Source organism: Haemaphysalis longicornis, unplaced genomic scaffold, assembly GCF_048455015.1.
Source record: "Haemaphysalis longicornis isolate Haplotype H1 unplaced genomic scaffold, Haemaphysalis longicornis Haplotype H1 scaffold_1, whole genome shotgun sequence".
Taxonomy (NCBI): domain Eukaryota; kingdom Metazoa; phylum Arthropoda; class Arachnida; order Ixodida; family Ixodidae; genus Haemaphysalis; species Haemaphysalis longicornis.
In genome coordinates, this window is record NW_027526203.1 from 157007152 (window position 1) to 157151330 (window position 144179).

A 144179-nucleotide genomic window follows, 5' to 3' on the forward strand; every position below is an offset into this window, starting at 1 on the left:
TTCTCGTGTTCTAACTAGCTAGCCTAGTAATACAGCCCATTTGTAGCGGTGACCCCCCGCAAATGCAAACACTCGCCACGAGCAGATATTGCCACATCATACGCTTTTGCAAGCAACAAACTAAATTATCAGGTCGGCATACAAAGCCGCTCTAGGTCTGCCCATGTATTAGAGCAAACGAAAAACTATATACTGGGCGTTTTCAAACCCTTCGATCGACGACATAAGGGACGCCCTACCCTCAGCAATAAGAAAGATGTCCGCACCGAGACTTGTGGAGAATCGGCAGGCCCCCCAGAGAGATCCTAGAGGTCGACCTCCTCCCAAAGCAATTTGCACCAAAATCAAAACGCTCCCAGCTGCCCAAGAAAGAACATGCATACCCTAAGTTCCACCGCGACAGAAGACGTGCGAGAATTAAATATCCCAGCAGGAAATCCCAACACCATGTACAGATCAGCCAACCCAGCGACATGGAAATTTGGGAGATTTCGGCGCACTTTAAGATTCCCAGGTGGTCAAAATTAATCCGGAGCTCTCCACTACGGTGCGCCTCATCGCCTGTGCAGCGTCGGCGCGTTAACCCCCACACCCATTTTGAAGTCCCTAGTATCCTATTTTGTTTTACCCACTGCTCTAGCTCAAATTGCACTGGCCTGTACGAGCTCGGTTGTCTCATTTTTTTAGCTCATCCTGCTCGTTCGCCGCGTGTCCGGTGATGATGATGATGATGATGATCGCTATTGGTTTCCCCTTTGAAGCGGGGTGATGACATGTCATCTTACCAAAAAGGACTAATATAACCATGTTTTACACTCTTGGTTTAATACTAGCGCTGCTTAGGGCAGGCACTAAAGCTTATTAGGCCCGAAATACTTTAGCGCACTCGATGCTACGGTCGGCGGGTGGCAGGAGGCGCGCGGAGGCGGACGGATATGTGACGTCAACAGCACGTGACCGCACTATCCGGCCTGGCGGCGCATCCACACGCTCGGAGCTACGCGGAGTGACTAGCAGACGACAGCGCCGAGGGCCACCGCCGTCGAGCGAAAACATGCCGAGGCATTTTCTTTCCCGGAGCCTCCGCGGGCTATCCCCACCGAGGGGCGGAGCCTAAAACCAGTCACGTGAGCGGGTCCCGCGGGCCAGAAAGAGAGGGTTTCTCCGTCGTGTGAATCCCGCTTGCACCCATCATCGGAACGAATGCGCGGGCTTGGCGAGGCGGGCCACTCGCCCTCGCGGAACGAATGCGCACCTACATGCCCAGCCAGGTCGCGGTACCCGTCGGCCATAGCGTAGCGCACACTATGCTAATTGGTTGGTTGGTTGGATCCTTCAGTCATGGCGCGTACCCACGCGGGGGATTGGCTAAGAAGCTGCCTGTAATGATTAGGCTGTGACCCGGTTTATTTTAAAGAGAGAAAAAAAAGTGAAGTACGCGAAAAATATTAAGAGAAGAAAAAGAAATCTGGATAGAACAGGATTGTCAGGAAGAAAAAAAAATTGCGAATGAAGACATATATCTGTCTAGCAGGGCATCCGGCCTGTCGCCGCAACAAAGGAGGGAAAGGCGATCACAACATCTCTGTGGCAATATCCTAGGACGGAAGCACCCAGGGAAAGAATAACTGTTAAAGATAAAGGGAGATTCAGCCGATTAAAGGTGTGTTCAAGGTGCGCGCGTCGCATCGAGGAATAGCTGCGGCAATTTAAAAGAAAGTGTTCTATAGTTTCGGGGGCCTTGCAGAAAAGGCATTGAGGAGATAAAGCCTGACCAGCTTTGTGTAGATAAAAATTTAAATGGGGGACTCTGCAGCTCCCATATGGCGAACAAGCAAGCACGAGAGCCGCCGCCGCTTCTTCATCGTCCGCGACACGTATAGGGGCTAGCAGCTCGAATCACGGGGCACAAACCCGCGCGCAGAGGGGTCACGGCGTCATCTATAGTCTCTGCAGACTTGTGGTCTGAAGGGGTGGCAGCTATACTGTGTCTCTTTTTTTTTTCTTTCGAGGGAGGAAACTCTGTAATGAACCGCGATGGCAGATTACCTATGCGAGAGTTCAACTAACTTTGCGCCGAAACGTACAAGGGATATGCCCCATATCATAACTGTTTTCTCAGCATCCATGAAGTCGCTGAGAACTCAGAAAGGTGCAAGTAGCTGAACGAATATATTCAGGGAACGTAATCAAAGTTCGTACGACTCGGTAGGACTCGCGGCAATTATATCTTAAACGCAATAACCCGTTATCCACACACAACCTTCTATTTGGCGCATAATTAACGGCCTTAGTTGCATATATGTGCCGTAAAACCCGTACCAACACGACTCGCGGGAATCGAGGAATCCGTACGTACAACAGCTGGCTTGCGGGAAGGTTGTGGTAGCACCCAAAGTGCAATTAAATCAGCCTACGATTTGAAGCCTGCGAGAAACATGCAAGCTAACGTGCACATGATCTCATACGCTATCGTTGGTTCGTGTAACCGTTGTAGCGATAAGTCACAATGACCTACTTCGACGGAAGGCTTCCAAGGTGCAGCTTCCCGCTTCGAACCTCAGTGCATGTATCATCTTCGGGTTTTCCTTTGTCCTGTATTTTTTGAGTAACGAAGAATCCAAGCATCGCCCCCCCCCCCCCCCCAAAAAAAAAAGAAAAAGAAAGCAGGCCGTTCTATCAACCGATATTTCAAATGAGAAGTGTTTTGCTGCTTCTGTGATTTAAACAAATGCATCTCAAATTGACGAGAAAGCTGGAATTGGTATTTTCCCCCCAATCTCTAGACTGGAGTTATTCGCTACGAATCGTGGAGTAGACACCCATTTTTATGGCAGTATTTTTAACAATAGCTCTCGCTCTATGTATACACTACCGCAACATGTATCACAAATCATCACATTATCCGATTCCATGTCAGTTATATCGGCATTAACTTCCTCTTCCGACTCTCCATTGTACCGCACATTATTGTTTTTAAATGCGAATGCATTTCTTAGTCGGGGGTTGTCGTGCGTTGGCCGGCGTGCGCCTAGCAACAGCTGTGGCGCGCCTAGCAACCGGAGCACGTGGTAGCTCGGGCGGGAGTAGCGGAGGGCAAGGAGAGGGGGAGCGCGCTCGGCGTGTGAGGGCGCTCGCATCGCGGAGCTCGGGCGGAGTAGCGGAGAGTGAGTGGAGAGGAGGAGCGCGCTCGGGCGTGTGAGGGCGCTCGCATCGCGGAGCTCGGCGGAGAGAGCTCGCGCGCGGGGCGGGCGTGTTGCGCGGGTCTCTCTCTCCTCTCCGCGTACCCTCTCTCCGCTCGCTGCGCTCGGAAAAATATATATAAATGCAGTGGAGCGCGCGCCTCTCTCCGTGACTGCTTGCCGCAGCGCACTCATCGGTGCACCCAATGCATTCGCATTTCCGCACGATCCCCTTCGGGGAGGTGGGGGGAGTTTTTTTGTTCCAAGGCCCGTGAAGGAGGTACGTTTGGCTTGGGTCCCTGGCTATACGGACATCAGGGGCAACGAGCTAGTGGGCCATTTAGCTAATCTCGCTGTCATAGCTCCCGTCCAATTCGGCATACCTAATCTGGATCTTTTTAAATGCAGAGCATTTCTTAGCCTCGCCTCTTCCTGCGTCGGACGGCGTCCACAGATCCGCGTCCGCAGCAGGTGCGCCTCTCCTCCTTCCTCCTCTCTCTGAACAGCAGCTGGCGCGCGCATGCGTCGTAGTCAGCCCGTTCGCTCCGTCGCGGTCTCGGCGGAACAGGTGCGTGATAGCAGCGCGGTGGGGCGTGGAAGGGCGCGCGCTGCTTGCGCATGCGCGCTCTCTCCCCCGCTCTGCTCTCCCTCTACTGCGCGCACTGCAAATATAAAGCGGCTAGCGGTCGCTCGTGCTTCAGTCACTGCGTTGCTCCTTCCTTCCTTGGTTGACGCTCGCTCCTACGTTTACTCGTGTCTGCTACTCCAGCATCACGGAAGAAGCGATGGAAGCAACACTGCCTTCAACCAGTACTGAGGCCCCAATGCTCTGCATTTACTCGTGTTCCCCTCGCGGGAAGGCGCGGGAATTTTTTTCATCTTCAAGATTGATACGATATTGGCATTTAGACGCTACTCGTTCAGATGCAATGCTATCCTTTGAAGAGTATCAACATTTAACGTTCGGTTGGAATGTTCATTTTTGTGGTTCGAGATCTCGGCAATGCGAAGTGACCTTCACCGAGCTGCGCTGCAGGATTCCAAGGCTATCTGTATAGAACAGGGCTTTCACCGACGGAACTGTGTGTGCGGTGCCAGGTCACGGAAACAATCGACGATTTTTTTCTCGCCTGTCCCCGCTTCTCGGCAGCTAGACAACTGCGTTTGAAGGACTCTATTGAGCGTTTGGGGTTGTCACTATCTGTTCCACTTATATTATCTATTAGGGGAGCAAATTTGTGGTATGCGAAAAGGGATATATGTATAACTGCATTCAAGCTTTTCTTTCTGCTTCAAGTCGCTTGAATTGCTGAAGAGTACTAATTATTGGGTAATTGGGGCTTTAATCATAACGAACTTTCATCTTACGGCCTCTGTCTTTCCGGAGATAAATGAGTATTTTGAGGTTCTCACGAATTACAGTAGGGGATTTAGCCCTGGCCAATCCCCCCTTGTGGGTACATGCCAACAAACACTGTGGGCATCATCGTCGTCGTCGTCGTTTACCGATTCCGCGGTTGTAAGACATGGCGTTCATTCAGCCTGTGGTGTTTGCGCACTTGGCTCAACGCCGAAGAGTACAAGCTTTCGTGGAACAACTGATATTTAACGCGGAAGTTCACTGTAGGCGAACGTAGTCGTGTGCAGATGAATGGAATGACGGTGGCCGAGCCCCGAACAGAAACCGCGACGCCTCAATCGTGGCGTCTGCTGCAACCGACCACCGATGCAAAGTCGGTTGCCAAAGATCAGTGCAAGAACTCTAAAGGTCGTAGAATAAGAGTCACACTAGGGGGTACGTGAAATTTTCTCAGTACGAAAAATTATATTTACAGCTTAGATGAGATCATACGTACTAAAACCCTAAAACCTCCGTTTCTCAGTTATCTGGGCCAGAAAAAGCAATGGCAGTCTGGCAACAAGACGGATAGCGGTGCGGTGTATGTATTTCTTGGCATTCTTGGCGACTACGTCCCACCGGAGTCCATAGTAGACGACACGGGAAGAGGGCGAGTCGAGTGACGGCGGCTCTCTGCGCGTTTTGGGTCCGCAACGTAGGGTCGCGGACCATTCATTCATTCGGACACGATGGATCGGGCGAGATCCCTGGCCGCGTCGCTGACGCCCTTCGCCCGGGCCCTGCTCTCGGAGAAGTTGGGTCCCGTGCGGCTGGCGAGCAGCGGTCACTTTGGAGTTCACCTGCTCAAGGTGCCCGCGCGGGGCTATGTGACCCGCGCCGCAGCCGAGCCGTTCCTCAACGGCAGCTCGTCCGTCTACGTCGAGGAGATGTACCGCGCCTGGACCCAGGACCCCAACTCGGTGCACAAGGTGCGTTCGTCTTTCGCCTACCTTCGCCACCTGCGCACTTCGGCGCCTATAAATACACATGCCCTACAGCCGAGGCTCGCGGTGCGGCCGTCGCAGATGGACAGCGCGGATTCGCTCGCATCATTGCCCTGACCGTCGCTTTCGTCTTCCAAACACGGCCCCTTTAGAAGCTGAGCGGTTCCCCACCACATCGCAGCGGTGTCGTCGCTGTTTAGACAGTGTTTGGGCGGGCGCGAAACGGCATCGCGCACTCTGTTTTCTCACCCGGTTCTCCTGTTCCCGTAAGTAGTGAAATTGAAGTTCTGGAAAAAAAAAAAAAAAATCAATCGGCGTATTGCGTGAAAACCTACTCGTGTCCATCGTACAACTTTGTATGGCGGAATACCGTCGTAGCTGCGCAACTTACGTAACTTATCGTGCGACGGCCTGCTACCACTACTACGAGTCTCCAAGCTCCATACCTGTCGTTGCACTAGCGGGCGCAAGGCGTCAGAGTAGAACCGCCGGGCTCTACTCTGGCACCTTCGGGCACGCCTCCCCGTACGTGCCCCGTGTGTATCGCCAGAAGCGCCATGATGCGTGTCCCAAGCAATATAGCCGGCGCTTCTCGAGCTATCGGCCTCGCCACCGGCGCGTTTTACGACGGCCAGAGTCACCTTGCAATGGCTCGGCACTCGAGCGGCCTCGCGAGGTCTCCCCTTGGCGGAGACCCTTCCCGCTGGCATGCTGGGGAGAAACAGCGCCGTTGTCGTCATCGTCAAGGCGGCCGGAAGGTGTCAGGTGAACGCCTGCTGCGTGGTCGCCCTTGACGCGCGCGTTGACCCACTTTCTTGCCAGTGCTTTGGCCGCAATGTCGGACCATGGGACAGCCGGCCGGCTCACCTTTGGCGGGAAAGTGCAAAGTTGGGCGGTTCGCTGATGCACTTCGTCTCAAATTTGCGCGCAACGACCGCAGGTGCGCGCTTTGCGGCGTTATTACGGCTCCAGTAGACGGAATTTCCCTTGTGGGTTATAGTGTACCCGGGCTACGTGTACCCGGGCTACGGCGTTCCGTTCCGACTAAGGTAGACTGGTCTAACCCAGGGGTCGACCCACTCACGTGACCTAGCAACTGCTACAATACCTAGCAACCTACTGACGTGACCTGACCTAGGAAGTTGCCTACAATATTTGTGCTCGGGATATATTCCAAGGATTGTGCCAGGCCGTCATAAGTGCAACTGACCGCGTTTTTTAAAACTTTTTAAGGCAGGTACTTTAATGATGATATTGTAATATCGGCACTGTCTTGCATCATGCTGTCATAACGAAACAAGAGCCCTTAACGATCAACATGCCAGTGCATTCTCGCATCTTCGTCCAGCCATATCACTGGTGTGCGTTTTCCTAAAAAAAAATGCTTGAATGAATAATAAAAAAAAGGAACTCGACACCGCAAGAGTTAAGGCTGCTGAATAAAGCCCTAAAAAGTCGGATGATCTTGCTGTGAGAGATCAGAGCCTCTATGTGATAAGGGTGTGATGACATGTGGGCCACGTTGCATGAGGGTTGCGACAGTTGTAGGGGGATTGCTGGAGGGTTATAAGTTGTTTTGCCTATTGTCAAGTGAAGGGAAAATTGTTGAGGAATTTTTACTAGGTGTGCTATTTCTTCAGCACGAAAGTAGTTTTCTTAAATGCAGAAAATAATTCTCTAGGCCTTCTGGTGCATTTCCGACATTAAAAGTTCACACCATTCTATGCCTCATACCAAACCAGGTGAAACTTCAATGCAATGTTTGAAAGTCGATGAAAATCTTGGGAGATGCTTGAGAAGTGATGTTTCCTCAGTTCGCATTGGTTAATCTTGTTACTGGGACTGGCATTACACGCTGTAAGGAGCACTGGTGTGTCTTGCGTAACATTAACGGGTTTCTTAATAACTACAGTGTCAGAATCATTGTGCTTAGAAAGAAGACCTCACAGTGGGGTGTAAGGTGGCTAAGTTTCCATATAAATCAAGTCTCACAATTAAAGGGACACTGAAGTGAATTTGTCGAGCTCCCGTTTTTGCTTGCACCGCGTAGACTGACTCAAATGAACGCACTTTTCATCGCTTATCCGGGGCGATAAGGCGGTATTTATTTTATAAAGCCTGAGAGAAGAAAAACTACCGTGCGTGGTTTGTGGTGGCTGCACCAGCTAACCGCAGTGACGTCAGGTAAAGGTGCTACGTGATTGGACGATGTCCAAGATTAGCATTCAAACAAGTTTCGGTTCTGTGAAACAACATGTTTGGCATCCGACGTTGTCGTTGGATGGGCATTCTCGATATCTCAATAATCGCCTTACCACGCTTCTGTCATGTTGTTGGCTGTGAAATGCCTCAGATAAGCCAACCAGGACGGCTTGGAATCGTAGCAATCACTAGCCAAGGCCTACGCAGTGGATGAACGCCCTCCGCGTCACCGGAGACACTCAGATGCCGTGTTATTTTTCCCCCATCTTTGGAGCTTGCCTCACTCATGCCTGTATCGTAAAAAGCGCGTTCGCACCAGGCCAAGGGTCTGTTGATTCTGTTCTGTGCCCACTACCCGCAAGCGGTCGGTGCTTATGGCAACAGCATGCCAACGAGAACTGGCTAGTAGAGCACTGCACGGGCCCGGGCCGGGCCGCCCGAAGTCGATTATCGGCGGGCCCGGGCCAGGCCCGGGTTCAGTGCCTCGGGCCTGGGCCGGGCTCGGGTTCAGTGCCGCGGGCCCGGGCCGGGCTCAGGCTCGACGCCACGGGCCCGGGCCCGGGCCGGGCTCGGGCTTGAATTCATAGGCCCGGGGGTTAATAGTTCCGACGTGAAGTGTAGAAAAGAGCATAAAATTGAATATTCTGAGTATACTTTTATGCGCTTCTTGGTGTTAGTTGTACAGATTGTTTTAAAAACGTGTTTTGCTAGGGCTGATAGTCACTATACTGTAAATTTAATGACATTTCATGTTCTGCATCAAGATTTTATATTTTGGTGTATAACATATCAAAGATACGGTTACAAGGAATGCCCTAGAGGGGAAGGAATTAATTAAGCCACCCTGGAGCTGTGCACCTATGTCTATGTACGTGTGTTTTAGATGTCGAACCAATCTAAATGTGGCTGCCGTGGCTGGAAATCAAACTGGCGTGCTAGAGAAGCGTCACCGCTTAACAACCACTCCAGGGAAAATATTTCAACGCACGCACATACTTGTGGATTCAAATGGAGAGCAAGAAATTTCATTAATACCAACTTGTGACCGAAACAACCACATGAAGTTGCCAAGAGTCTGGTCATCAAAGGTGATGGTGTCTCTCGTGTAAGAATACGAGCTATGATTACGCCCATGTGGCGTGAACTGCAGATGGTGTGAGCTAAACTACGTGTACTTTTCAACCCTTTTTTTGCGTTACAATTCAGGGCGTGCTTGTACAGACTAGATGCTCCGTCTGATTTCCCGCTACGAAGACACTCGACCGAATATAATAAACTAATTTTCTTCAACGTCTAAAACCAGGCCTGGTCACACACATGCGGGCGATCCGTAGGCTAAAAAAAAAGACCGTGCCCGGGCTGGGCGTGGGCTTGAGACGACGGGCCCGGGCCGGGCCTGGGATTGAGATGATGGGCCCGGGCCGGGCCTGGGCTTGAGATGATGGGCCCGGGCCGGGCCCGGGCTATACTCACTTATGAATGCCCGGGCCCGGGCCGGGCCCGGGCTCGGTGTTACGGGCCCGGGTCGGGCTCGGGCTTCCCAAAGCGGGCTCGGGCCGGGCTCGGGCCTTAAAATTAGGCCCGTGCAGTGCTCTACTGGCTAGCGCGTCAGTGCCACTCTGCGCACGTTCTGCAAACTCGCTCATGGAGCAATGAACGTTGCGGGCCAAGAATGGTGAATTCAGTGTGGAAACATCGGCCAAAAACGATGAAATCAATAAAAAAAAAAAGAGAAAAAGTTGTAGCTTCATGGATTCGAACTTGCAACTTGCAAAATAACATACCTAGTGCTCATGACTACTCGGCCACGAGCCAGCACTGCCGGGGGATGGAAATACAAGGTATGTAATGTATAACCAGTTTACATTTTTATTTAGTTTTAGCATTTCAAGCAGCTTAGATGACTATTTGTTGTATAGCTCTCGTGCAGTAAGCGTCCCCCTATTTTCCGCAATATCTCGCGTCTAACAATTGCATTTCTTAGACGGAAAAGCACTCGCAGATGTGTGGTGTTGCTGCTGACTGTGTGCTTGTTCACCCAGCGCGAAAAAGTACTTCCTGCACCCTAGTTTTACGCTGTATGGTAAAAATTTCAGTTGATTTTATTTCCTTAGTATCTCTATTAACTTCGCTGACTCTTCTTCCGCCTTCAGTTGGCCTTAGATTTTCCTACTAGCGTACCAGTCGTCGAAGCGTCGCATGTGCAGCGCTTGTGTGAAGCGACCTGGACCTCGAGCGTGATACAGTGTACAAACTAACAAACTAAAGAAAGGCACATTCTTTTATTCACAAACGTCTTGTGGCTTAGTTTCAACTGAGCGAATGAATTGCTATGACCCATCGGTGGCCGGCGGACTACACACTGGGCCGACCGACAAGGTCGGTGAGCCGTGCAGTAGTGCAGTCAAGCCAAGTCATTTTTTCCTGACGTCACACGTAAACGCCACAGAAGATGGGTGAGGATGCAAAGAGGAGGACAGCATTTTCGAATTGATTTTTCTACTAAATAAATTCGCGTAAACGCACCCAGAGTGGTCGAAACATGGCCTGGGGACCCCGGACTACAATTTGCGCTAGTAATCCTGCAATGTTTACAAATAACTTCAGTGACCCTTTAAGAGTGAGCTGTGGTTTGCTAGCCAAGGTTTTAGTTTTGTATGCTTTCAGCAAAGGGAGAGGTTAATTCTAAAAGCACGCTTGTAGAATCCTTTGAGCTGTAATAAGACAAAATTGGTAAAACGGTCATCAGCACAGGAGTCATGTGATGTGCACGTGGGAGGCTGAGGTGAGTGCATCTTTGTACAGGGTGGTGCGACAATAATTGGAACACTTTAAAAAGGTTTCCTGAATGAACCGCCACTCTGTTCACGCTCAAACTTCACGCGAAGGTCGCATTTTGTGGTCTATTTTGTTTGACACCGGGAACAACGACGGCACTTACTTGTTTATTCTGAAAATAAATAAAACGATTTTCACCTATGGGAAAATAGCGGCCGATTTGGAGGTGCGAGCCAGTGTAAGTTGATCTTGGAACGATGACGCCACCTTGGTTATGCAGAGCGAACGGACGTTGGGGTTCATGAAAGCCACCTGGGTTATGCAGAGCGAAACAGAGAATATGCGACCTTCGTGTGAAGTTTGAGCGCAAACAGAGCGGCAGTTTGCTCAGGAAAATTTTTTAAGGTGTCCCAATTATCGGCACACCACCCTGTACTTCATCCGTGCTTGCAAAGCATGGTTGGCAGTTAACTGCAGGGCACTCCTTTTAGCATAGGTTATAATGTAAGCCTGTCAGTAAGAAAAAAAGTTAAGCACACACATACGTCACGGCATTCCCATTGTGATAATCTGTCATCATCTGTCACCATGACTTGCTTGTCTCTGATGGTGGAGCAGAAAGATAAGTGGAGCTGCTGCAGTTCCACTTTTCATAAATGACTGATGAGGGGGACAGTGGGGTGCCTTAGGGCAGGCCAGGGATAGGGGGCACAGGCATTCCCTTAGCAGTACGAGTTCAGGGGGGCCCTTGGATCGAGTTGCTAGTTGAGTGATGGGAAATTTTCCTCCCCTGTGGAGCAGTGGTACGGACCGTTTGTTGAAAGACAATTCGTAATGGGGCAATTCATCGCAGGACAATTGTTTGCGTAGGACAGTTGGTCGTAGGGCTATTCGTCGGAAAAAAAAACTTTTTATTGACTTTAAAGCACAATGGACTATTCAGTTAAGGGCATCGAACATGTATGTGTAAAATATGAAGTTCAAACGCTTCCTAAGAAAAAATTAATCCAACTCTGCACAAGCGGCCGAGTGTTCACCAGGACAATCGTATCACTCTAGGTCGGAAGTTAGTGGTTCAGTGAGCGTGCAGCTGCCGGTATGAACTTTCAAGAATAACAACGTAAAGTTCACCAGCCAAATGCTACAGATTAACTGGTCTTGGCGTTGTTTTTCGCAGTCTCTGTGGAATTCATCAGGACTAAAAGGGGCAGAGAAATGCTGGTTCGCGAACAATTTTTTTTATATTGTGAAATGGAGGACTGAGCAAAGCATGTACTAGACATGTTGAAGAAGAGGAACCTGCAAAGTGAAGAATGATACTGACGCACAGATTAGAGAATATACACGTTGTTCAACTCGCAGATAACCACAGCCATGCTCCAGACCAAACTGAGGTTAGCTGTTTAAAAATCCATTCAGAAAGGAATGCCAGCACTCGTGGGAATGCATGAATATTCATTTGTGTATTTTGTCACGAGAGCACTACAGATAAATGGGTGCAGGGGAAGCGCCGGGGCATTCGATTCGCTGACGGTCGCCTGTGGACGTCACTCTGTTGACTTCTTCGACGTTTGTGTATTCTTTGAGTTTTTGCGGAGCACAAGTTTGCTCCAGTTAAGTTTGTTCTTTGAAGAACCCTGCTTGTCCTTGGCTGCGTGGCATTACACTTGATAACAGTGAGATAACTCTTCTTGATTTCGGATAACAGAAATAAGAGTGCCTCGGGAGGTACTTGCGTCGAAGCATGATGAATGCCGTTTGCGTCACTTCTCACGTTCGTTAAAATGCACGACGCGTTCATTCTGGGAAGCCACGAGGTATTTCTATTTTATTATAAATTGCTTGCTTCCTCAATGAAATTGTGCTCTTAGTCGGTATTGTGCCCATGTTGTGTCTTTGGCCCAATCTTGCTTCGCGCAGTAGTAGAGAGAACCAATAGCAACTTGCCCAGTTCAGTTTTTTGAACACATTCTTCGAAGCAACGAATTGTCATTTCGACAAATTGCCCTATGTGACGAACTGCCCTACTACAAGTTGCCCTATTACGAATCGCCTTTTGACGAATAGTCCTACGGTCGACGAGTGGGATCATTATCCCTGGATCGTGGTCCTTTGTTTCCCCTCGGTCTGCTCCTTACTGATGGGAAGGGCACATTGATGAGAGTGTTGTGGATGTGCCCATCAGCTGCCATTGCATTTCCTAATCTTGGCGGTTTCTTGAACAGAGCCTTTGCCAACCTATTTTCCTCACGTCAGTCCTGTAAGCTAACGGATGTATGAGTGGAAGTGTGCGTGTAGGGTTTAGTTTTTAGGCCAGGTGCAAACGGAACGGACGCAGCTGCCACATTGTTCCCGCTGAAAGTGGTGGCTTGTAAATAGTATAGAAGTGTTTACATTGTAGCTTGTAAAGGTTCTTTCAATGGGATATTTTTCTTACCTGATGGTAGCACTGTTCGTACGCCTGAACACTGCCCAGCAGGTTATTTGATAATCAGCCTCAAAGGAAACATCATCCATCACAAACTTGGGGAAAATGTGTAAGGCGAGGTGTGAGTCTAGCATCTGCTGTCTGGAGAAAGAGGAGGAGACAAGCCTCCTCCAACATTGGTTGAAATCCTTGCGCCACAGTTCCCCCCTATCTTCTGGGGATTACCAAAGAGTGCTTCTGATTCAGTTGCCAGGACCATGTTTACTGTTGGGCACGCTCTAAGCTGCGTTTGATTTGTGGCCCCCTACAAACAGCAACAGGGCCAGCTGGCAGGTAGCTCGCCAATCCCTGCCCCTTTGTCAGCCGCACTAGCTGCTTCCTGCTCTCTGTGAACGTGCGCACGGCCTGCAGGTGTTAGTGGTGCAGCAATGTGGCTTCTCCCTCTCCTCGTGTGGAGAAACGAGCCTGCCTGCCCTCACAGCTGCATTTGGGCACCCTTTGCCTAGTGCGCAGCTCTTGTTACTGCTGAAAGAGAGGAGTGCACAGAGGTTGTTGCTGCAGGGAAGGTTCTCTACACTTGTGCTCCCCTCGCGTGAAATGTGGGAAGAGGCGCCAGCCTTTAGTTTCTTGATGTTTCCAAGTTTTTAGTGAACGGAGATTGAGCAGCCTTGGCCATGGGTTCAGTCCAGGGGTGAAGCATGGATATAGGGGTGCTGGTTTGGGAGAGCCCAGGCATCCCAGCGGAAACCTAATTTAAATACTGTAAAACCTTGTTCGGTCGAAAGTCCTCAACTCTGGAAGGAAAAAAAAAAGATTGAGTTATGTTGAGTTTTGAAATGCCCACAATTTCAGTGCACAGGGTACAGACTACTGAGATTGGGTGCATCCAACAGCCATGCTAATCAGCAGCTTTCGGTGTAATGGAGGCACAATAATGGAGCTCGTCGTTTGGAAAGGGTACCAGATGTTCTTGCAGGGCAGGCACCCGAGGAAACATTGTTTCTGGAAACACTGGGGAATTTAAATTCTTATTTGTGTATACTTATATCATTGTAAGAGTTGCCTTGTTTTGCGTTTGTTTAGGGTGAGAATTTTGAAGGTGGTATTCCAGGTAATGGTAGCGTGGTTTTTGCATGGCTCTGCAGGGGGGGGGGGGGGGGATGCTGGTCTTTTCCACGGTTTCTGCACCCGCAGCAAAAGGACAGTGTGGAATAGAAGGAAAAAAAGAACAAGCTCTCCAGTCATGTGCACTGCAAGACTTTTGCAGACAGCAATTAATTCCCGTGCCAAATTTTATTTTGTCATAAAATTTGGCACGAGAATGAAGTGCCAAAAAGTTTGTGGCACTTTTTGTAAGGCATCCACGTCTCATCCCCATCACAGTCTCGTGGAAGTTTTAGCTGATGCTATTGCGGTGTCACTGCAAAACAGTTGAATAAGCAAACTGGGAACAAATTCATGAGCGATTATTTCCGGGCTTGTACAAGTGCCAGTGAACATCTGTTTCACACCTGTGTTGAACTTCATAGTCTGCAAAAAAGTAATGCGCTACAAAAGCAAAAAATATGGTTTGCTTTGTTTCCAGTGCAGCTGTCGAGTGGCAGTTGTCATGATCCCATGTTAATTGCATGCACAGTTTTTGCATGTCACATTGTGCGCATACATCAGCAGATTCAGATGAGAAAAATAGTTACATTGCTCACGGGTTAAAAATACCTGTGCCGTCACTACTTCGACAGTGCTAACTTTTCTCGGTGACAGCTTTCCTATTGGGTTGTGCCCCAAGTGAAAGTGACATTGAAGGTGAGGCAGTTTAGCCAAAGAGGGGCTCGAAAAAAAAATGGTCTAAAGCATGTTGTCTTTGGTGCTCCTTATTTTTAGAAGGAAGCACAAATTGGAAAGGAAATCGAAGTGACAGCTGAACAAGTAATGAATGGAACATGTCAAAATGTTTTTTCTATTGTAAAAATAAGTATCCGTACTTTTTCTTTCCTTGTTTATGTTGGTTTAATGACTAGCAAGGACTTATTTAATGGCAAAGTAAGGACTGATGCCAGTTGCTCGTGGAAAATTTGAATTGGGGCCCAATGTACTGAAGCTGGGCTATCCAGGATAGTGCACCCTGGCAGAGAGATTTTATAGACTTCCCAGGGAACTTTATCGTGCGGGGAATATCCAACTCAGGGGCCTTTTCGTGTGGTGTCTCCGTTTTGGAGGCAACGTATGAGGAGTGAGAGGGAAAACCTTCTTGGATTGGTTTTGTTGTTGATCTATAGGGTTTAACGCGCCAACGCAAAGGAGGCGATGAGGTGCGCAGTAGTGGAGGGCTCCGGATTAATTTTGACCATCTGGGGATCTTTAACGTGTGGCCAAATCTCGCACACACGGGCGTTTTTGCTTTTCGCCTCCATCAGAAAAGCGGCCGCCGCGGCCAGGAATCGAACCCGCGTCCTCGTGCTCAGAAGTGCAACGCCTCAGCCACTGAGCCACTGCGACAGGCCGAAAACCTTCTTGGAAAGTATGGTTTCTTGGACTGGATATCAAGCTTGTGAGCAGCACAACGCTTGAGCCACTGTGGCCGACAGTTTCATATTGTGGCGGTTCAGATGAACTTGAAGTGTGCCCCCATGTCAGCCAAGCGTAGTGTGCGTTTGTAAACTTTGGTAATGTGGTTGAGCATAGTCGAAAATCAGCTAGTGCCACCTGTATCTGTTACTTAAAAGACGTATGGGATGTAACATTCAGTTCATCGTGGAATTTCATTGGCGAGTCTCGTGGGAGGCAATTGCGCTAAGCCCACCGCTTATTTTGGTTTACGTTCACTGGGAGACATTTTAGAGGTGTGCCATTGGTAGGGCCAGCAGTATAGACCCATTTGTTTGGAAGATTTGTTCGTGTACGGTGCTTGTTAGGAGAGCCCGTAAACTCAGACTATAGAATACTGCAGCAAGTTGTGTCCACTGGACAATGCAAGGCGTATGGGGAATAGGAGAGGTTAGCTTGCGTGTGGCATGGCTGAGGATACCTGTGGGGAACACTCACAAATACTGCTGCAATTGATCGCTGCATAGGGGGCTTGAAGCAGTGAGCCAATGGGTTTGGGAGAGCTCAGGCATCCCAGCGGAAACCTAATTTAAATACTGTAAAACCTTGTTTGGTCGAAAGTCCTCAACTCTGGAAGGAAAAAAAAAGATTGAGTTATGTTGAGTTTTGAAATGCCCACAATTTCAGTGCACAGGGTACAGACTACTGAGATTGAGTGCATCCAACAACCACGCTAATCAGCAGCTTTTGGTGTAATGGAGGCACAATAATGGTGCTCATCGTTTGGAAGAGGTACCAGATGTTCTTGCAGGGCAAGCACCCGAGGAAACATTGTTTCTGGAAACACTGGGGGATTTAAATTCCTATTTGTGTATACTTATATCATTGTAAGAGTTGCCTTGTTTTGTGTTTGTTTAGGGTGAGAATTTTGAAGGTGGTATTCCAGAAGACATTTGAAACACACTTTAAAATGGAGATGCTTGTGCAGATGGGGGAGGTGGGGGGGGGGGGGGGGCAAGGTTTTTGGCAAGCAGCAGCTGCTTCCAACTTTTAAAGGTTTATAAGGGTAACTGTCACTTTGCTGTGTTCTTGCTTGGTCCCAGTTGCTTTGTGGATGTAGCCTCTAGAGAAGGCAATTTATCGAGCTCGAAGTTTGAGGTTTACTTCCAGTATGTGGCCATGTGGTTGTTTTGCAGGTGAGAGTTTGGGTTATCCTTAATACTCCACAAAAAGCCGTCAGAGAAAATCTGAAAATGCCAAAACAGCACAGGCCTTTACCAGGGGCAGTAAACCTGTCTTATATCAAAGTGTGAAGGCATCGCGTATCTGTAAAGTGCTCACACCGAGTCCATATAAAGTTGGCTTTACTGCTGTACACCAATGCGTTGCTAGCGCATCATGTCGCGCATATTTCTCCCCGAATTCTTTGTTGTCAATTGTGAAGCTACCAGTCATCTACATTTGCACTAATATAATGCTTGTACATCTTCTACCATGTTACCTCTTCTGTTAGTTATGCAGTATTACCACATTGTATTATTTTACGCTATGTTGATTCTGTTCAATTTGTGTTTTTGCTTTTATTGCCCCCCCTCCCTACTCAAAGTTCCTATGGGGACCTGTAAAGTAATGCGAATAAATGAATAAATTTACCTAGGCCAATTATGCAATTAATTTGCAGATAGAAGGCATTTAGCTTTCTTAGTGGGTACTCGCCAAAGAACGGTCATGCATAATTGTTTGTTTCACGCAGTTTGTAAAATTGCTGCTTCACCGTCGTTATAAATGAGCCACGAGACCACTTGGTGAAGCAAGATGGCCATGTTTGCGTTTTTAGGTTCACGCATTTCTGTGCGCATTTCATTTTTGCTGGCTGTACCTTGTATGCCACCTAACCCCATGGGTGCCCGCATACAGGCAGTGGGTGCAGTATATATTACATTTTATAACTGGCTAATGGTACACTGAAGACTGAAAAGCTATGTTTCAATTGAAATATCGTAGCTAGATCTAGGCTTTTTTTGACTACATGCGGGGATTAGTTCGTTTAGAAATGAATTGTTAAAGTTTGCACTTTGTGTGCGGCATTTCGCTTCCCCCCTTTTTTTTCCCCGTGACACAAAGTGCACATTGCAAAATGATGTGACCGAGCGCTGCACGAGGTGTGCCAACCTTGCGATAAGTGACAGTTGGTGTGGCTGCACAGTCTGTTGGTCAGATAACCTCTGGAATTTTGCCCCTCCACGGTCTGTTGGTCAGTTACGCCTAACGGTGTCCTTGATGTTTCTACCAGTGATGAGCAGTAATAGTGGAATGGAATTTGTTTATTTGAACAGTGCTGCAAGCCATGAGTGGGCTCAAGCAGGAGGCCAGTTCAGGCTAATAGTACAAAAATCGGCACATAGTGTGCACGAGAAACATAGCAACGGGCTGTTACACACGACACATGTGACAAAGCAACAGTAAACAGTTTTCAGGGCAGTTTTCAGTGTATCGCTTTCAGATGTGAATATCTGATATGCCGGGTTGCACCACCTGTCCATTATTGTTTATTGTTCTTAAAAAAAATGAATGCATGAATTGTTTGCGTGGACAAGTGGACAAAGGTAAAGGTAAATTTGTCAGGATGTTGTCTTTCAGAATTATGTGACAAATAGTGTGAGGTGAACCGATGGCTGAAAGTGAGCTTTTAGTGGGGCAAAGAAGTTTTGCTCTTGTTACATTCCTTCATGGTTCCAAGGTTGAAATTTAATTTTGATTAGTTTTGGTAGGGAGTCATACCAGTGATAGTTATTGTAGACAAACCTGATCGTGAACTTCAGTTTTCTTAGGGTTACTACTGATTCCAAACCACAATGTGCACTCTAGATGGGACCTTATTTATTTTTGTTAAACACTAGAAGTTTTACAGTAGCAGCAGCGGAGTCTCTAAGTTTCTGCTAACTGACCTTGTTTCTTGTGCAAAGAGAAACCAACTTCTTTCATTGGGGGCCATGTCAAAATGCTAGTTATTGTGATTGCAAACAAGGAAGACAGTAGTCAAGTACTCATGGTCATGTTGGTCATAAGCCAGCAGTGTGTTTTGCCTTGCTTTGTTTGCACCTCTAGTTCAGCACAAAGCTATGTGCCAACTACATCAACTTGGCCTGTTTTTCGAATTCTTTCCATCATGATTAGGGTGCAGCGTTCCAGAAGCCAGTGAGAGCAGAGAGGCAGCTTTGTGTAGGGGGCACTACTAGGAAAGGAGTGCTGTTCGGTTTTCTCCAAAAAAGCAATGTGGTGGTTTTTTGTTGCTGACATCAAACAAGTGTTTTGTGTCTGTGCATATGTTGTGCCACCGCATGTCTTTTGTTAATAAATTTTTTTTTCTTCACTAACAAGTCTCTGTTTACCCACACCCTCATTAATTAACTCACACAACTGCACGCAGTTTGTGTGAGTTAATAAAAGTGCATTGTTGGAATACGCCTCTCATAATGATAGACATAGTGAAGGAAAATGCAAGACAGGTGCTGCACTGTTTTATTGTTAAACTGGATTGGTGCCACTACAAACTGCCTCGTACAAAACCTGAACGGTGGCCTGCAAGCACTGCTTGTGCCGACGGCTTGTATAGTGCTCCTGTGACAGAGAGCGCCCGCTGTTCCGCACTGGATTATCCATTATAAGAAGCGCTGTCGCCTGACACGACATTGGACAAGCTTCTACCGCGTGTTTAGTCTCTGCCTCTGTGCTGTTTGTTGTGGACATTGCGGCTGCCCCAAGCTATTATTTGGTGTTTGGGAAAAGTAATGACCCTGTTGCACGGAGCAAGGATGTATTTGGGAGGTGCAACACCCATTGCGGCGGGCACTGCAGATAATGTCACCATCAACACTAACACGGACGGGACGCTTCGCAGCTGTGATTGCCAACAAGATGATAGTGGCACCTCATGGATGAGATACAAGATGATAGCGGCCACATTCACTGTGTAGTCATTTCAGCTGTGCAGGCCAATCTGATCGTGGCATTTGTTCGCTTTCATCTCGCGCTACAGATGCTGCCAAGTGCTTGTGACGTTATCTAGCCACCCCAGGAAGCAGCGAGTTTCCCGTCCGGTCTAGTCTCTTACTCGGTGCCGCCTTGCGAACGCAGTCCTGGGATGCTTTCTTCCGGGCGGCATCGGCCGGGCTTGGGCCGGGCGAGGCGTACAGCTCCCCCCCGGCGCTGGCGCCAGCGACGTCTGCCATGGCAGTTCCCCGTGCGGTGCCGGCGACCGCCCCGGCTGCTGCTGTGCCGGCCAAATTCCCCAGCGTGCAGGCGGCACCCAGGGACATCGATGACCACCTCTCGGTGCAGGCCATCATCCGGTCCTACCAGGTGGCACCCCTTCCTCTTGCGCGGGGGTGGGGGGGAGTCGTGTCCAGGAGCTAGATTGTTCAACTGCTCTGGCCAGCTGTGGCATGCCTCGAGAGCCCAGCTCGACATAACACCGAGGGGATAGCAGCCACTCCGACCGCATGGGCATATTCTACTGCCACTTTGCACTCTGGCAGCGCTGTGGCCGTCAATGAGAGGTTTTATCTTTACCGTGTCGAAACTGGGGCCCAAATGTCTGGCCTATGTGTGTCCCACAGCCGAGGGCTTTGGATTAATTTGAGCTGAGGCATGCACTGAACACACATACGGGCAGTGTAGCCTCTCTTTTACCTCTAAGTAAACTAGTGTTTGGCATTCTTCCTGTGATGCTGTGTCAGGAACAGACCGTCTTAGGCAGGCCGGCAAGTTTTTTGCACACCGGCATTGAGGTGAAAAGTGCAGGAGGGTCAGGGAACATTCTGATCCGTGTAATTGCGCACAAGACAATCTGTAAAAGCGATGTTTACGTAGTAGCCCAGTAGCTTGTCTCGTGTATAGCCTTTTAGTCTTGCAGCCGTGTGCAAAATTTTCTTATTTCGGGTTACAAGATTTTACTAACTGTTGGTGTGTCATTAGTGTTACATAGTACAAAAGGTGAAACTGCCAGAAGTCCTTTAACAAAATATTGCATACATTGTTCATGTTATCAGAGTTTGGCAGTTCAAGCAAATGTCATTTGAAAAAAAAAAAAAAAGAAAGAAACGGCATTACGAATTGAATTAATGAAAATGCAGTGTGACGCACAATAGCTAGCGGCACAAAAATAAATGCACAGGTGGTAATAAAAGAACGGAGTGAGCACCAAATGTAAGCAGCGTGCTGTAGGATCTATCAGTGGCATCCATTCAGATAGCTTGTAAACATGAAAGGTTCGAGGCTTTTATAAAATGACCACTGAGAGTGGGGTGATTTGCGCACCGCTTGATTAGCAGGTAGTCTGGTTTCCTGACTACCTGCGGTTTCCTAATTGCTTTGTGCGACGTGAAAAAATGGGATTGATTCTGTGCACCTTGTGTTGGCAGCACACTTTGTCAAAGCTGCGTAGAACAAGGCACCGTCAGGCTGGTGTATAAAATGTAGACAGTGGAGCAGGTGTCCTTCAGCGCAGGGCTTCTGGAAATCGGCGAACGGTACGTAGATTATAGTATTGTGCTGTCTGCTGAGCGTTCCAGGTTTCAGACATTTGCGCAGCCCGCAAGGCTGTCCTCCCTGATTTGGTGGCGATGGACATGGCAGGTACGGTTCCTTACGAGCTTGTGAATTCTTCAGTTCCTGGTCATGTTTAGAGTGGCTCAGTTAGTGTTGGCGGTAAGCTACTGCCCTGCCTTGAGCAATAGCCAGCAACCAGGAGATAAAAGTGAAATTGCCACACAGCCAGCCTGCAAATGTCAACGACTTTTTACTCAAAATAAAGAGAGTGGTGAGCTGATTTGGTATCTACCCTGTTACCCACATTAACTAGCACGTTGAGTTCGTTTTTGCTGCAGGCTGTGTGCGTGGAAAACTAAACATGCCATAGGTAGGTGTATGTTTGAGTGCTACTTCCAACCTTTAACAGGGCAGTTCTTTTTCTTTTAGGTGTTAGACAGGGAGAACATAGATAGCCCAGTACTTAAAAAAAGAATGTCCCTTACGTTTGTTCTCTGGAGTGTCCTTGCGCAGCCACTTCTGAGCCATATCTATACGACTTGAGTGTCTACGTAAGTGTGCACATTTCACTTTACGGAAGAGTGCTTTGCTGTGCAAAAGATATTGTGGTGCACAATTTCTCAGCTCTTCTACAATGCGGCTACAGTTAATAGAAGCCTCTGTGCTGGCTATACTCGGGTACAACTTAAGAATGGCCACAGAAGTTGCCGCTGTGCCTCATCACCGTGCCCGGATGTTACTCCTTGCGGGCCAAGTTGTGTGTTATTGGGAATATTTTGAACATGGCGCGAGCCGGTTCTCTAATTTTTTGGACTTAACCACGGGAGAAAAGGCAGACGATATCACGCATTCATAGCTATCTCCTTTCGAAATGCGCGCACCTGTTAACATCAGGGTCCGTCGCTTAGGCGGAGTGGTACTGTACATGAGCTATGGCCATTCTTAACTTGTTCCCGAGTATAGTTGGCCCTTCTTGGAGTGACTACCACTGCTTGCAGTAGTGCCCGTGGCACAGGGTACACAGTGGGGAGTCTCCCCCGAAATGGCAGCTTGCCTCTTGGGGCATTAAATGCCGCTGTGCCAGCTAGGTGGCGTTCAGCTAAAGTCGTCCGAGCTGTGCCCGGTGGTGCCTTGTTTTATTTCTTCTTTGTTGACGGTTCGTTGCGTGTGCATGCCTGGGGTTGCGTTCTCTCTTTTTTTTTTTTTACCTCCCTCTCTCCCTCTTGTGCCCAGCCTTTTCATTGCCTTGTCTCCTCCTCTGTTTTGACTGGAGCCTATCTTATTACGTACGTGCACATCCATCTGGGGCTGCCTGGTCACAAGCTTGAGCCCACTTCGAGGATGTCCAGGGTCTAGGCACTGCTGCGAATTGCTGCGGAATGGGGTGGGCAGTGTTGCAGACAATGCGTGGGGGCTGGCACAAGCTGCCGCCAGGTGCGCTTTTAAAGCTGGTGGTTCGGTTGACTGCCGTGTCCAAATACTTGTTGTATTAATTCCCAGAACCATTCAATAAAGTTGCCCGATGATGAAGTGCAGGCAGGGAGGGGTATAAGAGTGTGTGAGGTGTACAAGTAAAGTGTTGGCACAATGGAAACGGAGTGGTATATTTCCGCAAACAGAAATGTTGTATGCTTTTTTTCGCAACTTCTTTGAGTGGGAAATGCTGCCCTGCAATGTTGGGGGCCACCCGTGCTCAGTGTGCCACTGGTCTTGTGCGCGGTCTTCTGTGTGCATTGGGTGGAGCAGTCCAACCCTGGCCCTTCTGTGTATGGAAATCCCTACACACACGGGCTGGTGTTCATGTGTGTCAACTTTTTCCATTCTATAGCTAGGAAAAATGCTGGCACATTACATGTGGGCAAGAATTTGAGGGGAAATTTGATACGTACGTTTTCTGTAGTTGGCGTGTAATAATGTTGCTGCAGGTAGCGATTGTAACCTAGAGGAGGGATGGCAAATATGAAGGTCTGTTTCAACCTTGTAGAGGTGGCTAAACAAGATGCGAGCGGTCTATGCAAGGTTTTAGTAACATTAATTCCAATCTTGTTGCCTTTTTGTTCCTCATTGGGGCAGTAGAATTTGCACCAGCAAGAATGTTTGGCCTGAAATATCAAATTGAGCCCGAGTTTAAAAGTCAAAGCCAATAGAGTTGGTATTAGATTGGCCCAAGCCTAACCCCTGTGGCTGGCTAATAGCAAAACGAATTGATCACCAACTTTAGTAAAGCCTTGGCCCATGTGTTGCTCAGCCAATCATTGGCCGAGTCTACTATGGTAGTGATTTGTGGTGGAAACATTGTCTAAACTCGGAGATTGAGTAAGCATTTACAAGAGAACTTAGAATGGCAAAATGTGTTTGAAAGTGGATGCTATAGTTGACTAGCTGTGACGAGGATGCTTGGTCAGTTGAATGGACGGTGGGAACAAGTGCTTCCCAAAAGCTTGCCGCAGCGAAGCATTTGGTTGCACAGAGCTTCCTTGCCAGGTGAAGCCTTCGGGTCAGTTGTAGGGTGGCGCGACTGCACGGACCCCGGTGACCCGAGTGGTCGCTGCGCTCCGGATAGGTGGTGGCCGGTGCAGGCTGCTTCCTTTGCAGGGACTCGGTTCAGTGCAGCCCGGCTGAGCGTCTCCCTCTGTGTGCTCAGGTGCGCGGACACCTGGCCGCCTCACTCGACCCCCTGGGCATCATCACGGCCAGCTCAAACTCGCCCCTAAATCGAGAGCAGCTGCACTCGCCCGAGGTGGTGCTGCGAAATTACAAGCTGGGTACGCCCCGCTTCTTCTCACTCTGCGATGCGGTCGGCTGCTTCGCTGCAAAGTTGTGCATAGCAAGGAGGTGTTGCTGTGAAGCTGCAAGGGGCTTTTTGCTTCGAAATAATGGAGCAGTGCTCATTCATTTGTTTAGTTCAGCTGTCCTACTGCTAGAGATAACACCGTGTGGTTATGGGGAAATTTCTGACAGTGCTAACAGTCTGAGTCGCTAACCAAACATTTGTTTGGGTGCCTTCTAAAAGGTTGTTGGCCACCTTGCTGGCGGCTGTGTCCAAAAAGGGTAGCAGCCCAGCACAGATAGGCAGACAATCTCTCAAGGGACCCAGTGGGCCTGTAATGACTGCCGCTCACATTGCACACCTGCCAGGGCAGCCACGCTCGCTGTGTGCCAACCCAGGCACCCTTGTCTTGCCTAGCGTTCAGGGCCGCAATGGCAGACATTTTGTGCTGTAGGACGGGATCCCATCTAATCAGGAAAGCGCGTGGCAATAATGAAAAACTGGCTCCAACCATGAATGTTTATAGAAACCAAGATATTTGGGCTCCCATACAGGAACCCAAACGCCTTGGTTTTTCTAAACTTTGACTTGTGGAGCGATCTTTTCATTATTGTCCTGCTGCACACATCGTGCAGCCACTGGGGAGAGCTTTCTGGGTGAGACCCACTGCACCCACCACTTGCCTCCGTGGAGGCAAACACTGCAGGGACCATTTGACGCAGCTCTGAATCGCTCACTGTCTGGCGTGTCTGGCAGGCACGAACAGAGGTGGTTTGGCCCGAATGTCACTCCCTCTTCTCAAAGGGTTCCCCACACAGGTGGGTTGTGGGGAGCAGCGTGGTAGCCTTTGCAGCGCAGCCCTTGTCAGAGCTCCCGTGTGCATGTCCACGGGAGCTGTGGCCACACCAGTAAGCGGGGGGACCCTTATTTGCCACACAGGGGCTGGCTGCACTGGAAACCTCAGAGTCAGCTTGGCACTTCACAGTCCCAGGTGCATGCAGAGTGCGGCCGTATCGCTGGTTTTACAGCTGTGAAAGCCTGTTTACAGGGTGACTGCTTGACACTGTTGTGAGAATTTAATGGCTGCCAGGGCAATCGTTCTGTTTACTATGCAAGAATTTGGCAGAGGATGTATGACACGGTCTTTTACTTAGCGCGGACACACGACGGGGTTATACCTACCAGTGTCCCCGCACGAAAACAGTTTCACATTACCCGTGACTTGAATTAGGCATGCCTTGATGAAAGGTATCTCCTACTTCGGTTAATGTGAATGCGCACTAGGAACTGTGTTTTGACGTGCCGTGGCGCTGCTTGGTATGATTGTGATGTGTGCAGAAAAGCCGACAAAACTGAGGTGGCATGCTGTGATGCGGAAGGGCTTCATTTGTATCTCACAGTAGCGTTGCCATCTGTCGAGCTGCCATTGGCATCCTCGCGTTGTACAGCGATTGAGTGGCACATTTCATTGATTCCTGAGAGCTCAGGTTGGAAGTGCAGGGCAATTGTTCATCTTGGAAGTTCACTTAGTAGCTCGCTAGGAGCAATGCGATTCAGGTTACCAAAAGGTAGACATGCCAGATGAATGTTTTACTGCTAATTGAATACACACTAAATCAACTGCGAACTGTGGCGAATATTTTTGTATGCATGTGCTGCTTTAGTCTGTAGGAAAAAAAAACATGCTGAGGAAAAAAAAAAAAGAAAGCAAAGATAATTTAGGGAGGGCCAAGTCTTTCCACAGATACGTATTCGTGTGCTAGTATTGCTCCATAAAAGAAAGGCACACAAAATCATAAGTGAATGGTTCATAACAAAATTGTAAATAACTGATTTATTATAACGCAAGACGACAAACCAGTGAAACAAAACAACTTGGGCATCGTCATGAAGAAATGCAATTTGAAATTTCCCAAATCTGTTTTGGAGGCATCACAACCAGTCACATGAGTGTCTCCGACTGCTTGTGGTCCATCCAGTAACTTAGGTGTTTGCTACTGGTACGCTGTTATATAATCTAAGTGTACGCTTAGCAAACGGGAAGTAACTCCTGGTTGCTCAGTTGTGTCACGATTGGTGAAACTATGACTTTTAGGTTTTTAAATTTTTTTCGGTAAGTAGCATTGCATACCCCATGGCCGGTGCGCGCTTGTCTTGGGCAAGGTTTACACGTGCTTGGTTTTTCTTGCAAAACTTTGGTGTTTTGCAGTGAAGCTTGGGAAATGTGCCCGTCTTGCGGCTGAGTTAACTTGTTTCTTTATTCATAGTTCTGAAATATTTGGGGTGGGAGGGGGGGGGGGGGGGGGGAATCCCTGTGGCTGGGTTTTGATTGATAAGAATCTGCGAAAAAAAGGTTGATGGGAAACATGCTGTGAAAAGTGTTTCAAAGTATGCCTATGTCCAAAGGACGTAGTGTACAAGCTACCCGCAGGAAGGTGTGGTACACAGGCTGGCAGTTTGCGTTGCAAAAAAAGAAGCGTAAAGGTTTAGCTTTTGTCTTCCTCTTACAGTAGCCTTTAGCCAGCTGGGGGCGACAACCAGTGTCAGTGTGTGGGTGGTTCAGTCGCTTGTATTCGTGGGGCTCGCTTCACCCCACGACCGGCCGCGGCACAAGTGGGTGGCGCTGAAAAGAGCACCACAGCCATGTGGGTGCATGCTTCTCTTGGGAAGGGGGCTCCCCTTTGTTTCTTCTTCTTCTCCCTTGGTTTCATCCCCTTGGTTTCATCCTCTTGGTGCTCCTCTCCTCATCTGGTTCCTTGGTTGCTCCTCTGCCACCACCGGGCACTGTGACCTCGGGGGTGAATCCTGCACCATGGGCTGCAGTTGCGCCTTGACCTCTTCTGATCTGGCCGAACAGGCTGGGGTTGGCCAGTTGCCGGTACGGAGGCTGTTCTCAGAACGTTAGAAGAAAAAAAGAAATCCAGCCTGTCCCAGGCGAGCTTTGTTCTTCAACTCGGGGGACGCCCCCGGTTGTGCCCTTCCTTTCCACGACGCCCTGCACAGATTCGGGGTCACTTCCACGCGACCCTTGACCCGCTGGGCATCACAGTGACCAAGGTTGATCCAATGGAAATCCTTCTCACCAGCCACAACCTTGGTAAGGGTAGAATGACCTTGTCTGTTTTCTGGAGGGCTGTCCCCCCTTTGCCCTCTGTCCTCCCCGATCCCACCGTCCTGATCGTGCCATAGTTTATTAGTGGAGTAGTACATCCCTTCTTTGAAAAGCTTGTCTGGTCGATGTTCTTAATTTTCGTCTATTTCAGCCAGAGAGAATGCGCCACTGCTTGTGGACGTTCTCATTATCATCCTATCACTGCCCTCATTAACCAGCTGTTAATTCTTCCTCAGTCATCGTCATTTCATAAGTGTGCTGGGGCAACAGGGCCTTCCGTGACATGCAGATTCACTGTTCACTGTGCAGCGATGTGCGGCGAACTCATGTGCTCCTGTATCACTTTGCAGTAAGGCCCATTTCTTCAAAAGCTGTCACTTCATTGGCTTTTTTTGGGTGCTCGGGCAGCAGCTAAGCACGATGTAATTAACGAACCTTGCCCAAAGAAGCAGAAGAGGAGACAGTCATCTTGTCTCACTAACGCACGTAAAAGCTGGAACATGGCAGAAAAGGATCTTTGCGATGCGGAAAACCTGAAATCGGTAGCATTCAAGCGTCCCTATAACAGGCCCAGCCAGGCGCACCCTTAGCTCCTCAGCCTTTCCTACGCTCTCCCAAGCAACCAAACGGGACTGTAAAGACCAATACAGACCGCCCACATTGTTTGGCCGCCTTCCAACAGTGGTGGGTAGGGCACCAGCAATGTCTTATCCAGCCCTGCCTTCTTTTTTTTCTCCCACCCCTCGTGCCAGGCAGACGAGAATTGTTCAGCCAGGCAGGATGCCCCAACATGTGCTACTTATATTAAACTTCAGTTCCACTATACATGTTTCCATGTTTTTTTTTTCTTTTAAATAATTCCCATTTCTTTGCTGGTGACAAAATCAAAGGTGCCATGTCTCGCTTTGCCGTCAGTAAAAGCTTGTGGCAGTTTACTCTTTTGGTTCTTGAAAATAAGTGGCTAATTGTAGCCTTACTCTGGGACACAGCACAGACATCAGACATCACGAGTTTACGGTGCTCGAACACATTACTTGCTCTGCTCTGTTCTTAAAAGTGTGCTGTTTGTGCCATGCGTTTAGCTTGGTGAATCTTCGTGCTTTACTTGCATTCATGGTGTATTTGCATGCATTGGTAGCAGCTCTAAAATCCACTTTCTAACCGACGGTGGGTGTCTTGATATAGGCTCTTGGTGAGTTAAGCTTGCTGAAAGGGACCTAGAGCACGCACTGGTAGCTAGCACCAAGCTTTAATGTCACATTTTGGAAGTTGGTGCCTACCACTTTGAACATGGTGTTACAGAGAGCTTCCTCAGTGTGTGCCCTTGATCCCTTAGGCACTCTTAAAGGAGCCACGAAGACAAAATACAAGTTGGGTTTATTAGAAAGACGACTTAGTCCCGATAACAATGATACCAATATCATCGCATTCTTCGTACAAATAACGGAGATATTAAAGAAAACGTGTGAAGCAGTCGCGACCCCCTAGCCAATTTCCCGCAAATTTTCTATGACGTCACGGAACCTTGTTTGTGCGATTGGCGGCCGCCTAACTGACCTGTCGCGACGACACATGACTGGACGTCTGTAATGGGGCCTCTAGTTCCATTTGACCGCATCACTTGAACGCTAACGTGCACTTAACGCACTGAAAATTATGTTTTATTGTTGGCCCGTATGACGTCATTCTTGCTGATAACACGTCACTGTGGCGTAAAATTTGAAAGTTTTAAAATACTTTTTGCTTTTTTTTGCGTTAAAAAAACATTTTTGTGGCTGTAATGGAGCTGAGTGAAATACTGAATCCTAGTTCTTTCAAATTAAACGAAGTTGTATTTTCTCTTCATGGCTCCTTTAAAGTGACGCATGAAGATGGCACTTTCCCTAGCAAGAAAAGAAAAAAAAAGCAAAAAAATTAGTGCAAAGTGCACACTGATTGTGTAGGCAACCATAGAAAGCAGGATAATGTGGCTATGTGGGAAAGTCTCGAGATGTGCCTGCTTAGCATCGGGCTGTCGCCAATATAATTTCTTTCCCAATTTTGAGAATTCCGTTAGCTTCCGTTAGCCAGGACAACAGCCACCGTGCAGGAAAGTGGTGAACAAAGTACAGTGAAACTCGTTACAAGAGACACTTGGTTATGAGAGACATTTGAATGAAAATGGCTTGGCTGGTTTTCCTATGTTTGCAATGTTAGCAATGTCGCATACAAGAGACCCTGGTTACAAGAGCCATGTTTCCCGGGTCTCTCGAGTGTGTCTTTAACGAGGTTTTACTGTAATCAGGGCGGTGTAAACGGGCGTACGGGCACGATGGTGGAAACGATCTTTTCTTGGCGCACGACGAGGGAGAGCAGCATTTGATTTACCGATGATGGTTTGTGGCGGTTAAAACCCTCCGGGAAGTGTTTGGGCGAAGTGGGGTGCCCTTGTGGGGTGCCTTCCGATTGTTCTCTTCTCCCCTCGCCCCCTGCAGAGGAGAAGGACATGGACCGGCTGTTCAAGCTCCCAGCCACGACCTTCATTGGTGGCGAAGAGAGCACCCTGCCCCTGCGGGAGATACTGCGGCGGCTGGAGGTGGGCTCTCCCCTCCCTCCTCGTGGAGAGAGGCACTCCTTCCTTGTCCTCCTTGCAACACTGCCATGTTCATTTTCGCATTGCTCTGTCAACAGAGAGAATGACAGAGTGGAGACAACGCCTGGAGAGCCTGCACAACGTTGGCCACATTGCCATTAAAAGTGCAAAGCCAGTGATGTTACGCGCAGGGAATTTTTTTTTTTTCGGGGAATTGTTAGCTGTAATTTTGGTTTAAGAAGGCAGTCTTTGCTAGATGCGGGGAATTTTAAGAGTCGTGCAGTAAAAATAAAAAAATGAGAGTAAATTGGACCTTGCATTCTTTATTCTTAGCACAGCACTGTCGGGGCATGTTATAGATGTCATGAGTAAAAAGCCTGAGTTGCCCAAAATTATCTTGTTCTTTTTCATGTAAGCAGTTTCAACTTGAGGAGTTGCCATGCAGAGCAAGCATGCTGTCTGGTACAAAACGTGAAGTGCATGCTATCGCATCACTGCCCGGTACGGATTTCTCAAATGTTGCTGAGCTCCAGCAGTAATGCAATTTGGTTCATGCCAAAACTGCAAAGTGTGTCTGAATTCCCAAGGCTACGTAGTAAAGTAGGCATACAAGGCGCTGCCTAATGCGCTAAACCAAACTGGAATTTATGTGAGGGATCAGTCAGCTAAAAAAAAAAAAAAAGAATGCAGGGAAACGTTCAGGGATTTGTTGAGAAACCTGTGAGGAAGAGCACTAAAAGCAGGAAATTCCTACATCAAGAAAGGGAAGTTTTTCACGGCAGTACGGAACATCGCTGCACTGAGTGCGAGCTTCCACTGCTTCAACATGTCTTGAATTGTGATTTATGTCTTGAATTGAATGTCTTGAATTGAATGTCTTGAATTGAATTGTGTCTTGAATTGTGATGTTGCGTTGTGACCTTCAGAAGCCAGAGCTAGGCGTGCGTTAAGGTTGGATCTCAAGTTCCTGAAGGAGAGAATGACAGGCTCACGTATTCTCAAGGATCCACCAATATATCTTTGCATAATTTTCTTCTTTTCCGATATGGGGCCGAAAGTAAAGCTGTAGGACTTGATGCTCCAATTCTCATAAAACAAACCAGCTGTGTGCATATTCTGCTGTTTTGTACGGGCAGTGGAAAAATCCACCTGAAGAAAGGGAAAAGGAAATGTACTGACGTGGCAAGGCATTCCTGCGGCCTCACTCTTTGCAAGTGGGGTGTACACACGAGTGCTGGCCATTTGATGGATAGGGTCGACGAAACTTGTGGAATTGGTGCTGACGTGCTTTTTTTTTTTTTGCCTGGTTGTCATGCTGGCACCATAAAGAAACTCTTTGGCTGTGGCCTAGTTTGTATTGAAGTTCTGGTTTTGCTTAATCCTTGTGAGGTTCAACAGCTTTCGATATGCAGTTGAATTTCTGCACTGGTTCACATATCATCTGGCCCGAGCGTACTGAAGGCAATCAAATGCTTTAGTGCTGTGGCCTAGACTGGCAAAGCTTATCGAGTCAACACTTTTGAGAGTATTGTCTGAGGATATTGTTCATTTCACAGGTAAAATAACAGTGGCCGTGGCCGTGCACTTGGGACAACAGTGGTAGTGAGCCACTGCTACAGAGTCGTTCCGTGTTCAGTAGTAGTGTCTATTTGTGATGGTAGCTATTGAAAGCCGAGCTATAATGTGAAACAGGTGTGGATGGATGGTTGTTCCATACATGGTAAGGGGCTGCCAAGTTGCTGTTTTGGTCACGCTTACTGAGATAGTGTACTGGTAAAAGATGGAACTTTATTGAAAGGATGGCGTAAGACATCGGCAAAAAAGAGTCCTCGCTTAGAGCCTGGCCTTGGCCACAGCATAACTTCCCGCCATTTGTGGGGAGACTCCAAGGATGCGAGGGAAAGGCTTCGTCCAGTGTCAGGTGTGCCCCAAACATGTGGTGATGTTGATCAGTTGTGGGGCCTGGCCCCGAGGAGGGGACAGCAGTATAGTGGGGCCCTCTGACCCTACTCCTCCTCCTCCCCCTCCTCTTTCCAGAACGTGTACTGCACGAGCATCGGTGTGGAGTACATGTTCATCAACGACCTGGACCAGTGCAACTGGATCCGGGAGAAGTTCGAGTCCCCCGGCGTCATGCGGCTTAGCAAGGAGCGCAAGCGGCTGCTGCTGTCGCGCGTCGTCCGCTCCACCAAGTGGGTGCCCCCCTTCCCCTCTTTTGACGCTCCCCTCATGATTCTCCCTGGGAGACGGCCAACAGGAGGTCCCCTTGGTCCCGCTTGCACTACGGGTCCCGTCCCGTTCTTTCTTTTGAAAGGGAAACGAGAGGTGATGTGTGGGTGACAAGCGCTGATTTCTTCACGCGACAGGGGCATAATTGTTATTATTATTTCTTTTTCAAAAATTAGTATGGCTGGAAAACTCCAAGGACTTGTGCAGTCTGCGACTACGGGGCGTCCTCCTATAAATACCCTGACCGTGTATCACAACCTTCTGAGTGCAGTGAAATTTTTCATTTTGACCTCGGGAAGGGGGGGTGTATGTAATGTGTGAGTTGGATTTATTTTGTATCAAAAAGTTACCCATAAACAGATAAACACTTCAGGAATTCAAAAAAATTTAATTAAAAAAAAATGTGGTAAGGTTTTTGATAGTTTTGAGCAGCACTGTAGTAATTCTGGCAGCTTTTTGATTTGCCTTTTAGTCCATGCTGCTTTGGACAACCAACTAGCGGTGGGTTGTGCTAACTAGAGGGGAAATAGGAAGCCAGTGTACCATCATTTATCAGTATAATCTAATCTAACACAGTACACAGGACCGTTACTGTGAGTGAACACTGGTTTTGAGAGAAAAAATTTGGCACAGCTTGCACTGGAGGTGCAAGGCTGGAGAAACAGCAGAGCTGAATAAACAGCTATGCTGTGATCTCAGGCTTACACGTTTGTGTAAACTGTTTTTAAATTTTTAATCGCATGCTTGGCGAAGAGGTGGATGTAAACAAGGTATGCCAAGTGATGCTAAGTGATGTGAGGCAATGCCAAGTCGCACCACAGTAATCACATAGTTGTAACGAAGCCACAACCAAATTTGTTATACTATGTTACACGCCAGCTTTATGCGGAATGTAGGAGCGCATGTGAAGTGGCTTTCCCACCTTTCCCAAAGTGGACCACGTTAGCACCCACTAGAACCGGCGGCCAAGTCCAAAGCCAACGCTATGAATAACCCCAAAAAAATGCTGTGTGCCCGTAATGTGATGCTGCCTCGATCAGATAGACACCAGTTTCATAACGTGAGGGACCCAGGTTCGATTCCCATCATGGGAAGCATTTCTTTCTTTCCAATTGGAGATTTTCTGTTTGCATTGGACAACTTACAGCAGGGTTAATAAGAAGTGGCACCGACGGTAAAGTGGGACTCACACGACAGAGAAATTCCATCTTTCTGGCCCACAGAGCCCGCTCACGTGACCAGTGTTAGGCTCCACCCCTCGGCGGGTATCGCCTGCGAATTCTCCGGTAAAGAAAATGCCACCGCATATTTCGGTCGACTGCGGTGGACCTCCACGGGGAATGGAACTTGTTTTTGGCACTGCGGTCATGTGGTTTTCGGTTGTACCAGGTGTGGGGGTGGATGTGGGGGTGGATTTTTCAGTGTGGCGTGGTCGACACGTGTGGAAGTGGCAAGTGCGGGCACTGGAGAAGTGCGCCTAGGTGTTTTGGGGGCGTTGTGGGCGATGTGTGCCTCGCTTCGCTTCCTCCATGCTGTCATCTGCTAGTCTCTCCACACATGTGCATTTGCCGCCAAGCTGGACCATCTGGTGACGTTGTGTTGACGTTACATATGTGCCCGCCTCTGCGGGCTTCCTCGTCCGTCGTGTGAATCCCGCTTAACAGACGTCTTGCTCCACTCCGTCCGGTGCGTCGGCTGGCCAAAATTGACACCACAGTGTGTTAGCTTCTTGTTTTGTGGGATGAATAAGTTTAAGGTCATAGGTTCAGTCTTGTTTCCAGTATTTATTTCTTTAAGGGGGCAGTTGGGTCTTTGGGGCTGAAGAACGGTAAAAAAAAGTGTTTTCTCGAAAATGGCATTTTTGGCCCCCATGGTCATTTTTCTATCAGTCTGTAAATTTCCTCATCAAAAGGCACCATATTTTGTTGTTATTATATTATAATAGCATTTTAAAGTGCACTCTACAACTCAGTTAGCACAGAATTCGATGGTGAAACGGCACCTTGTTTGCAATGCAAAGCTAGCATTTCATCCTCGGATATCTTGGCACATTGTAATTCTTTTTGCTTCTGATACCGAAATGTGTGGAGAATACAATGTTGGAAACAAATTTTTCAAATGGAGGCTTTGGAAAATTATTATTGTGTTCAATTGGCACCACCTGCGAGCCATTTCTGGCAGAGCGTGGGAGAAGCGAAGTTCCCTGTGTTGTAAAACAACCAAAAATAGCTGAATCAAAAAAGTTCTTCCTATGTTGTATTCTTTAGTGATTTGTCTGCCTAGCCACGTGGTAATTGCCATTCTGTATAGAGTGGTTATTTTGTAACTGTGACCCAGAATAATGGCAATTAATCATTAATTAACTCATAATATAATCAACTTCTAAAAAATCTAATCGCAGATTTGAAATCAGCACAAAAAACTCTATAACGCAGTGCAGTTTCATTAAAATTGGTTGGTAAATAAAAAAAAAATAGCTCTAAGACCAGTCTGCCCCCTTAATGTCAGAAACTTCCCCAATGGGTGTGTTACTGAAACTGTGTTTTTTTTTAAAAGTTCTGTTGATTTCTTGTGACACTCTATCTAGGTGGTGGGAGGCCTTCTAAGGGGCATTGGATGCTGTGCAAACAAGGCCATACTCTGGGACAAGTTTCTGTGGCAATGCAGTCAAGGCTACAGAACCGAACCGTGCCACTTCAGTGCGCAGCTGGAAGTAGTTCAACAAAAATAATTTGCTGGGTGTAACCTAAGCAATTAAAAAACATATAGTTCTTACTTATTTTTTAGCCTCAGATTAACAGTGCCCGAAATTGTTAGCCAGAATACTATGTGAAACAGAGCAATATTTAAAAAAAAAAAGCAGCTTTCTTTCCCCCATGTAGATCGGCACTTCATTTGCCGCATAAGGTTTTAGAGAAGCTTGAGAGCCAGAAGCTGTCAAAACAAATGAAGCAAGTGGTCTGCAACATGTACGCCCAAGAGAGACTGACGCAACGGGGACTCAATGCTGTTTCCGCAATTTGTTCGGTTAGCCAGCTTGCCGGTGTAAGCGAGCGTACTGTCACACGGCTCCAGGCGGAGGTTCTGAGTGGTACCCTGAAGTCCCTAAAGCGTAAAAACGGCTTCGTTTGGCGGCTTAAAGACAAGAGTGCAGCGGTACGATAGTTTCACCCTTCAACACGATCCAAATGGGATTTGACTTTGCGCCGTAGTGTGTGCGTGCTGCTCTTTCGATATGCCATGCCTGCGCTCTGTAATCACGCTACAGATATCCGTGGTGCTGCCCAGTTTTCAACTCCAGAAGAGTTTACATATCAGTGCAGGCCCTCAAAACTTCAGCACTGGCACAATTCGAGTCATTTCTGGATGATACAGAGTCGGACAATATTGTCCACGATACAAATTATTAAAGGAGCCATGAAGAGAAAACACAAGTTTGGTTCATTCAAAAGATTGTCTCGTTAGAATCATACTGACACCACTTTTAACGTAAACTTCGCTCAAATAAGCTACATAATTAGGAAAAACAGGAATGTTCATGCGACTCACCAGCTCATTTCCCGCAACAGAACCTATGATGTCACATGAGCTAAGCTCTGCGATTGGCGGAGGCTGGCAGAAGCAGACGCAAATTAGGTAGAGCTTACAAACTAGACGAACGAGCGATTTGCGCTTAAATTTAGGGCACATTCTTTACAAAGCAATAAGAATGATGGGACAAACAGTGGAAGTTACGAAAGCACATGTAAACATAGAAGTACTGATGCGTTCTGCTGTTCGTACTGCGCACAGCATGCTTGGTTTAGCTGCACAGCACTACGGGGCTTGGGGTTGTCTCAGACGACACTGGCCGATTGATGCAAGCAACGGTGTCTTACGTGACCCCATTTGTCGAGCGAGCACTGTTTCAGGGAACGAATATTTTCTCCCAGAACAAAAACAAGCCAGGTTTAAATGCGGGCAAAAACAAACCAAACGCTTTCCACGGTATGGTGGCGCCATCTAGGTTACGGAACGTAAAGAAACGCGGGAACAAACCAACACCGCTGTGCAGGGTGGAGACAACCTTTGAACAGTCCCGTGCCGCCGCAATAGGGCCAACGGGCTCAACGCGTTATTTTAGTTTCCTACGAGACCTAGCATCGCGAAACACAATATGATTCAAACTTCTTCAGTAAACCGCGTTGCGGCGATAATTTTAGCGCGGTTTTGACACAATGACTTGCTTCGGCGGCGAGCGAGCAACCGAAAATGGCGGCGCCAGCGTATACGTGTCTCTACCCTGTACGGCGGATGCGTGAATGAAGGTACTCTAGGCTGCAGAGCGGTCGGTTCCTGTGATGTCATTTGGGACCACGAAAATGCACGATTGAGCGGGAAAATCAAAATTTTAACCTAAATTGTTTAATTTCTCAGTGAATAAAGCACCGTTTGTATCCGGACAAGCGCTGGGGGCACTATAAAACACGAAATCTTTCGAATAAAACCAACTTGCATTTTCTCTTCATGGCTCCTTTAAGTCACTCTTGAGTTCTCCAGTCAAAGCGTTGGCTTGTGTTGAGAAACAAATGAAGCGTAGGGAAGGAGACGCCAATATGCCTGCATGCTCAGTGATCGTGGTTCAGCACACTCAACCACGGAGCTCATGCAAAGAAATGAACTGTACCAAATGCATATCTGTAACGCCGAAACTGAAACCGAAACCAGTTTATCAGGAACTACTTTGGCGCAGTAGCACAAAGTAGTTAGCTCCCCCCTCCCCCTTCCACACCCCCTCTGTAGCGTTCTCTCCATTGCCACAGAAAGTTGTCCCTGAGTATAGTCGGCATTGTAGCGACAGAGGTTAATAAGCAAGCCTACTTTTAGCAACACTAGCACAGAGGCTTGAAATGTGCTTTTAAAGGGGCCATGCAGACAAAATGCGTTTGTTTTATTCGAAAGATTTAAGATTTTTTAGTGCCGTCAGCACTTGTCTGGCAGCAAACGTTGCTTTATTCATTGAGAAATTAAACATTAAAATTGCCCACTGTCGTTGGCCCTTTCCCCCCTTGCAGGTTTGAGGAGTTCCTGGCCAAGAAGTGGGTCTCTGAGAAGCGGTTTGGCCTGGAGGGCTGCGAGGTGCTGATCCCGGCCATGAAGACCATCATCGACCGCTCCAGTGAGCTGGGCATCGAGAGCATTGTCATGGGCATGCCTCACAGGTGGGTGCTCGCTTTTCGCTGCCTGCCCAGGGCTCTGCTGACTCCTGCCCACCACCAAGGTTAGCTGGCTTTGGACAAGACGGGGCACCAAAAAGAGAACTGCAGGGCTGTAGTGGTGGCAGCCATGGCTTTAAACGGGCCAAGTACATCTGCTAGGGCCACCCGTGGCAGTACCGCTCAAGTCTGGCGGCTGGAAGCTTGATTTTCCTGTGCAAGGTCGAATTTCTGTCAGTAAGCACCTGTCCCTTTGACTGGCGTAGAGCCAGATTTGGGCCACTGTTGCAAGAGTCTGTCAAGCAGCGTCATTCAGGAGGGACTGTTATAACAGGCGGGGAGGTGAGGGCAAATTTGACTATGGAGGGGGATGATTACGGAAAGAAATTAGGAAGAGGGAAGAGTCGTACTGGGAAACAATTGTGCAGGGAGGTTTTTGCTGTAGCTTGCTTTTAAGCTTTGTCTATTTAGTCTAAAAAAATTGACAGACACACCAAAAAGGTTTTTTTGTGAGTGTGCCAGAACACTTGCATTTCACCCAGGCGAAAAAAACAATTGTAGGCCCAATTGGACCTGTCGAAAACATAATTGGGCCAAATGGAACCATTTGCATTTTCAAACGGTTCCATTTGAACCAATTGTGTTCGGCAGGTCCAAATGGTCCTCCAATTGTTTTTTTGCCTTGGCAGGCTTTAGAGCTGTCTAATAATAATAAATTCTATAAAGAACGAATTCCTTTGGAAAAAATGGTCTGCAGTGTGTTTGTATAACTTGTTGAAAGTGCTAGTATCGCGCAATATCTAGTTGACCCAAAACTGAAGGACTCCACTTTTAAGTCTCCCACCCGGGGCAAGCTTGGGGGGTAGGAAGGGGGGGTGGGGTCAACAGGGAGCCATTGAAGCCATATGCACCCGCTTTCTCATTGCAGGTTGTAACATTGGAAAGTGATCATCAAGCAAGTTAAACCAAAATACTGGTGCATGATTATTTTGTTTTGCCCCCGTTAATATTTGTTCAATTCAAATAGGTGTGCATTGCCAGGACACTACACCTGGGCTGTGAGGCCTACCGTAGCAGTTGGGAGTTTGTAGATTAGTTGGGACCATGGGGGGGATTTGTAAACATCTTTCATAGCTGGGCCGTTTTCACAGTTGGGCAGCTTTAATGTGTTGTTCTGTAGGCACGGGCACTGTGGCGAATAATTAGTGTTGAATTTAACAATGCATGGCTCAAACCATTGGCACAAGGAGCAGAGGAGGAAGCTGTAGAATCGGGCCATCGAATTACGCGTTTGGTGCTATGAGCTAAAGGTTGCACCTTGTAAGTCTTGCTGCTTTGAGAGGAAAACGAACTGGACTGGAAGACCACTTTATGGTAGATGAAGAGCATTACAGGGAGCTCAGCTGTTAGTTGCGGTTGAGAACAGCACCAAAACAATCTGTGTAAATAGTCAAACATTGTATTTGCACCCCTTTTTTTTGCTAAAAGTAGCCTTCCAATTGGTGTGCGCTTTACAATCAGGCTCAAAACCAAAGTCCGCTTCAAAGTGGCCAGCAGCATTGCCGTGGAAACGAACTGTCCTCGAAAATTCAACTCAATCTAATCTAAGCAACCGCGTAAGTAAATTTTGGTGGACCTGCTGAGCCAGCTGGTACCTTAGCCTTAGCCAGCTTTAGCCAGCTTTAGCCTTAGCCAGCTGGTGCACATTTTCCTGCTGCTGCACTTCGTACCTTATTTCAGTCGTTAAGGCTCCGAAGAGGTACCACTATGAGGTGTCCATCAAGCGCAAGGTAATTCTATTTGCTGAACAGGAGAACGGAGCATCCTGTGCACAGCGTCTCGGAGACCTTACTGCGCGATTGACGTAAACAAAGCGGAACCATGTTTAAATGCATGGCTTCATGAGCTCTTAGCACGGACGTTTTCTAGAACTTGAAGACTCCCTGGTGGAATTCATAGAATAGCAGCGAATGCGCGTCACGTCTAAAATTACGATGGTCAGGGGCACTTGAAATTGCAAACACATTAAATGTTCACCGCTCCAGTTTTCATGCCAGCAGGAGCTGGATCAGGGTTCGCACAGGTCCTTGAAAACCTTGAAAACCCTTGAATTTAGAAGTGTCAATTTCAAGGCCTGGAAAGTCCTGGAATTTTTAAATGGTCCTTGAAAACCCTTGATTTTTCCGGAGAGAATCAATGGCCCTGTCTTTTCACAAGAATTTAAAGTGTTTGTCGTGAAGTTGAGGGGCTAACAAATGTAAAAAAACATTGTAACCATCAAGTTTCAGTGTATTGCGTGAAATTAGAAGTTTGGTGGATTTTCCTTATTACAAGGCAACATTGGGAGCAGGCACTTGTCAATCTAATTCATGTCACGATACAATCCAGTGAAAGCCAGCTTCTGTTCTCTATCTTGCATCTTCCATCTAGTCTGTGGATGCTCGCTCCTTGCATGTTTGCTGTGCCGCATACGCTCCATCTGCGTTTGCTTTTACGTGCAAATGGTGGACGTGTCCATTGTACATCCTGCCTTGCAGCAACACTTGCGGATTTAATTTTAGCTGGTACTCTTGCTGACAAAGCAGGAAATGCAGGCAACATTAACGAAGTTTTGAAATCAGACAGCCTTAGCAAACAAAAGGAAAATGTCTAAATACTAGCCATGAAATAAAAAATAAAGCTGCAGAAGCATTTACGAACCTGTTAGCATTTATCTAAATGTGCTCTAATGTGCTTAGGTATTGTGCAATAAAAAACTTTTGCATTCTGTTGGAAAAGTTATAAATAATCCCAAATAAAACGTTAGATGGGGGCCTTGAAAATGTGTTTTCTGGTCCTTGAAAGTCCTTGAAAACCCTTGAATTTTTGCTTTTCAAGCCTGTACGAACCCTGTGGATAAGCAAGTTTAGTAAGCGCAGGGATTTTGCTGCTACAGTTGAATGCGCCAAATAAAATGGCCCCTGGTAAACGTGAAGGCTTGTACGGGGAAAGATGGATGTCATTGTGTGTGCAGTGTACTCGTGCAGCGAGGCGAGTTGCACGTGGCTCTCGGGTGTGTAGAACACCCCAGGTGTGTCAAGCGGCACAAAAAAACTCCTCCCCGCACTCACAGTTTGTTTCATACACCTTGAATTTTCACAGGGCAAGGGTAGAAGAAGTGGCATTGCGACGCAGAGTGCGTGCGCATGCTTGGGGCTTTTGCGAAGATGCTTGGGCAATTTTTCACACAGCGCCACATCCCTTGGCATCAGGCTGGCAAATGAGGTTCGGCAAGACGATGGGCAAGACCCAGTGCATTGGGGGTCAGAGTGAGAGTTTTGTTTTTCTGCCATCACCCTCACCCCCTTTCCCTTCCTCCTATGTAGATTCCATTACTTTTTGTGGTGGAAAAATTGAAAGTCTGTGCATCGGGATAGAGGAATCTGCAAAATTCTGCAGCAACATTGAAAAGACATAAGGCACATGTAACAGTTCATTTATGAAACACTTTCAAGCCCCGATCACACTTAGTTTAATTTAAAACTGAAGGAAGCTGTTGTGGCTGGGCATCGGGATGCTTTGTGCTTTCTTCACCACGATTGTGAGGCACAATGTCAGTGTAGCGACTGTACGACCTTTCTGCATCAACTCAGTTGATCGGCACTGACAGGTTTTTAAGGCCGATGGAAGAAAGTGTTGGAGTCAGGTGTTCCACCCCAGCCCAGAAAGCCAGAGCATCAAAATCTTCACTTGGATTTTCTTGTTTAGAAAGAAGTGGTGCCAAGGCCCAGTCGCTAGACTTGAGTTCTTGGGCAGACTTCAGGTACACTTGCCATGCAGAGGCTAGGGCCAGTGATTCTTCCCCAAGCACAGGAGCAACTCCGAACTCTGCAAAAGGAGAAGCGTTTTTTTTTATGCACCGCTTGGAACTAGTTTTACAGCTCATTAAACTTTGGTGGCACCAGTGGCAAGAAACCATTTTGAGTGCCCATTTCAAACACCAGAGCTTAATGAACTGTAAAATTAGTTCCAAGCGGTGCATAAAAAAAAACTGATTCTCTTATTGCACTCACCAGGGTTCATAGCATTGGAAATCATAAAGATTACTCTTTCATGGCTGACACTGTTTTGTCTGTTGTTCCTCCAAAATGACTAATTATTTCTAATAATCTTGGGAACTAATTGACTGACTCAAAAAATGATGGCACATTTGAAATTAATGGGGGGAAAGCAGCAAGACTGGCAAGTTTCACAGAGTTCACTTGAAAATTAAGATTGTTTTAAGAGCCATATCCCTCCTTACACATTCTTCACAAAGGTGTGCTTGTGATGCCGAGCATCATCTCCCATGCCCACTGTTACCAAACGCGACTGTACCAGTTGGTCTGGCGGGGAACTTGCGGGTGGAGCACAGGCTGGTGTGACGCTAACGACCATGGCCTGTGCAGGGGTCGCCTGAACGTGCTGGCGAATGTCTGCCGCAAACCCCTCGAGCAGATCTTCACCCAGTTCAGCGGCCTAGAGCCTGCCGACGAGGTGAGCAGGGGGGAGGCACTCCTTCTGCCCTGGCTTCCTGGCCAGGACTAGAAAAGGGGAGGCCAACGTTGGCAGTGCGCAGCCGTTGCCGATGGGTTTTCTCTGTGTTGCTTTTCAGGCCGTCAGAGTTTTTCAAACATTGTTTTGGATGTAAGGTTGGCTTTGCTGCATGGCGTTGCTGCATTGTGTGCACCTTCGCATCGGCTTTCCCACACAATGTGGAAGCCTGCAGGGAAAGACCAAACACTGTAAACAGGCACAAAATGGGCATTGAACCAGGGTGTGACTTGGGGTTGTGAGCAGATTCAAGGAATCAGTAGTTTTGCATGGTGCAGGCCATGTAAGCAGGTTATGTAAGCGCACTCAATCCAGCAAGTTCCTCTGAAAGTCAACCGTTTCTTTTTTTTATGAACATCCTTTTGTGTACAGGGTAGTGCTGTGCAATAAAATCTTTTTTCTGTGCTGTGTTTGCTGAAAAATAATTTGTCTTCAGCAGTAAAGGCGCCCTTATATGATACCCTGAGCATGGCTTTTGAAGGACCCCTGCAACTTTTTTTATAGGTACTTTCCTAGCCCTGCATCGGTTCTTTGTGTCATTCAGATACAGACGCAAAAAGTATTATCAGGATGAGTGTGGTAAAAAGAAAGTTATTCAATATTTACGTCTAGAGATACAAGCAAATGCGGCACTGCCTACGTCGCACCCAAAGCTTCCGTATATGACAATGCAGTGCATCCTATGATTGGCTGAGCTTGCAATATTTTGTGCATGTCATTGTATCGACCAATACGAGTATAATAATTCTTTAGCTCTTTTTTTTTTTTTTTCTTAAAGGAAGCATAAAACTTAACTGTGGATAGTAACAAGGGTAGACACTACTGCCCGCTTCGGGTGCTTGTGTGCCCTTTCAAGCCGAGTTATGATGAGCCGCTCTCTATGCTCTCAGCATTGCCCCACGTCTGGCACCTGCGCTTCCTTAAAGGAGTACTGACACGAAATTTCTCGCTTTCAGTTTTAATGCTGTAAAGAATACCTATTGGCCCAGTAATTACGAAAATCGAACCGAAAGCCGCCAGCCGCCAACACAGAATTAATTATAGCACGTTTATTGCAACCAATTTCAAATTTGGTCGCCGCGCGGGAAAATGGCCGTTCGAAGGCCAGCCTGCAAGCGGGCCAGCCTTACGTCACGGTCTCACCCGTGACGTCAGGGACATTTTTCTTTCCTCCATGTGTTCGCCGCATCGTCTGCTACGATTGCACATGGTCCGCCCTCGCCCGCGCAGTCGACATGTCGTCTGAATCGTCAGACTCGGATGAGTCGCTGCCACCCGACAGACAGAACAACTTTATTTGGCCAGGCGATTAGGCCGGCGATGTTTTCGCCGTCGTCCGTTTTTTAATATCACTGCGGCTCGAACCGGCGCAGACCGTGATAGCAACAGCTTGTTGCCACTCTTCTAATCAATCTGATCGCGACAAAGTAGATGTTAGTGTGTTAAAAAATTGTGCTAGGGGTTGTTATCAGCGCTGAATTTAAAAGTGGCGTTCAGATATTTGCCGCGATGGTAAGCCTACGCTGACCGGCAGCGGAGGTTCGGCGCTCCGACCCAGCACTGCCGGCACAGCGGTGCGGCGAGTGGCCGAAAGATGGCGCTCGCCGCAGATAGAATTAAAAACAGGCCGCAGCAGATGTCTTGGTCACTGATCGCCGAAACTGAGATTATTGCCAAAATAAAGCTCCATATGCGAAAAGAGGATGGTAGCGTGGTGAAAAGTTGTGTAAGGGATTGTCATTCGCAGTTGTACAGATACCAGCGATCAAATAGTCGCCACGATACCAACGATACCAAGCCTAAAGTTCCCAACACCCAAGGTGACCCGTGCAACCCCGAGCCCGCTGGCTTGGGCGACAGTTCTAGCGGCTGCCGCGGCGCACGAACGCAGTCCACGTTTAGCGCTGCATGTCGTCGCGTGGAAAATAATGCATCTTGGTGTCGTCGTCGATTTCCTCGGACAGGCTTCCACGAGCAGTACTTCGCATACCGCGAGCTTGCCATACCACAACCAGGGCGAGCTGGGCGACGCGTGCACCGCCGCGTCGCCGCGGTGCCCGTTGACATCGCGCAGTTTTCGGCACCAGTGCAAGGGAATACCATGCGCCGGCCACGAACTGAAGAGCAAAGACGTCGAACACGCAACGTTTACAAGCATTGCTCACACAGCTACGCCCACGTCTCCTGCCCAAACGAATACCACCGACAACAGCAGCGCAGGATATCGTTTCCGGTTCCGAAAACGACTATATGACGTCAGCCTGAACCGGCCAGACACGCAGGCCAATGTTTCGTCGCGCCGAAAGCGATTTCGCTAGTGCTGCCGATTTGTGAAAGCTCGCGGCCTGGGCAATCAAAATCGATTTTAGATGTGATTCCGGCCTCGGATCGCTGCAAAAATTTCTGTGAGGCATCTGTACAAACTACTGAAGCCAATGATATCATTTTTTAGGCATCAAAATTTGGTGTCAGTACTCCTTTAAAATGCATGCCAAATTGTCCATCTGCGTTCCATATGACGATGTCTATGCTCGGTGGGTATCAGCACCGACGCCAGAAGTGGTGAAGTCAGTGAGCGTCGCAAAGCGGGTGGCAGATTCAGTGTTTTCAGTCCATCTCGAGCGTCTCAATGTTTGGGGACATGCTTTTGCACTGGGCAGCACCGTTCTGTTCACTGAAAAACAATCGCCCTTTTACAGCAAAGCTGTTAGGCTCTCGTTGGTCGGAAAATTTCGTGTCGTAAACAAAAAAACCCAGGCAGGACCCAGCAGTTCTCGGGCAAGATGCTGAGCGCATGCGTCAGGACAATCGGGCGTGGAGCATAGTGCTCAGCATTCTCGTAAAGAAAAGCCACAAAACAAGCATTGAAACTGCATGATTGATGATAAGGTGCCGATGAAAACTGGACCCCCTCCCCCCTTGTGTGTTCTAGTAAAGATTAGGCTTGCAGCTGCTCTCAAAAGGGGAGGGGGGAGGACATCATTCGAGGGTTGGTGCATGCGTCGGGCTAGGCAGGACGCAGGAGTTCTCGCCCAAGACGCTGAGCGAATGTGTGAGGACCCAGAATTTTCTGCCAGAGAAGCCGAGTGCAAAAGCTACAAGCCCACCGAGACAACAAGGAACATTTTATACTGTCTTCTATCAGCATGTGTAGTGGTTTACAACAGCTGCGCTGGACATCCACTTTCGCAGGGCAAAATCACGTCCATTTTTTTCCTCTAGCAGCAATCGGCTGTCGTGAGACAAATTCAACCAAGCTATTTTTGTTGGAAAGCTGTTACCAAGGACAACTGCAGTTATATAGTGATGCATTCCTTGGCCTGCGTCGGGGAGATCGCGACTGTGTGATAGCTTTTTAACGAGCTGTAGCCTAATTTCTTGTAGTATTAGCACGATGGGGCTCATCTGCAAGAGCAGTTTGCGATGAACAACTGTTATCACTGCCAGAATTTCTGAAAAGGGATAAAAACTACACACACACACACATAGATACTCGTTGACGCCCAGGCATTTATGCCAAGTTCTTGAACCTTACCGCGTTGCTGGAACGACTGGGTGGTTAATGCACCAGGCCTTGCTTTTGAAGGTTGGTAGTTCAACCCTGCAGAGGCTGCTTTCTTTCTTTACTTTTTTTTTTTTTGGTGGGAGAATCTCAAAAGTTTTTTTTTTTAAACAAGTATCTGCGACTGTTTCTCGCTCTTCTGTGGATCCACAAGTGGAGCCACAGTAGTAAGGCAGTGCACACACTTTACACTTAGAATCACTCTGGGCATTCTTCAAGATTAACAATGCATGGCTCAAACCATTGGCACAAGGAGCAGAGGAGGGAGCTGTAGAATCGGGCCATCGAATGACGCGTTTGGTGCTATGAGCACCCTTTCTGTTAACCAAAGATACCTTGAAGAGTATGGTAGAGTTCAGAAAAGTAACCCTAGCAGCACGCATAAACATAGCGATGGGCAGGTGACTTCCGAGCTTTTTGCTTTCTACTCGTCGGTGCTGTATGGGCACGGTTGTTGCGGTGCCGCCGAGCGGCGCCGTCAAGAAGTGTGGAAAGGAGCTTTCCAAGACAGACAACCATGATAAAACTTCCGGAACACGGCATTTTTCGCTGCCCTCATTGGTTCCGCAATGTGTCGTCATCGGGAAGAGTGGAAAGCGAGCAGCAGTTTCTGGTTTTTGAGAGTGAACAACTTTCAATTTAAAAATGGAATAACTCCTTTCATTTCGGCACAGATCTTGATAACTCTTTTTGCGTCTATCTCTACATGACATTAAGAACAGACAAAAGTACCATAAAGAAAAACGTTGCAGGGATCCTGTAAGGGCAAAAAAAAAATTAATAGTGCTGATGATAAAGTTGTTTTCATGTTGAACCAAAGGGTTTATAAGAAAAACATTTTATTGTGCTTGTACAGTGGAATCTCGGTCATACGAATCTCAAGGGGCGGCAAAAATATTCGTATCACCCGAAAATTCGTATCATCAGAAAACGAGAAAAAATGGAATAGTTCCGCGCATGTGACAGGCGGCGGCAACATGGCGTCGGCTGTTGCCGTGAAGAGGTGCAAGTAGACCTGTGCGCCGCCGCGCCACGCCGCCGCGCCACGCCGCCGCCGCCGCCTGTTTTGGTCGCGCCGTCTGCGCCGCCGCCGAAGTCGCGGGAATGAGCACGCCGCCGCCGCCGCCGGGCAAATTTTTCGGCGCGCCGCCGGCCCCGCGCCCCGCCTATTATGCGACTCTTCTGAACAACGAAGGAGTATGAAAGTAAAATACGTCGCTTCGCTGGAAGTTGTCGTTTCTCCCTCTGCAAGAAATGCCTCTCTCAGCGGTGCTGTTCGTCTGGAAATAATCGCGATCCACCATGCATAAACGGATGATTTGTACTTTCAGCCTGGAATCAGTCATTCTGCTGCTCTTGTGAGGAGACTTCTAGTCCCCTTCCTTCTCCTCCTTCTCCGAATACCTTTTCTTCCCGGCCCGTCCGCCCCGCACCAAGCCTCTTGCATGCGTCCCGCGACCTTGTTAACAAAGGATAAATGCGTGATTGCCTACCGTCTCGACGCGCTTGACTCGGAATCCTCTTGAAGCACCCCAGCTTTTCCCTCTGCCACGCAAGCACGACATCTTTCTTGTTTTATCCGCTTTCTCAGAAACTCTAAAATGACCAGGCACCCATGTTACTCCAGGCACCCATGGTTAAATAGGCACACCCGACTCTCTCTCTGTCAATAGCCCTCTTTCTTTCTTCTCCAAAGGGAAGTAGGATGGAGGACAGGAGCGAACGCAAACTTCAGCCCCTCAAGCCGTATATTTCTACTGTACAAACATGACCAAAAGTGTTTGACCACCTTCCTTCTTAATAAAGGCCGGTCTCTTGGCGTATTAATAACATCGTCATCCAACGGGGATACAAGTATATACTGAAAGGAAAATAAAACACTAACACAAAAGATGCGGTCTCAGAGCGACTGACAAGAATAAATTCGGATGAAAGAGAACGACCGAAGTGCACAAGTCTCCAAAATCAGTGCGCCAGCTCCTCCCACCACTCGTCGATTCTCTCAAGGGGACAAGCGGCTAGCATCGAAGAATATATGAAACCCCATAATCAGCACGGGAACAGTGCACAAGAAACCGCCGCAGTAGCGCGCAAGCTTGAATGGGCAGCGTCATTACGGGAAGAGTGCACGGGAAGTGGGTCAATAAATGAACTGTCCAGGTACGCAGGAAGGGTCAGTGAAAGCGCAGCTAGGACCCCCAGAACTGTGAGCCTGACATAAGCATTCACAACTCATTAACGTCAGCAATGCAATACTTAAACGAATGTGAAACACAAAATTGGAAGGAAATTCTAATACCCGCATAACTTCAGACAACCAATGTCGTATTTGAGCACTGTGATAAAATAGCGTCCCAGAGGGCAGAGGAGCGTACGTCATGCTGCCCTTTCTCACTGGAGGCCAGTTAACTAGACGATTTGGAGAATAAGAATTCAGAAATAATGGTGAAAGGTGCCATAAGAAAATCTACAGAAATTTAGAGGGTTGTCTACGAATGCATTCTTACTCCTCTTGCCTTCATTGCGAGTTCTTTACAGCCGAATTAGGCTATCCCAAACAGAGCTTCGACGAGCAATGTCCACACTCCGCAAGAAAGCTATGATTTTGAAACGTAAAAGTTGTATAATAATAGCGCGTGCTGCGTGACGTGTACGTGATTAATTGTGGGGTTTAGCGCACCGAAGCTACACATGAGCTATGAGAGAGAGAGAGCGAGACAGAGAGAATACATTTCGTCAGCACAAAAATTGCGGAGTAGTGTCCTCATTTCAGGACCCCATTCGTGGTGCCAGCTGCGACGGCCATTTCCACCAACCGAAGCTGGTCGTCCGCACTGGATCAAAATTAATCCGAAGCGCCTCATAATAGCCCACGTGTTTTTTGACACCTGTGATAAAAAAACCCCATGGGCTATAGAGGCGCGCTATAGTGGGGGGCTCCGGATTAATTTTGATCCCCTGTGGATTTTTACCGTGCGCCAACATCTCAACACAATGGGATTTTCGCTTTTCCACTCAATCTGAAAAGCAGCCACCGTGGCTGTGATGGGTGAACCCCGGAAACGGAAAAAATGGTCCCATACTCTAGTCGACGTGTTTCCCTTCAAGTTAGATTTGAACTTTTTTTCGCTTTTGATTTTATCCCTTTGCGTTTTAGCCAAAGGGTTGAGGAATAGATGGAATGCTTTAATATTCCTATAGGGGCAGAAATTAACGCCACTGGAGGCTAAAACCTAACAAACCAAATTGGGTCGACAGACGGACGGTTTGATGGATGGATGGATGAATGGATGGGTGGATGCATGGATGGATGGTATAGTGCTGAGCATCGATAAAAAAATTCAATGCAAGTGGTTGGATTAAAACCACACAAACAACAATTGCGAAGCCAGGAAGCCTGGAACCGTCGGTTTAGTAGCTTAGTCGGACACAGCTAGCCTCTCAGTGTCTGGAATGTCATAGAAGCTCTACGCTGCGAGGTTTCATCAGTATCGGTGAAAATTGAACTAGCCGTGGGAGCTCCACCAAAGAAGCGCACAGCGTCGTCCCAGGTCTAGGCCATTTCGGTGTACGGACATATCGGTGTACGGACGTTTCGGTGCACGGAATTTCCTTGCGCGAACATTTCGGCGACCGTATTATCGGGTGCTTGTTTGCTTGAAACAGCCGTTATATTTTTATTTTCGCTTAACATGGGTTTTGGACAACAATCTAGGGCAGCGATTGCCTTTTAATATTGATGTCGTGTTCGCGATTTTTTGCCAGGTATTTTTAGAAACTGAACATTTTTGTATTTTTCTTTAATAACTAGTTCAGAGAAAATCTGTTTTGCAGCCAGCTGATTAAATTCTTCTGCACATGTTTTTTTTTTTAATTTACGGCAAGACGTTATTTATATTCGCTCTTTTTTGGGGCATGCTAATCAGCAAAGACAATTTAGCCGATGTTTTCGATGGCTAACGCATTCTTTATGTATTTTTTTCTAAATAAAATGCACACTCTCACAATCCTCAACTTTACAAACATATTGTTGCCCCTAAAAATGCAGACAATCTTATGAAAAGTTTATTTAGGCTGCGCTGTCATGTTTAAATGAATTTGGAGACACTGTTCTCGCCAGCTTTTTTTTTTTACGGACAAGTTTAGGATATTGTCGCGGAGGAAGAACGGGCCTTTTGAAAACAGCTGCAGGTTCTATATCTCATCAATGCTGATCAAGCGCGTACAGGTTGTGCGTACAAATACCACCAATTCGGTTCGGTCAAACACCAACCTCCGTTTTAGCTTTACATGCTTACTTTCATTTCCTTTTAATTCTCCAAGCCCCCCCTCCCCCTCCGTCTGTCTGTAAGTTTTAACCTTCCCAGACTTCTTTTTCAGTAATATTATGGTTATTATGTTCAATTTCCCGCGGAAATCTTACAGGCAAAGGGGCCATCACCTTCTCCAAAGAGTCACCGCATTGATGCAAGAAAAAGCGATACATTCGGCGTGAGCTCACACGACCTCTAGTGCACAACAAAAAGCCACCCGAAAAGCCGCTGAGGACACAATGACCAGGATCATTGGCGCCTGTCGCCCCCATCGAGGAACAAGCTCGTTGGCTGCATTCTTCCGCGCGTCGCGGCCACACGGAAGGCGCCCCTCTCCAGGAATCACTCTTTCCTTTCAGTCGCCCCACCTACAATTAACTCTTCAAGTCGCGCATATCATGGACACCGCAGACATTTCTCCTTTTCTTCCATTGTAAGAGGGGAAAATTTTGAATAGGCTGGTTTTGCGAGAGCCGCGACAGTCGTATTCACGTTTTCGATGCCCAGTTTACACTTTGAAGAAACACAAGTGACACCCCCCTCTACCTACCAAGGGGGCTGGTCTAAGCACTTAGCCCTCCCCACCCCCACCCGTTTAGCCACTCCACCGTGCGATCAATGGCTAGTTTTCGAGTAGAACCAACACCGAATGCAAGAATAAATCGATAGAGAAAATTATGAATTATTAAAATGGTTGCACGCGCGCTTAAGCTAGATCGTTTCCTTTCTTTCTTTCTTTTCGCCGTGGTTTGGCGGACGGGGAAGGGGGGGGGGGGAGATAGGAAGCGACTAAAAGCAGCAGCGTCATGCAGCGGTGGGTGAAGTGAAATCAAAGCCTTTCGGTAACACTTGAATTAAAATATTAGAGTTGTTCACATGAATGCTGAAATAAAAATGGCAGAAGGGAAGTAAATGAACAACGTTAATTTTTAACATTTAATTTCGAAATTGGGTTTTAGGCGCTAATTCTCTCGAACGTAAAATTATATCGTCTGACGAAACGAAAGTATTAAAGCTAAAATGTTTAAAGAAATGCCTCGGACATCCCGTGCACCGAAATGTCCGCACCGAGACGTGCTGCACCGAATTGTCCTACACATGTCCGGATCCCCCACGGTTTTTGCATATTTTCTTTTCCCCCAAATCCCCCCCTCTCTCTCTCTCTCTCTCTCTCTCTCTCTCTCTCTCTCTCTCTCTCTCTCCACCACCACCACCGCCACCACCACCACCACCACCACCACCCGCTATTCCGCGCCGCGCCGCCGCCGATCCGGGGACCCCCGCGCCGTTTCACGCCGCCGCCGGAGGTGGGAACACCGGCGCGCCGCCGCCGGCGATTTCTGACCGGCGCACAGGTCTAGGTGCAAGTAGCTTCAGCGACCGCTTATAACCTTTCGTTAAAACGCAGAAGGTGTAAACAAAATTGCTCATGCGGGAAAGAGCTCACAAAGTGGGAGAAAACTGCTCTATAAAATATCATCCGCGCCAAATATGCGCCGCGGAGGTGGCACAGCCAGATGCTGCGAGCGCTTCGAAATTGCCGCCATGAGGCACACGTCTCCCCATTGGCGCAAGTCATGATGCTCCTCCCACTGCCGTTCGCGGCAACGTTGGCGGCAACCGAGGCTGAGCACGGCCGGGCTAGGGCGGCGGCGCACGCCGCTGTGTCGATACCAAAGCGCGCACGCCGCCAGCTCTAGCCCGGCCGTGGGCAGAGGCTGGCGCCGGGATGCCGGCCCGAATCGTCAACGCGGGCGTGAAAATAATACGCGAGCAACGCCGACGCGCACGAATCGCTTGCGGTTCGGAAAATGACGCCCGACGCGCGCGGCAGTGGGAGGGTGCGCTCAACGCACCGGACAGCCCGGTGGCCCCGCCGGAGACGTTTAGGCCTAACACCCCAGCAGATATTGAATGGGCGCTTTCACTATCGGCGCGGAGAATGTTTTATAGTACCGTTTTCACCAACATTATAAGCTCCTTTACCGCTCAAGCAACTTCGTGCGTGCCTTGAGCGATATTTTAGAGAGCGCTTGGAAGCGGTCGCTCGAGCTCCCGACACCACTTCGCGGCCGAAGCCGCCGCCATGTTGCCGCCGCCGGGCGCGGCGCGTGCAGGTGGTTGCGCGGCAGGGTCAGCGCGCCTGTGGCGTGCGCGGCGCGCGTTTTCGCAAACAGAAAACGCTCCATGCGGTTCACGCTCAATGCTTTTGTGCCCGCGCGCAACTAAGGCCGCACGGCCGCACCAACACTCCCGCCTCCCGAGTGCCGTCCACGCCGCAGTCGTCTGCTCGCGGCTCGCGTGTTCGTATCACCCGCACCGGAGTCGTAAATGCGCACGGATCATCCGAATTTTTTTACATTGCATACGATGCATTTTCGCCGGGGAATTTTAAAAATTCGTATCACAACGAAATTCGTATCAACCGAATTCGTATCACCGAGATTCCACTGTAGCTGCATTTTTAACACAACTTGAAAATGTCTGCACAATAGCGAAGCAAGTTGTTTCAATTTTTGCAGTGTTATGCCAATTTTCAATGTGCTCTGAAGTTGTTCTTGATTTTCTCCTCAGCATGGGTATGAAGCAGGTGTAGGGGTCTGGGGCGTCAGATCTATATGCTTAGGTGCACCAGCAAAATCACTGGCCTTTTGCTGGCACTCAGCTCGTCTTGCTTTAATGGGCTCATGAAACAGTTCTGAGAGGCTGCTTACTGAGCGTGCATGGCTGATAGAGCATGTCGCTGAAAGATACTTCAACAAGGTAAAAATTTAGGCTGGTTGGTACATATTCAAAAATAGCAAAAAACAGCGCAAAGGACAGAACAAGGAAGAACAATGGGACGAAGCGCTTTGCCCCGTTGTTCTTCCTTGTCCCGTGCTTTGCGCTGTTTTTTGCTATTCATTTCGCAGAAGTGAGTGAGAATTAGTACTTGCTAGATATGTAACAAGTAGGGGTGTGCGAATATTCGAAACTTCGAATATTCGATTCGAATTTTTTGGTATTCGATTCGATTCGAATGACACTTTTATGGTTCGAAATATTCGAACCACCCAAAACTAAAAAAAAAAAAAAATTCAGAGCGTGTCTCAGCAGCAAAGTGGCGAAGCATATACACGGCGAACGGTACGTGCTTTCGCAGACTGTATCGGTGTTTTCTGCTCGCGAAAACGCTCTGCGCACGCCCAATGCGCGCTGACACCGCCGGGAAACCACCCCCACGCTGCGCGCGGCGCGGCCGGCGGCGTCAACATGGCGTAGGCTCCAGCCGCGAAGTGGCGCGGGCGCTCGAGCAACCGTTTCTAACCGCTCTTTAAAATGCGGCTCAAGGGAGACACGAAGTTGCTTGTGGGGTAAAGGAGCTGATAATGCATGCGAAAACGGTACTATAAAACATCACCCGCGCCGCTAGAAAGCGCCCGTAAAATATTTGCCGGGGTGCTAAGCCTAACCGTCTCCGGCGGAGCCAAGCCGGCTGTCTCGATCTCATCGCAAGTAGTCAGGCTCCTCCATTCTGCCGCGCCCGTCGTGCGTCATTTTCTGACCGAGGTAGGCGCTACCGCGGGCGCGAAATCGTCGATGCGGGCGTGAAAATACGGTGCTCGAAGAGCCGAGGCGAGCGAATCGCGTGCGAAAATGAACCATGCGGTTCACGCTTGACTGTTGCGGCGTGTAGCGAGCTTGGGCACAGCGAGTGAGGAGACGAGCGCCGAGCTTTATGTGCTCCAGAAAGGACTGCTTTGCGACATGGGGGTTAAAAAAAGCAGAAAAAATCACGAATTTCTTCACGCGAAAGTAAGAGAAGAAATAAACGAAAACTTTTTTCAGCGCTCAATTTTTTGGTCTGTGTTGGTTCATACGAATTTCGGATGATACGAATATTTTTCGCAGTCCCGCAAGATTAGTATCATCGAGATTTTACTGTATCAGCGCGCGGCAATGTGCACGGGCTCGGGCATGCCAGCCACTAGTGTCTCAAGTGAGCGGCTACTTTCGGTATCTGGCGGAGTCGTGACGAGCAGGAGGTTGTCACTGCTCCCCGAACATGTCGAGCAGTTAACCTTTCTCCATGTTAACATTTAAGTGAGTTCAGACCTTAACCTGTTGAGAGCAATGGTATTGTGTAATTTCTAATTTTACTTTGTATGATTTGTTGTGCAATAAAGTTGCAGTTTTTGTGTCTCTAGATGGTGAAAACTTAAATTTTACAAAAAACAATAAGTATTTGTATTCGAAAAATATTCGAAAAATATTCGATTCAATTCGAACTTTGTTTTTATTATTCGAATTCGCTTTGAAATTAAAAAATTGATATTCGCACACCCCTAGTAACAAGTTTTCCCAAATTAATGTAAATGGTTTTAAAAAATTAACAAATTAGAGCAGGAAAAAGAAGGCACTTCAAAAGAAATCAACGGAATCGGTTGCTGATTCTCTTGTTTTGCACAGAAAGGTTTCTTGCGAGCTATGTTGAGGCAGGCTAGTGGGTTTTCTTTTTTTCCTTTGCATTCATGCAGGCAAAGAAGTACATGCTGCGTTGGCCTGGCTCAGTCGGAGACATCCATTTTGTGGGTGCTGAGACTGTCGGCCATTGGTTTCCGATTTGCCAGCCTGAAAATAGTTTTGGGTGTTGTGTTTTTTTTTCTTGTATCATGCGCTAATGCGCCAGGGTTTGGTGTCATCTTGAGCATGTTCACTGCGTTCTGGGTCACCGGTGGGTCGTGGCCTGTGCTCCTCCTATGCCGCAGCAAAGTTACAAGCATACATCTGCTTGCAGATGCGATAACTTCATCACACTTGAACGCAGTGATACGGTTCTTGTTGTATGACGTTATAAATCGCCAGAAAAATATTTTTCTGGGATTAAATGCCGCAACCCACCGGTGACCCACACTCGAGAACACTCGGTGATGTGCTGCCATGTGGGGTTTGAAAGTGCAGCTAACGTGTATTTATATATTTATTGCATTAGACGTGGGGTGGCACTATTGTTTTCAAGGAGCAGAGTGGCGGCCTGTTTCTCTGTTGTGCTGTTCGCCAGCATTTTGCCGCAGTTTTTTAAATGCGTTTCATTTGTATTTCCTGCTGCTCGCAAACATTTTAGCATTTTGAAAAATAAACGTGCCAAGTGCCTGCAAGAATGATTGCAGCACCATCTCTTTTGGAGCAAATGAAACAGGCAAAGGCACGTGACCCACGCCATACCTGGGAGATATGCTGAATGGCCCACTGGTGGGTCACTCAGCAAGTAAAACAGGACCTATAGAAGGCATGCCACAGTGAACAATTAAGTGAGGCTTTGGAACTTCCTCTCAGTTCCTTGACTTTAGGCTACACCTCCAGCCCTGAGGACGTTGTAGTTGGGGGTGTTGTAGTCTCGCTGCGAGCTCCCAAAGCACGTTGGCCGCTGCTCGTAATGCAGTGAACCTTGTTGGCCGTTTTTCACAGCTGAGCTAGCTGGCACATTGTGTGTGGTTGCTTGTGAAAGGGCTCTGCTCGGTGGGCCTGTCTGTTTTCCCCGGACGCCTGTGCAATGGCTGCTGCCGCCGTGCCCCCTGTGTGCAGGGCTCCGGAGATGTCAAGTACCACCTGGGCATGAGCCACGAGCGTCTCAACCGGGTTTCCAACCGCAACATCAAGCTGGCTGTCTGTGCCAACCCCTCGCACCTCGAAGGTGGGCCACTCTCTCTTCTTCCTGCCTCTTCGAGGGAATTCTTCATTGGCTGTGGTGAACATTTGGTTCACTGGCTGATCGTATGCTTCTGTACTTGGTATGCCCTCCTACTGGGACACATTTGACCTTTGTTAATTTCATCTCACTTAGTTAAATCTTGTTGCTCACTACAACCAAATTAAGTTGTTCTGTCAGGGTTTCAAGCTTTGATGGTAGTCAAATTAAGAAGAGTCAAGAAGGTCCAGTCCAAAAGTCTTGAGCAAACTTCAAATCAACATCTGGAACTTCTTCCTGTGCACCGCATGGCAAATTCTGGGCCATTACCACTCTCTCAAGAAGAAAAAATATTTATGTACTATTCCAGCTTTGAAACACACTTGGCACATTGGCCTTGGCACAGACACCATGCGATGTGTGGTTAGGTGTGGCACCAAGCTGGGCTTGTGGGAAGTTGGCAAGGGGCCACAGACGCTTTAGATAAAGCCTTGCATGTAAGCTCCTTCTTCCTTGAAACAATTTTCATCCTGTAAGGCAGCAGCAAATGCACGCACTGCCCACTGAAGCTTCAAAAACCATGATGCTCATTACCCTTCCTAGGAGCCTCCTTGCCCACCCTGCTTGTTTCAGCAAAAAGCAAGTGCTGTGTACGAAGAGGTTGCATTGCGCAGAGCGTTTCATCTGCCGACGCTCTTTTCTCTGCAGGTGTGGATCCGGTGGTGCAGGGCAAGACCAGAGCGGAGCAGTTCTACCGGGGTGACACTCAGGGCAAGAAGGTGCGTTCACTAGTTGTGATCCCCGGAAGGTGATTATTGTTTCGCTTAGGAAAGGGGGCCGAGCCGAGTGAGTTGGTGTTAGTTTGTAATGGAAGGTTTTTATGGTATGTGCGATACTCGTGAATGGTCTGAGCCCAAAGACACGGGTTCGATTCCCGGCAGCGGCGGCCGCTTTTCCGATGGAGGCAAAAAGCAAAAACACCAGTGCGTACGCGATTTTTGGCACACGTTAAAGATCCCCAGGTGGTCAAAATTAATTCGGAGCCGTCCACTACAGTGTGCCTCATAACCTGTGTAGTTCATCAACTTGTGAATGGTGTAATCAATCACCTTGTGAATGGTGTGGGACGTTGGTAAAACAGTGCTACACTAAGGTTGTTTGGGCTGTAATTGTTCCTGAGGCCCTGCTCAAGGCAGTGCATGCTAAGAAAAAGATTTTTGAATGATTTATTTGAGCTGCCAAATCAGGGGAAGGGAAAGGTGGTAGAATGTACGACAAGAGTTGTTCTGCCCGAATCAAGTGCAATAACTAACAAGTACATGTCACCTGAATTGTACTGAAGAACTTCCTTTGTCACCTTTTTGCCAAATGCCTCTCGCTTTGTAAGAGAAGTGGAGCAGGTTGGCACGTAGGCAGGGATTCTATTTATATTAAGTTACCTAACTGTTGGCCTAATTACATGGGGTGCAAATCAAGTATATTTAGGGGAAATTCCCAAGGCCAATTAAGGGGGGACGCGGCTTTCAACTTCGGAAAAATGACCAAAACATCGTTTTTTTTAAACCCACATATTCGGCTTCTATGTTTCCTATTCTGTGCGTCTGCAAAGTTTTTACGCTGAAAAGCGTCGCAAAGTGGCATAAAAAAATACTTTTGTCAGGTGCGGTGACAAACTATCAGCGCAAAAGGGCGAAAAAACGGCAATTTTCGGAGCGCTCTATCTCCGCAACGGTGCCACCGGGCGCGGCCATTTTGATATGGTTAGATCGGCCGAGCGATCGTCTTTCCGGTTCCGCTCGTCTCTTGTATCTTCGTTCATTCACAAACGCACAAACGGCAGAAAAGAAACGACGCACAAACGAAGCTAGAAATAGATGCTGAAGCGCTATTGGTCCTCCGGTCGGGGCGCAGAACAGCGACCCTCCTGATTGGATGTCGCGGGCGCAACGCAAGATGGCGGCCGCCTGAGCTGCGTAGCGAGCGGATTGAGTTCATTTTCGCCGCTTCGCTCGGCCCAGTTTCTGTTCAATCTGTGGTATTCAACACGCACGTTATCGCGATGGGAATGCCAGAGATAACGAGCCAGATTACGGAAAGTTGTGTGGCTCGAAAGGCGGAGGTCATCGAACGCTTCGTGGTGCGCGTGACTCTACCGTCGCCAGACCTTGGAGGGTGACGGGATGTGCGCGCTTGCGAAAGCGGTTCGTGAAGTGAACTTTTAGTCGGATTTGCGATGTTTACACGCTTAGTTATTGCTGTGTTTTGTCTGTGGGCTCGCTAGCCTTGATAAAGAAACGGTCGACGCGTCAAACGCTGCGGCGCGCACGGCATAGCCGACGCGCATTGGAGCATCACATGACTGGCCAACCGGTTACGATTGAACGCCAGTAGTTGTAATTAATGCCTGCGACGTTAGATTTAATCTTAAAAGCGACCTGACCAGCCATATCAGGTATAATCAAAGTTCGATATGTCGCGGTAAGCGTGCGCTGCGATGCGCGCGAGCCATATCGCCTTTCTTGCGCTACGTTTCCCGTGCACTTGTAATTTTCATGCAAACAGGTTTGAGTTAATAATATAGGAATAAAAATATGCTCTCTGCGTTAAAAATGTACGTTACTGTGGCAGCATTTAACAGTGATTTTTTTAGGGAAATTATTGATACCATTGCTTAGGGCATACTGGCTGTGCTGCGAGAAATATTGGATGCCTTGAATGTCAAAAGTAGTAAAAAAATATGCTCTTGCATTGAAGTTGGGAGTTATGCAGAATACTCTACCAAGCTTCAAAGTAGCTCATTTTCATCCTTGTGGTATGCAAACTTTTGGCAATGAACAACTGCACGTATGAGTACTAAGTTGCTGTGCCAGGCAAGATAAAACATAAAAAAAGCCAAAAATGTTCAAATTTAAGTAAAAAAAATGCTTAACTTGTTGCCATGGTGACAACACTGCAAAAGGAGGTTGTCCAGTGCGATACAGCCAACCAGCTAACCTACTTTGCATTGAAAGCCCATTGAAACCCATCTTCCCCTCCGTTTGGTTTGCAAAGGGGGTATGTACTCTTCACGGAGGAGCTGAAAATGATGTTTTCTGGAAAGAGAAAGGCTGTAAAAGGCACTCCAATTTCAATGCAAGGCCTTCCAGAAGCCCCATGTTCAAAAGGACATGAAAGGCTGCAACCGTGGCGACTTTTGATGAGTGAAACCTATGTTGCAACTTCGGAAGCCGTTTTCTCAAAACAGTTTTTTTTGCCACCTATGTCGCTTGTACCAGGGATTTCTTCGTGACCACTGGGTCTATTTTGATTCCGTTTCTTGCATTACATTCCTTGATGAACAGTTCAGGTCGTGACACTTTTGGTTTTCCAGATTTGTTTTTTGTGACTTTTTTATTCGAATAGTCGTTCACAATCAACATGCCTGTTGCACATTAACCTCTAAAAAAATGAAAACTAAAAAATATGGTTTTGTAAAAAAAAAATTCTAAAACTGTCACGACCTCGCCCATTCATTTGGGAATGCAAAGCACTTCGAACAAGTTTTCTATCGTGTTTTATAAGTCGCTCAAGCTCGGTACAAGCGGAACAGAAAGAAAATTTAATAAATAAAAAAGTTATCAAAATATTATCTTGAAATTTTGATGGTGTTATTACAGAAGCATTTCCAGTTGCTGTGCCAATTTTCATCAAAATCCACTCAGAAATAAAAAAGTTGATTTTGAAAGCCACGTCCCCCCTTAAGTTTCTCCGGAAAAAAATTTGATGATCTATTCCCCCTCACGTTTCAAATGGCTAGCCTCCTGGTTAGTTAGTTAGGTAGAACGACTGCCCTAGATAGGTATTAGTCCTGGGTTTGAGTCAACTGCAGTGCTCCAGAAAAAGCTTTATAGCTTTCCTTTGTAGCCGTGCGGCTGCATTTGTGGTGGATGTCAAATTTTCCTTTTTATGCCCTCTGTGCAGGTTGGATCTATGTATAGCTGGTGTTTCAGCCTTTTCAGTTTTTGTTTTAAAGTAACTTGGCATAATTTTTTACTTTGTTTATTTCGAAAGCATATGTTCAGTTTTTTTATTGGTGAATATGTCGGTGTATGTGGAGCGAAACTTGTTCTAGGCTTTTACTTGTGGCAAGTATGTAATGTGGTTGTAGCATTGCTGCTAGCATAGGATGACAGGCATCAAAATTGTGCGTCTAGTCATCATACTGGGGCAAAAACGCAGGAGGATGAACGCACAAGTACGAGTGAGCGAGATATTGAGTTCATTCACACAGTGTTTGCACATTTCGCTTCCAGTAAAGTGGAAATTACTTCCTCTGATTATATCATATACAGTTAAACCTCGTTATAACGAGAAGGGCTATAACGAAATAATGGATATAACGAGCAAATCGTAATTCCCCTTGAAAGTCCCCATAGAAACCAATGTATTTAAAACCTCGTTTTAACGAGGTAAAATTTCCCCGTTACGGGATATAACGAACAAATTTCGTTGAGAAATCAAATTTTGAGCTAATTTTACAACAGTGCGCAACACGGATTTGAGACAGTGCGTGACGCGGCAACTGTATTAGCAGTTCAAAACTCCCGCCACGCGCGCGAAGCTGGCTGGCGCGCCATGCGGATGCTGCGCCCGCGAAGCCCCCACCCTCCTCTCGCTGCGCACGGCATGCAGACAATGGGGCCCTTCGATTAACAGTGTTGGACTCACCGAGGGCTCCCCGAGAAGCAGTTCGACGTTCGATTTTCCCACGTATCCCTATGGCTTCGGGGAATCCGCGGACGGCGCGCGCGGTTGCGTCGCCTTCCTCTCCCCCCCCCCCCCCCCCTCCTCTTTTCGTATCGCCGGCGTCGCTGCGTAGTTGTGTGTGCGTGGGTTTTGGCATATCTTTTATCGTACTGCCGGCGTGATTACAACAACGCGAGTGCGACAGGCGGGAAGCGAAAGCCAAAGACTATCACGCTTGAACAGAACACGGCTATGATAAAAGCCGTCGCGTAGGGCGCGAAGGAAGGTGCACCCCGTCAAGGTGGCAAAGAGACTTTGACTTGTGGACGAGTACGCTGTCCACCATCGTGCATCATGAGTCGCGGCGCCCCTTCAATTTCGTTATAACGAGGTTTAACTGTATACTCGTGTGAGGGCCGCACTTTCTTTTCTAGAGGCTCGTGGTGGCGGGCTGACACTTTGTACTGTTTCCGCAGCTGTAGCAGAGTGCAAGAGGGGCTCCAATGACATGTCATAAACGCTCTTATTCTCGCTCAGTTTTGCTTTTGCTCTTGTTGCTCCTAAAAGGTCCCACCAGTCGGCAGCATCCAAGATACTATTGTGCTCACTGCCGCCCATGGAGTTTAAAGTTCCCATCACTTCGAAACTTTCTACAAGTGTCAAATGACACTGCACGTCACGCACTGTAAATCCACTCACAAACTTGTTGCCTCGATGCCCTTTTTAGTTGCCCCAATGGGGTCTTTTCGGGATCAAGAATTTGATCATGAAAAGATTCCTAATATTTCCAAAGCATTTTGAAGTTTAAAAATGCAAATGGGCAGTTGTTTCTATAAACTCGGATACACGAACATATGCTTTGTTGAAAATGTCGAAATGGACCGCTGAAATACTCAAAATATATTCTTTTGCAATGAATTAGAACTAGTTGGGCAGCGGATGTGTCGCACTTCAAGTGCTGATGATTGACCACCTCGAAACAAGAACTGGCTTTTCTGCTAGCGGTGGTGGGCTTTCCCGCAATGCACCAGTGATGTGCGGCCAAATGCAAGAGCAGGGTATTTTGGAAGAGTGCCTCTCATCACCTTGGCATTGGGCCAACTTTGCCCTTGTAGTAGTAGTTGTTTTAATAATAACTTTATTTGGCCCAAAAGTTGTAGTGATTGCACCACTGAGTTGTTCACTCAGTCATCTAGATAGAGTGAACAACTTCTGGAATTTCCACACCTTGATAACGTGGTGGCGCTCCAGCTGCCCTGATCGGAAAACTCAGCTGTGTACTGACAGTCCTAGCCAGGTTCTCTTCTAATCAGACGGTACCCAAAGTTGATCTTTTTATTTACCTCTCTTCCCATACGAAATATCGAAAAGATGGTCATCTTGTCTCAATTTGTACTCCCAGAAACCACCATGCAGCTTTCGTAAGGAAAATGCATTGACACTGGGAAGCTAGTTTGCCGACCAGCGTGCGGGTTTATTATCACCAAGTTGCATCAGGCATGACCTTTCTGAACGTTCTTGCTTGTGCGTGCAGTGCAAGGGCATTGCTGAAGTAAAATCCGTGCGCTTTTATGTAGGGAAAGCAAAACCCAAGAGCAGAAGGTTGAACGGTGTAGGTGATACCATAGCACCACGAAAGCAAACCTGAGAGAGTTCAGAAATCCACCAGGTTAATTTGCGTGCTTTGCATTGCCCTGTATACAGAGCTTCTTTCCTGGAACTGACATGAGAGTTCATGGAACTTGCATTTACATTTATTTTTCGTAACAGTTCAATTATTTATAATTATGTAGCTCGTACAGTTGTGCCCTAATTACCCTAATCACAGTGAAGCATTTGTTCTGGAGGTCACCACATGGGGTGAAAGCTGCCCTCATGTAAAATGTAATGCCATCAATGAGGTTAGAAGCAGCAGGATAGCTTCTTTGTGCTGTTTCATGGCCCCAGAAAATTTCGCAAACCTTTTCAAATGAGCCCCTTATTAGGGGTGAAGCCCCTTAGGGCCTCGGGCTGTCGGCGTCTCCTGTCGTCCATCAGGTAAATCAGAGGCATTTCCCGAGCTTCCCTAGCCATGCTCTGGACGGGCTGGGAAACCAATTCTCAAGATCCTGAGCTATAGCTGGACAAGGCTGAGAGAAGCGCAGTGGCCAAGGGTCACGGAAGGATGTAAACCATCACAGAGCTTAACTCGCACTAAATCTCCTATGCATGCCCACTGCTGAGGAATTTCTTAGAATCAAATCCGGACATTCGTCGATCGTTTTGAGTGGGCGTTCCACCTTATACGGATTCTCCGTACGGCTGCAGTTACAGCACCTTCCTCCCGGCTTCGTTGTGTAGCAACCTTGAGGGCGTAACTACCAAGACCGTGTTCCTATAGAAAAAGTGCTGCCACAAGCGGGTGCCCGTTCTGCTTCTGCAGTGCAGCCCCACACATGGGGGACGCCGTAGCTGCTGGATGCCGTCTGATCAGCGGCGCCGCCCCCTGGCAGTAGCCTTTGTCCCCAAACGAAACTTGAGCAGCAGTGTCATGACCAGAAAAGCATTGAAGGACTCTGATGCTATATAACGCTGTGGCATTTGTGCTGCAATAGCGCATTTAAGCGGGGCTTTATCCTTTACTCAACATATACTGGGAGTGCCCGAAGGCGTTATGGAAGGGTGTTACAGCTTTGTAAATAAATTTCATTCACAGAGGACACATGAGACCCGATTCCACTCATTTGTTGTTGTAACAAAAAATAAATTGGCAAAGATGCAATGTTTTTGAGAGGGAGATCCCTGCAGATGGCCCACCCAAAACGGCATGTAGCGGCCAGGAAAGGGAGGGGCTGTCCAAGAAAGGCAGACAGGGCAGCAAGCAACCCGTCTTTCTTGTGCAGGTGATGAGCATCCTGCTGCACGGAGATGCAGCCTTTGCCGGGCAGGGGGTGGTGTACGAGACGTTCCACCTGAGTGACCTGCCTGACTACTCCACCCACGGCACCATTCACATCGTGGTCAACAACCAGGCAAGGCAGCGCTCTCTGGGCTGGGGGGGGGGCTGTCGCCACTCGGGACACTCGATGAGCCAAGCACTGCAGCGTCACTTGGGGCATCAAGTGGCAAACTGGTTTGAGTTTTTTGGGTGCAGCTCCAGTGGGGTTGCGTAACAGGTCTCCTCCCCCACCTCTGAACAGGCGGTGGGTCTTAGCCCTCGGGTATGGGCACTTGCCCCACATCTCTGTGGGGTGGAACAAAACCTTGCCATCTCTCCCTATTGGGGTGAAGGTGGGGGAGGAAGAAGTAGTGCACAACACTCAGGTTTACCATTACTAGCATCACTGACACTGCAGGGAAGCTTCACATGAGCAAACTTTAGGAGACTTCACAAAGTTTGCTTATGGGAAGCTTTGAACCGATATCATGGAAAGGGGGCCATTTTGACCTTGTTTAGATTATTGCGGAGACCCTTATTGTGTGCATCATCCTTAACCAGGATATACTGGGGATTCCTGGAGGATTGAAGGAAGAAGTTGACGACCCCACAATCATTTTTCTCTTTGATCCCCCCCATCTTATGCATTTCATACCTGATGGGTAGCTTTGAGGCTTTACCGTAATTATTCGATTCTAACATCACTTTTTTTTTTTCAGAAAAATTCTTCCTAAAATCGCATGCACTTATAGAATAGAGTACCAGCTAAAACAGTGCTAATGATTGCTTATTATTGACATGGCAGGGCAACCTAATCCCACATTCGTGCAAGCAAAGCATCGAAAATTGCACGACTTGCAGCAAGTGAAAAAAAAAAAAGAAACGAGGTTTACCATTTTGCGCGAATAAAGCACCTACTGCATGCAATGCAGGGAAGTGCAAAAAAAAAAAAAAAAAAGACGTGCACGGGAGGCAGCTTTAACCTACCAGTCAGTGGGGGGCTAGGAGCCATAGTAATAAATGAAGTTCTTGCACCCACAAATTGCTCGAAACCAACTGCAACAGCAGCAATCTTGGTGGAATTTCTCTTTAATCAGCTTTGCTGCCTCTGAAGGGTCACATGAAAAGGAGGGAGGGGAGAATGTATTGGCAGATTGGCAGTAGCTTGTAGGTAATGTTCCACCGGGTGAACTTTTAAAAACCACCTATAAAGGCACTGTAATGCATGTAGGGGATGAAAATCTGCCAGAGTCAGTTCGTGCAAAGGAATCAAGGAGCCAGTGTCAGAAGGAAGGTTAATTTTATATCAGGGTTGGGCAGTATTGAAAGTGCGTACGTAGTAACCCTGTCACATGAGAAATCTAGTGACACTGACAGCACCGTTTCCACTCACTGACATTGACACTGACAGCACTGTCTGCACACTGACAGCACCGTTTGCACTCGGGTCAAACAGCATTTGGTGATGGAGTGAGTTTGGGATGCTCACTTGTTTTAGCTTTTACACCAAATGTGCACCATGACGGAGAATAATGCACAAGGACCACAGAAAACTGTGCTGTCCTCATACGTACATTTATTAAAATCAGATTCTTTTTATCGAAAACATTTGTCAAATGGTATTTCTTCAATTAAACATAAGAGATAGTAGTCCAGCCTGCTTATAATGAACACATTGGGAAACGGAAATCAGTTTGTAATGGCCATTTTTCACTATATCTGGACTTATTAAAATAAAGACAATATAAAAACTATTACAAAGGCGCTAGCTACGCGCAGATGCTGTACCGTCATTACCTCAACTATGGTGCACCCCTTATTTGATTACTCTTGACATTTTTGTACAAAAGTAAAAAGTAAATACACAGTTTCACCATCGAATCACTTTTGTCGTTGTACACGTCTTGTAATGACTTCTTGCCAGAACATACCTTTTCGTCCTTTGTACTATCCATTGTAATTCGTTTTGTCCACTTATCGCGAGAGCGTTCGCATTGCAAATTTATGCTTATGGTCTCCCTAAGGCCGCGGCAAAAACATCAATGGAAAGGAATGAGGCAGGTATGATAATAACAAGATAGCGAACCACCGAACCAACACTGCTTATTCAAAGAATGCCAAGTTTTGTGCCCTCCTTTTTTTCCGGAGTTCCTCGGCGGGAGCGGGTCACTGCATACATGGACAACATGGGCCCTGCATACATGGACAAATTTTTTTTATTCTCGAACATTTTGTACGTAGCAAAATAGGGGCACGGCCTCAATGAAACTTCCTTTTCGCGGTCGATGTGCCGGCACTCGGCAAGGAGCATGCGAATGCAGGAACAGCGGTGAGGGTCGCTACGGAACAGGCACCAGCAGTGAACGCAATGAGGGGTAGGTCATGTTTCTCGGAGCAATGCTCAGAGCAATGCTCGGATTGCGTCTTGCAGTGAAGCGTCCCGCTTCTCCACGGTACCAACATGGTGACCGTGTGCTGTGGGTCAGGAGCTCTAGTAACGCTTGGTGGCGGACTAGTTGGTTGAGCATTGTTTGTAGGACTGGAAAGGACACATACACTTGACGTCAAGGCTCTGTTCTATTCTCAGTTCGTTTAAGCTCTGTCCAACTTTTACGGCCAACTTTTTACTTTTAGAATTTGGTGCATTTTGAGTGAGTTTTATGCGTTATATCTTTGCTGTGCCTGCAAAATTTTTTGTTAAAAGTAGACTTAATGCATTGCAAGGTTACAAATGGTAAGGGAAAATGGAGATTTGTTTGTTATAGCCGAGATTTTGTTAAGACAGATTTCGCTATCAGTGGGCTATATTGTATACACCTCTTAATCCGAGATGGCCCCCGTAATGGGCACCATAAGGCGTCTCAGTATTGGTGTGTGAGAGTTGCATTGTTGTAGTGGTATTGAAAATAATATATCATCGAGTATTTCTTTCAATATACACCTTGCTTCAACCAAATGGGACTGTAATCAGTTTACTTTCACATGAGTTTCATGCCAGTTTTATTAATGCTCGTTAGGCTTTTTCGCGCAGTTGGGATGTCATGGGAGGGTGGCAGTGCAAGGTTGTGAGCCAGGCAGTCAAGCCAGTTTCTATTTGTAACAATCCTAAATTTTCGCGTGTTCATAAAACAACTAAACTCTTTGAACCTGAAAATACTCAACAAGTGGAAACAGTTTCAAAACTTTAAACTCCTAATTGACCTGCCTTCGGGCAAGCCCATTCAATTGGAGGCCCAAATATATTAGTCTCCTTAGCAGATTGTAACTGCATAACGAGGCTAAATTTTTAACCAACCGGTGGAGTATTGGCTTTCCACAAATTTTTGAGGTGGTTGTTGAGTTGTGTTGTCAGCCTTTTTTGCTGAGTGCTGTAAAATTTTGACGCTCAAGATTAATTCTGTTTTATCTCGCTTGTACGTAAAGCTCGAGACAACCAAGCTCGTTGAAGTGGGGAAAGTGCGCCGTGCATGGATTGGGGTGGGAGGCGAGTGCTTTCAAGGAGAGCTGTCGCAGATTGGCTTCACGACGGACCCGCGGGTGGCACGCTCGTCCCCGTACTGCACGGACGTGGCGCGGGTGGTGAACGCGCCCATCTTCCACGTGAATGCCGATGACCCCGAGGCGGTGGTGCACGTGTCCACGGTGGCTGCCGAGTGGCGCAGCCGCTACGGCAAGGACTGCGTCATCGACCTGGTGAGCACTTTCGCCTTGAATGGCCCTCTGTTGCTGCAAGATTGTCCTTCCTGATCACATGGGTCTAGGGATGCATACTTGTGTGCGCATTTTTAAACAGTTTTGCCACAAGGTAAGATGAGTCCTTAGCTGCATGGTTTTACCGTGGCTATTACAGTTCGACCCTGCATGCTTTGTCACCTTGTTGTTGGCTTAGAATTTCATTTCATTTCGTGGCTGCTTCCAGTCTAGCTGCTCTGTATCTGTGACGCTCCTTATGTCGCCCATTTTGGGGCTGTCGGTCATTTCAAAGTCTTGGGCCTTGCGAGCTCACTGTTGCGTGCACAAGTCTGCCAGCTTTTTCACAACATCACAGTTATTTGTGAGCCCCCGTTTGGGATGCTTGCAATGTTATGTCACTGGCCAGCAAAACCATGGCCAAGTGTTGCTCACCCACTTTGATCTTGATGGGCTTGGTCTTTTGAGCCTCGCATCCTTGCGTAGTGTGGCACAGTGCGTTGGCATTCTCAACGCTGGCAAATGTGTGTTGAGTACCACCAGATTTACTTGATATAGGAGTTGCGAAATTCCCAATAGGCCCCATACATCAAAAAGTGGCCCTACGAGTGTCCACTGTTTTGGATTTTCCTGTACAGTAGCGCCATCTATTGGTGACAAAACAAACTATACAACATGGTTCGCCGCTTGACGACCTGGGCGAAAAATATTTGGGTGCTTACACAAATTTGTTGTGCCAAAGGAGCCCAATGTGTACAACCACACAAGCGTTTTATATGCATTTGAACCAAGAGTAGTAAAAAAATGCGACCGTGTGTTCAGTGAGATGCGTTGTCACCTGCGCATTGTCGTCTGCTGCGCGTCATCTGTGGTCTTCCGGCAGCAAAAAAAGAGTTAAAAATTCGCTTTGGCGGCTTTACGCAAGCTCTAAAGGATTATCTAGAGCCACTTGATAAGCTACTGGATTAGTTTTAGCATTCATTGTTATGTAGACCGAGCGAGAACTGCAAATTTAGCACTTCAAGGGACACTGAAGTGAATTTGTCAAGCTCCCGTTCTTGCGTGCATTGCGTAAACTGGCTCAAATTAACATGCTTTTCACCGTTTATCCGGTTGATAAGTTGGTAATTATTTTATAAAGCCTGAAAGAAGAAAAACTACCATGCGCGGTCTGCGGCGGCCGCACCAAGTAAACGCTGTGACGTCAGGAGGAGGTGCACCGTGATTGGACGATGTCCAAGATTAGCATTCAAACAAGTTTCGGTTTCTGTTCTATAAAACAACATGCTTGACGTCTGATGTTATCGTGGGATGGGCATTCTCGATATCTCAATAATCGTCATACCGTGCTTCTGAGATGTTCTTGGCTGTAAAATGCCTAAGGTAAGCCTCCCAGGACGGCTTGGAATTGTAGCAATCACTAGCCGAGGCCCATGCAGTGTATGAACACCCTCCGCGTCACCGCAGATGCTCAAATGTCACGTGCTTTCCCCCCATATTTGGAGCTTGCCTCACTCATGCCTCTATTGTAAAAAACGGGTTCGCACCAGGCCAAGGGTCTGCTGATTCTGGCCTGTGCCCACTGCCTGCAAGCAGTCGGTACTTATGGCAACAGCACGGCAGCGAGAACTCGCTAGCGCATCAGTGCCAGTCTGCGTGCGTTCTGCGGACTCATTCATGGAGCAGTGAATGTTACGGCCCAAAAATGGTGAGCTCAGTATAGAAAACATCGGCCGAAAACGAAAAAATCAGAAGAAAGTATCCTCGGGGATTCAAACTTGCAACTTGCAAAATATCAAGCATAGCGCTCCAGACCACTCGGCCAAGGACCGGCGCTGCTGGCGTCGGAAATATGAGGTATATAATGTAGAACCAGTTTACACTTTTATTTAGTTCAGCATTTCGAACAGCTTAGGTGACTGTTTGTTGCATAGCGCTCCTGCAGTAAGCGTCCCCCAAATTTCCACAATATCTCATGTCTAGCAATTGCATTTCTTACACAGAAAAGCGTTCGCAGATGTGTAGTTGTGCTGTTGACTGCTGTGCTTGTTCACCCAGTGCAAAAAAGTGCTTCCTGCTCCCTAACTTTATGCTGTACGGTAAAAGTATCAGTTGATTTTATTTCCTTAGTACCTATATTGACTTCGCTGACTTCTCCCGCCTTCAAGTGGCCTTAGATTTTCCTACTAGCGTACCAGTCAGCGAAGCGTCGCATGTGCAGCGCTTGTGTGGAGCAACCTGGATTTGGAGCTTGATACAGTGTACAAATTAACAAACTAAAGAAAACCACACTCTTCCATTCACAAGCGTGTGGTGGCTTAGTTTCAACTGAGCTAACGAATTGCGACGACCTGTCGGCGGCCGGTGGACTATACGCTGGGCCGACTGACTCTGTCGGAAGGTCGGCGAGCCTTGCAGTAGCTCAGTCAAGCCAAGTCATCTCCTGACGTCACACGAAAACGCCACATAAAATGGGCGAGGATGCAGAGAGGAGGACAGCATTTTCGAATTGATTTTTCTACTGAATAAATTGGCGTAAACGCACTCAGAGTGGTCGAAACATGGCCTATGGACTCCGTACTACAATTTGCGCTAGTACGTAATTCCGCAATGTTTACAAATCACTCCAGTGTCCCTTTCAGGTCGGACCTATGTTGTGCCGGAGTGCCCGCGCAAGCGCAAATCGGTCGAGGCAGTTGCGTAGACGCAGTAATAATCGCAACAAAAAACTGCGCTTAAATAAACAATGAGCATCTTAGGAAAGTACAAAAATGAAAAAATTATGCCCCTTTAAAATAAGGTTTAACGTTAAGTTGTCAGTTTGAATAATTACTGTGTTTTTTGGATAGTGCGTGCAGTGGCTGCGGTGGCGCCACCGTACGCACGATCCAAAGCAGGGGGGGTCCAGGTGCGGGCCATTTTTTGAGGCGGAGTTTCGCAACTGCCTACATTGAAGAGCTCTGGAGTACCACAACGGAGAAACACAATTGAAAGAGAACTACAAGTGGCAGGGAAGTAAATCAAGACTGCAGGTTTCAGTGATGTGATTGCTGCGCCAATTGTGCCTAACTGAGCCGACAAGTAAATCGGGCTACATCCTGCTACATTTCAAGCAATCTGCACCAATCTTGCGCCGAAGGTTCGTTTCGCCAGGCTTCCTCGATGTGGCGTGCTCTGGTGGGAGGAGTCCTCTTTACGCTACAGGCATTGAAGAGGAGGGAATCTCTTACTATCTCCTTTGCAACAAAACTTGGCGTTCATGTGACTAGCTCCGAGGGGTCGAGATGTAGCGGACATTGAAAGGATAGCTAGCGGGAAAGGGACGAAAGTTCGAGATGGCTTACTTTGGGACCGGCCGTCCGTTCATTGAACAGTTTCAAAATTTGAAGAAAGTTATCTTGTCTGACTGTACATGTCATTTATGATGACAGCTACAAAAGCGCTTGAGGAAAGTATTTTCTGATAAAACTTTCGTTGCGAAGCTACTCTTCGTGAAGAATGTAGTCGAAGTTTTCACTGATTTTTTGCCTTTGTTTCAAAGACGTGAGCCGTTGGTCCACTTACTCTATGATGAGGTGATGGCCATCGTTCACAAGTTGTGTGGAGGCTTCATGAAGACTGAGTCTTACCGCTCGAAGAAAGCCAGAGAGTTGCCATTGTTGCAAACCTAGTCCTCTGCCAATTGGAAAGCGAGAGTAGAAGTCGGAGAGGACACAGGGTGTGCAATTTTGTTTTGGAAACCTGGGGAGAAACAGACATTGAGGTTGGGTGGTAGAAGCTTTTATATAAAATGGACTGAGTACCTTCTTAAGCCCACAGTTGAGGGAAGAGGAGTCCTGTTGCACTCATTTGAGGAGGCTAGCTACCTGGCTGCCACAAGTGGTCAAACCCTGAGATATCTTTACTTTAATGTATGAATACACGCTCCTCTAGCTTGAACATGTTGAATCAGATCCGTCTACACGGATTGACGAGTATTGGCAGCAGATTTTGAGCAGAAGGAGGCTGACAAAAACCAAATTCCTCTCTTGGCCAGGGTAGTGAAGGCATTACTTTGCATTCCACACAGAAATGCGTATGTGGAAAGGGGCTTCAGTGAGAAACGGCTCGCTTGACAATACACGATGTTAATGGCATCAGGCACAACGTTGTTTGAAGGAGGTGCAAGTCGCTTCAAAGTGACACCAGAGGTTTTGAGAGCAGTACGAATGTTGACCAAAAACTACCAAGAGCGCATTGCAGCTGAAGAAGCTCGGGCAGCTAAGCAGTGGTGTCCTGACCCAGCCAAGGCTGCTCCTAGTCACGATGGGCGAGACAGGCTCTAGCAACAAGTGGAGACCGCAAAAAAAAAAAAAAAAAAAAAAGAAGCTGGCGAATGCGGAGCTAAGGCATAAAGTCTAAGAGCTTCAGCGATGTCGAAAGTGGACTGTCTCTTCTAGCTGAGGGTAAAACAAGAATGGCAGCAGCACTGGACAAAAAAAAAAAAAAAAAGACCAGTCACGATAGTTCCACTTTCAAGCGTGTTTAACCAGAGAAACATGGGTTTAGCACAAGTGCCTGTTTCGTTTCGTTGCTAGTTCTGCTTACTTAAGTTCAAAGGCCTTTTCAGTGTATCTAGTATCGTTGTGTTTTATTGCCATGTAGTTGATTTTAGCTTTAAAATGTAGCAATTTTTTGTATGTACATCAGACTGGCCACATTATGTGACTGTGTTTCGTTCATTATGGTTTTATGAAAAGTTCTGTAACGTACCGAATTGAATGCTATCCCGATAGTCATTCTTTAAAATTAGAAGTCAAGTTTTTTCATGATCTGTTGGCTCATGTAGTGAATGTACACACTCACACGAGGAGTTTCGGTGCTTGTCTTCAGGGCGTTTCATAATCATGGTTAACAGACATTTGTGCAGCAGAAACCCGTCTGCACCGCCGGAATTTTCCTTGTTTCAACATTGCTGTCTGCCCAGGATGCTCCTTTTGGTGCTCCTGTAGGTTGTTTTCCTCCCCTCCTAGCAATACGGACCCGCGTATAATACGAGGTGTAATTCGGGGACAGCAAAATCAGAAAAAAAGTTTTCATCCGCATATAATGCGAGGTAAAGAGCACAGAAAATATTTATTTGCACTGCAGTTACCGTTCAGTCATTGTCAGTTTTTGCTGGCACTGTCTCCCGACGTCCGTTCAGTCATCGTCAGGTTTGCTGCCGCTGTCTCCTGAATTCACCTTGTCGGAAATGTCTCCCCACAGAAAGTGGTCCTCAGTGCCATCAAGGAGCGCGTTCGAGATGCCGCATTTCTTAAAAGAGCTACTGATGAGCTCCTCTGGGATGCTGTCGCACGCATCCACGATCCAGCCACAAAGCACTGCTGGAGAAACCCGCGTCAGCCATTCGGTAGCTGTCAGTTACAGGTCTTCTGACCTCATCCATTCTTGGTAGCAGGACCTGATGCAGTCTTTGAAAGGCTTGTTAATACAAACGTCTAGCGGTTGTAGCTGGGATGTCAAATTCCTCCTGGCATGACAATCAGTTGGGTGCGGGGTTCGCGCAACAGCGTCTTCACAGAATTGGCCAGGTGGCAGCGAAAGGCGTCCAACACGAGCACTGACGGGAATCCCCAACAGTGCTCCAGGCCGCCGACACCGCACAAACTTTATCCAGTCAAGCACCAGTTGCTTTCTCCACCAACTAATGCTGCCTTCGGTGACGCCGAACTGCCGTCCTGGGGCGCAATTCCTGATGGTCTCGGCACATAAAATAACTTTTCTTTTAATTGCAGCCGAATGCTGTTTTCGTGCACCTGACCTCGTGATAGACTTTCGGTGAACGTGCAGAGATCCTTCGCGTGGTCAAAACAATCAAAATGGCGCCAGCTGAGAGAAGCAGCAGCCAGCTAACGCCACCGCAAGATGGCGCACCCTCCGCTGAAACCGAAAGTGCAAATTTTCGGCTGAAAAAAACTTTGGGATCCACATATAATACAAGGCACAAATTTTACATAGTAAAATTTGGAAAAAAACCTTGTATTATACGCGGGTTTTTACGGTACTTCAAAATGACTCGACCCAACCACATCACTGAGGGTTTTGCTCAGGCTTGCAGCCACAACATTTTGACTGTCATGGCAGCATCCAGTTGAGCCACCTTTTGAGTATGTGGCATCCGGGTGTCAAAGAGTATATAATGGGGGCTGTCAAAGCGAGTCTTCATCAAGAACCTATTTTTTAAAGCACATTCCCACTTGTGACTCAAGCACGCTGTGCGACGGCACATGACGGTGCGCGATGCGTGTCTCACTACGAGGCGGTGTTCACACTTGCGACGAGCTGGGATGCGACTGCATTTAGCGGGACCTGTACGACTTCCTTGGTGTCTCCACCATTTTCACTCAGAAGAAAAGTATGTTACACTAGTGCGACAAGAACAGGCAAAAATTACTCTAGAAAACACGCTACTAACCTGGCACAGTGCCGAAAGCATTGCGGGTTTCGGGAGGAGCTGAAAGTAACGAACTCAAGCGGACTCTTTTCAACATATTATTGCCAGAAGAGATACACACGTTTGCTTTCACACCGCAACAGTAGCATCCCGGCCCGCAATTTTCGCTTCTTTTCACCAATGCAGAAGTTCTGGCACCTCTAAACTCCACGGTGTTTCTTACTCATCAATAGGGGTACGAAAAGGGTGTGGGTCCTGCTATCCGTCTAGCTAATACGAAGATTATTTGCTTTTACAATTTAAACGTGTTTCTCTGCACTGGTGCGTCCCATACTGTTCGTTTATTCGTACATGTGTACGCTGGAGCCACTGACCAAAGAGCCGGAGCCGCCGCCGTTTGCAATGCCGGATGTAAACAAACGTTTCGTTTCCGGCAAAGTCAGCTGAATTTTCGGCCATGATTGGCTATCCAGTTTTGTGATGCCGTCGCGCGACGAGGAAGTTATGTCCGAAAGCGATCAGCTGTGCTGTAGCAAAGCATTCAACAGCGATGGCCAGCTCGTCGTTTTGTGACGTCACATGACGTCGCAAGACGTGCTGAGTCGCAAGTGGGAAGGTGCTTTTTTACTGCTTTCATGACTCGAAAATGATGCGAATGACTGTACGGCAGCTGAAAAACATGGCACCATATCATAGATCAAAAAATGGCTAGCATGGAAAAAGAAAATGCAAGGAGGGCCAGGAAGCCTATAAATTTATTGTTTATTATTTACGTGGCTATACAATGTTCCACAAAACCCTTCCGCACTGCTGCAGGGAAGTTCTATGATTTGTAAAAGCATTGAAGGACTGCAAATACTGTTTGTCTTTAAAATTTCTGGAATCTTCAGAATTTGGAAACTTTTAGAATTTGTTGACTCCACCTGTCTTGTTATTAATTGGCCTAACGCGACACTGTTTATAGATTTTTAACAAAACATCAGTGCACCCCCTGGTGTCATTATTTGGGGTGTAATGTATTGTGCACGGTGTTTGTGGCATAATTGCCTTGGGAATGCAAGAGACATTTGCTAAGGCAGCTAATTTTGCTAAGTATTGCAGTAGGCTCCGTTTTGCACGCTACGTGGGACAGAGCACTGCAGACATTACTTTCAGGCCAGTGCTGGGTGGGCCTAAGCAGCGGGTTGGTCATCTCAGGTCAGTCGAATAGTGTCGATTATTTTGGAGGCCAGGTCCAGCTTAATTAAAACCTCTTCCAGGTTTAGGGGCAGCAGCCCAGTGTGGAGAACGGACGATCCACAAAAAATTGGCCCATGCAGTGCTCGGGTAATTCGGTACCTTGGTGCTCAAATGCAGGAACCTTGGTATTCTAGCGTGGCTATTAAGTCAGCTAAGCCAAGTGAAGTTAAAAATCAGTGAAGAGCAGCGAGAGCTGTATTTCTTCCAAGTACACGTGCTGCTTTCCCGCATAGCTTTTTATTGAGGCAGCTATGTGTGGTGTAGTTTTGAAATGAGTGGACTCTGAAGTGTTGTGGAGCACACTTTACGTGTTCCCAAAGCATTCTCTCAACCATAAAACCATGACTTCTCTGTGGCTGGAGCGCTGATGTAACAACTTTAGATCAAACATTTTATACATTCTGATGAATGTGGCACTTGTTTTTTAATTTTCTGCAGCATTTTTGCATTGACAGTAACTGGTGCTTTGGAAGGCCACCGCAGCTTGTAGCCTCTTTGTGGGGTTTATCTCCTGTGTCGACTGTTTTTGAGGTGGAGTGGTTCCACCTCGAGTGGCCGCTCGTGACGGCGCTCTCTCTGACTCTCTCTCGGGGTGGCTGCGGTGTGCAGGTGGGCTACCGGCGCAACGGCCACAATGAGGTGGACGAGCCCATGTTCACGCAGCCGCTCATGTACACCAAGATCCGCAAGCAGGCCACCCTGCTGGACATCTACTCGCGCAAGCTGCTCGATGAGGGCGTCGTCACCGAGAAGGAGATCGAGGTGAGGGCCCATGTGCTGCTCGCATTGTGGCACGCTATTGCGGTGGACATAACCTGCAGTGCAGTTCTGCCAGCCAGTGTTGCTGCATGCTGTGGGTGTCTCCTGTTTCCTGAGTTACAGTATGCATATTAAGTGGCAGCAGGATGCAGCCAGCTGGAAGCATGGTAGATGAGAAAGATCTATGTTTACAAGGCGGCCATCAAGAGTGTCCGCCCACGGCTTCTTTGTCATGGGACCGCACTGACCGTTGTTTGCTGTATGGCACCCCCTTTGTTGTGTAGTGGGAGGTTCTCTTTGCGACCCATGTGAAAGTCCTAGGCGGTGCACCTGGGGATAGTTGGGGGTTGTTGAGACAATGAAGGCCTGGCTGGGTTGAAGAGAGGTGATGCAAGTCTTGACGATGTCTTGACGATCGTTGATGCTGAGGGTGAAAGTGGGGGGCCGTCACTGGGAGACTCTGTATGGGGCCATTGTAAGACTGCATGAGAGGGCTGCTGGCGGCATCATGGCACACGAACACGTAAGTGCAGGACGGGAGGTCCTGGCTCGTGAAGGTGGAGCAGTCACTGTGCTGTGGAGTAAGCACAGGCCAGATTTTCTCAAAGAGCAGCTGTACACCAGCTCAATTGATGTGCAACTCGGGTCTGTCTTGAAAGCTGAGTGGAAGCTGAGTAGGACGAGGGGGAGGTGGTCAGCCAAAGATTGGTGGGGCTCGCAGGTAGTGAGAGCTGCGTCGAGCTGTGTAGGTGCGAGCACGTCATCATCCTGTTGTCAGACAGATTGCAAGAGATCGTGTGGATGTGGCTTACTCCCAAGATGGAACCGAGGGTGGTGAACACGGTAGCTTGGACCTCTCACCTGTGTTCCATGGGGATAACAGCAGAGCACTCGAAATGGCACACCTGTTCAAGTGCTGTGGCGACTGTCCCTGTGGTGACATCTGCGAGCGGGATCAATACAGGCCAGCATGTGAAGCGGCCTATGCATGGGAGCAAGTAGGCGCCGGGTTAGTGTGCACATGCGTGAAGTGGATGTCTGGTACGTTGAATGACGAGACTGGAGGCACACAGTTGTATGCCTTGTTACCTTTATACATTGGCAGTCCAGGCAGGTATGTGCCTTCTGGTGGACATGGGCATTCACGCAGGCCAAGCACCACGGGGCCAGGGGTTGTTCGGATGCCTGGGTAACTCCTGCTGTGCAGGGCGTTGAATCGATGAAGCAGCAGTGCAACGTAGGGTCGGGGGACGCCTGCGGATGTTTCTCAAGTGGTGGTGCTTGAGGTTAATGGCAGCGGAACTGTCAGGGTGTGGCATGGCATTAGCCAGCTCTTCCAAAGAAGTCGATTGGGATGAGATTGCTGATGTGGTGGAGATCGACGGTAAACACCGAGGTGAGGGAGATTTGGTGGGATGTTGCGCAACGAGTATGAGCTGTGGTTTCACTGGAAGGCGACTGACTGCCTGTGGTCCATAAGGATGTACAGCTCTCCACTCTCCAGGAAATGTTTGACGGCAGGGTAGACAGAAGGCCGCGTCCGAATGTGCTGCACTTAGTTTCAGCCAAGTTCAGCTTCTAGGGGTAGAAGCCAAACAGTGCCTAACCAGATGTGAACTGTTCTACAACAGCCCCAACAGCCACAATTGATGGGGGGTGGGATGAGGCGGAACTAGGCATCAAGAATGGAATGTAAAAGCATGGCAGTGTCAGGGAACACCCTTTATGTTGTGGAAAAGGCAGTCGCTGCTCACCAACTCCACTTGTGGGGCTCTGAAGATCCTTTTCTGGTGTCCAGCAGATCATTGAGAGGCTGGAGCAGTTCATCACATGTACGAATGAGCTGTCGGTAGAAGTTCAGCAAGCCCAAGAATTCCCTCAGCATTTGTTCCGGCGTGCTGAGCAAAGTCCAGGATCACCTTCATTTTCGTGTCGAGAGGTCTGTCTGGTGCTGTGCAGAGTGACCAGGTGGCTCAAAAACTCTGTAGTCTGCATGCCGAAAACAAATTTTTTTTTTGTTTATGACAGTTAAACCTCATTACAAGAGGCATGGATATAAGAGACAAATGGGTATAAGAGAGACTAATCACCCACATCGATGGCCGCCCTATCTTTCTCATTAAACTGACCTCTTTTATAAAAGACATTGGATGTAGAAGATAGTTGGTTATAAAGGACAAGTTATCCTTGAATTTTGGTCAGCAATCTCGCTTCTAGCATACATTTTAACTTTAGATGTGGTGCCACCAGTTACTAACTGCAGTTGCGTCCGTTGTGGAATCAAAGGGGACGGCAGACACCCGCAGTCGCTATTTATTATAACTTCAGCAAACACAGCGAAGTGGTTAAGTCAGCTATGAAACGATGACGAGAAGCCCTGTGAAAGGAACTGCAACGTGCAGAAGTGGTTAAAGCTTACCGCCATGGGTACAAGCGCGACCGCGCGTATTTTCTCTCCTGGCTAATGATGTGCTGGAGACGAAAGCACGCCTCAGCACGACGCGTCAACCAAAACAGGGGTAGCATGGGGCTTTGCCTGAGCAGCTGGGGCTGTTTTGAGGCCACCGCAAAGCTGTAGCTGGCCCACAGGGTCTGGTGGGCAGAACGTTCTGGCAGGGTGTAGTCGGAATGAGCGAGTTCTAAGACGGCCAGCCATGACAGTAGTCAGGCTCTGTTTTGTGAGTACGCACACACGTGAGCTTGTGCCTCATGTAAAGCTCAAGCCTCCACTTCAAAGCGTCCACTTGTTGGGCCAGCGTTAGTAATGTGCTACAGGGAAAGCCGTGTAGCCTAGAAATTTGGGCTTCTTGCTTCATAACTCTCGGACAGTAACCTATGTACCTGGTCGTCTGCGCTGCAGTTTGAGAGTAAAAGCCATAGCTTTGACCTGAAGGGACTGTGAAGACAGCTTGGGCCAACTTAGTCAAATAAGCTATATAATGACAAAGGTAGAACAAACGGTGCCAACCCTTAGAACCTACTTCCCCAGCTGCACTTCTGAGGCGGTAAGTCTAATTATCACTATTGTCTGCTCCCGACAATGTCAACCCCCGGACATTCAAATAGTTGTGTGATTTGGCAGCTGGAACTGGTGGTGTTTCAAATAACAAGTTCCACGGGGCTGCAACATGGGGGAAACAAACCTGAATCGGTGGTGAAGGTACAAGGTGCTGAGCAAGTGATGGCAATGCTGTGCCATCTCTCGAAGCACGATGATTACCAATTACTTTTGAGGATCAAAGAGTTGCAAACAAATAGGACTCTGTTTCCCTCTCAGAAGCCCAGCCTAAGTTGTCCAATTCTAGTCAACTTTTATCACCCAAACGAAGAGCAAAGCTCATGGCTACGTGTCGTAGGCTTACTACATGCTGAAAGGGCCTGCTGGGTCTTAGTACCAGGATTATTAAGCGATTCCAAACTTCCACTTTTCTCATGACAGGGTTGAGTCAGTGTACTGACAGGGCGCTCGGTTTGCTGCCACCCCAAATACATCACAGGGCCCTTGCCATATCATGTAATCTTCCAGGAAGCGGGTAATTGACAATCTACCTCTTTAAACTTACCTAATTTCTCAGCGATAGCTATGACACTTCCCACTGAGCCAAATTGTAGGGAGGTGTGAAAAAAGCGAACTAATATGAAATCAAAAGCGAACCTTTTGAAAAAAGTGAAATGATATGTTCTTCTCTTCGTGATCTCTTTTAAAAGCAGAATATTGAATATTCAGATCCTAAAATTTGTCAAAAGGGGAGGGGGGATCTTGCATATGTACCAAGTGTTTGCTTTGCCAAAAGCCTGACAATTTTACCTAACCATGAGGTACATTTGGGGCAAAAGTCTTGTGTGAGTCTTTTTCTCTGCGGACTAAGTGCACGTCGGCTTGGGCAAGAAAGTGAACAGGTGTGCAGGTAAGCAGGTGTGCAGATAAGGAGTAATGCGGTGCGCACAGTCTCCATCCCCCTCTCCCTGGTTCCGCAGGAGGAGAAGGAGCGCTACGAGAGCATCCTCTCGGAGGCCTACAAGAATGCCGAGAAAGAGGACAAGTCCTACAACCGGGACTGGCTCGACTCGCCGTGGAGCGGTGCGTTGGCTTCTCGGTCCTCCGTGCTTGTGACGCGCACACAGTGGAGCTGGGAAATTTTCACAACAGGATGTGTGCGCCTCCTGGGCACTGTCTTTCAGAGAGCTGATGCACCAAGATTTGCCCCTGAATGAACTGCTGCACAGTTGCACTTTGCTTAGGCAAAATTTTATTCCGAAAGTCGACAGTCCATCTCCTGGGCAACACGGTGTGAGGATATGGAGGGAAGGGAAGCTGAGGAGAGGCCTTGACATCATGGCTACTGAAACTGGAAGTGCCATTTTAGGAGGTCTCCTTTTTTGCTGGTATTTTGGGCACACTCGCCACCCTGTCCACTTGAGCTCACTCCACGGTCATCTGCTCTGTCGGCGCCTGTCACCTATTGAACGGGCCGCACCGTGATGTAAACCCTCAGTGGGCCGGCCTTTTGCCGCACTTGTTATGACTGTTGCCAGTGGCCCCCTGAGAACGCAAAGTAGTTAATTGACTTTGCCCCACTCCTCCCCATGCGCCGTTGGCTAGTGGGGCCTCTTCCACGCTTTCTTTTCTTCATGCGTGTGAGGAGACCGTATCACATTTTCATGCGCAGAGTCTGCCGAGCTCTGAAAGTGCGCTGAGCTACCTAGCCAAAGTAAAGCGTGATCTCTGGCTTTGTGTTGTTTGGAAACGTTTTCAGCTCCACAGTGATCTATATAATTGTGACAAGTATGTGGAGCTCGGCATAGTCATAGTCATCTTAGCGGCCAATGGCCGTGGGATTTTTTTCAACATATCCACTTGGATTGAGAGTTAGAGCATTATAGTGAGAAAGTGTGCTTTTCCACAAAGCATATTTTGTCTATGAACACCAGTAAAGATTGAGCCATTGGGTATACAGCTTTGCTGTAAAAAAAGAAAAAAAGAAAACTGTCGGAAAGTGCAGGGCTTTTTTCCCCTTTGCTTTCAGCTTAGTGCAATGCACTGGCTTTTTAAAAAAATCTTTTTACTCCAAAAAAGGTGATGCTGTGGCCTTGTGAACATTCATCTTTATGTCAGCGCTTGTTATGTAAAGCCTGAATAGGGCTACATTTGAATGTAGGTGAGCACAGCATGAAAGATAATGGCTGCCAGATGGCACAAGCCCTCTTACGTTTCAAAACACTGCGGCAGCAAAAGTGTGACACAAGCAGGCATGTGAAAACTTTCTGGATTGTCAGCGTCGCTGTGTTGTTCCATCAGAGAGAGCATTAGGGTGTGCACAAGAACAGCTGCAAAGTGCCTCAAATCATCATTCAACTCATCATTCATTCAAATCATCAGCACCTGGGAGGTACGCACCGGGCTTTGATTCTGCCGGCCAAAAAGTGGCCGCACAGCTAGTTCAGCTTGTTCAGGTGAATGGCGACCTCGTTAACATGGACCAGTGGAACTAGCTCCTGCGTTTTTCTTTGTTCCTGTTTGGGTAGTCTGGTTGAACTGCAAGTACGCCGCCACTGCACCCTTCCCGTGGGGTGCTTGCTTTTTTTGTGACAACCTGGTTGCTCAGGTGTCGATATTTGTCCCAAATGTTCTTGTGCTTGTGTCGGTAATAGTAACAGTGACAGCAATGTCACTGGAACTGGGCAAGTACCGTCTTTCTTTTCATTCCGTGGCGCAAATTCCTGCCAGTCATTGGTTTGTTTCGGTCTTGTGATCGGTAACGACCCCATTTGGTCCAGCTGCTCGGTTCTCCCCCTGTGTGGCGGCTGGGAAGAAATTCAGTGCAAAGAAATTCAGTGTACACCACTGGCGCGTACTCATAACGAAGATGTTTGCTGATATGCGACCGGAAACTCTGAGGGAAATCCAGTCTGGTGTGTACTCATAACGTAGGTGTTCGCTCATACGGTATTTACTCGCGCAATCCTCACACTTTTTTCCAGGAAAATCTGTATGAGCTTAGGGGGTGCAATAATTATGCGGGGAAAAAAATTTCTAGTGGTAAAATGAGCTTAGATAAGATTTGAATGGGTACTATACATAACCAAGACATTTCCAAGCAGGACGTGCCGTCGTAATAAAAGTACAAGGCCAACATATACGAAACCCAAAAATTTATTCATTGTGGCCACCCGCTACTAACTTCACCATCGCACATTCGGTAGTGAGAGACCCAAGGTGGAACAGTCCTAGTCTGTGTCCATGCTGCTAACATCGCTGGTCGTTGCCTCGTCATCACATCCGGGTTTCATGTCAGCTTCGGAGGCCTCGTGTCGATCCCACACCAAGTGGTCTTCAATCACATCCAGGGCATTTGATATGCCCGTCTTTTTGAAGCTCTTGATGATGACGTCTGCAGTGATCACTCCCCACGCTTCCAATATCCAGCTGCACAGCAGCTCCACTGACGTTCTCCTTATCCTGCCGGCCAGTGTCAGAGCATGCTGGCCTTCGGCCATCCACTCTTCGTACAGCCTTCAAAAGTTATCTTTGAATGGCTTGTTCAAAGACACGTCCAAAGGCTACTGCAGCATGGACGTTAGGCCACCTGGAAGGGCAGCCAGCTCAGTGCGCAGCTCCTTTAACTTTGCACATCTTTGAAAAGTGAAAACGCCTGTGTGTTCGAGATTTCTGCGCACGTTAAAGATCCCCAGGGGGTCAAAATTAATCTGCAGCCCTCCACTACGGTGCGCCTCATCGCCTGTGTAGCGTCGGCGCGTTAAGCCTCATTATCAATCAGTCAATCAACTTTGTGCGTCTTGTTGGTTGCCTTCAGTTCCTCGTGCTGCCGTCTCCAGTAGTGCACGCTGAACTCGTTGACGCCGATGTGCCTGTTTGTGGCGTGGTTGCCATGCTCTACAGTGCATTCGATAGCTTTCTACTTGAAAGTGGCAGTATAACTGGCGTACTGCCCCATGGCAAAGCAGCACCAAAACCAGCACAGAACAAAGCGATGAAACACTTCTCGAAATGGTGGAAAGCGAGCTTTCGACAACTGATTAGACAGACTGCTGCTCCTCCATCAAAGGGGCAACTGCGGTCTGCGCGAATTCTGCCTAGTAGTGTGCTCGCGAAACAGGCCCAACGACAGTGTGAGTAGCGTTTGAGGGATAACACTAGGCTGCCATGCACCTGGCACGCCTGTATACACCACGCCTTCTGCCGAACGGAATAGTGGCAAGTGCGTGCATCGTGTGGGTTTCGCAAGGAGACAACTTTTGCCTTTGCAGTTTTGGGGGTGTGAGGATTGAGGTAACAAAAAATGAAAGTTTGGCAGCTCACATTAGGGGTGCGAGCATTAAGTGAGTGCGAGCATTATGCGAGTAAATGCGGTATGTGCCTTACGCACCACTGCATATTCGAAAACTGTTCTGATGAAAGTGGTGGGACAATAATCTTTGGGACCTTTCGGTAAAAACAACCAGCTTGAGATGAAGGTAATGTTGACCTAGCAACAACAGTGCGTGCAATTTTGAGCGCTTGAGAAACCAATAACGTGCAACTCTACAGTGCCTGAAGTTCTGGCGACTTAACGACACACAGGAAGGAGTGTTACTTGCCTGTGGCATGAATGTCTCTACTGTAAAAAAAAAAAAAACTTTTGTGGCCTGGTTCTGATTTGGTTCGTGAGTTACAACGAATTCTCAAATAAAATCCCAGGAAAGGCTAATCTGCCAGCTGTAGAAAAGTTGACACGTGCGAGGGGCGATTTCCATGCGAAGCGGACGACGTGCCTGAAGTGTGGACCAAATCTGGCAACAACACCCCGATGTTGCCCGCTGACGGCAGTTTTTTTCTAGTTTCAGTGACTTTAAGTGATTGTGGTTGCTGTGCACACGAGCTAGCACAGCACCAATCCTCAGGTGCACGCTCCGAAAGCAAGCAGACTCTGGGACAGCTCTAAATAAATGCGGCCATCTGGTCTCCTCTGCGCAGGCTTCTTTGGCGATCGGGACCCAATCAAGTGCGACCCGACGGGTGTGAGCGAGGACGTCCTGCAGCACGTGGGCGTGGCCTTCAGCTCTCCACCGCCGGGCAACTTCAAAATCCACCCGGGCCTGCGGCGCATCCTCAAGGCGCGCATGGAGATGGTCGAGCAGAAGACCATCGACTGGGCCCTGGGTGAGGCCCTGGCCTTTGGCTCCCTGCTCAAGGAGGGTGTCCACGTCCGGCTCAGCGGACAAGACGTCGAGCGGGGCACCTTCAGGTACTGCCACTGGCTGGGGCTTTGTCTTTTGCCCTACCGCTTAGCGCAGCGCACGGAGCGAGAATATTGTGAGCACAAACCTCGTGTAACACGAACACTCAGTTTCATCAGCAGTGATTATCGCCATCATGCTTCTTCTTCGCCCCTACATCATGCGCATTCATCCTCATCGCTGCTTTCTTCATTTCTTCTAACACTGTGTATCATCATCATCACTATTTGAGACGACGGTTGTTCCTTTTTGGCCAAGCTCGGTGCTTGTGAATAAAGCGGCCTTCCAAGCGTTCTTGCTTGAGTCTCTGAATATATATATCGGAGACAAAATGGCTCATGGCAGCGGGTGTGCGCAAGCGACCAGATAATGTCACAGCGAACAGAAACGCGAACTACAAAGCTTTGCAGCTACGATGGCAAAGGAGTGAGTAGCGACACCTAATGGACAAAATAGTAACAGCGCAGTGAAATGCTGATTGCGGTGGCCGTACAGTTTCTCCTTTTGTGACAGATGTCGCAAATGCTTGGCCTAGGCTAAGCTCGTGGGATCATCTGGCTGCCCTACGAAGCAACGTTTCCCCTCCTGTCTTGGTCCATGCCGCAGGGCTCTCGGGCGACACTGTTGGTTATGTCAGAGTGTCAGTCACAGCTGGTGCACATTACAGTACAGTAGATGTTCGCAGGAGTTCCCGCAAAAGTGCATTACATACGTTGGGCTAAATTTTGGGTGCCGTGGATGCTTTCTTACTCCACACGAGGCAACATTAGTCCATTCAGTCGTACAGTTGTGTTTTTGTTTCGTTAAATGCTGGGTGAAGACCACGAAATGCTTATAACGTTATCTTTTTCTCCCACCCTGGATTGTGCAATTATTGGTTACAACATGACTTTGGCTGCACTGAGCATTCTTGACACACTCGCACCTGCTCACTGGATCTCCAAGACCCCTATGTAGCAGGTGTGGAGATGGCCTATCCGTAAATCCGCATTCTCACAACATGACACGAACACTTCCAACAACTGCAGTAGAATAATTTACAACCAAAATTTTGCCCATTGCAAACAACGCTATTTCGCCGGAACTTCTCAGAAATTTGTATCATCCCGAAATTCATATCACCCAGAGTTGTATATTGAGATTCTGCTGTATACAGAAAACACAATCCACTATATCTATCATGCTTTTTAGGTGACGACCCTGTGTTTTCTGTTAATTGCGTTTTTAAGTTTTGAGAGACATCAAATTTTTACACCTCACTGGATACCAGCCATAGTTTTACCTGAACCTGTACACCAGTCATCCTCATTGCCTCTTAACTCATGTCACTTTTATTTTTCCTGACAGGATTTAGCATGTACCTTCTCACCGCTGTCAGTAAATAACTACATTTTTGGTCCTCTTTGCTCATAGTTGGCTTTGGGTCATTAAAATCAAATCATCATCATTATGATTGATGTGACATCTGGCAGCAGCATGGAACTCTGGTTACACAGCTTTATTGAGCTTCAGCCCTGGTTTCACCCAGAATGACATGAGTGCTACTGCACGTGCTCGTTAAATTACAGAGGCAGCATGCGCACTGTGCCGTATGCTCTGGGACTGTGAGCACCGCAAACACTGGGCAGCTGTGCCCTTATAGCTGATAGTGGGCAGACGGCAGGTTTGAAACAGGTGCCTACCACTTACTGGTTCGATGACCTGTTGACCACATTTGTGGACATCGGCTGTCAAAGCGTGTATAAAAATGATCCTGCAAATGGGGAGGCTTTCCCGTATCTTTGTGTGTTGCAGGCCTCGTGTGAAACCTCCTACCTCACTGTCGTGTTGTCCTGTTTTCTTTGTTAAGCATCTAAGCAGTGTCACCTAACGGAGTCTAAACAGTGTCACCAGCTGTGCGCATCAGCTTTACAGCCAGAGTGAGCTTGAAATGTGGCTGACCTCACCGCATTTGAGGTTGACTCAGCTATGCACACAGGGTGGTTGAATTTGTGGGGGGGGGGGGGGCCTAGAGCGGATTGTTCAGAATTGTCCGGCCGCTCTGCCGAACTGGCTCTCGGGACAGTCCTGCGCAGACTTTCGCTGCCCTCAGCCGATTGAGGCAGCATCGTGGGAGTAGTTGGCCCCAGTCATGTAATGGAGCTGGGCATCCACGGCTTCGCCCTTGAAGCATCCATTTTCATTTAGGAAAACTCGCCCAGGGCTTGCTTTCTTCAGTTCTACAAATGTGATTTTCCCGTTACTGGGGCGGGGCACTTGTGCATTTGCTTGTCCTCTGACCTCTTCACTGACCTCTTCAGCCGTCGTGAGATTGCGATGCACAGAGCCGGGTCGGTCCTTTGTAGGTCAAAGCCCGATGATGGCTTAGAATTGTTTGCAAGTGCTTGCGGAGATATAGAAAGTTCTCTGGCCAGGTTTAATAAATCGATGGAATGCGATGCTTCGCATGCAGTGAAAACTCCTCTTGAGTGTGTGCGAGATTTCGGCGCACGTTAAAGATCCCCAGGTGGTCAAAATTAATCCGGAGCCCTCCACTACGGCGCGCCTCATCGCCTGCATTGCGTCGGCGCGTTAAACCCCACAATCAGTCATCAGAAAACTCCTCTTGTCGTGTCCCCAAACGTTTCAACGCTATGAGGGGACCGGTTTGAGGAAGCCAGAAGGCAGCGTGAGTGCTAAGTGCATCACCAGAGACTGGCACACCTTGCACGAGGAACATACTGCGAATATGCGTTCGTCTTTCCATAAAAAGTGTGACTGTGGGAGTACGTGCATGCGACTCGGAATGGTTGAAACTACTGATTACGATCTACTCCTAACACTGCCTTAGTTGTTGTGAACAGATGAATTTAGTTTGAATATTTCGTTCACCACCCACTGTCCTTGAAATAGTTTACCAAAATACTGCCTAGCATGCAGCCCTCCTGATCTTCAAAGCCTGATTAAAAACGGCTCATCCAATATCATTGATCATTAAAAATTTGACGCTGACGGTAAATCATCTGTTTACTCGTGGATCTTTGTTTCTATAGTGCGTGCTAATATATTTTTCCTGGTCTTATGGTGGCCCCATTTTTATATTTCTGCCCATTTTTGCTGAGGAAGGGAGATCTTGCTAGTACTGAGGGATTAATACAGCCTAACCATGTACTATAACAATACTGAAGTGTCACTGAAAAGTTATTGTTATTACCGCTAATTGTAATGACTGGAATTTTACTTGGCATCTGATTAACGAGACAGAAACACATGGTTGTATGGTTGCACAGACTAAGCAGTGTGCCCCCCTACTGAGTTAACACAACCTGCAAAAAAGGCTGACACACCTTCATACACATAGTGTATATGGTCATGTTTACCGTGCCACGACTGTTATGTCAGTTATGCTGTTGTAGCCGGTATTGTTGTTATAAGTGGGTTGAATTGCATTTGGAAACAAAGTATACCACAGTTTACCACTGAGACAACCCTGCAGTCATGCCGAGTTTTGTTTCATTCACTAACTGCGTAATTAGCAGTTGCAGTTTTAAAATGAGTGGTGTGAGGGTGCCACTTCTATAGCCTGGCAATGGTAAGGAGGGGTGTGGGAAATTGGAAATTGGCTGTAAAATGGGTTGCAATGCGAATTTCCTAAAACATTTTGCAGCGTGTATGTCCGCTATAAAACAAACCTCAGCAAGTTTTATTGCATCCTCCCGCTCAAAAGTAGGCTAATGCCCCTATCGCACGGCAAATCTAATGACATTTAGAGCGAATGACATTAGCTGTGAATGCCATTGGTTTGGCCCTGCACGAGAATACTAAATGACATCTACACGAATGGCATTCGGTGGTCAAATGAGTTTGGGGGACACATTCACATTAGCTTCCGACCCATATGAGTAGCCTCGACAGCAGCGGTTTGTCACTAAACAAGGAAGTTTAATGTTAAACTGTAGAGCACCGTGTCTAAAACCTGCCAGCAAGGCAATACTTTTCCCTGCATGTTGCTTTATGTAGAATGGAGAAAGGAAATAGCACCTTTGCAAAGCTCTGCCATGTTTGCTGCTACCAAGATACAGATTTGTTGCCTACTTGTCTCTGCTTGGCATGTGAATGTCACCTACACAGAGCTGCACTTTTTCATTTCAAAAGTAAATTCGTTTTTTTGCAGACATAGCATTTAAAAAGGTTTAAAAACATTGTAGATGCATTTACATTGTTATCTCGCAATTCCATGAGTTCCCGCATTGTCACTGCTACCGTTATAGATTGACATTTGCTTTGCCGTGTAGACCCACACGGCCAAATGGAATGGATTTCGTAGCTATAGTATCATTCGCTTTGAGTGACGTTAAATATGCTGTATGACTGGGGTATAAGGCAAAGTTGCAATTTTAAAATTATCGTATCACACCTATTTGGTCGTGACTACGTCTGCGTTCTGAAAATTTTGGCCGCATTTTGCTGATGGTGTATCTCCTACTGCCACTTTTTTACACAATAAGAGCGAAAAATAGGCACGTGAGTTTTGTTAGCCACTAAATCATGAACACAGTTCCTATTTTCAATAAGAGAAACATAGCCAAAAGAATCACGTATAGAACCTCTTTGCTGTATTTGCTTTCCTACTTCTGCTGCTCCAGTGGGCGGGTAATTGGTTATCTGATCACCTCCAAACTCAGTGAGCGCTTTCAGCTTCAGTTTAGGCAGGTTTGGGATAAAGACAGCATAGCCCCGCACGTTTGAAACCTAGGTTGCATTTGTGGCTTGGCGGTGGCTTGCTCCAGCATGTGAACGGCTCCAGCATGTGAAAAGCCGCACACAATCAATATTGCAGGTTAAAAGAAGAAAAAAAAAATCGAAGGGAAAATTTGCCTTGTGTAGCAAAGTTTGTTTATTTGCCAGTCTAACTTGAGTGAAAAAAAAAAAAATGGTGTGTTTTTTTAAGTTTCAGCGTCAAGATTAAGAAAAAGATAGTGGACTTCTGCAGGTGCAAGTCACCAAACATGAGCTAAACAAGCACAAATAAACAAATTTTAAATACAGATATTTTTTGGATACAGATATTTTTTGGTACCTCAAAAGGTTTGCATCATCCAGGTTTTGCTGTATCCTCATAGATTAAGTGTCAGTTGAAATGCCTGTCATTTACTGTACAAGTAGGGCTGCCACCTGCCCAGTTTTTGACTGGTCCGACCGGTTTTTTTTAGACTGCAGGCCGATTGGCAGTCCGTACTTAACCAGCCTTCGTTAGCCGTTTTTTTTGGCCACCGAGCAACGATTATTTCTTTTTGTGCGTATTATAAGCTTCAATTCGACGACTACGATGATAAATAGGTGTTGGCAAGTTGCCCAAAAACATGCGAGCAGAGAAAATATGCGGGCGGCGAGTGCGTTGCCTGGGGTGGAGGGGGGTGCAAGGGGATAACAACACAACGAAATGCCGTCGCGGCGGTTTAGATGCAAAGAAGAGGACAACTTATTTCTGGCTACTTTTCAGTGCAGCACATTTAGAGCAATATCCGAAGCCTCAGTGACTTTCAGTCCAAATGTTACATTGATTTCTCTGTAGGAAAATGCTACAATAAATGGCATTGCATGTCAAAAGAACATGGCATCTTTTTTTTTCAATGCAAATTCAGAATTCTGCATTCAGAAGGGCAGTTTGTTCTTTTCTTTTTTTTTTTTTCCGGAAGAAGGTGGCAACCCGACGTACAAGATAATGTTTTGATTAGAAATGCAGAGCCAGATTGCCACGTTCTGTCGGATGAGGTTCAGTTGTTTCCAGCCTGGTTTTGTAGGTTGCCAGTGTGGAAGGAACGCCATGCCAGTTCCACATCCCAAACCGATCAGTGAGGGGCTCGTTGCTGGACATGCTGATATGTGCACCAGAAGGGCCTAATCGCACAAACAGGGGTTCCTCATGGTGCATACGTTTAGTATGCCAGGGAAAGAGGGACTTTGTGGAGAGCAGAGACGGGGTTGTTTGATTGTGGCAGAGTCAAAAGCACGGCTGGTCGAGCCCATTGAGTGAAGTGGGTCCGTGCCGTACGTTGCTTAGTAAATGTGCATTTGGCTTTTGCTCAGCTGCATTGGGAAGTGCTTGTTGCGTGACATAGCCAGGGGGCCGTTTATGTTTCGTGGCAACGCTAATTTGTCGCTGCCACGGTACAGTATAGGAGTAGGATGACGCAGGGGTGGGTTTTTGGTTACCAGACAGTGAGAATGTCGTGGGCCCCAAAAAGCCCGTTGTGTCCAGGAGCCTGGCGTGAAGGTGCCCCAGGGGACGTGGAATGAGCTGGTTTTCCCCCTTCCCTGTTGTTGCGCAGCCACCGTCACCACGTGCTGCACCACCAGACCATTGACAAGACGACGTACCGGCCCCTGTGCCACCTGTGGCCCGACCAGGCCCCCTACACGGTGTGCAACAGCTCCCTCTCCGAGTACGGCGTCCTCGGTACGTCAACAAGCACCCCGTCCTGGTGCAGGCGCGGGCTTCACGAGCTCCGCTTTGCAAGCCTTTGAGTGGAAGGCGGGCAGAAGGCTGGCTCGTAGCTTTTACTTGCCCCCACCACGACAACTTCTCAAATCCCTGCTGCCCAACGTCTGGCATTCATGTCGTTCACTGTGAAGGCTAACGGTAGAAGAGGCTGCTGATTTTTTGGACTGGGTCTTTTTGTGTATTCGATGCAGCTTTGGAGCTCTTGTGACCGCCACAATCTGCAGCTGTGCCCGTTGTCAAGCCTGTTCTACATGGGGCAAATTTCACCTGCGAATTCGCAGTCGCGGCGCCGCCCGTGCAGCAAAACAATTTATTTTGCTATTTTCACTGCTGTGACATATTGCCAAATGCTAAGCGGCGTTCACAAGAGAATTTCGACGCTTCCAAACATTTGGAAATTCGCCGCGGCAACGAGAATAGATAGTTTTGGTGCACGAGCGGCGTTGCAGCTGCGAATTCGCAAGCAAAATTCGCCCCATGTAGAATGGGCTTCACCCGTCACTCTCTTTGAGTATGTCCTGGCCAGGTTTACCATATTTACTGACATAACAAACGTACCCCTTTGTTAACTGTGACAATTTTAAATTTATTTAGCCCCCCATCATCAATTGTTAAAATGAATGCAAAGTGTCTGCTTACAGATTGTCTGCACAGTCGCCATCTTGCAATCGTTTCATTGTGGGGGGGGCAGTGCCTCTCACGTGAACCCCTTCAGTGCCACAACGGGGGGTGTTTCACCCTAAATGCTTACAGTGCACACACTAGAGGCGAACAAATGGGCACAGCTCGGTATATAGGAAGTCTCTGGAAATAACTGTGTGCTGCTGGTTTTTTCAGTGGCTTGCAATGCACGATAGAAGCTGGTTGGGACACCTTTTTCTTGAAGTGGTGTCTTGTGCGCCTGATGTCGTGACCGGTCACTGATCTGCGCGGCTTAATTTTGTAGTGGTAGAATGAGGTTGAGAAGTGGCTTTTACTTTGTTTTGTGCATGGGTACAGGAAATCGAAATTGCTACAAAAAAAAGTGTAAATGCTTTCCTTGTCTTAAACGCACCCCGTAAAATTAAAGGAAAGGGCATTCATTTGACAAGTAAACAATTGCATGTATATGGGGGCATCAAACCACTCAAAACAGCAAAGTTACTTGCAATAGATGTTGGCTGTTATGTTTGATTTGCACCACATTGTTACTCTCAAAAGCTCTCAAATTTTTTGAGTTTATGATCATAAATTAAGGTGTTCTTTGGACAATGCCAATCAGTGGGAACTAAGTGGGGACGCAAGGAAGACAAACCCCATGGGATGAGCGCTAGTGTCTATGTCTGACATTCATTTCTCCATTCAGTAGTGGCCGTAATGAACGCCCACCACCTTGCCCAGTTTTCCGTCCCACTACGAATATTCTTGCGAGTCGCATTCGGACTCTAGTGCATGGCACGTGCCCTTGCGCTGGCTGTTCGACGTGGCCCTAGGGCTCTGCAAGCAAATAAGGCCCACAGGTGCAAGCATGAACTTTACCCTTGGGGAAATGAGAGGACAACATTTCTGGGCACACCTGCAAATGACCGCAACTGTATATCAACACAGCAAAATTGATCTAGCGCTTATAAATTGATCTGCCACACTATATTTGATGCGGTTGTTCAGAGGTTGTGAAAATGACAAGGGGAACAGTCACGCTTCAATTATTAGGAGGGGGTGTAGACAATAGTATACATGCAGGTTTTTTTCCCCCAGCCATGGTGACAGATGTGTCCTTTGTTTCACTGATTTTCAGAGATGGGATTTTAATGTGGAAGCATTAGTTAACTTAGTGGCTAAGTATAGCCCAGAAAATGGCCGATGAATCGCTTGCAAAATGACCACAGAAAGTGGCAGACGGCTCACGAAATAATAATAATAATAATAATGATGATGATGCTTGAACAACATCCATGTGTGTATAGGCAAGAAGTGCAAAAGAAACCCGAGGCATATTTGAGGCAGGGCGTACTGAGTACAAAGCGGAGAGTAGCAACACTTTTTCAATTAAGAATATGCATTCAATTGGTTTTTACGATAGCAAAAAAAAACACGGTGGGTTAAAAATGGCGTCTAAGAGAGGCAAGATGAAAGTGAAGAAAAAGAGGGGATTCAGGAAAAGACGTGTGCTGTCCCAACAGCAGTGGGAACATAGAATAAGGCGAGGGGGGTAAGAGGGTGTCTGCATGTAGAGGAAGACGGGGCAAGGGGGAAAAAGAAAATGTTACTGGTAAGGAGAGGACACCCTCGGCAGTTGGGCGCTAGCGCTTTCGCATTCACTGCATGGTAAGGGGTGCTTCGGTGCCCTCGTGATTGCTTCTCAGTGCCTGGTGGTGTTAGCCAAGTGGTGGGGATCCTTTCAAAGCAGCGGGGTGGCATCGTGTGCATTGATGTCACAGACCTAGTACAAGGACAAGTCGGCGCAGCCTCATCTGTTTTCCCATTGCCCGCTTGCTCTGCGCTGGTCATAATCCGCATGTGAGGGAGAAGAGAGAGGGCAGAAAAATTGGGCTGCAGAGCTCACTGGGGCAGTGTTGGCTCAGTCATGCTGCTGGGGCTGGGAAATGAAAGTGGAAACTCTGAATAGAAAATGCCTGAAAGCTGAGGGCAAGGCAGAGACAGCCTTCTTTTGACACATGAGTCAGTGATGTAGGAAGTACTGATGGTAATTGAGTTAGTCGCCTCTGGTAGGAGCTGACATGCACATGCTGCGAGCCCTTGTGCCAACAGGGAGGGCTGGCGGTGGCTTCAAAGAGCCCTTGCCCATTTGGGCAGCTAGTGAGGCTCACCATATCCGATGGCCACTTTCACAGGAGGTGGGGCGGTTTTGCCCTGCTCTACTTTCCTGCATGTGTAGTCCTGTTGGCTCATGGTTGCAGGCAGTTCTTCACCCGGCACGGCCAAGCTGTCCCCACTGCTAGCTGCGAGTACTGTATTTATACAATTATAAGGCAAAAGTGCAGTTTGGTTTGGCAAGTAAAAAAATCGCCACATATACCGTATTTACTCGCGTAATGAACCCACTTTTTTTCCGGAAAATTCGGCATGAATTTGGGGGGAGGGTTCATTATGCGGGAAAAAAATTACAAGATATTTTTAAAAGTTGAAATTTCATACAATAAAGTTGCTAAGAGAAGCGCTGTCAGGGCCTTACCATTTTCGTAAAAAACATGTAGGTAATTATGTAACGAAATTTATATTTTATTTGCAACTCGCCATCGTCCCCCTTCGCCATGGAGCTTCCCTCCTCACTGAAGTTGCTTGCGGCCGCGCTTTTGTTGTCGGCACAGTCTTCTGTGCCGTCAAGGCACTGCAAAATTTCTTTTCTGACACCGGCAAACTTCCTTTGGGCCCACGAAACACATGGAGACCCCTGGTCACCGCCCGAAAACCTCTCGTTTTCGCCCGTAGCCTACACACACTGGGTCAACACTGAAGTGCCACACAGCTGCGCCATTTCCATGTGCAGCGCATGCTCCGCCACCGTAGTTTAAAACACCGCATTGCAGGACCACAAAAAAAAGGTTGGAACACAGCTGAACAACAAAACCACGGAGTGTAATGGCGAAGTCGCGTAACAGCAAGAGCAGAGGAGTGCGGAGTACGTTTGGTGCTTTGTTTGCACGCCGCTACGTTTTTATGGCGCAAGGTTTGTTTTGCATTCAACAGGTGGCGCACCGCAAACGCACAATTTTTAAATTCTAAGCCACGGCATTGGCGCTCACATCTCTGGCTACTGATGAGATTTGTTTTTCTTGGAATGCATTTTTAGCATTTCTGCGCGTACTGTAGTACGACATCAAGTTACTGTGATCGCCTACAGCATCAGCAACCATGCTTAAAATAAAAACATATTACCGCCGCATTTTTCATTACGTGACAAAAACGTAAATTCTCAACAAGAAAAATGGGGGGAGGGCTCATTACGCGAGCGGGTTCATTATGCGAGTAAATATGGTATATATGCTGAACTTGGTGTTTTGGTTCTTGGCGGGCCAGCTGCTGGAGTGAGCGTGCCTGCCCCCCCCTCCCCCTCCTGGTGCATGTGCAGGCTTTGAGCTGGGCTTCTCGATGACCAACCCCAACGCCCTGGTGATGTGGGAGGCCCAGTTCGGGGACTTCATGAACACCGCCCAGTGCATCATCGACCAGTTCGTCAGCAGCGGGCAGGCCAAGTGGGTCCGCCAGAGCGGCCTCGTCATGATGCTGCCCCACGGCATGGAGGGCATGGTGGGGCTCTCTCTCTCTCTCTGCTCTTTCGACGGGACACACGCTGGGGCCCTTCTGGGGAGTGTTGTGCCCATCCCTCTGCTGCTTTTTGTTGCCACAGCTCTTAATTTAACAGCGCACTAAAGGGTCACGCTTTCCATGTGTGGGCACATTCTCTGGTATGGGACACCTGCACAGTTTAGCTTGCTCTAGCACGAGCCTAAGGCCTTAGTTTGCTTCCAAAGCAGAGAAGAAGAGATAAAATCATGCACCTTTCGTCACAGCCACCTCACATACTACGACAATCCCATCCCCATTGTCAGTCTTCAAAACATTGATTTTTGAAGCGAAAGCTTTCTTAGTGGAGCCGATGGCATCTTGTCAAAAAACTAATGCATTTCCCCATAGACCGGTTGATAACTGAAAAGCTCTGACAAGATCTCTGGACACACAGCGTGCACGCGTGCAAAACCGGGCTTCCATTGGGTCAAAACAGTTAGTACTTGAAAATCGCGAAAAACGAACGGTTCTAGGTAACACAACACATGCATTGATCATGAAGGAGGAGTACAATAGTATACTATTATCTCAATTAACCATGTATCGGTAATATTTAGCTGATTAGTAGATGCGTTTGTTTAGAGTGCACGAAAATCGTTGCATTGGTTCGTTTTCGCCTTGTCATGGTAGCTCGCTTGCTGGACCCAAGTAGAGCCACACGGCATTCTGTCGTCGCAGCTTCCCACCGAGGCTTTGAAAGCCAAGCGGTTTATATAGCCATAAGCGTTCGAAACTCGTGAACCGCTGGTGCTTGTCATTTACCGTATAATGCGGAATATAGGTCGAGATTTTTTACGGAAAAATTTGCCGAAAAGTCCCCCCTCGACCTATATTGCAGTCACTGGCAGTTGTCATCTAGCGACCGGGCAGCCCATCGAGCCCATCCAAACCCCAAAGGCACCATCGCCACCACCGTCAATCGGACCCGACGCCATCTTTTTTTTGTTGTTTCTCTCGCTGTCGGCGAATGTGTGTGTGCTATTTTCTTCTTGCTCAAAATGAGTTTAGGCACTTGGTGCCAGTTTACAGCAGCATTTAAAAGAAAAGTTGGGCGTTTTCCAAGGCCAATGACGTGTCCGCCTTGCGCCAGTTCGGTATCACCAAAAGAAGTGTTGCTAGCGGCGTTAGCTGAAGGGGTAGCGCTCGGTATGCAACGCTCGGAAGACCTCGTTTCATGGGCGCTGCTCTGTGCACCTGTGCTGCTGTACAAAGGGGCAAATTTTGTCCGCTAGCGTCGTGCGATGTCTCTACGAATGGATACCCCAAGATGTTCGCTGACCGCCTGCACAGACTGACTGTCGCTCCGGTCTGCACACGAGTGTCCCATGCTTAGCGCTCGCTTCACGATGACATGGTCCTGCGAGTGTTTAAGAAGTGCTGCATAAGCAATTCCCTGGACTGCACCGAGGACGACCTGCTGTGTGGGCGACAGCGAGCCAGAAACAGTCGTCCGACGATACTTCAGACAGTTTTAAATGAGTAATCTGAGACGAAACAAGTTGTAGTCTCAATAAAACAATGGTTGGTACCTAATTATTTTTTTTTGCATTTTTCGGCCACAAGGTAAGGGGGTCGACCTATATTCCGCCTCGACCTATATTCCGCATTATACGGTATCTCTCCGTTGTTTAGCACAGAGAAAACTGTAGTTACATTTGAGGCAAAATATACATTATTAACCGGCAGCGCCCACATTCATTTAGTTAGGAATGCTCGTCGGGTTGGTTTTTAGTATAGTAAGCGAAAAAAAGTGACAGTGCAACACCAGCACATGCAGGAGGAAAAGCAGGCACCAAGAGAACAGAGCTCCCACTGGCACAGTTTCAGGCAGGGGGCACGTGAGCACTGCGAAGGCGGCAAATTTGAATTGCATTGGGCAAACCTCCGTTGAATTTATCAGGAGAGGAATGAGACAGGGCAGCGAAGAGCGTGGTGGGTGGCAGCAGTGAGCCGATAACGGCGCCACAGCCCATTATGGCGAATCATAGTAAGTCGCGCTAGATACGGGACACAGAAGAGAAGACACACACGACGGCGCTGTGTCTTCTCTTCTGTGTCCCGTATCTAGCGCGACTTACTATGAATCAAAACCAACTAGCCCAACTGTCAATTTTATTGAACTACATTATGGCGAATCACTGCTCTGCACTTCCGACAGCTTTCGCATTGAGTGGAACGGCTTTAATTTTTCGTTTGCGATTTGGGTCTTTAAAGGTTTGACGATTGATTGGACGCACTTTCAGTGAAGTTTGGACTCGCTTTTAGTAAAGGTTTTTAAAATACTTTTGACGCAGTTCTGATGTGAGAAATCTTTTGCGTTTCTCTCAACTTTCTTTAGGAAGAGGTGGTAAATTTGACAAAGGGTGGACAGAGATGCAATGCATTTTTGTCTGGCTCGGCAAAGAGTGAGAGCATGGTGGGGACCGGGATAAGGCACACACATCCATCCCTGTGCTTTTTCTCACGCTGATTAACAATTTTGATTATTACCAATAAGCTCGAGCTACCGCCCTCCTCTGTTGCCTTTGCAAACTTTTAAAAGTGGCTGTGTTTATTTGTAGAGACGTGTTTCGACAGTGTGTTGATCAAGAAAGAAACAGTTTTACAACATTCCTGTCAGTATATTGCAGTACTCGGACAGGCATGGGTGCCTCACTGTATTTATTGCCAAACATGAGGCAGGGGAAAAATGGACTTTTCAGGTGAAAAATCTGGGACATCACCTTTTGGTTGCAGCAGAGCAAACGATTTTCTGCTTAGCTACCCCCATTAATGTTTGCTGCAGTTCTTTCGATGCTGTTTCCTCCCCTTCTAACTGGGAATGCCAGGGCCTCTTTTCACACCTGTGGTTGGGGTTTCTATGGGGGGACACCAACTAGTGCACAGATATGAAGTGAACTGTGTAGAAGGGGCACTGAGCAACAGAGTCGGGCACGTTCCAGTTGTTCACTGTGAACTTGAAACACAAGCCACCACCAGTTATTACTGCATGGGGGTTCACGGGGGCAGTGTTGGGAATATTGCTCATTGCAACAACAGTCTATCAATATCCCAGTGTATCAAGGAAAGGCATGCTCCTTCTTTTGCAGCCAAGAGGGTATTGCCCAAAGCTGATCCAAATGCATACAGCATGGGTGTGTCGCACTCCTAGAGGCAGTTAGTGCTGGCACTCTATGGAGGAGATGCGGCAACTGTTGTTGATTTGCTAGGTCGGTTGGCTTGTGTGGTAGGCATGGGTGTCAATCTTGTGGAAACGAGAGCGAGTTCAGGTGGGGTCAGGATGGGTTCAAACAGAGCAGTCACTAATTGCAGTGTACTCCGGGGCATTAATTGCATGCATCTCACTAAGCCACAAACTTGGTGCATCAGCCCTGGGCTGCTATATGGGAAGCACATCTCTGCAGTATGCTTAAGCTTTGCCAGCTCAAGTCCGTAAGCTTGTTTTTGGCGCTCTGCGCCATTAAAAGTGACAATTGTCATCATCAAGTCTGTTAGGAGTGGGGGTGTAGATCCCATCCCCAGCACCACTCCTGTAGTTACAAAGGGGTTTGCATTACAGCCAAAATCAGTGCAATGGTGTGGCGTTGAATTGTGACACTTTCAAAAGTCTTCGTAGTGGTGACCGTTACATTGCCTCAGAGCCAACCAGCCTGCCCTCTATTCTGCTATCAGGGTATCAAACAAGTGTTGCCGCGGCAGTGAATGCAACGGCTGTGTTTCAGCTGCACGGCAGCTTGTGTTTCCTGCGAAGAGTCACCGGCTTGGCACCTTGGTCATGTGCTCTTGTGCCCCTGGCCATAGCTTGCTTGCATGGTCAGCTGACCTGACCACCCCCCTCTTCCTCCCAGGGTCCTGAGCACTCCAGCTGCAGGCCCGAGCGCTTCCTCCAGCTCTGCAGTGAGGAGCCCGACGTTCTTCCCGTGAGTTTGGTGGGCCTGGAAAGTCCCCGTTATCAGTAGTTTTGTGGGCATCTTCAAAGGTTTGCAAGCCAATATGCGGCTGAAGGCGAAACCCGTTGTACGATACAGGAAAAACAAACCTCCGCAAGTGTTCTGGCAAGCCTACTGTCTGTGGTAGATGTGCCTCCACTGAATAGCATGCAAGTGTTGGTTACAACCCACTGCGGTGGGCTCAGTGGCCCAGGCGTTGTGCTGCTGAGACCAAGGATGTGGGTTCAAGCCCGGCCGCAGTGGCTGCTTTTTTTGATGGAGATGAAGAGGGAAAACCCCCTTGTGGGGAGATTTCGGCGCACAGCAAAGATCCCCAGGTGATAAAAATTGATCTGGAGCCCGCCACTACTACGGAACGCCTCATAGTCAGGTGTGCCTTTGGCGCCTGTAGCCCCAAAACATTCGAGCTAATAATAACAAAGACATTCCCATAAGCCTCTCCTTATTTTGTGCTTTAAAGCCTTTCCCAGGAATAGTTGTTGTGGGCATCTGTACAGGTTGTTGCGAAGTCATCAACAGTTTGCAGAATTTTTTTTCTTTCTGGTGAATCGTTTGTTCAGACTCAAGTTTTGCAGGAATAGCCACCAGGGGTTTGCTGTCACTGATCCTGATGTTAAACTATAGCTACGCCAATCTGTGAATCTTTAGCATGCATGAGTGACCAGTTATAAAATTTTTTTTTAAACATTTATAATGGTTCTGCCACCTGATGTACCTTCACAAGTTTTCTTTTTATTTTTGCACCAGCCAGAGCGGCTGTTTGTGTGATGCAAGAACGAAAGAATAAAAATAACTACACGTAAAACGTCTGGGCACTCAGCACACATTCCCAGATGACTTACGTAGCACTGTAGCCTTTTGTGACGACGTAAAACGCTAATTAGATGCGACTTCTGTGCGGTTTTCGTGCCTGATGAATAATGATGCCAATGGCTCGGCTCTCATGGGTCTCCAAAAAAATGCAGAAATGTTTGTTGAGGCATCACATTAGGAGAGCACAATTCCTTGAAAACAACCTGTGTTGCTAGGACAGGTCTTAAGTGTGGCACTGTCCAGTGCTGTGCAGTTGGCCATCTGATGGAGTGCTGCTGCCAGCCATGGCATTTTGTCTCATCCATGCATCTGCAGTGTCATGCCTTCCTTCTAGCACTGTCCTAGTGTTCGAATTCATCTACGCAGCCCATAGCCTTGTGGTCGTGCATCTGTGGGTTGTGTAGCCATGCTTGTATCGTCTCGCATGGGAGTGAGGCAGTGGAGAGGAGGGGATGAAGATGGGCGCGGCCACTGGGAAGAGATGAGTGCTCACCACCTGTCGTGCCTGCCCATTGGGATGGCGGCAGCAACAGAGGCCCTGAAGTGTGGCGATGTGTGGAGCAGGCCTTGGTTCTTATCGACCACACTGCTGCAAGATGGTGTGGGGAGTGAGGTCTTTTGGGAGGCACCCTGCTCCCATAACCGCACCTAATAGCCCCTTCCCTAAAATCGTGCATTTCGTGGAAATTACACCCCATCTGAGGACAGTCTCTTCTGGTGGGGCCAAAATATCCATTGCATGCAAGAATCGGTGTTTTGGATTTTCCCTGAAGGAAAAATGCATACAAACAAAAAACACTCCACTGCTAATAGGCAAGATATGTTTTGGTTTCTCAGAGTCAGTAGCATGACACTTGGGGTTCAATGACAGAAACGTACAGAGGAGGCCTCCTGTGAAATAATTTCTGCGAGGGTGGTGTGCGCTCTCTCAAGCCCCATAGTCAGTGGCACAGCTGCAGAATGCTCAAGTGAAACGGTTCAAAGCGGCCTTTTGGTGTAAGCAAATACGTTACTTTACAGCTGTACTCTCTGGGGCCTAATTTTTATGAGGGGGACAGGAGGGAGGGAGGTTGTTTATTAGGGATGGGCGAATATTCGGTATTGTCGAATATTCGATCGAATAGCTCTCTATTCGTTATTCGCTTCGATCCGAATGCAGGTATTCGATATTTTCGAATTATTCGATGCTCCCGAATAGGCAGCTAAAAGCCAAGCTTTTCGGTCAAGCTTTCCGAGAGTTAACCCAGGCTTGACTCAAGACCCACCGACGCGGACATTTCTATTATCAGTGCCGGCACTGCCGAGTTGCTGCCTTGCCTAGAGGTTCAATGAAGCTCTCGGCCGCCAGCACACTTTAGGTTAAAAAAAAAAAAGGCGGCACTGAAACGACACCGCTCCGAACATAGCGGCACCAAGCCAGCAGACTTGTACAGGCCGCCATTTTGAATAGGCATGCCGCCATTTTGAATAGGCTCGCACAGCGCGGCAGTACGCCGCACTAAGCGAGCCTATTCAAAATGGCGGCCAGCCACTTGCTACAGTGTACTAGTTCTAGTATTTCTAGTGTACTAGTTCTAGTACACTGTACACTTGCGCTTTGCTTGGCTACGGCCGAGGATACTAGTGGCTACAATACTTCTTTTTTTAGCGGAGCTTCTAGGCGGCGCTTAACTCTGCGAGTTTCTAGGCGGCGCTTAAAGTTGTGAATGAGCAGCCGGCGGAAACTGCTAGTAGGCTAGAGCATGTGGCGCAACAGGCATTTCTTCATGAAAACTTGTGAATACAGCAAAGGAAAGCTGTGTGTAAGATTTTGCAATTAATGTTCAACTGGTAATAGTTTTACACAATGCTGTGCCTACGTGAGTTCTAATAATTAGAAAAAATTGTGTACATTAGTCAGGTCACAAGTTGCTCATTTGTCTTTGTGATTTGCAATGTCTACTATTCGAACTATTCGATTCGAAATTATTCGACCAAATCACTATTCGCTTCGAATTCGCTTTGAACCTCAAAATCTATATTCGCCCATCCCTATTGTTTATTATTATTTTTGCATGCACAGAAGTTATTAGCATGTTTTTCTTTTTGTTTCTCGTATATAGGATGCAAAAATGACCAGTTATATTGTTTGCATTTCCCAGCGAAAAAGGTTGCCTTGTACGGGGCAAGCCGGCTGTCAGTCTTGTAACTGAGTGCTGGTGGCCGGCCCCTGTTGTTTGTTGTGGCAGCCACTGCGTTGTTCTCTTCAAACAATGCAACGTGGCTGATGGGACAGCTGTGTTCAGTGCCGACTTTCAGGGCTGTTCTGAACGGCGGCTTTCTGTTAACCTGGGGGTCGAGAGGGGTGTTTGCTTTCTCTCTTTCCCTCTGTTCAGTTTAGCAGAGAAACGTTTGCCCAACATCCTGAACACAGCCTCGGGTGAGCGCAACGGGACAGGGGTGTCACACTTGCATGGGCATGTTTTTCTGTTGAGTGCCTCGCACAGCCAGACCTGAGTGGCAAAAGCCCGTTTCCGAGGGAGTCGCAGCCGAGCCGTGATGACTCTTTCCCGCTTTCCAGACGATGGATGAGGACTTCCCCATGCGGCAGCTCAACGACATCAACATGATCGTGGCCAACTGCACCACGCCCGCTAACTACTTCCACGTGCTGCGCAGGCAGATTGCCCTGCCCTTCAGGAAGCCTGTGAGTAAACGCGTTCGTCGGCTTTGGGGCTAGCTGCAGAAGGGGTGGGGGGGGGGGGGGGGGGGGGGGGGGGGGGGGGGGGGGGGGGGGGGAGGATTGGTTCCTCGCAACTCGAGTTGCCCATTCCGTGCCTCCATTTTTGTGCAAGTGAGGCTTTCTCGCAGCATAGCTGCGGTGTATCGCTAGAAAGCAGATCATAAAGGAACACTGAAGTGAATTTGTGAAGCTCTTGTTTTTGCTTGCACTGGGTAGATTGGCTCAAAGGAACACACTTTTCATCGATTATCCAGGCGATAAGGCAGTATTTATTTTATGAAGCCTGGGGAAAAAAAAAAACTACCATGCGCAGTTTGCAGCGGCTGCACCAACCAACCGCAGTGACGTCAGGTAAAGGTGCTACGTGATTGGACGATGTCCAAGATTAGCATTCAAAAAGTTTCGGTTTCGGTTAGGTGAAACAACATGCTTGCACGTTCACTTGCTTGCACGGAAGCACTGTTCACTTATTCACTTGAGCCCACAGCCTTTTTGATGACATCTCAGGCGTTTTTTTTTTTTTCACAGCGGCAGAGTGTGCAGTCCATGGTTCCAGGCATTAAAGGGGCCCTGAGATGGGGTTTTGGGGGGGTTGATGGTATTGCACCGCAACAGCTATTTATTGGACTAATCTGTGATGTAGTAGTCCGACTTTGATCAAAGCAATTTTTTTATGAGCTTTTCTGGTGTTTTTACTAAAACCAGAAAGCTACAAAAAACATCTTTCGTGTGTGTCTGTGTTTATACGGTGGCAGATATTTGGGTTACACTGGAGTATAAAGCAATAACACACCTGGCTCAACGCTCACGTGTTCTTGATGGAAGGATACTATTTCTTGAACTTACCTCTGCAAGAACTAGAGGGTAGATTTCTGGCATAAACAAAACCATTTTGAAATTCATCTCAGTGGCCCTGTGAGCACAGCTTAGTTTGGCATCTGAGGAGGTGCTCGCTGACGAGCTGTGGCCGTAGCTGCCTGATTTCCCTTCGTATCGCTTTGCGCTGGTTGGAGGTTGTGAAATTTGTGCGAGCTAACGAGTATTGGCTTGACACCCAAAGCAGTACCTGCATTCCGAGTGTGTAATTGTGTGCCAATTCAAAACTCAAGTATTTGCACCTTTGTGCCCGGCACTCCAACAGGTTTCGTGTCGTGTTTTGAACTCGTTTAATTGAAATGACGCTTTGTTACTTTACCATGCCTCGCCTAAGACAGGTCTTGGCGGGGTGAAATGCAGATGACAACACCTGAGGCCATTGTCGGTAGTGTGACTGCGTCCTTTCCCTCCCCTTGCTGTGCAGCTCATTCTGATGACGCCAAAGTCGTTGCTCCGGCATCCGGACGCCAAGTCCCACTTCAGTGAGATGACCGAAGGTGGGTTCCTCCTTTGGCCACGGTGCTGCTGCAGGCGCCACCTTGCGCGGTTTGCACTCTCGCATGCCTACAGCTCCAAGGCCTTGACATCACTTCTCCAGTGGTCGGGAAAACAGTTAAACTCTGGATTTGTTTTCACGTTCAGCCCTGGATACGTTGAGCTGCCAGTTGTTGCCTGCTGCTTGGCTTTTCATCAGTCCAAAGAAGGCTGTTACCGGTTTACACCAACACCACCAACACCCTGGCAACCAAATTTCAAATTTCGATCGTCATGCCCAATAATTCACCGTATCAGTGCTTGTTATAGTGAGGTTCGACCGTAAATACTTTTGTGCAATCGGTCTAGTAAATTAAGCCCGTTTTAGGTGTATTTTATTGACATTATTGGTTGTTTCAGAAAAAAAAAAAATTTTCACATCAACCAGGAACATGCATAGATTTGACTGTTGGAAATTAAGTGCAAGGTCATACACATGGAGCATGCACGCATCTTTCGTGCCTCTAAAGGACGAGCTGGAGAATGAAATGCAGTGGCAGGTTGCCAGGGCAAATTGTCTGAATGGTGCTTTTTGTTTGCTTTAGTTTGGGCTCTTAACAAGAGCAGAATTGCTTTTTGGTGAGGCAACCAAGAAGCAAACAAGGCTTGTGAGTGTTCATGGTTGGGGCTTAGTACCCCATAAGATCTTGTGCGCGAAAGTATTTAAAGAGGTTCCGTTTATTTTAAAAAGTATTTTAAAAGCTTACAGTTTCCTGAACGTGCTTCGGTAACTAGCTTGTAGAAAGAAAAAATGGGAAGGGGGGTGTCCAAAATTTTGCTTGTGGCATATGACAAACAATGGAAGCTGTCCTACATTCTTTAGCCTTATTGATTATATATAACACAGTGTTAGAGATGAGGGGCCCTTGGGTAGTCTGACTCGTTCAGGCCCGAAGGTCCCGGCTCGCCATGGTGTCGGACTAGAGACTCGAGATGACTGCTTAGGAGGAAACTGTACAGGAGGTTTATTCTACATGATGACAGTCGAGACAGGAGAACAAGAATAACACGAATACAGTCGTTTAAATAGAGTTCGTATTCCCCAGATCCCTGGCTAGGGAATTTAACTTCACACAAGTTGTCCAATCAGGTGGGCAGTGGACGACACTTGATGTACCGCCCACGACATGAGGCGTGGCTGATGCACACGGACCACTCGGTCGATGGAAAGGGTGAATATCCACGTCATCGATCGTGTCTTGTGCCGGAGTTGCACCACTTTGCGCAAGTCTTCATTTTGGAGGCCCCGTGAGAACGGAATTTCAACTCGGCTCCCAGCACGTAAAGACGAGTGGCCTCCTGCTCTCGCCGACGGTTGGAAACCGAAGATCTTGGGCACTTGAAACTGCAGCTTCCTTTCGGTGGACCCTTCTTTCATACGTGTATGAAGAAAAGAAGTGGCCCGCAGCGTCCGGTGAACCGAGGATATAGAAGCCGCCACTTGAAACCGCCGCCGCCGCTGGCGCCAGGGTTTCTTGCCTCCTCGTGCCTCTGGGTGATTCATCCACGCACACTTTGCTCTAGGGCTTGCGAGGAATTCCTGTGTTGGCCGATCTTAACAACAGAAACAATCGTCTCGTATGGGGGTCCCAACTACAAGTGCTTTGCTATTAATGCAATGAGGATATACCGCATTTACTCGCATAATGAACCCACTCGCGTAATGAACCCTCCCCCACTTTTATTCTTGAGAATTTACTTTTTTGTCACTTTGAATAAAAAATGCAGCGGAGATATGTTTTTATCTCAGCATGGTTGCTGATGCTGTAGACGATCGCAGTAACTTGATATCATGCCACAGTCCCTGCAGAAATGCTAAAAACGCATTCCAACAAAAAGGAATCTCAACACTAGCCGGAGACGTGAGTGGGAATGCTGTGGCTCACAATTTAAAAATTGCGCGCTGGCAGTGCGCGGCCTGCTCAACACAAAAACATTGCGCCATAAAAACATTGCGGTGTGCGAACAAAGCGCAAAACGCACTCCACACTCCTCTGCTCTTTGCCGTTCCGGCTGGTTTGGCGGCGTGCGAACAAAGCACTAAACGTACTTCGCACTCCCCTGCTCTTGCTGTTCCGCGACTTCGCCAGGACGATCCGTGGTGTTGTTGTTCAGCTGTGTTCCGACCTTTTTTTGTGCTCCTGGTGCGCACCGTACGATGGGCCAGTACATGAGCTGCACAGACGGTTTTAAACTGAAGGTGGTGGAGCATGCTTTGATGCACATGGAAACCGCGTGGCTGGGCAGCATTTCAGTGTTGACCCACTGAGTGTACGCTACAGGTGAAAACAAGGTTTTTGGTCAGTGTACAAGGATCGTTGTGTGTTTGTGTTTCGTGGGCCCAAAAAAGGGAAGTTTCGGGTGTGAGAAAAGAAGCTTTGGAGTGCCTTGACAGCATGGAAGACTGTGCGCTGTGGGCCGACTACGAATGTGAAGCCGCAAGCGACTTCAGTGAGGAGGACAGCTCTATGGCGAGTAGGGGGCCACTGGCATGTTCAGAATAAAAAAGAAATTCCATTACATAATCACCCAGGTGTTTTTACGGAAATGGTAAGGCTCTGCCATGCTTCTTTTAGCAACTTTATTGTGTGGAATTTCACTTTTAAAAAATCTGTTTCAATTTTTTCCCGCATAATGAACCCTCCCCCCAAATTCATGCCGAATTTTCTGGAAAAAAAGTGGGTTCATTACACGAGTACATACGGTAACTGTGTATTCTGACGAGCTGTGAGGAACACAGTTCTCGTAAGGAAAAAGAAAGTAATTAGGGGCGCTTTCATGAATGTTTGTCATTTCTAGGAACCAAACTTGGCATGTGTGGCAATGTAAGGCATGAAAAATAATCCTGCGTTTATAAAACCTCGCAGGTGTGCCCTCAAGGTAGGGAACCCGTTTTCCAACCCTCTGCTCTTGTGTCCTTTTTCCAGTACTGTACCAGCAAACAAGTTTTATTATTATTATTTTTTTTTTTAACGCTTGCACCCGCCACCACAGTTGATCAGTTGCCGAGGTGTTATGCTGCTGAACCGAAGGACATTGCGGGTTCAATTCCCGGTGGGGGCTGCCACTTTGCAGGGGGAGGCGAAAAGTGAAAAATGCCCGTGTGTTTAAGATTTCGGCGCACGCTAGAGAACCCCAGGTGGTGGTAAATAAACTGAAGCCCTCCACTGCGCACACCTCATAGTCCGTGTGTGGCTTTGACACATTTCAGCTTCATTATTTTCAATTTAATTTTTTTTTTTTTTTCTTTACACCTGTGCTGTCAGGGTTTTCTGCACAGTGGGTGGTAGTGGAAATGTCGCCCACTGCTCCGCTTCACCACCCACTTTGGTAGGCCATCCACTGCTCTGGCTGACCCATTTGAAATGTGTGCCTGAGGAACTAAAAATGACTGCTGTGCGAGAGAAACGCCAGCAGCAGTGCGCCGCACCTCTTGCCATCTGGTTAATTGACAAGGAGTCTGAACAGGTGGTTTGGAAGTCTCAGATTGTCAGCTGCAGGCAAATCTTGGAGTCAGTGCTTGCACTTATCACTTTCTTATTTTGGTTAAGAGCTTCCACTTTTCACCACGTGGCAGCCCCACGATGCCCTGTATTTGACCAGAGTTCAATGTCTCTGATGAAAATTTGACATTCCTAAACTTCTTGAATAACCAGAAGGCTAATCGATCAGTAGTCCAGCCCTAGTGATGAACACAGTCATGTTGAGTTTGCCCCATAACCCTTGCACCTAGGTGTGCATGTAAAGAAAAGTGCGACTGCAGTGCCACCACTTTGGGAGGCCACCACCATGGCCACATTTTGCATGGAGCTGATGAATGGGGTTGGTTCTAAAAATGCTGGCTGAAACGGTGTCCTACAGACCTCTGTTGCTGATTGTACTTATGATAGGAATGGTTACCTTTATGACCAGCGTAAAGAAGCTTTCTACCGCATGTGCTGTGTGCAGCATTCCAGCTTTATAGGCGGGGAACACCAGTTGGCCTGAGATGTTTTTCTGCAATGCCCCAGCTTTGTGAGGTTGTACAAACTGTTTTTCTGTCTCTATGCTGGGCTGTGTGCCAAAGGAGCATTCAAGCAACTTGAAGGCTTTCCTGAAGCAAGTACTGTACCGGTTGGGTACTTGAAAAGGAGATCGATGGGTGCTCTGTTTTAATAAGCCCCCTTTATTGCGTGTTGCCATTTTGTTTGTGCCCGAGAGCTTGTACAGGGATTGATTTGCACCTCAGGAGTGCTATTTCTGTTGAACAGTGGTGGTCACAAAAGCCGATCACCTTTTTGGTCGTACCTGCTGCAGTAGATCAGTGGCTAAGGTGTTGTGCTGTTGAGGCAAAGGATGCGGGCTCGATTCCCGTCCGCGGCGGCTTTTCTGGTGGAGGCAAAAAGCGAAACCGCCTGCGTGTTTGAGGCACGTTAAAGATCCCCAGGAGGGGAAAATTAGTCCGGAGCCCTGCACTACAAAGGGCCTCACAGCCCAGGTGCAGCCTTGGTGCGTTAAACCCCATAATCGCGTCAAACCTTTTGGGTGGTGCTAGTGCCACACCTTCTGGCTTCTTCTCGGCGTGAGGGGAGCTGAGCCCTCCCTCCTCTCCTTTTCTTTTCTGCGCAGGCACGTCGTTCCAGCGGCTGATTGGTGACCGGGGGCCGGCGCAGACCAACGCCTCGGCCGTGCGGCGCCAGCTCTTCTGCTCTGGCAAGGTCTACTATGACTTGGTCAAGGAGCGCAAGACGCGCAACATGGAGGCCGAGGTGGCCATCACCCGCATCGAGCAGGTCGGGATCTCAGGGGGGGCTCTTCCGAGCGAACCGCGCACGCAGTTGGGGGCAGGTGCGCGTCTGGTGTTGTGCGTAGGCAGAGGATTTTCTGGCCACGTTAAAGGGACAGATAACCTCTGCTCTAGGCCGTTCATGGTATACGTACAGTAATGTCACATTTAGACACTACATGGCGCCACATAAATTAAAATTCTTTCAACCGGTGTATTTAGAAATTCCTCATGGCTGCCCCACTATATAAAAAAAAAATGTGGTTGATCCCTCTTTCATAGGAATTGGCAAAACATGAAAGTGAAAGGGGCCTTCACAGGAGCAGTTGAATGTTCAAGGAATTTCCTTCTTGTGCGAAGGGTTCGCGAGCCTGACCCCGCCAGACGAAGTGACACCGACACGCAAGAAACAAAAAAACAGGGCAGGGTGCCTCAATTCACGGGCGTCCCCCGTACACGAAGGCGCCGGCAACGAGGCGACAACTTTCGGCGCTCATTAGCATCATGATGCGCTACTTCGCTTCGCCTCTTCTAGACGGCGCACACCATCTGAATGAGTCATAGGGAAGGACATAAGGCGCGTTCGTACCACATGCTCACGTCTCGATTTGTAGCGCAGTGGGAAGAGCACCACGTACCTCCCGTTGCGGCCAGAGAGTTGTGGGATCGAAACTGGCCGCCGCCGCGTCAGTGGCACTTTTTCTGACGGATATCACGTTACCAAAATCTGCGTGTAGCCGGGCATAAAACATTTTCGTGTTAAAAAGCTGGCTTTCGTGTGTGGTAGAGGGCGTGCACTCCACAAAAGAAGTGGTTGTCGGCCCCTTTAACTAGCTACAGCCAGCTCCCACTTTCAAGAATTGGGACTGAGACCGGACGTTTGAGGTATCTTTGCTGCTGCTGTTGGAAAAAGCAATTGGAGGCCTCGGCAATGTGCTTTTTTTTTTTAAACTCTGGTATAAATGGGGAGCATAGACGTTGAAACTGGTAATTACGAATGAAGAAGCCACTTGTACAGTGTAGACCATTTATAACGTAACCGCTTATAGTGCGGGACCGGATATAACGCGGGTTTTCGTGACCACCGGTTTGGCTCCCATAGACCTCAATGCATAAGCATACCGCTTAAGATGCGGTTGGCCGAAGCACCATACCGTTTATAGTGCGGTTTTTCGGCGGGTCTGCTCATCGATCGGCGCAGGGGGCATCGTTTTAGGGTAGCAAAAGAAAAAAAGAAATGATGAAATCGGCCATCTGACGCAGCGCGCACCCCTTGCTCTCTAACTTCGACACAGAAGCAAAAAATAGGCACCCTTTAGTTCGCGCGTACGTGATAACCACAGCTGTCCTTGCTTGATGCACCTCGGAAGATAGCGACCGGCTCCCCGATCGCGCGTGGCAAGTTATTTCTATTAATCGTGAACCGCATGGCCCGTTTTCGCACATCGGCGTTGCGCGTGCGTTTGTTTTCATACTCGCGTCTACGATTCCGCGCTCGCGGTGGCTTCTTCGCGTGGCAGTGGGAGGAGCCTGACGACTTGCACCAATGGAAAGACGCGCACCTAATGGCGGGAGATTCGAAGCGCTCCGAGCCGGTTAGCCGCGCCAAAGGTGTTTAGGCTAAAGTCCCTCGATCAGATGAAGGGACTTTAGTTTAGGCTTACCGCCGCGGTATTTTTTGATGGGCGCTTTCACAAGCAGCGTGGATGGCAGTCTGTATTCCACTTTTGCGGTCACATTATCAGCTCTTTTCTTGCATGAGTATCCTCGCTTGCGCCTCGTGCGGCATTTCAGCGAGCGGTTAGAAGTGCTCGCTGGAGCTGCCTGCACGGCTTCACGGCCCGTGCCGACGCCATGTTGCCGCCTCTTACCGCGCCGCACACATTACGTCAGTTTACGCGCCGGCGTCGCCGCGCTTGCGGCGTGCGCTGCACGTTTTCGCGAGAAATCGCTCCATGCGGTTCACGCTTTAGAACGTTGTGCAGATAAGCCACCGCTCTTCCCGAACAAGCGAGCCGCGCGAAGATTTCCACCACCAGTACGTTGCGCTGATAAGCAGCCGCCTTCGGCATCGTGAACGCAAGGTGGGGTAAAAAAAAAAAAATCCCGCTGGCCTTTCTTATCATGTCCTGCGGCATCTTCATAGACGCAAAAAACGCAGCCATGGTCTTTCAAAACACAAACACAACGGAAGTTAAAGCCGCACTCGCCGTTTGTAAGACCGCGCTTTTGCAATGTGTGAGACCCGGCAGCAGCGGCTGATGTTAAAAATAATACGAAATAAAGACCCTTCCTTCGTTTTTAGGCGCTGTGCGTTTGGGTGATAAAAAATTTAGGATGACTTGAGAGTTAGGTGGCGATTTGGTTGAATTCGCGCACGTTTTGGTTATAGTGCGGTACCGCTTATAGTGCGGATTTTTGCGGCTCCCGCGACATACGTTATAAGCGGTCTACACTGTATATGCTATTCTCATCTATGCCACAATGCAGTGAAAGTTGTTCCTCAGCTGCTGTTACCTAAACACAGGTTCACCGAAGAAGTGGGTGTTTCTGGCTCAGTGAATGGGGAAAAGCTTTGTTGATTGTTGTATAGGGATGCAGGTGTAAACAGCAGCTTGGTGCCAAAGTACACGTTCAGCATTATATCCCTGTTGCACGTCCTTATATGCTCTCCTCTTAAGATACTCTTCTTATTAGTACTGCTTTTACTGCCCTGGCATAATTAGCGCACCTCCCTTCAGAAGAAAGATACCAAAGTGGACCTGCATTTATTTGTCTAATCTTGTATATTCTCGTGACGTTAGGATTTCATCCTGAATCTGGATTACGGCCACCTTCCCTTTGACGCTGCATGGACCCTTGACGTAGCTCCCCCTCCCTCTCCCCCCCCCCATTGCAACGTGCAGCTGTGCCCGTTCCCGTACGACCTGGTGAAGCAGGAGATTGAGCGCTACCCCAACGCCGAGATCTGCTGGGTCCAGGAGGAGCACAAGAACCAGGGCTTCTGGTCCTTCGTCCAGCCCCGCCTGCAGACGGTCGTCGCCCACCAGAAGCCCGTCACGTGAGTGGCCGGCCACTCCTGTTGAGGGGACAGCCCAACGATTGTGGTGGCTCTCTATCCTAAACGAAAGGGGGTATCACTTGAAACACCTTTAAACCGCAGCATCTTTCCTGATAGGGCCTTAGAATGTTTGAAAGTGGAATTTTAAGTGCAGAGCACTTTGGGGGCTCGCCTTGTCGTCGTAGCTTGCTCGCTGTACCCAAGTAGGGCTACACGGCGTTCCGTCGTTGCGGCTATCGTCGCGGCGTCCCACAGAAACTTCGAAAGCCAAGTGGTTTATGTAGTCATAAGCGTTCAAAAGTCATGAAACGCTGGTGCTCATCATACATCTCCCCGTTGTTTAGCACAAAGAAAAACTTCAGCCACATTTGAGGCAAAATGCACATAATTAACCACCAGCACCTGCATTCATTAACCGTGTATCCAAAAGGGGGAAAAAAACTGCCCACGCATCGGCCATGTCAGTGTGTCAGTGTGGAGAGGATGGCACACCATTGTCTGTACGAGTCCTTGAGCCATGCTCTTCGCTTCTCCACCATTGTGTCCGCCCTGAGGGGACTGGGACTGCAACCTGGCGTGTCTTTCCCCCCCCCTCGATTCAGTAGGGGGCTGGTTGCGAGGACAATTCTTCAGGGTGTGCCTGTAGACAAATTCTTGACTCGGGGCCAGTCGTACATCACATATCCTGTCAAACACATTGCCTGACTGCAACACTGGCATCCATGATTTTAGGGCGTAAGTGCTGGTTGTGATGGTTTCTGTCTCTTTAATGGCACAGGGTGTCGACGTGCTTGAGCAGAATCAAAGGGGCGAAGAAGACAAAATACAAGTTTGTTTCATTCAAAAGACTGCTTTGTCCTGGCAACAGAGACACCAGTTATATCAAAAACTTCAAACAAATTAGGGAGATTTTAGGGAAAAGCAGGTGCAGCAGTGGTAACTTCCCAGCCACTTCCTGGCAATTTCTCTATGATGTTGCAGAATCTTGTTTGTGTGGTTGGCGGCCACCAACCTAATCCACTGCCAGGAAACATGACTGGGCAATTGTAGTGGGACGTCTAGTTCTGCTTGATGGTGTCACTTGAATGCTAACGTGCAGTTCACACGCTGATAACTGTTTTCAGTGCTAGCCCATATCACTGTAGTAGGCTTGTGCGAATGTTCGAGCTCTTCGAATATTCGAACGAATATTACAGTATTTGAATTCGCTTTGACCCGAATATAAAATTTCCGATATTTCGAAGTGTTCAGGGTGAACGAATATCAAAACCGTGTTCAAGTACCATGAGAGTTTTGGTTTTGTTAGGCAAGCCGCGTTGCCATTGGCATCAGGCCTACATCTTGACTACTCATGTGGAGCGAAGACAAGCCAAGCCACATTCAGGGCGTTGTCGTGTCATAGCCATCTTACGCGCAAAAGGTCGTCAAGGCCGTCAAGGCTCCCATTTCATTGTTTCAAACAATGAGACGGTAATCAAACAATTTGTTTGCTTGCCGTGCGGCATGCGTGCAGTGTGCAGGTGTTGATTGCACTCTGCGCTTGAACTTCAGTGTGCATCGGTTGCTTCAATCAGTCAACTGACATGGCCAGTGTGTCCACGGGGGCCAACCCAATGTGGAACTTTTTTATGAAGGTCCCACCAGGCCCGGAAACTCGGGTACCGCAAGCTCAGTGACACCTGACAACTATTCGAATTTGCTTCAAACTAAAATACAGTCTACACCCGTTACAACGGACCCTCTGAATCCGGAAAAAAAAACTTCCGCTGTAGCCGAAGTATGCAGTATCCGACGGGGGGGGGGGGGGGGAGTATGAGTTCTAAAGTGGGTACTTTGACCGATATTGCATATGCATAGTACAACTTTGTTCTTTATACACGCCTGCAGCACCTCTGCACAGTGTTCGCGCGAGGGCAAAGAATCGCGTAAACACCGTTTCCAAAGCTTAGAACCGGTACTTGGAAAAGGCCTAGTGCTTGCAGTCAAGCGTGTAAAGACGCATGATGAGCTGAGCAAATAAAGCAAGAATATAACTAGGTGCAATTATTAACCAGCTATAATACATCAGTCGTAGCCATCAGCATTAGCTAGGCTCTTTTAAATCCCCTCATGGCGAGGCAGGTTTTCCCGAAACGATTCGTCAAACAAATCGGATCGCTGCCTGACGTTCCCTCAAGGCAGCTTCCAGATTTTTAGCGATTTTAGTCTGGTCATTGAAACAGCTGTAATGAAATAATCTGATGACGGACAGCTGTAAAATCGAAATTTAGACCAGTTGGACTGCGCACGGTTACCGGCAGATTGCACACAATGGATGGGGAACAACCCCCCTACGTGAGGCATTTCTTACCTTTTTCACCGAACGGAACGGGAACGATGCATGCGTGAGAATAATAAAAGCCGAACTTCACGTAACCCGAGTTTTTTTATTACATAAAAAAACTGACGAGTGCAGACTCGCCTCTGAGTGCACCACTTTTTTCAATCTCATCCACGACCGGCTTTGATCTCACCGGAGTCGCGTTTATCGGCACCGGCCTTGTTCTTGACGGTAGAGCGGACCGTCTGCTTAGACAGGCCTGTACTTTTGGCGATGTCGGCCTGTTTTTCCCCATGTTCGACAGCGTTAATTACGCTTAATTTATCGGACAGTGAAATCAGCTACCCTGCCGCTCATGCCGCTGGTCGCACACACACACAAAAAGCCACTAGCACCGGCTTGGCTTGGCTGCGCCAACCATGGAGGAATGGCGCCAACGACCCGGCTGCCAGCAACGTTGCCAGATATAACAGTTTTCTTGCCAAAATAAACAAAGAAAAAGCACATCGGATGCCAGCCTCGCGGAAGTCCGCTATAAACATTCAGTCGAAACAATTTTCGGCCAAAATTTAGTCTGCTGTAGCCGATAGTCTGCTCTAGCTGGGTCCGTTATGAGCGGAGTGGACTCCATTTAAAATGCATGGGGACCAGACAAACCAACAGAAATGGTCTGTTGTAACCAAAAGTCCGTCGTTGCCAGATCCGCTGTAACGAGCGTAGACTGTATTGCATTCACAACAAGCCTACACTGTAGGGCCAAATTTGAGTTTCTCGATATTTCTTGCATTTTTTTTGGTTAAAAATCGTTTTTCGTGGCTCGGGTGGAACTGAGTGCGTTACCAAAGGCTAGTCTTTTCAAATGGAGCAAGGTTGTATTTAGTCTTCGTGGCCCCTCTAAACAGGTGCCACATCATTTCCCACAACAAGTGCACCTCTGCCCCCCCCTCTGCAGGTACGTCGGGCGTGCAGTCTCCCCATCGACGGCAACGGGCAGCAAGCACACGCACAAGAAGGAAGCGGAGAGGCTTCTCAGCGAGAGCTTTGCCTGAGCGTGGCGGCGCGTCTCTCGCGTTTGCGTGCCTGCGGGGGATCCTATTTGTTGTATTTAAATTTTGGGATGTAGAAGTGCTTGCACACTGGCTGCATGCTTTGGCTGCCGTCAGTGCTGGCGTGCCACTAGTTCTGTGCAGCGTACGTGCTCGGGCCAAGGGGGCACGCCTGCTGTGCGGAATCTCACGGTGGTGCGGCGGCACCGCTAGGAAAATCCCCCCTGGGGAGGAGCGCACTTTTGCGGGCGAGTTGCGGAAACCCCAGTGAGGAGGGGGAGGTGCATTGTACTAGGCATAAGTGAACAGCACACCCCTGCGCTTTAGGCGTCCTTTTGTTGACACGCCGACGAGCGTTCACATTAGGTAGAAACATAATGCAGCAGTCTCCGTTGTAGAGACTGAATGACCCCTTCCCAGTGACACTGTCGTGACACATGCACTGTGATCTTCGTCATGACCGTGGTGTCACAGCCTGAAGCCACATTGGCAGCCTGGCTTTCCTTTTTTCCCTAATTTTTTCCCCTTTCTTTTTTCAGCACAGGTGTGGAAATGTTGTACAAAGTGCGCTTTTGGTTACACTCAAACGTACTTGCTTGACAGGCAATTGTGGTTGCAGCCTCTTGGCATGGCTCTTGTGTTAGCACTCGGTATACTGGCCTACATGCAGCAGTGAATTTATGCAGTGCCAGCTGCTTGTTCCAAGTTCGTATGGCTGCACCAGTGTGGCGGAGGGTGTACTGGTCAAACAGCAGAGAAGGCGGGAGCTTGCTTCCTTCCTTCTTTGCGAACCCCTCGGTGGCTGGCAGGGCGGCTCCGGTTAGGCAGGCTCTGTGTGATGCGGCCGCACCTTTTTTGGGGTCACAAGTCCTCCACACATTGTGCTGCTAGTTGGCTCCGATTGAATCCCTCACAGAGATGAAAAGTGGGTTTGTCCTTGAAGAGGTCGTGGAGGGTGCTCATCGTGTGGTTGGCATGTAGGTGGGAGGAACTTGGTTTTGGAGGAAGGGTTTCCTGTGCGTGGCTCTTGGATAACAGTTGTAGACCAGTGACGAGATTTCTTTCTCTTACACTGAAACGCTCTGATTGTGGTGTAGACGTTTAAATAAGAAAAAAGCGCAGTGAGCTGTGCAAAGCCCACCAGTCAATGCAAATCTGTTTGTTTGGGCATGGAGGTGCCGATACCGTCATATGAGTACCCTTGTACGAAGGGGAGGGGGGGGGGGGGGGGGGGTATTCGAGAATTTCAACGAGCTTTGTTCACTTGTTTGCTTCTTTTGAAAGAAATGAATGAAGACTGTCATGTTTTTTATCATCTTTGTTGAGTCATGATATTACTAGTGGTGCGGTGTCAATGGTGTCGTGCTCCCATGCCATTGTTTTGGGCTTGCTTTAAAGTGGAAAAAAAAAAAATCTACCATCATGTTGTACTTTGGGCACAAACAGTGCAAAAACAAGACAGGCACAAAAAGCTCTTCTAAAAGTGGGAAAAAATAATGGTGCTGTGCACTAGGGTTCGACATTACTTTTACAAGTAGTACTTTGCATGCCACTTTGATTACAGCAGTGCCTAATGGGATCGTATATGCTGGCCACTACAGTATATGGGGAAACTGCAGCATTTGGGCTTCAGGTCTTTTGGGTGCTGCTGCTCAAGGAGGGTCGTCCAAGTGAATGCCCACTGCACGAGTGCTACGCAACTGGAAAGAGCAAGATTGGTTTTTGTTTGTTTTTAGGGCACCGGCTTTATATAATACCATTGTGATTCAGTGCCATGCTGGCATCTTTTTGATTCCCCTCGGACGTGCATGCTCTGTTATTTAAAACCTTCATTCCTGTTGTTGCATTGTAGTTCTTGTCTGTGGCTGTCGTACTTTTTCTTCTTTTACCCGAGTTGCGTGGAAGCTGTGTTCATTACGTCTGCCGCTTGATTTTCTATAGGTTTTAGTGTTCACGCTGCTTTTAGAAGTCTCAAGTAGCCCTGGCGGACTGGATGTCTCCAGTGCAAAGTTTGTGCCTTGAGGCATGGTCGGCTTCGTGAAGTGTTTTAAACGAGTCTGTCTACCAGCTGGAGGGCTTGAGTTTTAGGCTTGGAAATTGAGCTCATTGTGTTTCTGCAATAAAAGTATATGCGAAGCGCTTGGAACTGCCTCATGCTTTTCTCTGGACAGGGGTCGACAACATTAGAAGTAAGCTGAATGTATGGACGCCAACGTTTTCCACTCTTGCGTTCAATGGTTAGCGGTGGCCAGGCTAGCTGGCAGTTTGGCCAAAGTGTTTCTTCATGGCTCAGCTGCCTTGAGTCTTGGAGGGACGGGTTGCGATATTGGGCCTTTCACATTTCGGATACGTAGTGGAAACCCTTGGAAGCACATGCTGTACTAGCAGGGTGTCTAGCGACCGGGAAAACAGGGAAAAGTCTGGGAATTTTGAGCCACCGGGAATTTTCAATCAAGTAGTACCAGTCAGGGAAAATGACTTCGGGGCCTGTCCACACAGCTTTAGAATAGGGGAAACCGGTGTTGGAGTTACCGAACGCAACACGTTCGCGCGCGACGAAAGCGTGAACCGCATGAAACGTTTTCTGGCTTTTCTGCAAGCACGCCTGGGGCGCGCTGACGCCGCCGCGGAAACCACCCGCACGGTGCGTGCCGAGCGGTATGCGCTGGCAACATGGCGGCAGTACCGGCCGCGGAGTAGTGCGGTAGCTCCATCTTTCTCCATGGGTAGCTCCAACGACCGCTTCTAACCGCACGAAGAAAAGTCATAATTTAATAACAAGGCATTTAATAAGCCAGAAACGCACTTGCTTGTGCAGGAAAGGAGCCACCGCAGGCACGAAATCGTCGACGCGGCCGTGAAAATGCCGCGCGCGAATCGCGTGCAGAAACTCGCCGTGCGGTTCATGCAGCTCGCAGCTGGCTTAGGTCGCTGGGTGCACTTGCGCAGAGGGAATATGTAGGTGGTGCCCAAATCGCACGCACAACGCGCTTTTTTTTCCAGCGAATTTTAAAATGAAGCGCTTTTTGGAAGCTAATCTTGAAAGAACTTATGACATCTGCAGGAGCCAGAATTGCATAATCAAAAAGGAACATGACATGGTTTAGCGTGAACTGCATGGGGCGTTTTCTGCTCTTGAAAACGCGCCGCGCTCGTCACAGGCGCGCTGACGCTGCCGCGGAACCACCCGCACGCTGCGCGCGGTGCTGCCGGCGGCGGCGACATGGCGGCGGCTTCGACCGCGAAGTGGTGACGGTAGCTCGAGCGACCGCTTCTATGCGCTCTCTAAAATGCCGCCCAAGGCACGCACGAAGTTGTTTGTGAGGCAAAGGAGCTTATAATGTGGGCGAAAACGGTACTATAAAACATCGTCCTCGCCGCTTGTGAAAGCGCCATGCAGCACCTGGCGGGGTTGTAAGCCTAAACATCTCTGGCGGAGCCAGCCGGCTGTCTCGAGAGCTTCGAAACTGCCACCATGAGGCGCGCGGCTCCCCATTAGCGCAAGTCGTCAGGCTCCTCCCACTGCCGCCATCTCTCTCACTGCCTCCCTGTGTTAATGGCTATTTCACCATGAAAAAGAATTTTCTTCATCTTTAAAAAAGTGAAAGGTGAAAGGTATACTTCGCATAAATTCATAAAGAGAAACGGCCTTTTTGAACCATTAAAGCACATCTTCCTGGTGTTTCTGTGCCAGGCTTTTGCTTGCGGAATAGAGTTTATATTTTGCATAATGTTTAACACTTTCTTGACCACGGAAAAATCGGTTGTTTTTGGGTGTTCCAGGAAATATTTTTTTCTTGCCACAGAAGAGAAGGAATAGGGCTTCTAGCAGTAATAATTTCAAGCAACAGATTTATTACAAATTTTATACAAAAGTTATCGAAACAAAAAACGTACCAAAAAAAAAGAAAACAATGTGTACACCGTGCAAATTTGCACGGGGTACACATGATAAAAATTTGAAAAATACAATTTGAACATAAGGCCCTTTAAAGTGATACTGCAAAAAATGAGCTGTGCATGTACAAGGGTTCTTTACATACAATTATATAAACACTAGTGCCTACCGGTTTTTGGGTAGTCCAGGAAATATTTTTTTTTCCTGTCGCAGAAATTTAAATGATGGATGCTAAAATGCAAGTTCTGAAATAGGGGAAGAATGGAGCTTTCCAACAGTAATAATTTCAAGCAACAGATGCATTAGGAATTAAATTAAATTGTGAAAACAAAAAGAAGCAACGAAAAGAAAAATTGATGCTGACCTCAATGCTACTTTGCACACTGTAGCCATAAACAATTTGAAATATACACTTTGGATATAAAACGCTTATAGAAAAATACTGCAAATATGAGCGGTGCAAGTACAAAAGTTATTTACATACGAAAATATAAATATAAACACGGACAGCCGCGCTCGCTGCTCTGGAGCGCTACGCCAAGGTTAACTCCGGGCCGCCTTCGTGGAGATACCAAGGTGAGATACTGTGCAGCCGGCGCCGACTGGTCTCGCCCAAACGAAGTCGACACCCTGCAGATAAGATCCGGCCTTTAGAACGGGGCCGGATCTGTTTACAACAACGCGTGCCCGCGATAAATAAAGCGAAACTCACCGGCGCACACTTGGTGATGGTCCGGGGCGACTTGACGCACTTTCACTGTCCGTAGTAAAGTCTGATGAATCGAAGTCGTCTTCCGTGACTGTGCTGCTACCATTATGCACAGATGGCAGCACAGATGGTACCATCACGCTCAGATACATCGAAATTCGCCGTTCGCGCGGAGCATCGGCGAGCGGCGGCAACGCCATAACTGAAACCACGTGAGGTTTTCTCCCCGCCGGCCATCCGCCGGCGAACGACATTTAAAAATCCCCCCCCGCGGCGGAAAAACAAAACTCAAAAGCGAAACTGATAAAATACTTCCTCCTCTACCGTTTCGTTGGCGTTAGCGGTCCAGAAGCGCTCGGAGCGCACCAAAATTTGAATTTGTATTCATCGATAACATATTATCGATGAGAATAGGTGCGGTCACGAAAGTGTTAAACACCGTAAGAAAAAACCAGGTACGAGCTTTTTGATTACTCAAGTTCGACGTGAATCTTCTCGCCTATGCGGACGACTGAGCCGTTTTCTGTAAGGGCAAGGAAGGCATCACGCGAGTTGTCGAAATCGTGAAATCGGGAATCCTGGTATGCGGAAGGTATGCGAGGCAAAGGCCTACACCTTCGTGTCGTAAGTTGCTGTTAAAGGGGCCATGAAGACAAAACACAAGTTTGGTTCATTTTGGTTCATCCGAACGATTGCCTCATTAGAATCATACTGACAGCACTCTTAATGTAAGCTTCGATAAAATAAGCTATATAATTAGGAAAGAAGGGAGATGGCCATGCGACCCACTAGCACCGCCAGCTCATTTCCCGCAACAGAACCTATGATGTCATACCAGCCAGCTCTGCGATGGGCGGAGGCCGGCAAAAGCTTATAAGCTTATAAGCTTATAAGCTTATAAGAGCTTATAAGCTCTCCGCCTAAGCTGCGCCTAATCTGAGCTATCTGAGCTTAAAAGTCAGAATGGTGGGACAAACAGTGGAAGTTACGAAAGCCCACGTAAACATAGAAGTACCGATGCGTACTGCTGTTGGTACTGCGCGCACTATGCTTGGTTTAGCTGACAGGACTGCGGGGCTTTGAGGTTGCCTCAGACGACACTGGCAGATTGACGCAAGCAACGGTGTCTTGCATGACCCTATTTGTTGAGCGAGCACAAGGTCTCACGGAACGATTATTTTCTCCCTGAATAGGGTCAAAAACAAACCAAAGGCAGAAAACGGCTTCCTGCGGTATGGTGGCGCCATCTAGGTTCACTAACGTAAACCGTTAAACAAGGCTTCGGCATCGACTGCAGAGCGGCCGTATCCCGTGATGTCGTTGCAGACCACCACCTTTTCTTTCCTCCGTGCAGACCACGAATTAAAACACGCGATTTAGCGGGAAAATCAAAATTTTAACTTAAATTGATTAATGTCTCAGTGAATAAAACATCGTTTGCATCCGTACAAGCGCTGGGGCACTATAAAACACGAAATCTTTCGAATAAAAGAAACTTCTATTTTGTCTTCATGGCCCCTTTAAGTGTTAACTGGTTGGATTGCACTGTAGCGGCCACTCCGTCATCGACCGCAACCCCCCACTATCATCACCATGGGCCACTGTGCCAGCATCTATAGAGTTAATACGCCAGCATCAGAAGTCAGAAGCGCGTGGCCTCGGAACGGAGGACGAGCCACGCGAGAGATAAAGAACACCTACGCCAATCGGCCACATTCAACGGGCGCTCCTCGGGCCGCGGGCACGTGCTGCTATCAAATCTCCTCTGCAAATAAATGTAGGCCTGCCTTAGCGATCGAAGACGTACGAGCGGCCAGACGCACAGAAATGCCCATTCAGAGACACTTGGAAAAGATCGCTAGGACCAAAAGATCGCCAAGCGGAATGGATTTTGTTTTGCTCCACGTTAGATCCCAGGAAGCCCCTAAAGAGGATGTGGAGTCTAGTTCGTGGTCTTGGTGCACCACGGGCTCAGTTACATCCCTTCAGTTAAATTTCCTTGGAAATGAAGATAATTGACCTGGATGTAGCCCAAGCCTCCTGTGCCAAAATCACCGCCGCGCCAGGGTCACTCCCTACAAGCATCGTCGGAGCAGTAAGCCCTCCATCAGCGAACACATCCCACCCATACAAACCGCTTTCTATGGCGGAGCTCGATGCTGCTCTGGCATCAGTTCAGAAAGCCTCCTCCACAGGTTCCGAAGGCATTAGCTATGCGCCTCTGAGTCATCTAGGTGCTAATGCGAAGCGGTGGCTTCTCTCAGTGTTTAACCATTCTTGGGAGGCTGGCCACCTTGAACCATGCAGAGTGGAAGCGCGCCCGCATAGTACCAATACTGAAACCTGGCACGGTGCCCACGCACATTAACTCGTATCGGCCAATTGCGCTCCTCAGCTGCGTTGGTAAACTGATGGAGAAAATGATACTGCAGCGATTGAACCGGTATCTCATTGTGAGAAGCATATATCCGTCGCAGATATCAGGCTTCCGCAAGGGCCGGGGCAGTATTTATAACGTGATTTTCCTTGCAACACAAGTTAAGCAGGCAATGACTCGACGGCAGATAACCATCGCAGTCTTCATTGACGTATGACTGCATAAAATGACTGCGTGCTCCATGGAGCTAACAGCAATGAGGTCTGCAGGCGTTGCGGGACGCATGTGCGATTGGATCTGCGATTACCTCTCCGGCAGAAGCACCGACATGCGCGTAGCAGACGGTGAGACATCATCGCACAACGTAATGTCCCCCAGGGTATCGTCGTGAGCCCAACTCTTTTTAATCTTTCCGTGGTCGAACGCGTCCACAACACGCACACGCACATGCACACGCACAAGCACACGCCAACACACGCACACGCACGCACGCACGCACGCACGCAGAGTTTCGGTCGCTGGCTTGGCTGCAAGCTTCGTTCGGACAGTCAGTGATGTTACGACGATACAGAGCTGCGAGAGGGCGACGTGCTAACCACTCGACGTATATAAAAACACAGGAGCAAAGAACTTGGTCCATCAAATTACTGTCCACTGAAGAGCGGAACCGTGGATGCTTGTCGCGCTACTTGCCGCCATGTTGGAAACGCAAGCGGGCTCACGTACGCACGCAGAAGCGGCTTAACGTACGGCGCATGAGCAGTGCGAACGACGCAAAAAAATAGCGTTCGCTAACTGTTTGCGTACGGCTGCGCACGTTAACGTTATTCTATCTCTAATGTACGCAGACGATATACGCATTTGGTGCTCAGGCCACAACCGACGTTATCCGCGCGAGTCTTCAGTATGATTGCGAAGTTTTTCGCAATGCGTGGCCTTGAGATATCACCCGCCAAGTGCGCCGCAATGGCCTTCTCTAAACGGAATGTATCCAATTGAGTGCCATTAAACGGACTGCGTACCAGTACCATACGCCGATCATCACAGGTTACACCCAGTAACCTGTGATGGTCACAGTGACCGCCACCTGACATGGACACCACACGTTCATAGCCTAAAAGAGAAGCTACCATCATTTGCGCGCATGCTGTCCAACACCGCTGGTGGATGCCGCGTCAGCTCTCTTTTAAGGCTATATGACACTCCCTGCGAATGGCACCTTCACTACAGCCTCCCAGCACTGACCCCACTATACAAAGGAAACATAAGAGCGCTATAGGGTTTACAGGCCAAAATACTACGAATACGCCTAGGGGTTCCGAAGCCCACATCTATACTGTGGGAACAATGACAGAAAATAGACGCCTTCCGCTTCCTGCTTTGCAGGCGCTGGAGCTATGTCGTATGCAACTGCGCGTTGTTACAAGACAATGTGGGCATCCACTAGCAGCCGCCTTTTCGTATTCGTTATTACCTACGTTGACTTCGGTAACTCGGCTGGTGCTCCTAAACTGACCACCCATTTTCTACAATTGCGTTCCCGTCGGGCACACATACGAAGCTCGATCTCTGCTGATGCATAGTCAGCGATGTGTCGTAAGCCAGAACACAGATCGCATACGCGCTAGCTTGGAGTTACTAAAGCGAAACTTTTTACGGCTAGGCGAAAGAAAAATCCGGCGGTCCCGTGTACGCATAAAACTCATCCTGCTCAACCCCATGCGCACGCGCGAAAAAAAAAAAAAAAAAAAAAACAGGTTGGAAGGCAGTTAGAAGTAAGGGCAGATAGATTACTGGGTATATCCCAGCGGAGCGCGCACACAGGTATCTACTGCGGGAATCACAGCTCAAGCGATAATGACGGGGGTGCCGAAGGAGCAGTGTCAACGTGGCAACTGCAAATACCGGCCGCACGTTACTTCGAAATGGTTAGGCCACGCGTTATACGTAAAGCACCGGCCCTGCGTTATGGATTCGCTGCTTAATCATTCGTACGGAGTGCATTGGCGCATTTTTATCAGAGACAGTCAGTTTAAGAACAAATTAAGCTGTACCAAGCAAAAATCTGCGCCCTGGAAGATTTGCTTAGCCGCACGCATAAAAGCAATTTGTGAAGCACGCTTTACAGAAAAAAAAAAATTGCTGAGAAATGGCATTTCCCCAGAACCCCAGTACTTTTCTGCATTTAATGGCGTTGCGGAGGAGAGGGGGAAAGGAAGGGAATGAGGGAGTTTCCTGGGATGTAAGTTTAATATGGTCGAGTCGCGTAACTAGTGAAAGATTAAAAATAATGTCGGTTCACAACACCATTATTGAAATAACTACTTTGTTGTCAGATAATATAGCTTATCTGACCACATTTTTTAGGGGCGAAGCTCCTAAAGCCGTGGGTCTGTCCATCCCTTGTGTCTCTTGGTACGTGACCGCCTAGTTCGATGACTCACTCGCAGGTGGCGCTACGTGACCGCCTAGTTCGATGACTCACTCGCAGGTGGCGCTACGTGACCACCTAGTTCGATGACTCACTCGCAGGTGGCGCTGGTGTGAGTGACGTCATGATGACGTCACTCGCACGTGACTGACACTATAAAAGGCAATCGCTGTTGACGCGCTTCCTCTTTCGCAACGAGTCACCGGATGGAGGAGGTGGTTGTTGACAAGGCTGCGGAGCGGAGGGCGCGCAGGGCGGCGGCAGCGCGCGCTCGCCGACAGGATCCCGCCGTGCGCGAAAGAGAGGCCGAAGCATCTCGTCTATACGACTCGAGATTCGCGATCGCTGCGCCGCCTGCCGCCGCTTCTCCGCGGCGTTGGCGGGATTAGCGCTGCGTGGCTGATATGTGGTCATGCAGTGTTTTAGATGCAGAGCATCTGATTCACTCGCCTTGTCCCTCCGGCGTCGTCGTCGTTGTTGTCGGCGTTGTCCACCCCTCTGCCATTCTCCTCGCTGCGCGAGCTGCGCTCTCCGCCGCTCTCCGCCGCTCACCCCCTCTCCTCTCCGATAACGAACACTCTCTCGCAAGGGGCATTGGATTGGATTTGATTTGATTGGATTGGATTGGCTTGGATTCGGTTGGATTGGATTTGGATTGGATTGGATTAAAGTGGATTGTGTTGCGTCATAGCCGCGGCACGTTGCGTCATAGCCGTGGCAGACGCGCTAGGGCCGACGCATGTGCAGTACTCTCTCTTCCGCGGTTTCCTCTCCTTCGGGCGCGCTGCGCATATAACCGGTGTGCCGTTCTCCGGCGAAGCAACATCCACGCTTGGCTCAAACACCTAGAGTCCACGCCGCTTTACAAGTACGCCAACGTCGTCATCGACTGGGACCAGCTTACGCAGTCCCCTCAACGTTATGCGCGCTATAAAACGCGTTGCCTTCGCCGCTCCGCCTATGCGTCGCATCTACACAGGGGTTCCCGCGAGGGGAGGTGGAAGTTTTTTTTGGTTTTCTTTCGCTTCTCTTTGCCTTTCCGCGCTCTAAACAACTTGTTATGGTGACGTCTGTAAGCTAACTGCACGTTTAGGGCACTTAAAAAAACAGGCACTTAAAAAAAACGCCAACAAGAGCTACCCGGTGAGGCGGTTCTGCGCGCTTCTTGTCCGCTCTTGCGGGCGTCGGCGGTGGCAGCAGCATATCACCGCTGCCACCTTCGAACACGTCAGCACAAGTGAATTCTATTTATTGTCGCCTCGTTTAGACCTGATATTGGCACTGTAAGAGGTTGGTTCGTGCGCAGCGCAGACAACAAATGCGGCTTTGCTTCGAATATGTACGTCGTAGAAAAATATGTTTCGGGGACGTGATAACCCAATAGCTGACAAAAACTTGTGCCTTTTATGGGAATATAAGCCACGCGAAAATGTTAAGTACAGAAAAGAAAATCTTAAGTCAGATATGTGCCCACTCATGCCTTATAGTAAGAACCAAGGTATATGTTAATGAAACCACGGGAAAATGAATGGTCTGCAGAAAGGAATAAATAGAATAGTCGTACGGGAATAAAAAAAAAAACGAGTGCAGCTTCTGAAATGCTAAAGACGTTTGTTTGAGCAAGGTAGTATTCACCAGACCAACTAGATGCGAAATGCACTGATATTTCGCTAGACATGGGGAAGGGGGGGGGGGGATTAGAAGGAGGACGCTCAACTATCGTTGTTTACAAATGCGGAGCGAAATCAACGAATGAACGTTTTAGCAATAACACACACAAGCTGCGAGTTCCCTTTTCGTTTGTTTTTCGCCTTGAAAAACGGCTGATCACTCGACGGACTCATTTTTTGAAGAATACAGGGTAGGCAGTTCACAAGCGATACGAGGTGTCGTTGGAAGAGTTGATTGATTGATTGCAGGGTTTAACGCGCCGACGCAACGGAGACGATAAGGCACGCCGTAGTGGAGGCTCCGGATTAATTTTGACCACCTAGAGCCTTAACGCGCGCCGCAATCTCGTACACACGGGCTCGTTGGAAGAGTGTCGTATCTGATAAGGGTCTCTGATTTCGGTTTATGCTAGATTCTGCAGTCTCCCTGGGTCATGACTCATATGACGGTGTTTCGAAGAAGAGTTTGGTCACGGACGCGGATTACTCTATAAGCCCATCTTCGCGCTTCTCGTGGAGGATAAATGTAACAGATGAATCTTTGCGAGCGCTCACCTCGGGACAAGACGACCCAGCATTAAATTTGTCGTCGTGTGCTGACTCCGGAGTGTAATTTTGCATTATCCATCGTACTTCTTTGGTACAATGTTTGTGAAATTTATGCCGCATTGGCTTGTTCATGGTACTGATCAATATCTGATATGTGATATTGGCAGGCGTAACTTGCGTGCTGTCAGGTATGAGTGCTCCGCTAGATTTTCTAAGTGCACAAAGTCGATTCACATCACAGTGTGTATGGCCGCTACATGACCATCGGAGGAAACACTGCTTACGAAGGCACAGTCACGAAATTTCAAGGCAGCGGAATTGCAATCAGCTGCATGCAAATTCTGGCTTCGGGACGCCGGCCTGTGACACACGCCCGGCGCTCATATAGATCTCACTAAGATCGCCTCATAAACGTTTATACTCTCGTGAACATACCACGCTTCCAAACAGAGTGCCTGCTCCACGTTATTCAGTATTTCGAACGCGGACAAACGGTAAATCGCTGTCTTGAACGAGCTCCAAAAGCTACGGCGACAGTGAGGAGCGGGCCGGGGACTCCCGCGCCTGCTTTCGAAGCGGGCCGCTAGGGGGATTTCAGTGGCGCCCCTACAGGCCGCGCTCGAGGCGTATAAAGTCGCGCTTAAACCGCGCGTCGGCAGCTTCGGGCTGAGCTCGCTTGATGCGTTTTGCAGCCGCCTCGCGAGCTCTCACTGCATCGGGGTTTACCTGCCGATACGAGCGCTTGCTTGCAGCCTCACGAACCCTACAACAACAACAACAAACGAACAAGAACAAAATAAAAGTTGATTTGTACAATGTACGCACACAGTCTTACGTCTTTCTTAAATTATAGGAGCCATGAAGAGAAAACACAAGTTTGGTTCATTCAAAAGATTGTCTCGTTAGAATCATACTGACACCACTTTTAACGTAAACTTCGCTCAAATAAGCTACATAATTAGGAAAAACGGGAATGGTCATGCGACCCACCAGCTCATTTCCCGCAACAGAACCTATGTCGTCACATGAGCTAAGCTCTGCGATTGGCGGAGGCTGGCAGAAGCAGACGCAAATTAGGTAGAACTTACAAACTAGACGAACGAGCGATTTGCGCTTAAATTTAGGGCACATTCTTTACAAAGCAATAAGAATGATGGGACAAACAGTGGAAGTTACGAAAGCACATGTAAACATAGAAGTACTGCTGCGTTCTGCTGTTCGTACTGCGCACAGCATGCTTGCTTTAGCTGCACAGCACTACGGGGCTTGGGGTTGTCTCAGATGACACTGGCCGATTGACACAAGCAACGGTGTCTTACGTGACCCCATTCGTCGAGCGAGCACTGTTTCAGGGAACGAATATTTTCTCCCAGAACAAAAACAAGCCAGGTTTAAATGCGGGCAAAAACAAACCAAACGCTTGCCACGGTATGGTGGCGCCATCTAGGTTACGAAACGTAAAGAAACGCGGGAACAAACCAACACCGCTGTACAGGGTGGAGACAACCTTTGAACGGTCCCGTGCCGCCGCAATTGGGCCAACGGGCTCAACGCGTTATTCTTTTCGTTTCCCACGAGACCTAGCAACGCGAAACAGACAATATGATTCAAACTTCTTCAGTAAACCGCGTTGCGGCGATAATTTTAGCGCTGTTTTGACACAATGACTTGCTTCGGCGGCGAGCGAGCAACGGAAAATGGCGGCGCCAGCGTATACGTGTCTCTACCCTGTACGGCGGATGCGTGAATGAAGGTATTCTAGGCTGCAGAGCGATCGGTTCCAGTGATGTCACTTGGGACCACGAAAACGCACGATTGAGCGGGAAAATCAAAATTTTAACCTAAATTGTTTAATTTCTCAGTGAATAAAGCACCGTTTGTATCCGGACAAGCGCTGGGGGCACTATAAAACACGAAATCTTTCGAATAAAACCAACTTGCATTTTCTCGTCATGGCTCCTTTAATGATGTAATGGGCGAACTTTCACGGGAGAGTTACGGTTACCGATGATCTCCCCCTCTCGAGCTTCGCCCCACTTATCATCATTCATTCCGTGGATATGGCGTGATTTTTTTTTTGCTTCATGGACCTTACAAAGCTTAACACATTCTACAAACTAACAAAATAGAGCCACATTCATCACGGCACACATCTTTTGTGGACCCAGTTTTCGTTTAGCGATCGACCTCCGACGGCTGGAAGGCGGACCGGTCGGCCGACTGCTTTTGTAGGCGGTTTTGATCGCCGAGCCGCGGAGTCGGCGCAGTCAAGCCAGTCCGGAAAAAGGTTTGCGCGTCACAGGAAATGTCATCAAGACGGAAAGGATGAAGAAGAAAAAGAAATAGCACTTCCTAATTGATTTCTTAATTAGTAAATAAATTCGCGTAAGCCCATCCACAGTGGCCGAAGCATGGCCTAGGGGCTCCGGACTTAAATCTGCTCAAGTAGCCAGATAATGTCTACAAATCGCTTGAATGCCCCTTTACTGTTTTTATAGCGTCGTAAGCGACGTCGCTGCTGTGAATCGTCTTTATCAGAAGGAAGCGTATACACGACCGTTCATCAAAATTTCTGGCGTAGGGTGTGAATACGCACTATGCACACGTTGTTTTCAATTTCAGCATACGAAATGCACAATACAAGACGCTCGCCTCAGTGGGTAATGCGTTTGAATGCGCAGTATAAGGGGAGGGCTGAGTTCTTGCGAGTGCGGCCGTTTGGGCCGCGTGCGCTGGTATGGTGGCGCCGCTGCTACGGCGCGTTCAGCGCCGCATTGCAGACAATTAGGAGTTTAGGTCCAAGTTCCGTGAGCAGACGACGTCCCGTGGTATTCATTCGGGGAGTATAATTATCACGACGAGAAAAAACTAATGACCGTTATTACGCTGTCGGTACGCGATACGAACACCAAACCGGTATCAAAAGGCGACAGGCAAGCGATTTATCAGCACAAAAGTTGTGTACAGGCCCGGGGACTGTTACGGCGCTGTATGAACATGCTTCAACTGCTTCAACTACCATCGGCGCCGCCCAAACGAAAGATAACAATAAAAAGAAGAAAACCCGCGCGCCTACTGGCGAGAACTAGTTCCTTTATCGGCTTTTAGCCAAGTAGTGACAAGTTCCCCCTCGACACCCCTCTCCGGCTGCCTTCGCGTCATCTGCTAGTGCTGTCATCCATGATCTTCCCAACAAGCTGCACGTGCACGTACACCCCGCACGTCGGCAGCATGGCGCGCTCTGTCTTTGCACTAGCATGAAGTTTGTTTCATCAGCTTTGCATTGTAGACTACAGCAGTAACTCTGTTATTTGGGCCACAATATCAAGGAAGAAATCAAACGCTGACTATATTCACGGTGACTGACCATTGTTAGCGCTTGCACCCTGAACATTCACTATTGTGGCGGGGCAACAGCACTTCGGTGGCGACTCAGGTACAAGCTTGCTGACATTACATTCAAATCGAAACGGTTTTATGGTCCATGATTGTGATTTGAGTCTCTCATTTTTAGATGAAAACTGGCTAAGGCTCTTTATTAACTCTGGCTGAAGCGAGATCGACGAAATCCCTTTCATTCATCTACGCGCCCATTCCCAAGTCCTCTTTTTTTTTTTTGAGCGCGCCATTCGAAAAAGTTTGCACGTTAGGGACTCGTTATGGTTGTAGTTGTAGTCAAGGTGCGTGCCGCCATATTTTAGAATGTAGCCTTAGAAATTAAGAACAGCTTATGTATCAGAATGTGCCGTGCATCGATGTGAAAAATAACAGCGTGGCAATTACTTTACGTGCACAAGTTTCTTATTTGGGAAAGCAGAAAAGTATAAACGCTTCTCCCAATAATTACAAATTCTCGCAACATAAAGCCCTGCGCATTTGGAGATTTATTTCTTGAGCGTCTACTCTCAAAACTTTAGTGTCATTTAAAGCCTTGCTCATTTTGCATGTATGCGCCCATAACGACGTTTTAGTTCCAGGGTAGCAACATAAACTCTAGCCTACTTTATGTAGCAGTAATGCTGGCGGTTCATAGTGCATTCTCCTGAGGGGGCATTTACCTGCCACCTTATAAAGAATACAGCTGAGTTTAATTTGAACAGATATTTGAGTTTCTTATCTGTACATAATTTGCTGCCTAAAATTCGAGTTTGATTTCCGGCTTTTTTCTCCCTAATATTGCCCGAGTTCCGCGCACCTCAGGTTTTTCTGCAAGATATACTATGTAGCTGTACTTGATATACCACACGTGCTGACATTCGTAAATTTAGGAATTTTTTTTTTTCAGAAAGCGAGTTATACTTTCTTACTCGGAAAATATGTTGTATACAGAGGGCGTTTAATTTACACTCTCATTGAGTGAGTTAGTTTTGTCAAAGTGAAACATTTGGCTAATTATCGAGTAATGTGCAATAAATGGAGCTTAACGCAACCATCGAAATGTATTTTTAACACAAATTATGAGCCGAAATTGCACGACACTCGACAGCTTGAGAAGCGAATGTGGGGAAAGAAATGCAGGGCATTGTACTGCAGCTGTCACTCTTTGTTCGCACCGAGGCCAATTTTGGGAGACATCCCGAAAGCTTCGAAAACCTGACACCACGTGGCGTCCAGACTTGAAGTCGTGCCTAACAGCGGGACACGAAGTCCAAATCTCGTTGTTAAAAGTGATTGCGGTACGATAATAAGATACAGGAGCATAATACCCAAACTGCAAGACAAGCCATGCATGTTTCAGCGACATTACTGCTCCAGTGCCACCACTCCCAGTGAAGGGCTGCTGGAGCGGATGGGCTTCTATATCTTCCTTTTGGGGTGACGCTGCTAAAGGTCTTCAGTTCCGTAGGTTGGCTTCATTGACGTCACAGGGTGCTGTCTGTGATGAGTTAGGCAAGGCCGGGACTTGGTAGGTCGGGGTTGGAACATTGAGCACGAGCGACACCACCTGCAAGATAAGCCACACATGTTTCTGCGACATTGCTGCTGTGGTGCCTGGCGATTGTAAGTGCCTTCGCGACGCCAAAGCTCACGAATAGGAGGGGCATGACGCAGTCGGAATGGCGGAGCTCCTTCAACTGCCTCCGAGTCTCGCGATGGTGGCTGCATGTGGACAGCGGCCGCGCTGACGTCGTGGGATTCGGTTGCCTGTTCAGCATCGATGTAGAAGCGGCGGCAGCACCACAGAAGGCGATCGAATGTTGTGTGCGCGGTGTGAAGCCGGCTGCCGTGAGTTCCCGTTACGACTTGAGGCAGCTGTGGAAACGGGGTACAAGCTTCGAAGCTATCTTCTATACCGTGTCGGATGGAGGCGTCTACGACGTCGACCTGTACGTAAAGTGCCGGGAACAGAACGCAAGGCTGTAGACGTACGACGTGGGCCAAATCCTGGTCCAAAAGGGATTCGCAAAGCTTCTGGAAAACCTAGTGGATACGCCCAAAGTGGTTGGAAAGTGTGGCCAAGGTGTCGTCGGTGTGCACCATGACAGCAGTGAAGGCACAGAGAACGCCACCCCTGAACGGCCATCGTCGTCTGTCATGCCCACATGCCCCGAACCTGCAGGAGACGCTTCCTTTTTGCGTGGGGCTCAATCATCCGCCAAGGACCAGATCAATTTTATGGGCAGAATGTTTCCAAAATTGAAGAACACTCACTACTGGAGGACCTTTTACTTCTGAGCACAAAAAATGTATATTCGGCGACAGAAGTGAAAATAGGAAGTTATCGTGTTTTTTTCTGCATTCCTGTAGTTGATGTTATCTATCATTGCTGTTTTCATTAACGTTACACAGTCTGTTACTCTACTAAACAAAGTGTTTTTCATTCCATTAAGAGCTGCACTCTGCCTAGCTCACTGCCTTGTAAGGGGAGATGGGACCCCGTCAAGCTGATATAGCATCAGCTTTCTGTCCCCTCTCCCTGCATATTCTTTGTGCTATGTAACAAATGCAAATAAATAAATAAATAAACAAATAAATAAACAAATAAACCTACATTCGCCGCGAGCTACCTCAGCTGTCTGGTAGTAGAGTCCGGGTTGAAGATGCCCAAAAGTCCGGAATGTGCCATGTTTTCTTTACCGATTACGACCACAGTGAAACTGTGAACTTCTCGTCTCTTTTCTTTGCTCACCCAAGGCTCTGTGCCTTAGCACCCCTGGCTATGAAGTTCAGGCTGTTTGGCATGCACCCACAGAGAAACTGGTCGGAGGCGGCTATCAAGCGCACCAAAGAACTCGCACACACTGGCTCTCCGCTGACGGTGGCGCTTGTGCGTACAGAGAGCAGCCATGACGAGCTTGTCGACAAAGTCCATGCAGTGAAGCTCTGCAGCCCGAGGCATGGTGATGTGGCCGAGTGCATGATCCGAGAAGGTCATGCAAAGGCGCCAGGCAGGAGTGCCGTGATTCGATTCCCCGATCCCGCCAGGCCAGTTGACCACACGAGCAAGGACCGCAGCGGCCCATTGTGCAGCCGCAGCGTGAACACAGGAGACTCAAGGGGGGCAGCGGCCAACCTTGGTACGAGAAGGGTCCGCCGCGCTTCCGAGGTCTACACCAACCAAGCCGTCCCCAGGCAGGGAGATCGCTGCTCCTGTGCTACTCTTTTAAGAGGTCAATCTCAGCCAAGCGAATTCGTGATAGACCCCTTAAAGCCGCTGAGCCCACCCTAAGTAGGCAGTTCTGTGCTCAGCCAGGTGTCTGCAGTTCTCAGCCTCAGCTGCTTATTCCTCGTCTTCCCTTTTGGCCGGAGGTTGATTGATCGGCTCAGGGTGGAGGGAATGGGCAGAAAGTCAGGAGAGACTTTGGAATCCCTGACGAGAGATTTGCGAGACGCCTGCAACAGGGTACCTTCCCGGAGAACTGGAACATGGTTAAGGCCCAAGAACAGATGGCGGCTGCCAAGAGCAACCACGACGGGCGCTGGTATCGGGCACGGGTTGAGGTCCTGGATTATGGGGACAGACTCAAGGTGCTCTTCATCGACTTCGTATTCTCTGAGTCTGTGCGTGTCGAGCACGTGAGGCTCCTTCAGGAGCGCTTTACGCATCTGCCCCAGCAGGCGCTTCAAGCCTGCCTTGTGACCGACAACGGCGAGAACGTACTTGGCAACGAGCCTGTCTGGAACCAGCCCCACAGCGATGCCTTCGAGAACTGCGTGTCCACGAAAGAACTTTTGGTCAAAATAGTGTATGTTGCGCAGGGGCTGCTGCACGTGCGGCTGTTTTCCTTGGAGAACGGCGACAAGCTGCGCAGTGTCTATCGCTGCCTCCAAAGCAGTGTTGTACACGTTCCTCCAAAATAGGAGCGAAAGCTCGTTCCTCGTTCCTTGCCAATTTTGAAACGAGTTCCCGTTACAAGTTCCTTTATTGCGAAAGGAACGCGTTCCAGTTCCACTTCGAAAATTGGAACGTGTCGTTACATTAACGTTACAATTAGGTATTTAAATTAAAATATAGTGTCGGATAATCCTGGGTAGAAATTAAGTGAGACATTTAAAACCCACATCGAACTACGTATATTATAAGAGTATTAACACCACCGGCAGCAGATTATCTGGAGATAAAGATAATCAAAAGAACCGCTCCTAGGCGAATTTTTCAGGGAGCACCGGACAAACTCCAGACGGCTCGGAGACATTTCGGTGCAGGATATTTCGGTGCGGAAATTTCGGTGTCCAAATTTCGGCGACCAAATTATCCGGTGCTTGCCTGTTTGCGACAGCCGTTATATTTTTATTTCCGCTTTACGTGGGTTATGGACAACAATCTGGAACAGTGAATTTATTTTTTTGATTGATGCCATGTTCGATCTTTGCCAGGTATTTTTAGAAATTCTACATTTCTATATTTTTGTTTAATACCTCTTCCTGGGGACACTTGTTATGCAGCCGATTGAATTCTTTAGCACACGTTTTTTTTTTCATTTATGAGAGGTTGTTAATTTATATTCGCTCTTTTTTAGCTAAGACAATTACCCGTGTTTACGATGGTCTACCGCCTCTTTTGTATTTTTTGAAATCACACCCTCAAATTACATAAATTACATGCACACTCCCAATATCCAAAAAGTAACAAACATTAGCTAGCCCATTAGAATGAAGAAAACATTATGAAGAGTATCACGTAAACTGGGCTGCCTTGCTAAAAATGAATTCGCGAACACTAGTCTAGGATATTGCCGGGGAGGAAAAACGGGCCTTTTGGAAAACAGCCGCAGGTTCAAATGTCCTAAATGCTAATTAAGCGCGTACCGGTTGTGCACACAAAATCCAGCCATTGTGTTCGGGACAACCAACCTTCGTTTAGTGTTTGCAAGCCGACATTTACCACATTTTAATTCTTTGTTCTAGCGCCCCCCCCCCCCCCCCCCCCACCTCCCACCTCCCGCCTGTACGCTCGAATCTGGACAAGGTTTCATTTTCAGCCATATTATTTTCGGTTTCCCCTAAAAATCCTACTGGCGTGGTGGAGTTCATGGTTTCCGAAGCGTCACCGCAGTGATTTTTTTTTTAGAACATACTGCTAGCCTCTTAGTGTAGGCTTTTGCAGGAATTGGGTGTTACATTCAGAACAATTACATAGCACACTTCGCGTTTAAAACAGAGAAAAAGCTTTACATTCACCATAGGCGCACGAAAACTCTATAATGTGATACAAAAAGCCACCCAAAAAGCCGCTGAGAACACAATGACCACTATCGTTTGCTGGCTACGCCCTCCCGCGCGTCTCGGTCATATCGACGGCGCCCCCACTCCAGGAATCGCTCTTTCTGCGCCTTCAGTCGCCCCCTTGTGCATTAACCCATCAAGTCGCGCATATCATGGGCACCCCAGGTATACATCGTTTCCTCCCATTATAAGGAGCCAAAAAAATGAATAGGCTAGTGTGACGAGAACGGCAACAGTCGCCTTCAAGTTTTCGAAGTCCAGTCGACGCAATGGTGAAGCACAAGTAACACCCCTCTCTCTCTACTTAGGGGGATGATTGCCGGCGGGGCTCAGCTTTCCCCTCCCCTAAGTAACGCCACCGTAAGTGCGATGGTTGGTTTGTTAGTTTTAAGTAGAACTGACACCGAATGCAACGAAGGCGAGAGTGATTGAGAGATAAATCAAAACGAAATGCACACGCGCCTAATCGACCTCGTTTTTCTGTTGTTGTTTTCTCGCGGAAGTTTTCCTGGGGGGGGGGGGAGGTCAGGAATAGACTAAAAGCAGCAGCGTCTTGCAGCGTTGGGTGAAGTGAAAGGAAAGCGCTTTGGTAACACTTAAAGTATTAGGGTTGTTCACATTAGTGTTAAAATAACAGAAAAATGGTTGAACGGATCCAAATTAACAACGTTAATTTTTACCATCTGCTACAGAAATTGGGTTTCACGTGGCAATGCTCCGCTAGGGTTTAGCACTCGTTTCCACGAACGGCGGCGCAAGCACAAGTCTCGAACGTGAAATCATATCAAGTCACGAAAAAACAATATTAAAGCTAAAATGTTCAAAAAATGCCTGGGACATCCCCTCACTCAAAATGTCTGGGCCAAGACGTCGTGCACCAAAATGTCCGTGCACAGAAATGTCCACACCGAAACGTGCTGGACCGAAATGTCCGACACCGAAATGTCCGGATCCCGTTTAGCAGTCCGTCCGTTTCGTTGGCTACGTTGTTACCGGGTTCACCGGGACCGGTCTGCTCCTGAGCGCGCGGAAGGGCGTGTAGAAAGGGTGCGGAGGCACGGACATGGCGAAGGCAGGCCCGCGGAACTAATCCCCCTACCGCGACGAATGCCCAAGTGCCCAGCCGGGTCCCGGTCAACCCAGTAACAACGCATACGACAGAACGGACGGACTGCTAAAACTCTCTATTCTTTCCCCGCCAGGGAACAATTCTGTCGGCCAGACGTGCATTCTGGCCTCCCTAGACAAACGATGAAGGGTGAAAAGCATTCTCGCGGCAACGCTATTCACCCGTCAAACGCCGCGTAAGCAACCAGCATGAAAGGAAACACAAGCTGCGGCCTGCTGTGTGGTTATTCTTCTGCCTTTGACCTTCGAGGAAGCACGTACGGCTGGAGGGCGGGGAAATTGACCATCTTATAGGAAGAGAAACGCAGTAGCGCTTTGTGTATTTTTGTACTCGAGCCTTGGCATCAAAAACAGCCAAATCCTAGCGATGTAACGGCAGGAACGCCGTTCCTGCCGTTCCTTCAAAAACGTAACGAGTTACCCTTACAGTTCCACCGACCCGTAATGGAACGGTGGCGTTCCTCCGTTCCTCCAAAAAGGAACTAGTTCCAGGAACGCCGTTCCTTGTAACGCCGTTCCGTACAACACTGCTCCAAAGAAGCCCAAAAGAATGACCCAAACAGAATGCTTGTACTTTTGATGTGTGAATCCTCTGTTTTACCCGTGGGAACACTGATGTGCTGTGAATAAAGGTCGGCCCTTTCCGACAAGTCGCCGAATTATCCAAATACCTTCACATAAGTCATAACGCATCTCTTTGAAAGGTTGAAGCTTATAGTGGTTTTAATGCGAAAAAAAAAAACTGCTCGGACACTTATAAGTATGCTTACGTGCTTTGAAGGCGAAAGCCTGACGGTGCTTAACAACTTGTTTACCGTTAAAACGACGCAGCAGTAAACAAGTAGCTTGGTGCAGTGGCGTTCACAACAAATACCAAGAAAAAATACCGAGCGTGAGTGAGCATGCGCCTCGTCTGGAGCGTCCGGCGTCGTCCAGGCTTGCGCAGGTTCTTGCGCCAGGTGAGGAGCTCGCAAATAATACGAAGAAAGATGAAGGAAGCTCACACTAACGCGTCAGACTTGAAGGTACTTGTGCGCAACCTTCACGACCATCACGACGGTTTAAGTCCACCATTGCCGCCGATTTTCTTCTTCGCAGCCGCAACGACCTTTACTCCATCACTGTTGCTATAAGTGTGCGCTTTTTTCATTTTTTGGAAGTGATTATCATTGGACTCACCTTGGATGAGCGTACGCTATGACCGGTCTTTCTTGTTCAGAGCAAGTGTTGACACAATTTCGGCAAACGCTGGAGTTATTAAAGCAAAGGTTTTTACCTCTACCCCGCGAGGGTTCTGTCGCGACCGATACTGTCAACAGAAAACTCCCACGAACAAAGAAAAGAAGTTACTGGCACCGCCGGGAATTGAACCTGGAACGAATAGAGAAACGGAGCGAGATCCCGTTGTCTTACCGATTTAGCTACAAGCCCATTCGCAGACGGGGGAGACAGCCGGTGCACTCACCCAGCGCATCTGGGGGTTTAACCCCTGCGTCCTCCCGGAATGCCACGTGATAGCGTCACGCGACCTCTCGCGCCTCTTTGGGTTCCACCCATGGCACGTGTAGTGGCCGTGTGCGCGCCTTGTGCATCCATATGGGCTAGGAGTTATAAAAATTAAAGGAATTCGCTCACACCAACGCATATCACATCTCGCTTCTCCTCCGTCTCCGCCACTGATCTCATGGCTTCCGTCAGCGACAGCAGAGACAAAGAAGTGAGGTCGTCTAACGGCGGGTTTGAGTTTCATTTAATTTTACAGAAAAAGAGTTTCCACTCATGTGCTTCACCAATACCACTCAACCAACCACCGTTCATGAATCATACATTGATTTAACCTTAGCAAAGAATATCTCTTTAAAGTAATAAAGGGTGTGCTTAAGTACATTTCACTTGTCTCTGGTTTCACTCTTTGTAGAGCCACGTGTGTGAATTAAAGAGGCGTCGCATGACGTCGCATGGGTAATCGTTGCAGGTGTCGTTTACAGCTTCGCTTTCCAATCCCCTCCACAGGGTCGATTGGCGCGCATTTTTTTTCCTTTGGCCAACCTTGGCCAATCTCCCAAGTGGGTACGCTGGGCTTACAAACGTGCGCCGATGACGCTGGGCGGTCGTCACAAGGCACGCACACACGAGCTTCTTTTATTGCGTCATTTTTCCACAGGGCATAAGTACAGCTAGGGAAACAATGGACAAAACAGGACGAGCGCTCGGCATTTTCTTTGTTTTCTTTCTAAACTGCCGGGCGGTCACCGAAGTCATGGCCAATCCACTTTGGGTATGCTTGGCTTGACGAACGTGAGGAGGGGACGCTGGCCGGTCGTCGCGAGGCACGCACGCACGAGCGGTAGGCATTTTCTTGGTTTTGTTAACTGCCGGGCGGTTGCCGCGAGGCCCGCGCTCGGCAATTTCTTGGTATTTTTAACTGCGTCCACAACAAATTACGAATTGCTAAAGAGCTTCACTCTTAAAATACCAAGCACATGTGAGCGTGTGCCCCGTGAGGAGCGCCTGGCATCGTCCAGCTGGACCTTAGGGAAGAGTCTGGCCAGCGTTCGTGGCGTGATATCTCGCGTGCTATTCTCCCCGCCAGTCCACGTGAGTTCCCGCCTGAAGTGGGGAGCACAGAACAGCTCACGCTACCGACGCCGAGTTCGCGGAGCCAGTTGCCGCCGTGTCTAGCACATGCTAACGCAGCCCACTTTGGGAGAGATGTGAAAGACCGCGGACAAAACAATCCGGGCCTGCCAGTTATGGAGAACTTTTAGCAGCAAGTTCAGAAATCCATGTAAGGTGCAGCAGCCATAGAGTTTCATACAAATAACTAGAGGGGAAACTGGCGCTAGTGTCAACGCAAACATGGCAGCGGCGCTTACGCTTCAATGGGAATGATGGGTAGTTCTGGAACCGGATTGCGTAGGATCGAAACGGGCCTATGGCTGCGCAAATTGTGTTTTTTGACAAAAAAACTTTTATTGTCCGGTTCTCCGTTTGTAAATTACATGATGAAGAAGAAAGTTAGTGACCAAAAACTGGTGTTGTACGAAATAAAACGGCGCGTTTAAATAAAAAGCAGACGCGGAGTCGAGTAGGTTTGTGGAGCAGGTTTTCCATTTGCCGCCAACTACAGCAGGACGCGAACTTCTTTGGAGAAAATTTTTGTGCTCATAAAAAAAAGAAATCGATTACCTTTGGAGAAGTTATTCTAGCCTGAATTAGTGACATTCATCAAGCTGCGTTCCTATCAGCCGCCGGTACTGCTGGTCTACGCCGTAGGAGCCGGCGTTCGCACGGAAGGTGTGGCTGTTCCAAGCGATTCGCATCCGTCGTCAGCTTCGACAATACATTGCTCTGCCGAATGAGCATCGCCGCAACTGCTGATTCGCAGACAACTTCGCCGCACAGAGCGCCGTCATTGGTGTTTTTGTGCTCGCTGTGCCGGCAATGAATTGATAACCCACTTAATTCGCAACTCTGGTTATAAAACATTCCACTCATGGCGGCGTCAGTGCGCGTGCAGCATACAGGTCAAGGAGAAACGTATTTTTGATAGCTTCTTCCAACACCCCGCGTAGGCAAATGCGTTCATGTAAATCCAAAACAAAAACGAAACTGCCTGCAATTCATAGTAACTTCCGCAAGCCATCGAGCGCCAATCCGAATCCAGAACTACCCATCACGCCCATGGAGGCGTACGATCGCAGCGCCAGATAGTTGTTATCGCATGAAACTCTATGGCAGCAGCTGTCTCTCCGACGAAAATAGAGGGGCCACCAGTTCTGCTGTTTCGCCAGCATTGAACCATTAGTGAAGCTGCGCCAATATTTTAACAGCAGAGCTGCTTAGGCCGACACAAATCCGTGCGTGGTTGACAAAAGACCCCGAAGCTTCAAGAAAAAATTCCCCCGCATTTCCCCGAGGGGGAGAATGTGAAAGTGCGAATGCACGGTTGTCGGCCCGCTTGCGGCGCTTGCGCTCGGCCCCCGCAGCCCACCGCCTCGCCGCCTTCTCTTCCATCTCTTCCATCGGGTTTGTAGTATCACGTGTACACCACGCAGTTATCAAGCCGCTATAACGCCGCTGAGTCGCCAACGCACGCCGCTGACGACGTAGTTTCAATGCGTTAAAGATATAAGGCGCGTCACTAACACTGACATCAGCGTCGCGTCCGTGGCTTGGTCGGTAGAGCGTCGCGCTGCGGCCGCAAAGTCCTGGGATCGAAACCTGGCGCCGGATGCTGTTTCTTGTTTAAATATAGAGGAGCACTGCGGACGCCGCCGCCGCCGCCGGCGGTGGATGGTTTGGGGTCGCTTATAAAGTGCATTCGCACTTAAAACACGCGGTAATGGGGGTCCCGGGAATCGATCCCAGGACGTTTACGCCGTACAACCGGCAACCGAACTAATGGGCCACCCCAAAGGCCCGATGGGTACGGGTTCGCAGCGTTGGGGAAGAATAAAACGTGCAGCCAATTGGAAAGAAAAAACATTTTTTTGCAGTGGCTTAGCTCGGCTATGCCAGGGTATACGTAGCGTGAGGTAAGGTTCAGCTGGTTATTCTTAGCTTCCCTCGTTGTCTAGGATTAGCTTGATTATCATGCTTACCGCTGCTTCAATGACACACACACGGTATACGCATTATGTGACATGTTTATTTATCAAGCGGCTCCGGCGCAGCGTCACCAATCGCCCCAGAGCTAAGCTGGTTCCACAGGAGCCCGCCGGTGTTGCCGCGACGCACGAGCCATCGGTTTCACACCCGGCCACCCCCCGCATGATCATCAAGTGGACCGGGCCGCCACGTGCGGAACGGAGGTCGGCGAAAACGCTGGATGCGTGGGGTGTGTGAGAGACGCCAGGCAGCGAGCAACGTTTTGTGCGTCGTGTGACGTTACATTTGGTCTTCACATTTGGTCTTCAAGTTACATTTGGTCTTCACATGACCCCTTTAAGGTCTCTCTCATGATATTGACGTTGATTATGATGGTATTGTAGAGCCAGGCGAAGTTGCAAACTGGGAAAAATCCGCATAGCGCGTGGTGCAAATCTGCGCCCGTGATACGGGACGTATATACGCACGGGCACCTTGTGCAGGCATTACAGTATATGGCGATAGTTTCATGTGATTACTTGCTTGATTTCAACGTGTTTCGTATGGTGAGTGTGACATCCACAATAAAATTAGGAACGCCTATGTATGGGATTTTTTTCTTTAGTTCTTCTCCAAAAGGCAGTATATAAACAATTTTTTTTTTGCAAATAAGCTTTCTATGCCCGCCCAGCAGTTTCCAGTGTAAGGCCAATCGAGCTCATTATGCTCAGTCTAGGTCAAATCAATGCACTTACGTTAAGTGTAGCGCAGGTCTTATCTGGAAAAAACTACAGACTATGAATTATGTCTACATTCTAAGCTGTGTAACCCTTAATAGAGGTATACATTTTCGAATTTTTGTAACCTATAATTTATAAGGTACAAATGTAACCTATATATTCGTAACCCTTATATATGTATACACGTAAGGGTTACTCAGTTATGGGTTACTTTGCCGCTTTCAGCATGTATACCTTTATATAAGTTACATCTACCGCCGTCCAAGGCCACACATCTCGAAGGTGACATGTTGCGCGCCAGGCGCGCTTTCGCCGGCGCCGCTGTGGCGACGCCCCGAAGGCGCCTTTCCCGCGTGGTAAACAAATATCGCGTTAGTGGAAGACGATATGTGCGACCATGCTGTCCATTGCGCCGTCTAAACTTTTGCGTCGGGTGTCTTTTGTTCGTCCCTTGAATAAACTGCCGGACACACGGCTGGGGCTAAAAGAGGAGATACTTTTATAATTCCTAAAATTGCGGTGCTAAAAAGCTTGAGAATGTGCTCTTAATATATATGCATTGCATTACCTCTTAGATAATCGTTACCCAGGTTGTCACCCAAAAATCTTTGTAAGTATTGGCAACGCTTATGTCTAATATATATATATAAGCAGACATAACTAAATTTGATGTTTGCATCAGCTTTGTGCGGTTTAAGAAACCAGTATCAAACATGCATGATAGGTCTTTTGGTAAATTGCGGGCATGAATTCTAGCTTTAGTTAAACAACATTAGGCTTTAGTGAAACCAAGCTTTAGTGGAAACATGCACTTGATAGCATACTTCAAAAGGACGCCAAAGTTATGATAACAGCCTTAAGCCAAAAATTCTTGTCTGACAACCTAGGCCATGATTACCAAAATAGAATTGCAGTACAAGCACACATATTTGCGCATTTAACAGGAGCACATTTCCAGAAGTTTGGCATCAGTAGTTTTGAACATTCACATTTATTATTATGAAACACCTGTGGGCTATTTATTAAAAAGCAAAGCTGCGAACCACCCCAATGTAATTATCGTTCCTTAATGAGTATTAGACGAGTGCGGATTCCTGGGCGAACTGGTGTTTCCTATATTGCTTTAGACTTCCACGTAAAACTCGGTTTATTCATATATCCTTATTAAACCTATTTATAAATGTTGCGGGAACGGCTTCACAAACATGGCCAAATATACAGATTCTTTACCTCAATATTTGCAGGGATGTATGCAAAGTATTTCGAATTGTTTGGTACTGCAATTGAACAATTTTAGACGAATTCAAGTTTGAGCTACATTTATAAGATGGTTCTCAGAGGTGCACTTTCTCAGTACAGCGTTATTGACACGGTTCCCCACAGAAAAAACGCAGAATGTGGGAAAGTAGAAAGAACATTTATTACAAATTCACTGTTTCATACAAAGCAGTGTTTATGGCTATGTTCCCTACATTCTCTGTTTCACTCAGAGTCTAATATTACACTTGGAATTCACTTGTCTTTATGAATCCATCTTTACACTTCCCTCTTAGGTTCCTCTTTACAGTTCCACCTGAGTTGTGATTCCCACGCCAAGTTATCGTTTTTTATGCAGCACTAACAAGTTTCTAGGCCGATTGAATCTGTCTTTTGGACAAACTTTAAATGGGATCTATAATTTCCTGCGTGAAAAAAGGCGCTTGGAAAAATTCACATAAGCTTCGCAATTTACGTAGTACACAAGCAGGCACAAAATCAGGGCACGCTGAAGATTTCCCGAGGTCATCTGAATAACTTGTTACCTGCTGCCGCAGATGGAGGTATATATGTGAGGGGCCGTCACTTGGATTTCCCCACCTTGAAGAGCCATCTACAGAAAATTTCAGAAAAAGAACAAAATCCAGTGCAACCATAAGCCCCTCACACCAAACCACAGGCATGTGAAGTACGAAAAATATATTGCACGAAAATGAAGACGGAGACCAGAGAATGAAATGAAAGGCCACACCAGAGAAGGAGTGATTTACGGCCTTTCAAATAATTTCACATCATTTCAGTAATCGTTACACAGAGTAATTTGGCCGCATTGTTCCGAACAACGCGAAGCCACTATAGTCATACCGGCCAACCTTCCCGAATTTTAATCGTGCCGTGTTCCGGTTTATCTCGCGAAATGTTTCTGCATGCTCACCCAGAACAGGCAGAAACTTTGGGCTACGAGATAAACTGACATACATTTGCAAAAGAGAAAGCAAAAACATTTCCGCGCCTTCATGTGGAATCACTAGCACACGCAACAGAGCGAACGTCGCACTAAACCCAGGCAACGTGCTTTCACGATGCTGACGCCATCTGCGTCACATTTTTTGCTGTACTTAAACATCTCTCTCCCCCCCCCCCCCCCCCCCCTTGTACTGGCAGTTTCATTTTGAACGAGGATCCCACGTGGAAGCCGAAACGTTTTTCATTTCAGTAAAGTGTTCTTCTACCGGTGGTTTCTTCCTCGGCTATTCGTAAAAAGGAATCGCCAACTTACATTTTTTCTTCGTCCAAATGTGTTGTGGGAGAGGATACATCTAGAACTTGCACCGATCTTCAAGTGGCATTCCCGGGCGGTCTGTACCTGTAATGACTCAAGGGGTTAATTGGGTTAAAATGTAATAGGCTTTAGAGCTGGGTAGTTGGTATACATTGATAATGAAAGAACACCTCAAACTTGACAAGACGAAGAAAAGAACACAGCACAAGCCCTCACTAACAACTGGAACTTTCTCAAAGAGATCTTTTCGTAAAAGAGTGCTTCTTGTTGGCTCTGCACAACCACGCATCTTATAGAATAGGTAGAGTTGCTGAAAAACTACAAAGCTCCATGCTGAGGAAATCGTTATGTGAATTCATAACGTTCATGTAGTAACGAACTGATAGAAAGAGTCACTAAACATGAGGCAAAATAATATACGAAATATAACATCATAACACTTGAAGTAAGGCCTCGCATTTTTACAAGTGAATCATACTTTTGTCTCTGCAGGCCTGGGTGCCATCTTTACAAAGAATATTTGAATGAATGTGTTTTAGTTATTGCATTTTCATACCGTTGTTTCCACGGAAATCAGACTTCATTTCAACTTGCGTCGTACGCAGGGGAGTCCTGGTTGTCAGCTCAAGGAACAGTGCCTGCAAGAAAAACAGTAGTGCTCATAAGTCATAGCATAGGTAGCCAGATGCAACCACACTTTTCGAACAGCCAGGAACCGATGAGGGTGCAGCACCCATTTTTACACCTGCACTTGTCTCTGTGTAATTCGTCACAATTTCTGTATCATCAAAAAACAATAACAATCAAGCAGCCTGCATGCTGGCTCATACATCCCACCATTCTGTAAAGTCGCTTTACTGCACTACACTAGTATCACGCGAGACAACCATTTGTCCTGCAATACCACGCGAATAAATAAACGACTGATTTGTGCGAATGAGAATAATAAACCCACGTAACATGGTGAAAATGCCCCGCTACCTCAAAATGACTACC

General features: G+C 48.0%; 1 protein-coding gene and 1 long non-coding RNA gene across 2 annotated transcripts; one reads left to right on the forward strand and one right to left on the reverse strand.

Moving 5' to 3' along the window:
• The first annotated feature begins 5149 nt into the window (after nt 1-5149).
• Nucleotides 5150-116031, forward strand: LOC144138370 (2-oxoglutarate dehydrogenase complex component E1-like). The gene is made up of 22 exons (XM_077670622.1): nt 5150-5510; nt 19615-19839; nt 23672-23792; nt 29384-29484; nt 31519-31673; nt 36765-36911; nt 41333-41420; nt 54918-55026; nt 55729-55799; nt 62628-62756; nt 66176-66355; nt 74637-74789; nt 78765-78867; nt 82762-83032; nt 89336-89463; nt 93581-93759; nt 97647-97718; nt 101122-101247; nt 102584-102656; nt 107302-107465; nt 110365-110519; nt 113792-116031. The coding sequence occupies exons 1-22, from the start codon at nt 5271-5273 to the stop codon at nt 113886-113888; spliced, it is 3087 nt and encodes a 1028-aa protein (XP_077526748.1). The 5' UTR covers nt 5150-5270; the 3' UTR covers nt 113889-116031.
• A 25987-nt stretch (nt 116032-142018) lies between these two features.
• Nucleotides 142019-143972, reverse strand: LOC144166819 (uncharacterized). The gene is made up of 3 exons (XR_013321779.1): nt 143740-143972; nt 143181-143267; nt 142019-142514 (listed from the first exon to the last, which is right to left on the reverse strand). It is a non-coding gene; the product is annotated as an uncharacterized LOC144166819 (long non-coding RNA).
• Between the last annotated feature and the right edge of the window lie 207 nt (nt 143973-144179).

What these genes read in the sequence shown, in the direction of transcription:
- LOC144138370 (XM_077670622.1), top strand. Translation starts at nt 5,271, where the DNA reads ATGGATCGGGCGAGATCCCTGGCCGCGTCGCTGACGCCCTTCGCCCGG. An exon ending in CAACCCCTCGCACCTCGAAG is followed by an intron (nt 55,027 to 55,728) that starts GTGGGCCACTCT and finishes TTTTCTCTGCAG; the next exon opens with GTGTGGATCCGGTGGTGCAG. An exon ending in GCTCGACTCGCCGTGGAGCG is followed by an intron (nt 78,868 to 82,761) that starts GTGCGTTGGCTT and finishes TCCTCTGCGCAG; the next exon opens with GCTTCTTTGGCGATCGGGAC.